The following is a 144,179-nucleotide window of genomic DNA, read 5'->3' as shown; positions in this document are numbered from 1 at the left end:
CATTCCGATCTCCGGGCGGTTATTACTCAGGAGGATGTCGTCATCAGGTGAAATAAAACTAGCTTTATACGTTTCGCAGCTTGGAATGTTAGATCCCTTAAGACCACAACAATAACATGCTATTCTACAATGGGATGACGATCGTTTTATGGAAATACGATGGTAAATCACGCCTTTCGTTGATTTTTGACAAAAAGCTCAAATGATGATGATGTTTGGTCTGTGGGGCCCTCAACTGCACGGTCATCAGCGCCCGTACACAGTCCCAATTTTGACACAGTCAAATTTTTACACAGTCCAATCCAGCCACTGTCACGAATGATGATGATGATGATGAAATAAAAAGGACAACACAAACACCCAGTGCCCGGTCAAAGAAAATCCCCAACCCGGCCGGGCATCGAACCCAAGACCCCGTGCTCCAGAGGCAGTAACGCTATCCACTTCTTTTACGTATATAAAGGAATATGGCTTTAATTTTAGCGTGCCCACACCTTGTCGGGTGACCTTCAAAGCCCATGGAATTTCAACAGCGTCAAATCCTCGCAAACTGAGTAAGCGACATTTCTGATCATTTAACCCACGCTCCCGTAAGACGACAAAAAGCATCCAAAACTTCTTTCAGCAGTCGTATATCATCATGGCTACGGAGAAGAACCATAACGTCATCAGCATATGCACGAACGGTAAACCTTTCTCCCAACAGCGACCAGCCACCCAAACGAGCAGCTACAGATCGCAAGAAGGGTTCCAGAAACAGAACTTAGAGCGACATAGATAATGGACTCCCTTGAAGGACGCCCTGACACATCTCTATGGGGGAAGCAAGACGGCCATTTACGTCAATGGACGTCCGAATACCAATAATTAGAGAGCTAAACAGCCGTCGTGCAGTTTCGTTGAAACCAATAGTCATCAATTTTTCGCATAAAAAATCCGTGATTAACGCGGTCGAACGCTTGGTGAAAATCAATGAAAGGCAAAGCGCTTGGCACGGGAATGGTGGAAGCAATCGAAATGAGATCACGACATTCAACAACGGGAATCAGGAGAGTACGACCCGGAAGACAATTTTGATGGCTCGCAATGATGGTAGCCAACAACACCGATAGTCTGCTATTTACCGCTCGCGCCACTACTTTATAATCATAGTCGAAGAGGGTTATAGGGCGGACCTGATCCACACTCAAACGTCCAGGCTTTTTGGGGATCAGGACAATTTTAACAACCTTAAAGCTGGGCGGGATAAGGCCTCCGTGGAATACTTCATTCACCATTGAAGTTATCGTATCTCCTATCAGGGGCCAAAATCGAATTTAAAATTCTTTGGGAGGGCCACCGAAGTCAGGCGATTTGTGGGACGGAAAACACGTGATATGAAGTATATCATCGTGATGGAATACAGAGAAAAACTCTTCCTGGAGATCTGGCGTAACAGCACTATGAAGGAGGGTGGTATAATCAACAGACGGTAGACCGTCTGAATTCACCTCAGTATAAATTTCGGAAATGTACTAGTAAAGATCACGCATGATATCAGATTGGGAGGACCACTCACGCCCAACTAGAGAACCAATGCTAGTAAGGCACGTCCTTTGACATCGCTTGTGAAGCCGAAGTAGATGATACAGAGAGGCCAACTCATCCTTTACGATTGAACGAGCCTGGGAACGCAATCAGACACCATCCATTTGCCTACGTTTGAGTTATAGAAGTTTCGCCTTCACACGGTGGACATCTACAACTCTCAAGGGGACATCACGAGCATTATCGTAAAGATCGCGAAAGACATCATAATAAAATTCCCTAGTTCGTCTTTTTCAGCCGCTTTTTCAGCGCTAAAATGCTTGAGTGTGTTTCGAATCCGGGGTTTAGCAAAGGTAAGCCACCATTCTAGAACTGAGGGATAACGTGCCTGGGACTGGATTGTCCTCCACCATACGTCTGCGATGATGCCTTCCAGAGAGGGGTCCGTGAGATGTAAACTGTTTAGCTTCCATAAAGGGCGCGAAAGACGGACCCGCTGTGGGATGTGGTTAAAAGTCATAGCACAGTGATCAGTGAAACTGGCAGGAATTACATCAATCGATAGAAGCTGACTACAGATGGGGGCAGATAAATAAAAGCAGTCCAGTCGGCTACTTGAAGTAGCTGTAAAAAACCTAAACCGCACCAATGTAGGATATCTGCCAACCCTCGCATCTTGGAGGTGCAAGGACGTCACCATATCATTAAGTTTACGACAGTATGTATAATTGGGGGTCTGATCTACATGACGTAAGACGCAGCTAAAATCGCCCCCCCCCCCCAACAAAACCTTGGGCGGGTTCCGTCGGAGTAAATAAACAACTTCTTCTTTCTAAAACCGCGCGCGGTCGGATGAACGACCGGATCCAGACGGAGCGTAAAGAAAAAGCCTATGCCGCGACCATCATCTAGCGATTCGAAGTACGTCAGTGGTATTCCATCTCGATAAAGCAAAGCCATACAGGTAGAATTTTCGGGCGTGACATTGAAAAAGAGAGTATCCATGAAGACAAAAACACATCAAATAATACCTCTTGCAAACACACGATATTAACTTGGGAATCGTAAATAAACTGGCGTAACGCAGCAAACAGTAATTAGGAACATATCCTATTAACATTGAGGGTGAGAAATGTATATGCCTGCATCCGTCAGCACATGTAAGATCAATGAAACAACACTAAGGAAAATTGACTCATCACGCCCTTCTCTCCTCAACGTCCGGAGGCGGTGGAAAGAAGGTATTATTCTAATCCTCCCTACCAGAAACCGAGGAATCCTCGTTTTTCTTTTTACGATGCGCCTCTGCACGTCCAGGTTGAAAACGCTGTTTCACACCATTCCTTGATAACATACACTCTTGATATGGGAGGGTTAGGGGCACGTCATGCTCCGATTTGATAGAGGAGCCACCTTCACTGCACTCCTCGGAAATCCGGGAGCACAGCTCAGAACGACCAACAGCAACATCAGGTACAGAAGAGATAGGTAATGCAGTGCCGGTGTCGGGTGGCATTTCCTGAACGTTAGGAAGAGAACCCGTAGAATCCTGTTGCCCCACCGTCTCAGCGTGGAGGAGGGGTGGTATTTCACTGGAACACTGTAGAAACTGGCCAGCAGGCAACGTAGCTGCGGGAACATCTGAACTCACAGGAACCGTCGCGTCTACAGGTGAAGTGGGGGACGCAGATACAACATACATTTCAACAACAGAAGCAGCTACATCATCTCTGGTAATACTGGAATCACAAGTAACGCCAGCAGACAACTCATTACCGCCAGAAGGTGCACCCTCTGTCAACGCCGTATCAGAAGAACGAGACTGAAGAGGCATGGTCTCGAAATTTGTACCGTCCTCAGCCCGCCGGCGTTTGACTTGTGCTGCAGGAGCAGTCGTCCCCTCTTGGACAGAGGCCGCACTGGGACGCGCCGGTAACGGTGTAAATTCGCGAGGATTAGGGGGTAATGTTACCCCAACATCGCTTAAAGTTGGAGACTGACTGTCAGTAGACTGTGAAGACACTATGTCTGCTAATGTTAAAGGAAGACGTATTCGGTAAGACGACGTCAGAACAGCAGTACGGCGCGAACCGTCGGATCTGAGATGACCGCTTTCGTTACAGAGGAAACAGGTTCTTTCTTGCCCTGCATCCGTAATATGGATTCGGTAACCACAAGCAGTTAAGTGGGAAGAAATATTATTTTTATCGCACATGTCCACAGTCCGGATACCATTATAACACTGGAAGCGATGTTGTGCTGACCAACGTCCCCATGTCGTATTACTCCAAACGAAGCAAAGCTGTTTTAAGAAATGAATCGTCCACTTCAGGAGCAAATTTATAAATTCTAACCGGACTATAGTCGAGTTCCACATTTTCAAGGAGGACTTGACTAATGGAACCATCTCGATCTGTAAACAACACTTTAGAACCAACCCGAGAGAGAAGCCGTTCTGTTTAAACGGAGTCATAAAACATCACAAAGAAAGCATACATATCAGAATCAAAGTAAGCAGTATCTACCTGATCAGGTGTAACACGGATGACATCAGCCAACCAATCGTGAATTTCTAAAGAGCCGGGCTGAACGCGACGCGTACTCTTGTCAAAACTGAAACGAACAGTAGCTCGACGAGGAACAGACTTAGGAGACTCGCCAGACACCATGGCGGGGGCAGAAAACAGCGCCGCCAGGATGAAAACGACAACAAACTCCGCTGCGCAACTACGATGTGACTGCTGCCGCTACACCAACAAGACTGACAAGGGGAGGCCGCCAATTGTGAAATTCGGATTCGATTCATACTGCGCATAATAAAAGCTCATGGCCAGAGGTGTAATGTGGCAAAGCACCAAGATGCACTTCTCAGCCGTTGTCGAGAAAATCGACAGTTAAAAGAAACCGTTGCGGTGAAATACTCTCTACCATTAATAACTTTCTACAGTGTCGTGGCGCAGCGGTAAGCGCTCGGATTCGTAATCTGAAGGTCGCCGGATCGAATCTCGCGCCATGCAACTTTTTTTATTATTAGTTTTTTGTAATTCATATATATATATATATATATATATATATATATATATATATATATATATGACAAAGACATTAGAAGAAATGGATTCTGATTTCAAAAGGAACAACACTAGAGACTTCTATAAGACTTTCAGAGAAGTTTTAACAGGATTCCAGTCACCAAGTTTACATTTTAAAGATAAAAATGGAAAAAATGGTTTTAAGCAATAAAGAGAACTGCCAAATCTTAGCTGAATACTTTGAAAATCTATTAAATTGTGAGGAGCCTAATGACAGGTTACAATTTCAAAAACCACAACATGAAAATCCACCGTCGGAACCACCTACAGTAGAAGAAATAGAAAAGATTATCAAAGCATTGAAGAATAACAAAGCACCAGGTGAGGATGGGATAGTGGCAGAAATGTGGAAACTAGGGGGCTTATCCGCATGTCAGAAAATTCACAAAGTAATTAAAGACATTTGGACAAAACGAATCATACCCAGTGACTGGAAACAAGCATTGATCCGCCCTCTCCATAAAAAAGGAGATAAAACAGACACCAACAACTACAGGGGCATATCCTTGTTACCAGTGACGTACAAAATACTTTCTAAAGCACTTTTAAATAGAATAGAGGAACAAGCAGGACCTAATATATGAGATTATCAAGCAGGATTTAGAAAAGGTAGATCATGTGCAGAACAGATTCTTAATTTAAAAACAATTTTGAGAGTGAGAGCTATACAAAATAAAAATACAGTAGTTACTTTCGTAGACTTCAAGAAGGCTTACGACCCAGTTGACAGACAAACACTATTCCAGATACTTTATGAATCAGGGATAGATGAAAACACCAGAAGACTTGTTGAACAAACGCTCACAGATACAACATCAAGAATTAAGTTTCAAGGCGAAATTTCTGAACCATTCAAAATCAAAACAGGAGTTCGACAAGGTGACGGACTGTCCCCAATTCTCTTTAACTTGGTTTTAGATAAAGTAGTAAAAACATGGGAAAACACATTAAAAAACAGAGGCACAAAGGTTATAAGCATGGGCCAAGGAAAGAACAAATTTGAAGTAAAATGTTTAGTCTTTGCGGATGATATGGCATTGATAACTGAAAACCGAACAGACGCAACAGTTATGCTTGATATGTTACACGAGATTGCTGAAAAGACTGGGCTAAAAATATCCTACGAAAAAACCGAGTATATAGAACACAAACATAATACAGAAAAGTTTATGAAAACAAAGTATGGAAAAATTAAAAGAGTTGATAGATTCAAATACCTGGGGGAGTGGATCCAAGCCAATGGACTGGATAACACAACAAATAAAGAAAGAATAAAAAAGTTGGAATTTGCATATAAATTAACACAAAACTACTACAATAAGAAATCAATATCCATACAAGCAAAGATTAAACATTATAATTCAGTTATTAGGACACAAGCAACATATGGATCAGAGTGCCTAACATTGAATAAGAAAGGCGAATTAAGAGAACTAGAAAAAAGAGAGAGAAAAATATTAAGAAAAATTCTAGGTCCTGAGAAAAACAAGGAAAAGAGGTGGATTAAAAGGAGAAATGAAGACCTATACAAAAATACAGAAATGATCACAGATACAATGAGGAAGAGACGGCTAAAATTTTATGGACATTTAAAAAGAATGGAAGAAACACGAATTACAAAGAAAATTTTTAATTACGTTAGTAAGCTGAAAAACACCGTAGGATGGATAGAAGCAGTAAAGAAAGACGCCAACAAAATAGGTGCTACAGAAGAAATAATACGTGACAGGAATAACTTTAGGCTACTTATAGAAAACGCAAACTATGAAGAAGATGCGCCAAAACCTCGACCCAAGAGAGTGTGGACAGATGAGCAGAGACAAGCAGTTGGCGAGAAAATGAAGAAGTACTGGGAAGAACGGAAGAAAAAGAAACACCATAAGTCTTAAGTTGTATGCGGCCCATAGCTGGCCAAATTCATAATTAAAAAAAAAAAAAATATATATATATATATATATATATATATATATATATATATATATATATATAATTAATGAATTGCTTATGCATGTTGGTGAAGGCGGATCGCTCTCCAATTGCACCGCCTCCATTTTTCCGTTTTTTTAACAGGGTCTACCAAAGCTCCCGTCCGCACTGATTTTCGACGATGTTATAAGTTGCGCTAGGGACCGCATCTACCTTCTTTCGAAGTTAGCAGGCAACTACGCTGTTACGCGGTGGCTCGTTTCGGCCCATTCAGCATCTATCCTTCAAGTGTAACGAGCGAGTAACGGAATTTGTATTCCATACCTGCCACAGCAAATTTGTGTTCGTGGGGTCTCTATTCTAATTCGAACGTTTGACTTACGCTATACGTATTCGTTTCGGAATATCGCTTCTACGTCTTCCGTTAACTATACGTGGCTAAACATTATGAAGACAATTAATAACATTTGTGAAAAACAACTTTGTTTGCGGAAAACATAATGATGTTCGAAGTCGCCAGTTTTTCCACGACAAACGACTTTCAACAGCTTATTATATGCATAATTGTTGCAACTGATTGCCGGGAATTATATATATATATATATATATATATATATATATATATATATATATATATATATATATGTGTGTGTGTGTGTGTACATTTGAATTACAAAAAACAAATACAAAAAAATAAAAGGTCGCATGGCGTGAGATTCGATCCGGCGACCTTCGGATTACGAACCCCGAGCACTTACCGCTGCGCCACGACGCTGTAGAAAAATTATTAATGGTAGAGAGTATTTCACCGCAACGGTTTCTTTCAACTGTCGATTTTCTCGACAACGGCTGAGAAGTGCATCTTGGTGCTTTGCCACATTACACCTCTGGCCATGAGCTTTCATTATGCGCAGTATGAATCGAATCTGAATTTCACAATTGGCGGCCTCCCCTTGTGAGTAGCTTCGACACAAGTGGCGCTGCGGCACAGGCGGAAGTTCACTACGACCTGCTCGCTCGATGCTCAAACGATCTTTGTGGTTCCACATTTTCCACAGCTTTGAGTACCTTCGATTCTCTATCATGGACTGCTGTTGACTTGTGTGATATCAGATAGTAAAGCTCTCCGTCAAAATCTGACCGCTTTTATTGGCTTATTTATTTATTCCTTGTTAGCTTCCTCCCCGTCTTCTGTCACACTTCGGAACAGTCCTCTATCGTACAGGCTTCGTTGTAATCTTTCCATGTGTCTGCACTTCCTATCGCGCTTGAAAGAAGTTTTCTATCTCCTTTATGTTAACTTTAATCTTCCTGTTCGTATTTTCACTTTTCGCAAAAGATTCGTTTCACAATACATTTACATTTTTCTCTCTCTTTTACGGTGAGTTAGCTTGTTTATACTCCACGTTAATTTGATTTCTCCGGCAAACTACATTGCTACCTATCTGCCTCGTTCTTAAGATTATCATGTTTTTCGTTCTGTCCATAAGCTCGAATATATAAACGATGTCATGCAGAGGTTGTTCGTATCTGTTTCCGGTGTACCTACGGTGTCCTGTATTGCCTCAAATATTCGTTTCTTTGTTATAAACTGCTTCTGCTCTACTGCACTACTCTCGACACTTTTACTTAGGCGACTGATCACTGCCTCAGAGAGTTTCTACTTTAGCCCGTTAATTCTCGCGTGACTGTGATGTTTATGTTATTTATGAAAGGTGAAGATGATGAGAGTTGGTGATGTTGGATTTTATGTACAGTCTCTATAAGACGATGGAGATTTGAGGAGAAATGGCTGGGAAGAAGAAGTTAACTATGTCTTTTAATCACCTTACACAACTTCTTTGTCACTGGACATCACGTGAAAAAACGTTATGGGCTACAGACTGCAGACGGCAGATCAAAGAAATGTTCATGATAGTTAGTTACTTATTCCATAGTTCCATAGACCACATTTACAATAAATGATGTGGAACATATCAACCAACACAAAGCCATAAAACACACACACACACACACACACACACACACACACACACACACATATATATATATATATATATATATATATATATATATATATATATATAGGGTGGTCCATTGATAGTGACCGGGCCAAATATCTCACGAAATAAGCGTCAAACGAAAAACAACTAAAGAGAACGAAACTTGTCTAGCTTGAAGTGGGAAACCAGATGGCGCTATGGTTGGCCCTCTAGATGGCGCTGCCATAGGTCAAACGGATATCAACTGCGTTTTTTAAATAGGAACCCACATTTTTAATTACATATTCGTGTAGTACGTAAAGAAATATGAATATTTTAGTTGGACCACTTTTTTCGCTATGTGATAGATGGCACTGTAATAGTCACAAACGTATAAGTACGTGGTATCACGCAACACTCTGCCAGTGCAGACGGTATTTGGTTCGTGATACATTACCTGTGTTAAAATGGACCGTTTACCAATTGCGGGAAAGGTCGATATCGTGTTGATGTATAACTGTTGTGACCAAAATGCCCAACGGGCCTGTGCTATGTATGCTGCTCGGTATCATGAACGATATCATCCAAGTGTCCGGGTCGTTTGCCGGTTAGTTATGTTATTTAAGGAAACAGGAAGCGTTCAGCCACATGTGAAACGTCAACCACGCCCTGCAACAAATGGTGATGCCAAAGTAGGTGTTTTAGCTGCTGTCGCGGCTAATCCGCACATCAGTAGCAGACAAATTGCGCGAGAATCGGGAATCTCAAAAACGTCGGTTTTGAGAATGCTACATCAACATCTATTGCACCCGTACCATATATCTATGCACCAGGGATTGCATGGCGACGACTTTGAACGTCGTGTACAGTTCTGCCACTGGGCACAAGAGAAATTACGGGACGATGACAGATTTTTTGCACGCGTTCTGTTTTGCGACGAAGCGCCATTCATCAACAGCGGTAACGTAAACCGGCATAATATGCACTATTGGGCAACGGAAAATCCACGATGGCTGCGACAAGTGGAACATGAGCGAACTTGGCGGGTTAATGTGTGGTGCGGTATTATGGGAGGAAGGATAATTAACCCCCATTTTATCGATGGCAATCCAAATGGTGCAATGATTGCTGATTTCCTACGTAATGTTCTACCGATGTTACTACAAGATGTCTCATTGCATGAGAGAATGGCGATGTACTTCCAACATGATGGATGTCCGGCACATAGCTCGTGTGCGGTTGAAGCGGTATTGAATAGCGTGACAGGCTGATTGGTCGTCGAAACACCATACCGTGGCCCGCACGTTCACCTGATCTGACGTCCCCGTATTTCTTTCTGTGGGGAAAGCCGAAGGATATTTGCTACCGTGATCCACCGACAACGCCTGACAACATGCGTCAGCGCATTGTCAATGGATGTGGGAACATTACGGAAGGCGAACTACTCGCTGTTGAGAGGAATGTCGTTACACGTACTGCCAAATGCATTGAGGTTGACGGACATCATTTTGAACATTTATTGCACTAATGTGGTATCTATAGGTAATCACGCTGTAACAGCACGCGTTCTCAGAAATGATAAGTTCACAAAGGTACATGTATCACATTGGAACAACCGAAATAAAATGTTCAAACGTACCTACGTTCTGTATTTTCATTTAAAAAACCTACCTGTTACCAACTGTTCGTCTAAAATTGTGAGCCACATGTTTGTGACGCAACAGAGTGCCGATGTTAAAGGCGCCGGCACCTGTATATGTGTGTATATAGAGGGTCATTCTGTTATGATGTTACGAACTTTCAGGAGTGATGGAGAAGGACAAACGTATCAGTTTGAGGTTAGGCACCCTGGTCCAGAAACTAAAAAAAGCTATAAGTGAAATGGAGAGGATGGTTGAAGTGACCGCTGTATCGAGCAGAAATCTATAGTTACACTATGTGATCAAAGTATCTGGACACCTGGCTTAAAATGACTTACAAGTTCGTGGCGCCCACCATCGGTAATGCTGGAATTCAATATGGTGTTGGCCCACCTTTAGCCTTGGTGACAGCTTCCACTCTCGCAGGCATATGTTTAATCAGGTGCTGGAAGGTTTCTTGGGGAATGGCAGCCCATTGTTCACGGAGTGTTGCACTGAGGAGAGGTATCGATGTCGGTCTGTGAGGTCTGGCACGAAGTCGGTGTTCCGAAACGTCCCAAAGGTGTTCTATAGGATTCCAGTCAGGACTCTGTGCAGGCCAGCCCATCACAGGGATGTTACTGTCTTGTAACTACTCCACCACAGGCAGTGCATTATGAGCAGTTGCTCGATCGTGTTGAAAGGTGCAATCGCCATCTCCGAATTGCTCTTCAGGAGTGGGAAGCAATAAGGTGCTTAAAAAATCAATGTAGGCCTTTGCCGTGATAGTGCCACGCAAAACAACAAGCCCCCTCCATGAAGAACACTCCCACACCATAACACCAGCGCCTCCGAATGTTACTGTTGGCACTACACACGCTGGCAGATGACGTTCACCGGGCATTCGCCATACCCACACCCTGCCATCGGATCACCACATTGTGTACCGTGATACGTCACTCCACACAACATTTTTCCACTGTTCAATCGTGCAATGTTTACGCTCCTTATATCAACCGAGGCGTCGATGGCATTTACAGGCGTGATGTGGCTTATGAACAGACGCTCGACCATGAAATCCAAGTTTTCTCACCTCCCGCCTAACTGTCATAGTACTTGCAGTGCATCCTGATGCAGTTTGGAATTCCTGTGTGATGGTCTGGATAGATGTCTGCCTGTTACATATTACGACCCTCTTCAACTGTCGGCGGTCTCTGTTAGTCAACAGACGAGGTCGGCCTGTACGCTTTTGTGCTGTACATGTCCTTTCACGTTTCCACTTCACTATCACACCGGAAACAGTGGACCTAGGGATGTTTGGGAGTGTGGAAATCTCACTTAGAGACATATGACACACGTGACATCCAATCACCTGACCACGTTCGAAGTCTGTGAGTTCCGCGGAGCGCCTCATTGTGCTCCCTCACGATGTCTAATGCCTACTGAAGTCGCTGAATGGAGTAGCTGGCAGTAGGTGGCAGCACAATGCACCTAACATGAAAAACGTATGTTTTTGGCGGTGTCCGGATACTTTTCATCACATAGTGCGCCAGTATCGGAATGCTGGCCCCTATTTTGATCGGTACCTAGGCTGGAATCTTCTTACATGTTGAACAGGTGGCCTGAAGATGGCATAGCAAATCGTCGAAACTGGTAGCCAAATAAAATAACAGTTTGGAAATTGGACGGCAGAAAGGTGTTTGATTTGACATTCTGTTCTGAACAGCTGAGTCCTACAAACATCTCATAAATACCCTTCCCTGTTCGCACGCTGGCTGTACCAGATGCTCAGATGCTGTCACACAATGACGACGAAGCAGTCAACCGGTCAGTTTACATGAGGGGGGGGGGGGGGGGGGGGAGGAAGTGTTTCAGATAAGAAACACAGTTTTTATACCTTCTCTCTGCTGATGACTATTTCCTACACTAAGAAACAGTATTTGTGTCATGTGATGTAGGCACTGAACAGTCTTACGATATGTCCACATGTGTATGACCCTCGCTAAGCAGTGGAACGGCTGGTTTAGCAATGATACAGAAATTGAGAACCATGTGGAAATGTCTTTGGCTGATAGTATCATGAGATTGAAGTGATGAGACTTTTTATTGATCTTCCAGTTCGTCGAAAGTGGCGGTTTGACCTTGGATAATTGGGTAAAATGCACTGAAAACACAGAAACCCGGTAAAATACGTACAATTTATGGAAATATGGCAAAAATTAGGAAGGATGAGGGTACTTATGTGCTCACCAGGTTGTATTAAAATCATTCCATTTTTACACATGTGGGATTGACAAATGTTGGTGCGTACTATCCATGCTCTAAGGGTTTGAGTCCTACAGAATACCCCCTTCTTCCACATGTTGTTATGTATTGTAAGTCTTAAAAATGAAAGACGCAGTGTCCAAAGATTTGGAGCTCGGGACGACTACCGTCTAGGATACGGAAACAACGATCATACATCTGTCTGCAATATGCTCCACCAACCTGAGGAATCAATGGGAATCATAGCTCCGGATCTCTTAGAAAATAGAACACTGAGACCTCTCACCCTGCCACTGTGGAAGATGAGATTAAATGTAGATGTCATCACCTTTGCACAACTCTTTGGAAATGCTCCACAATGCTGCAAATGTTTCCAGTTTCCATATGTTGCGATGTCTACCACATTTTTGTCAATAAGAAACGTCGTCTCTGTCTTTTATCTTGTGTGTTGTGGGGATAGCTTAGTTTAAACCAGGCGACGTCCAGTTTTCTGTGAGAGCCACTAGACCGAAACATGTTAATGTCGGTTTAGCACATGACACAGACCTCAAGGCAATGGTAGAAAAACAAAGTGTATGGACACGTACGTAATTGTAGTCATACACTGCTCCGATGTGTTACAACAAATAAACATTGTATCAGACTGCTTAGGTAACAACAACGCAAGAACTCAGTGCTGTGACTGATAGTCTGTGGGATATGGTCTTCCTACAGTACAGGCGACAAATCTTTACACAGGTCTTTGGAAGTGACTTCGATCACTGGCCACCTGCTCCAGTGGGCCAGTAAATGTATATTTAATGAGATCACCACATATGTTTTATGTCTAGTACATGTGACAAATCTTTATACAGGTGCAGGGAAGCAACTTCGATCACTGGCTGTCTGCTCCAGAGGGCCAGTGCATGTATATGTAATGGGATCACCACATATGTTCGATGTCAATACGCAGACAATATATTTTTTCCTGATATATTCTAAGAGAGAGACGCAGTAAAATCTTACTGAATTCTCTTCCAGGTGATGTTAGCGAAGTTTTTGTATTCGTTGTTTTACTCCATTGCCGTTACAAAAATAACGAGGATATATAGTCGTATGTAGCGAGAGACACTGTGCTGCTAACGAAGACTGAGAAGATAACACTGTCGTATTTATAACATGGTAACCATAGGAATACGATAAAGGAGATTAGAACATGTATGGCGGATGTTTATTGAGTGTCATTCGCTGTCGCCAATGTGTGTGGGACGTGATCAGACTACTACTGTAAAAAATTACATATGTCCAACCGTTACATACATCTGGCATGGGGAATTGTGATTTAAATGCATCGATAGCTGTAAGGGGTATGAGAGACTTTACATGGAAAATTATGTCCAGTTGTAAAGAGGATATAGATTTATGTGAGAAATTGATATTTCCTGAGCTACAGACGTCAGGAGGGGGTATTTGCGACACTTCGCTCATCGTCAAATATTACCAGATTGGTGCTGCAATTGTAATATTTAACTGTAATTACACTAATAAAAATGAGACTGGTTTCCTAGGAAAGCTCTGCTTGGTGTCTGGGCGTGTGACAGAGGTAGCCAGCCGCTAGAACAGGTGGACATTTCCAGCTTAAGGCATGAGCCATCCCTGAGCCTCAAAGACCAGCCAAGTGGAGTACGAAGGTGTGGTTGACCTTTCGTTGTCAAACTCTGGGCTAGAGAATAACGAATTATTTCTCTGTGTGTGTTGGGGAGCCTTCACAATCGAGTGTGCTCCGAGTATTCTACGATTTTTGCATGGATATTTAAGAAGATTCAATATGGCGCGTGTTTGCGCCGGGGCCAGGGAAGGTGGCGTAATGGTTGCGAGACTACACTGGACTTGCGGTATCTTTTGGAAGCCAACAGGCGACTCTGAGTTATCGTTGTGACAGCAGTCACTGTAACTGGTAAATCATCCACGTGACTACCTGTTCCACGTGTCTTTAGTAATTGATTTCGCCCCTTGAATGTGTTTGTTGTTGATAACCTGCCTTGGAGGTCATCAAAGTTATCAGAATCTAAATGAACTTCAATGCTGAAACAATATTAATGAAATTGTGGCCCTGTCATTATTCTTGTGATTTGTAGATGGGTGGTCAGTATAAATATACATGTCAAGCGTGATGTCACAAATAAAACACAATCTTATGGCGGCACAAATATACAACGAACAGTTAACAGTCTGGATCAGGAAGGTAAGTTTCTCCACCCTTCACGTCCAATTAAACCTTGGTAAACTTCCCAAAAGCACTCACTGAGCTGCCTCAACAATGGTATCACACCAATCACAAGACTCCATGAGCTCCATGTCTCCCCTCTAACTCTTTTGCTCTACTCATCGGAAAGTCTGCATCAAAGTTAACAATATTCTTCTCTTTTCAGGAGAAGCAGCCAATCCCTCACAGATTCCTGCGCGGGGTAGAGAAGACATTGTGCTCCTGACGATTTTTTTTCCCACAGCCACTTTAGGCTGAGTGTTATTTTGTTTCCATATAGCTCTAAAGCGAACAACACATTTATCATGAAAATCATTATCTGGACGGCCTGAACGTTACCGCATGTCCAAACAAAGGCTCTGGTTAAACTTAGAGATATGCTTTTTCGTTCCATCGTAGATCATTTATAGATCATTTCAGAGCTGATATAAATGCTCCTCTCCTTCTAAAATTGTTTTGAATGCCTGAAGCTTTCCAAAGTAGTTTGCAGACCAAGGGATGACACCACTTCATCGCTCGCTTGATAGTATCTGTTTCACAGTGAATGTGCAAACTCGCGAATTTCTGTGGCCACCGTCTCTGCTCAGAAAGGGCGTTTATGACACAGTCTTAACGTGTTGGCTGTGTAACGTAGATTTCTCTCACTCCCCTGGTACCTGTTGTCGTAAGAGGCGCCTAACAGGTAGGTCCAGTTAGGCGGTCTTTCCGCCTCTTCGACCATTGTCTGCACGCCGCGGGAGAAATTATTTCACCCAGAATTCTGTTCTCAGTAAGTGTTTCGAGACGTTCCTTTCCCTTATAGCTGCACGTGGCTTTCAAGCTCCAAACTTCCACTGCAAGATGCGCTGTTAAATGACCAAACTGCCTTCTTGTTCTCAACTCCACAAAAATACTATTTGAAGGAGAGCCACCAGGCATTAACCATGTACGTGTTTCCATCAGTGTGAGCTCTGCCGTCCGTGGTGGCCAAGCGGTTCTAGGCGCTTCAGTCTGGAACCGCGCGACCGCTACGGTCGTAGGTTCGAATCCTGCCTCTGGCATGGATGTGTGTGATGTCCTTAGGTTAGTTCGGTTTAAGTAATTCTAAGTTCTAGGGGAGTGATGACCTCAGATGTTAAGTCCCATAGTGTTCAGAGCCATTTGAACCATCTAAAGTGTCAGCTCATGCTGATAACTTCCTCTTGTCTCACAAACACGATGTCTTGGGTGAAAATTGAACATTACGTTTTACCCTTGAGAACGGAAAATAGTGAGAGAGTGACTCGTTCTCTGACATGGTTATCACATTCGACGCACATTCATAAGGATGTGCGTGTCTGGCCATCCAGATTTACGTGTCCTGTGATTTCCCTAAATCGCTCCAGGCAAATCCTGTGATACTTCCTTTGAAAGGACGTGGCCGATTTTCTTCCCCATCCTTCCCTAATCCAAGCTTGTGCTCCGTCGCTAATGACCTCGTTCTCAGCAGGACATTAAACATTTACCTCCGCCTCCTCCTCCGTCTCGTGCTTGGGCTGGACGATTGTTCGCCCCCAGGTTAATTGACTGGTTGACTGCCTGGTGATCACTGTCTCTCCAGCCTCTGAGCGTTCGGTATGGCCAGTGTGTGAAGAGGAAAGAGTACTTCTGGGAACCAGTGATACGCATATTTCGAATGAAAGTTCCAGAAACCTTTGTCCCATTGTGAGATGGTGTGATCCGTGAGGTCACACTTGTTTGTCAGGACTGGAGACTGTAGCGAGGCAAGTCATTACAAGTATCTATCTCTCTCTCTCTTTGTATGTCGTTGGTCCAGCAGATCCTAGAGTTCCAGAAGCCTCTTGTTCGACTGAGAGGTGGTGTGATCAATGACGTCACACTTCTTTGTCAGGTATGTAGTGGGACAAGTCGTTACAAGTCTCTCTCTTTCTCTCTCCCTTTGTGTCGGCTCTTAAGTTGACTTCGTAAAGTACAAGGATGATGTGGAACCTGTCATACTCATTAAAAAATACGATTTGAGCTACCAGTTTCCTCATTTTCGAGCTGTCAAGTAAAAATCTTCGTAGACGAGCTATGTTGCTGTGTATTCATAGTTACTTAAAGGTTTTCTGCATGTCCCACGTGCGGGGGAATTGTCTCATGACCGTGGGCTGCAGTGGATGACTGACTGAGCTCGCGCGTGAAGCGCTTTCGTTGGCAGATGATATGTAGTGCTGCGACCATATACGGTGCATGTGCTTCTGTTTTTGGGATCTTTGTGTTTGTGGCATATGTAGGAGTGTCCTGTGGTTGACAGCTATATGCAGGATGCAGAAGTGATGATTTTGTGTGGTGCAGGATATGAACTGTGTTTGCTATAGTGACACAGGAATATGGTATGGTGGTACAATCTTTTATGGTTATATAACTGGTTGTAGATCTGTTTCAAGCAGAAAAATTCAAGCTTTCCTCGACGGTAGCAGAGTAGTATAATTAAGTGTCTTTGGCAATTGTTTCCATATTTCATGATCTTCAGTGCACTTTTGCAGGATTTAACTTTCAGTACAATATGACTGCTGTTCGTTTCTCTGTCTGTAAAAAATAGTTTTCCGCTGAAATTCTCTTAATTTGCCCATCTGAAGGAAGTGCTGGACAATCCACCCACAGCAGCAGCAGCATGTTTGTGGGTAAACTCAGTAAGAACCTATCAGTATGTTCCATGCACAGGAAGTTACAAGACGTCAGCGAGTCGCAGGATATCCTTTGTGTCGGTGGATGGGGGCATAAGAGCATCTACAGCCGGCTTTGAACAAGACAAGGACAGAACAAGGCATCTAAGGAATTTTCCATGATGTCAGAGAGTCACGTGATGACCTATTAGTTCGAGTGCTCGAAGAGAAGTCCAGACAGCCCAGCCTCTTTTGGTTCAGATAGGTGGGATGCTGTCACACACCCGTCATTGTGGCTCTAGTGCATCTCCAGGACAGTAGTTATAGGATATCGAAAATTCCAGCCTTTTTTCCCTTCTGTTTGATAGTGCTTCGAATTCTAGGAGAATCTTTTAGATATTAGGTCTGCTGTCTGTCTGTTGTGGTCTTTCGAAATATATCATGAACTTAAGGATATGTAATCGTTCTGATTTTCCTGTCTCTGCTTAGTTAGCAGAATGGGTTCCCCCATCGTAGAACTCTGCTTCTAAAAGTGAAGAAAATAAGAAAAATAAGTGTCTTAACATCCCTGACTCCAGCAGCGAAAATAATGTAAACCCACTAACTGTTTGAGAAAAGTTACATACACCACACTAGCTGTAGGACTCTGAAACTTTTTGTCTCTGACAGATCTCCAAACCAGCAGCTGAAACTCGAAAAGTGGGCGGGGGGGATACTTTTGAGCACCCTCTGGTGGCGGTATTGTGTGAGTAGGACAATCAGTTTTCAAACTTCGTGGTGAAAATACGCATGCATGATCGGAAGAAGGGGATGCGGGAAGTGGCGGAAAATACTTTCGAGCATCTTCTGGTGGCAGGATTATGGAGTAGAGCAGTCGGTCTTCAAACATGGAGGTGAAGATACATACTCAGGATCCGAAAAGGGGGAATGGGGGCGACAGAAAGTCGGGGCAGGGGGCGGCGGAGTGTGGAGGACAATTCACCAGCAGCATAACACCACCGTGACCATATTTCCAGCCAAATAAATCAATAAATACCTTATGTTCTTCCTCTTCTGCAGCCAAGAATTCAAAAGTGGTAGAGGGGCTGGAGAGGGGCGATGATTGACTTCTTAGGGGTGGGGGAAGAGTGGGGGAGTTAGGTTAGTGAAGGTAACCTAACTGACCCGCCAAAACTCTCCCACTTTTCTAGGAGTGGAGGGGGGGGGGGGGGGTGTCGCTTCGTAAGAGGTTGGCAAAACGCAGCTGCCATTTTGAATAAATTATTTGCGCCAGAGCCCACTTTGTCTGATTGCTCCCTATCTCAGATTAATACACTTATGTTTCACCATCATCCTTGAAAGTTTTTGATGTCATCACAGAATCATCCTGTACATACCAGGGCCTACAATTTAGACGCCATGGAGCATCGTTGGATAACGTTTCCGAGCGCGTGTTACTACCCTCACTTTGTTTCTCAAGACACCTTTTACATCACCTTGAAGTTCGTCGGTGTAATTTTGATTGTATATATACTAGCGAGCCAAAACAGTACGACAGCCTGCTTAGTTGGTTGTTTATCCTCTTAATAACGAAACACATCGCTGATTCTGCATATCAGGGATCGGACAGTTCGTTGGTAGGTTTGTAGAGATATATGGCATTAGATGTCTGCGCACAGGTCATATATTTCGCGTAAATAATGGGCCGCTGATTTATGTACGCGGTGATGGCGCCCGCTGGCGATTCAGATGGGTTCCATAGGATATACGTCACGCAAATTTGGTTACCGAGACATCAAACTCAGTTCACTGTAATGCTCCTCAAGTCACTGCAGCACGGTTCTGGCTCCGAGACACGGACAATTACACTGCTGAAAGTTGACAACGCCCTCAGGGAAGACATCAGTCATGAAGGGATGCAGGTGGATCGCAGCTGTCAGCGTGTCTTCGATTACTACCACAGGCCCATGCAAGCGCAAGAGAGTGTGTCCCACAGCATAATGTTGCTTCCACCAGCCTGCGTCCGTGGCATGCTGCACGTTTCGTACCGCCGTTCACCACGATGACGGCATTTGTGTGCGACCGTCGACCTAGAGTCCTAGAGTAACAAAGATGTGATTCAACCGAAGAAACATGTTTCCATTGATCGAAGGTCGAATCCCGATGGTCCCGTGCCCACTAAAATCGTAACTGACGATGTCGTTGGGTCAATATGTGAACACGTTGGGATGGTCTGCTGCGGAGATCCACGTTTAACAATGTACAGTAAAGGGTGTGCTCCGAAACACTTGTGCGTGCACCAGTATTGTGCTCTTTCGGGAGAGATGCCACAGATCACCAGCTACCCTAATTTAAGGAGCAGACAAACCGCCGAACCCCACTTTCTGTGAAGAGTCGTGGACGTCCAACCATTTAGAGCCTAGTGGCAGTTTCACCGTCCTTCCACAACTTTGCGTAGGTGCTCACGACAGAGGCACGTGACCATTAGTCCAGCTTGGCCGTTTTCGAGACATTCGTTCACAGTCTCTGCGTAATAATAATCTGCCCTTCACGAAAGTGGCATATCTCAATGAGTTTCCGCGTTTGCAGCCGATATATTCGCTAGGGTGATCCCGCGTCCGTGTCCTCTCCGCTTACATTCTTTTGTTACCACGTCACGTGCCCACAAGTCACCAGACGGCATTCGACGTCGCGTTGGGCAGTCGTAATAATGTTTTGGCTCATTAATGGATGTATATAAAATGTCCCAGAAAAACACCAACAAACTTTAGGTACGGGTTCGTTACACAGAAATAAGTAAAAAACTGTCGAGTAAATATAAGCTGTAAAATGCGAACCTTAAGATGTATGAGCATTTGTTCATCTAGATACTGTGAAGCGTATCTCTTATACTGCTAGATCTTTGATCTCCGTACTTTGGTAGGAGGAAGCAGTCATCAATATAAGAAATAAAGTCGAGTAAACATGTCGTCTAAAGTGCATACTGTGAGAGTTATGAGCACTTGTTAATCTTCGCTAGTGTGAAACAAGTGTCTTCTACGGAATAAGTGCTCGGAGTTCTTAAGGTATTTTTTTTACAGCCCATGTTTACTAAACTTTTTTTCTTGTTTTGGTCCACACTATACCCTCCCAATACATGACAAACAAAGAACTTGCATTAGAGGAGATGTGTTTCATAGTAGTTCTCTTAAGGTATGCGCTTTGGGGCCCACGTTTACCAGACTTTTTTTCTCGTTTTGGTGCGAGGAACCTGTCACTAAATTTTGTCTGTGCCTTTTCGGGACACAAGGTGTCATTCATCAGAGTCGTCAGGCGCATTTCCTCTGCTGTTTGGGCAGATATATACAATTCCGTTTTTGTAGTTTGTAGCTGGAGTCAGTCCTAACAACTGGTGCTGATCATGTCTTTCATCCGACGCTAAGTATCGACGAAATGCGTCGGTTTGTTTGCCATTACAAACAAAATGATTTTGAAAGAGTATTTTAAGTGTCCATTCGATAGAGCTATTCCAGGTTAGACTAGTGCGGTATTTGTTTCATCGATATGTATTAATAGGGTCGGTAAAGATGTAAGAGTAATCAGTACTCCTGCAGTGGCTGCACTGCCCTGGCCCGCGCCGACTGCTGCTGCCAAGCATGCAGCACTACTGAGTCTCTGCTGGACTGCTGTTTATTCTTCGTGTTGATACATATCGGTAAATGAAATACTGCACTACGCTAATCTTGGACCGTTCTATGGAATGGGGACGAAAAATTACACTTTCAATTTTTTTTGTAATGGGGAGCAAACCGACGCTTTCTGTAGACTCTGGGAGTCGTATGGAAGACGTGGGCCGGCTGCTGTGGCCGAGCGGTTCTAGGCGCTTCAGTCTGGAACAGCGCTGCTACTACGGTCGTAGGTTCGAATCCTGCCTCGGGCATGGATGTGTCTGATGTCCTTAGGTTAGTTAGGCTCTGAGCACTATGGGACTTAACTTCTGAGGTCATCAGTCCCCTATAACTTAGAACTACTTAAACCTGACTAACCTAAGGGCATCACACACATTCATGCCAGAGACAGGATTCGAATCTGCGACCGTAGTGGTCGCGCGGTTCCAGACTGTAGAGCCTAGAACTGCTCGGCCACTCTGGCCGGCGGGTTAGTTAGGTTTAAGTAGCTCTAAGTCTACGGGGACTGATGACCTCAGATGTTAAGTCCCATAGTGCTTAGAGCCATTTGAACCATTTGAAGATGTGGCTAGCAGTAATTGTTTCTATTGACTCCAGCTACACAACGCAAAACCGAAATTGCAAATATCTGCCGAAACACCAGAGATAATTCGCCTGACAACTCTTAGGAGAGACACCCGTTATCCACTGGGCATTTACAGTTTTATCCCGAAAGAATCACTGATTATTTCTATTCAAAAATTGCTCTGTGCTACAGACTTGTTCACAAGAAACATCTTTAATATACTTTTGAAAACACTACTCATATCTGTCGGACATTTTATTTCCACGCCTAGAGTGCCAAAGAGTTTTAGAGCTGCGTATTTCATCCCATGAACCGAGAACATGCATACAAGATTTCCGCATGGTACAGCAATACAGTTTCAGACCACACTTGATACTATCACAGCTGCGGAGCCCTATCGTTAGTCATGAAAATGGAAATGAGCGTTTGCCGTCATTGGCCGGGAGGCCCCTTACGGGGCAGGTCCGGCCGCCATGGTGCTCGTCTTATTGCATTCGACGCCACATTTGGCGACCTGCGCGCCGGATGGGGATGAAATGATGATAAAGACGACACTCAGTCCCTGAGCGTAAAAAATCCCCGACCTAGCCGGGAATCGAACCCGGGCTCCTTAGGACGGCAGTCCGTCTTGCTGACTATGCAGCTATCGGGTCGGACATCGTTAGTCATCATCGTGCATAACTGACTGGATATCAGAGGAACATGAAGATAAAGTCGAAACGAATTTCATGGCGGCATTAAACGCAAAGTATTTTGGATAACGACAGATTTTTAGATTTTTGGAAGCACGTGTCTACCAGTTCTGTAACGACCGAGGTATACAGGTATCCTCAATGTTCTTTTCAGTCTGATTTCATGCAACCCACTTTCTCTCGTGGCTCGTGTTTTACACGAAAGAAGAATGTGGCGAATCTGTTTTTACGCTGCACCATCTGCGCCTGCTATGTGTCTTATGTAAGGTTGTTCTCTTCCCCTGCGAATGGCATGCAGTTAACTGAATCACTCGGCTGGACGTCCGTTTTCTCTTATTGCGTTATCGGACAAACCGCCGCGCTTACCTACTGCTTGTACGTTACACGTACTTCCTGTTGTCCGAGGAGCATTCCAGAACAGAAAATCACACAGGCGAAGATACTGAACAGTTCTCCTTCATGGTAAATCTTTGGATATTCTTTAAATATGCTAGGATGTGAGTGAATAGTGAGAGTACGCAATATTCGCGCACCTCAGATCTGCATTGTGATCGGCAATACAACAGCACATGACTTTAAGAGCAGTTTACTTGGGAACATGAAGCGTTTACAGTCACACGATTAATCATCTAGAGAAGTATTTTGCATACACATCACTGCACACCAGCAAATGCGAAAGGCGTACATTATGTACGGAATACGCAATTCAGAATAACTTGCTGAAACCCACAAGTTTGCCTGCTTATACTTTCTTACGCACACACGACGCCAGTAAGGAGTATAGTAAACAACATTGTTGGACATTCAGAGCTTCCATTGCATAACGAGACTGACGCACAACACCAGAAATGATACTAAAACATAAGTACCCAAAGGCTGAAGTCAAGAATTTTATAACTTAGCAAAGAATGAATGTCTCTTGGGGGGGGGGGGGGGGGGCGGTAAAGCAGAAGAAAGATGTTGGAAACAGGCAGCTATTACACTGGTCAACAACCATCCTGGAAATGGAAAAAAGAACACATTGACACCGGTGTGTCAGACCCACCATACTTGCTCCGGACACTGCGAGAGGGCTGTACAAGCAATGATCACACGCACGGCACAGAGGACACACCAGGAACCGCGGTGTTGGCCGTCGAATGGCGCTAGCTGCGCAGCATTTGTGCACCGCCGCCGTCAGTGTCAGCCAGTTTGCCGTGGCATACGGAGCTCCATCGCAGTCTTTAACACTGGTAGCATGCCGCGACAGCGTGGACGTGAACCGTATGTGCAGTTGACGGACTTTGAGCGAGGGCGTATAGTGGGCATGCGGGAGGCCGGGTGGACGTACCGCCGAATTGCTCAACACGTGGGGCGTGAGGTCTCCACAGTACATCGATGTTGTCGCCAGTGGTCGGCGGAAGGTGCACGTGCCCGTCGACATGGGACCGGACCGCAGCGACGCACGGATGCACGCCAAGACCGTAGGATCCTACGCAGTGCCGTAGGGGACCGCACCGCCACTTCCCAGCAAATTAGGGACACCGTTGCTCCTGGGGTATCGGCGAGGACCATTCGCAACCGTCTCCATGAAGCTGGGCTACGGTCCCGCACACTGTTAGGCCGTCTTCCGCTCACGCCCCAACATCGTGCAGCCCGCCTCCAGTGGTGTCGCGACAGGCGTGAATGGAGGGACGAATGGAGACGTGTCGTCTTCAGCGATGAGAGTCGCTTCTGCCTTGGTGCCAATGATGGTCGTATGCGTGTTTGGCGCCGTGCAGGTGAGCGCCACAATCAGGACTGCATACGACCGAGGCACACAGGGCCAACACCCGGCATCATGGTGTGGGGAGCGATCTCCTACACTGGCCGTACACCACTGGTGATCGTCGAGGGGACACTGAATAGTGCACGGTACATCCAAACCGTCATCGAACCCATCGTTCTACCATTCCTAGACCGGCAAGGGAACTTGCTGTTCCAACAGGACAATGCACGTCCGCATGTATCCCGTGCCACCCAACGTGCTCTAGAAGGTGTAAGTCAACTACCCTGGCCAGCAAGATCTCCGGATCTGTCCCCCACTGAGCATGTTTGGGACTGGATGAAGCGTCGTCTCACGCGGTCTGCACGTCCAGCACGAACACTGGTCCAACTGAGGCGCCAGGTGGAAATGGCATGGCAAGCCGTTCCACAGGACTACATCCAGCATCTCTACGATCGTCTCCATGGGAGAATAGCAGCCTGCATTGCTGCGAAAGGTGGATATACACTGTACTAGTGCCGACATTGTGCATGCTCTGTTGCCTGTGTCTATGTGCCTGTGGTTCTGTCAGTGTGATCATGTGATGTATCTGACCCCAGGAATGTGTCAATAAAGTTTCCCCATCCTGGGACAATGAATTCACGGTGTTCTTATTTCAATTTCCAGGAGTGTATTAATCACCACCTATTGTTGGTTGTAAAACAAAATATGGTCTTAGAAATGTGGAATCATGTAAGGTTTTCGAGTTATTTGAAATTACACACTATTTATTTATTTTTCTGTCAGTTTAATATTTTTATATCTTTAAATATTTAAAATGTAAGAAGTTTCACTAGGGAATTACGTTCTTATTTTTTAAAATAGTTGCTAGGTGGCAGGTGAGTTTCATTTGCCAAATAGTTTCATATGTCAAATTATGATGATACTACTTTTCTTTCTATTGAAATGTAAAATTTTAAACATCATATGATGGACATACGTTTATTGCTTGACTTGATTGTAACTTTTAATTTTTCACCTATTTTTGTGCAGCAGACTTATGCTGTGGCATTAGATTTTTATTTAACCTGTTGTATTTACTTTTGATTCGCTGTTTTCAGTGCCATGCCAGTCACAAGATAACAAACTTTTTATTTTTTACATTGAAATTTCTACAGTGGCTATGCTAGTAAGAAACGTGCATATATAAATCGACCTGATAACTTTTGCTATGTGTGTGGTAAGTCCACCCCACGAAAAAAAGAAAAAAATAACAGTCAGAGAGTTACAAACTGTACTTCGATTAAGTTCCCGTTGACTAGGACGTTTGAGTCGCATATTGATGCATAATTGTGTAACTTGCACAACCAGTCTTCTAGAGTGGATGCAAGGAAACCGCAGAACCAGGCCGTTTTGTTGTTCGAAAGGTCTGGGGAGAGTCAGAAGGTTATTCCGATTATTATTTTTTCATGGCAGATGCTATAGTTCACTCAAGTAAAACTACAATATTGGGCAGCCTCGCCTGACTTCAGTGCGTAAACCTCTCCCTTGTGATGAAGCCTTGAAATTCCCTGACTCCAACTTGGAAAATAAACGAGGTGGATAATGATATATGAGGGAAATAAATCAGTTGCCCCATCAGCGAACGAGAGCACCCCTGAACCACAAGACACTTTACCTAACCTCATATCCTAGGAGAAACCTAACGATTTGGTTCTCGATTTAGAACATCCTCAACAAAAACAAGCAGCTTGCTGGTGCGTCTAAAAGTAGATTCAAAAGCGATATTACTGCATCCACTAACACCTATGGCTCATCACTGGATAAGACGGACATATAAGAAAGCATAGTCATGTTACTGAAGGCCATCAAATATATAATGATCTCGTCTGGAGCACACAGGTAACTGTGGATTCTGGATAGGGCATGCAACTAGTAATCAAATCATCATGGTTCTCGTATTCGATCCCAGCCACTGTTTAAATTATGAATAAAAAAATAAACAATGGCGGCCCAAAATTTCTACATCTACATTTATACCCCGCAAGCCACCCAACGGTGTGTGGCGGAGGGCACTTAACGTGCCACTGGCATTACCTCCCTTTCCTGTTCCAGTCGCGTATGGTTCACGGGAAGAACGACTGCCGGAAAGCCTCCGTGTGCGCTCGAATCTCTCTAATTTTACATTCATGATCTCCTCGGTAGGTAGTATAAGTAGGGGGAAGCAATATATTCGATACCTCATCCAGAAACGCACCCTCTCGAAACCTGGACAGCAAGCTACGCCGCGATGCAGAGCGCCTCTCTGGCAGAGTCTGCCACTTGAGTTTGCTAAACATCTCCGTAACGGTACCAAGCTTACCAAATAACCCTGTGACGAAATGCGTCACTCTTCTTTGGATTTTCTCTATCTCCTCTGTCAACCCGATCTGGTACGGATCCCACACTGATGAGCAATACTCAATTATAGCTCGAACGAGTGTTTTGTAAGCCACCTCCTTTGTTGGTGGACTACATTTTCTAAGGACTCTCCTAATGAATCTCAAACTGGCACCCGCCATACCAACAATTAATTTTATATGATCATTGCACTTCCAAATCGTTCGGTACGCATACTCCCAGATATTTTACAGAAGTAACTGCTACCAATGTTTGTTCCGCTATCATATAATCATACAATAAAGGATCCTTCTTTCTATGTATTCGCAATACATTACATTTGTCTATGTTAAGGGTCAGTTGTCACTCCCTGCACCAAGTGCCTATCAGCTGCAGATCTTCCTGCATTTCGCTGCAATTTTCTAATGCTGCAACTTCTCTGTTTACTACAGCATCATCCGCGAAAAGCCGCATGGAACTTCCGGCACTATCTACTAGGTCATTTATATATATTGTGAAAAGCATTGGTCCCATAACACTCCCATGTGGCACGCCAGGGGTTACGTCTGTAGACGTCTCTCCATTGAGAACAACATGCTGTGTTCTGTTTGCTAAAAACTCTTCAATCCAGCCACACAGCTGGTCTGATATTCCGTAGGCTCTTACTTTGTTTATCAGGCGACAGTGCGGAACGGTATCGAACGCCTTCCGGAAGTCAAGGAAAATGGCATCTACCTGGGAGCCTGTATCTAATACTTTCTGGGTCTCATGAACAAATAAAGCGAGTTGGGTCTCACACGATCGCTGTTTCCGGAATCCATGTTGATTCTGGGTTTCCAGAAATGACATAATACGCGAACAAAAAACGTGTTCTAAAATTCTACAACAGATCGATGTCAGAGATATAGGCCTATAGTTTTGCGCATCTGCTCGACGACCGTTCTTGAAAACTGGAACTACCTGTGCTCTTTTCCAATCATTTGGAACCGTCCGTTCGTCTAGAGACTTGCGGTACACGGCTGTTAGAAGGGGGGCAAGTTCTTTCGCTTCTGCTACGGTCGCAGGTTCGACTCCTGCAAGGGGCATGGATGTGTGTGATGTCTTTAGGTTAATTAGGTTTAAGTAGTTCTAAGTCGAGGGGACTGATGATAGTGCTCAGAGCTATTTGCGGTATAAAGACTTATCCTCGTTTTAACAGGGGTCTTGACAGGGAAGATGGAGGAGCAGGTAGATGTTCGTGACACTGTCGTGCCCTTGGAGTGGGGAATTCCTCCTAAAAGGTGGAAGAAACAGTTGCATGAAGGTAATGGAAGTCACTCATTAAAGACATGTACACTGACCGGGGAAACATTATGAGCGCTGCCCACCGCGACATTGGATGCGCTTGGTGGCGCGTTGCAGGCACGTGACGTGATAACAAAAGTATCACATGGACGGGAGATCACCCTAGCGAAGATATGAGCTGAAAATGGGGATACCCACTGAGGTAAGCAACTTTTATTGTTACTACGCAGAGCCTGTGAACGATTATCTCGGAAACGTGGAAGCTGGTCGAATGTTCACGTTCTATTGCTCTGTTAAGTAGGATAGATGCTCATCTGTGGCGTCTCTGCCATAAGAGCACAAGGCTGGTGCACGCACAAGTGTTTCAGAGCATACTGTTCTTTGCTCACTGTTTAACAAAGAACTCCGTAGCAGACCACCGCCGGCCATGGTGGCCGAGCGGTTCTAGGCGCTCCAGTCCGGAACCGCGCTGCTGCTACGGTAGCAGGTTCGACTCCTGCCTGGGGCATGGATGTGAGTGATGTCTTTAGGTTTGTTAGGTTTATGTAGTTCTATGCCTAGGGGACTGATGACCTCAGATGTCCCATAGTGCTCAGAGCCATTTGAACCATTTGAGCAGACCACCCCTACGTGTTCGCTTATTGACCCAACGACATCATCAATTACGATTTCAGTGGGCACAGGACCATTAGCATTCGAAAGTGTATCAGTGGAAACTTGTCAGCTGTTCGTGTGAATAGCGTTTTTCCTACGCTAGGTCGATGATCGTATCCACAAACGCCGTCATCGAGGCGAACAGCGACTCGAAACGTGCAGCGCGCCACCGACGCATGTTTGTGGGAGCAGTATTATGCTATAGGAGACATTCTCTTGCACTTGCATGGGACCTGTGGTAGTAATCGAAAACACGCTGACAGGTGTGAACCACCTGCATCCAAGCATATATGTCTTCTCTGACGACGATATCCTCTTTCAGCAAAATAATTATCCGTGTATCGGAGCCAGAACCGTACTACAGTGTTTTTAGCAGCATTATAGTGAACTAATTCTGATATTTCGGCGACCAAATTTGCCTGATGTAAATCCTATGGAACCTACCTAGGTCTCCATCGGGCGCCATTACCGCGTCCGTAAATCAGCGGCCCCTTATTTGCATAAATTACATGACCTGTGTGTAGGCATCTAATCCCACATACCTCCACAGACCTACCAACAAACTGTGGGATCCCTGATACGTGGAGTGATGTATTTCGCTCCAAAGACGGACAAACAAGCTATTAAGCTAGTGGTCATAATATTTTGGCTCGTCAGTGTAATGTGTACCCACGGGATATGCGGCCTGTAACTGAAAAAGGGTCATGATGATACCTGTACTCGCAGAAGTATCACATTTGGATCTCTGTGAACGGATTGCCAACCATGAGAAAAATACTGAATAACCAATGTGAGGATAACATTTTACGTGTCGAAGCGTGTTAATGGCAGAATTATCAATGTGTGAGGGAAGCTAGAAAATTTGAGTGTGGTAACGCAAAGGCTCAATACAGATACGTTGGGGGGCAGTGAAGTGAAATGGGAAGAAGATAAGGATTTCTGAACCAGACGAATATAAAGTAAAGTCAACTGCAACAGAAAATGTTGTAAAGGGAGTAGGACTCGTTATGACTGTTACATAAGGACAGAGAGTTAGTTCCTGTGAACAGTTTAGTGAAACGATTAATACCATCAGAATCTACAGCAAATCAACGCCAAGAACATTAGTTCATGTATACATACCGACGTCACAAGCAGAAGACAATGAACGTGTAATTCAGTTTGTAAAGAAGGATAGAAACGTAATAATCATGGGTGATTCTAACGGTGTAGCAGGGGAACGAATAGACAGACGTATGGGAGAATATGGACTCTGTCTCGGCCGACTAATTGAGATCTGCAATAAATTTAACTGAGAGTAGCGAACATAATATTCAAAAATCACAAGAGGAGGAAATATATTTGTAAAAAGGAGACACGGAAAGATACCAGCTGAATTATGTCATGGACAGGCAGAAAATCCGAAATCAGATGATGGATTGTAAGGGCACCTTACAGCAGATAAAGACTCGGAACAAAATTTAGTAGTGTTGAAGAGCAGACTGAAGTTTAAGAGAATCGCCGGGAAGAATCATTGTGGAACGAAGTGGGATATTGAAGTACTGAGGAATGGTGATGAGATGCCTTTTGAAATTCTCTAAGGCTGTAGATACTGCGATAATGAACCCTACAGCTGATATTTCGTTCGAAGTGAAAGGGCATCTTTCAGTTGAAGAGCGATGGACATCTCTGAAAAGAACAATCACAGAAGTCGGACAGACAAAAGTAACATATATAGGTAATAGAAAATTAACTGCGAAAAGAACTTCGATAAAAAGATATAAGTTAATCTATCTACGAAAGAAGAAAGTACAAAAACATGCAGACAAAAGTCAGAAATACAGCAAACTGAGTTGCTTAGGAATAAAATAAATAGGAAGTACAAGTGAAATGACCGAAAAAAAATGTGACAAATTCGGAAAGGAAACGATCGTCGCAAGGACGGAGTCAAAATTCAGAAAATGAAAACAAGTTTGTGTGAAATACAAGGAAAAGGAGTTAAGCGTGCAAGAGTAACACCAATGTTAAAAGTAAATGGAAGAGCGGAAGAGTGCGCTGAAGGAGGAAGAATATAATGACGTGATAGAAGAGATGGGAGTCGGTCTGGAAGACTTAGAAAATCCAATATTAGAGGCAAAGTTGAACAGAGGAGTGGAAGACCAATCCGATTGCTTTTACACTTTAACACAAAAAGGAAGAGAAAAAAAAACCAGCAAGACGAACCACGACGGCAAAATCTGAATGGGACGGAAATCGGTAGATGTGATGTATATGTAAAGGCAAACAAATGATTACAATTTCAGAAAAATTCGATGATTTATTCGAGAGAAACAGCTTTACAAATTGAGCACATCAATAAAGCGTTGGTCCACCGCTGGCCCTAAAGCAAAAAATTATTTGTCCTCGTATTGATTGAGAGAGTTGTTGGATATCCTAAGGAATATCGTGCCATATCCTGTAGAATAGGCGCGTTAGATCGTCAGAATCCCGAGCTGGTTGGGGAACGCTGCTCATAATGCTCGAAACGTTCTGAGTTGGGGAGAGATTAGGTAACCTTACCGACCGAGGTACGGGTTGGCAAGCACGAAGACAAGCTGTAGAAACTCCCTCCGATTGTGGGCGGGCATTGTCGTACTGAAATGTAAGCCCGGGATAGCTTTCCATGAGGATAAAGAAGTGCAGCGAAGAATATCGTTGAGGTACCGCTGTCTTACAAGGATGCCGCGGATGACAACAAAAGGGGTCCTGATATGAAAAAAATGGTACACTAGAACATCATTCGTAGTTATCGGGCAGTAAGGCGGGCGTCATGCAGGCTGGTATCTCAACGCTGTTTGGGGGATCCCCAGACATGTCTTCGCTAATTACTGAGGTTCAGTTCGATGTGGACTCGTCACTTAAGACAATTCTACTCCGGCGAATGAACTTCCAGGCAGAAGTCGTGTCTAAAGAGGTGGACTTGAAGCTGAGAGGACGGGGTGTGAGTCGTGCTTTCATCAAACACAAAATTCATTGTATGTATTTGTTAGTTTCAGAAATATAGACTTGCCAAATTGGATGATCCTACATGATATTGTAGCATGTAGGGGCCATTTTGAGCAGCATACAGCAATTCCTAGCGAGAGTGAGAGAAAAAGATCAGGAAGTGGGCTGGATGGTTGGATGTCTGATTCGGGGGCAGGGACTAAACAGTGAGGTCATCGGTCCCATCAGCTTAGGACGGGATTTAGAAGGAAGTCGGCCGTGCTCTCTCAAAAGAATCATACTGGCATTTTCCTGAAGCGATTAAGGGAAAATACGTAAATCTAAATCTGGGTGGCTGGACGCGGGTTTGAACCGCCATCCTCCCGAATGCGAGTCCAGTGTGTTAACATCTGCTCCACCTCGCTCGGTACAGGCTGCAAGATGTATGTTAAAGCACCATTTAGTACTTTGAAGAAACGTAATTGTTCATTGACATGGGAATGCCAGATACCTCATCTTCACAATAGCAGAGAAAACTGAGGATCGTGGTGACATGACAGTAAACAGAAATGTTTATTTTCCTTGTAGCAGTTCCCAGAACTGGCATATGACGCCAGGTGATATGCCCAGCGATCAGATATGTTTATTTTTCTTGCAACAGCTGTTACCACAGCAAAAAAAAAAAAAAAAGGTTCAAATGGCTCTGAGCACTATGGGACTTAACATCTATGGTCATCAGTCCCCTAGAACTTAGAACTACTTAAACCTAACTAACCTAAGGACAGCACACAACACCCAGTCATTACGAGGCAAAGAAAATCCCTGACCCCGCTGGGAATCGAACTCAGGAACCCGTTTACCACAGCACATACGCAAGATCTGATATAAGCTTTCCATCAGTAATCGGTATATAATTGTTTTATTTCGTTATTACAGTAGTAGAATACATAAGCAGCACATATATCTTCGGTAAATTGATAAATTACACAATTCACGTATTTAATTTGTAAATATGTTGTTAAGGTTTACGGATCTGTTCTGCAGCGAGTGAGCCCCTGGTCCGCTGAAATTTTTAGTGGAAGCTTTTCAGTCTTGTTTCGCCGGTTCTCCATGATTTCTGATTTTGTTTTTCAAGTCAAGCAGCTCAATCGCAATGCCTGAGAGTTCCTCAACGTCGAGTGGCGACATGTTCGCTATGAAAGCAGAGTTCCAAGTGACGCTTACCCGACGTGTACTACACTAAAGTGACAAAGAAACAAATATAGAAATGCATATTCAAATACAGTGATATATAAATCGACAGAATAAAGCGCTGCGGTCGGCAAAGCCTATACAAGACAGTGAGGGTCTGACGTAGTTGTTAGATCTGTTACTGCTGTTACTATGGCAGGTTATCAAGATTTAATTGAGTTTGAACATAGTGTTATAGTCGGCGCACGAGCGATGGGACACAGAATTTCCGAGGTAGCGATGAAGTGAGGATTTTCTCGTACGACTATTTCATGAGTGTACCGTGAATGTCATGAATCCCGTAAAACATCGAATCTCCGACATCGCTGCCGCCGGAAAAAGATCCTGCAAGAACGAGACCAACGACGAATGAAGAGAATCGTTCAACGTGACAGAAGTGCAACCCTTCCGCAAACTGCTACAGATTTCAGTGCTGGACCATCAACAAGTGTCAGTGTGCGTACTGTTCAACGAAACGTCATCGATCTGAGCTTTCGGAGCCGAAGGCCAACTCGTGTACCCTTGATGACCGCACGACACAAAGCTTTACTCCTCGCCTGGGCCCGTCAACGCCGACATTGGACTGTTGATGACTGGAAACATATTGCCTGGTCGGACGAGTCTCGTTTCAAACTGTATCAAGCGGATGGGCGTGTACGGTTAAGGAGACAACCTCATGAATGCACTGAACCTGCATCGCAACAGGGGACTGTTCAAGATGGTGGAGGCTCTGTAATGGTGTGAAGAGTGTGCATTTTGAGTATTATGGGGCCCCCTGATACGTCTAGAGACGACTCTGACAGGTGACACGTACGTAAGCATCCTCTCTGATCATCTGCATCCATTCATGTACATTGTGCATTCCGACGGACTTGGGCAATTCCAGCAGGACAATGCGACACCCCACACGTCCAGAACTGCTACGGAGTGGCTGCAGAAACACTCTTCTGAATTTAGGCACTTCCGCTTGCCACCGAACTCCCAAGACATGAACATTATTGAGCATATCTGGGATGCCTTGCAACGTGCTATTCAAAAGAGATCTCGACCCCTTTGTATGCATAAGGATTTGTGGACAGCCGTGCAGGATTCATGGTGTCTATTCCCTCCAGCACTACTTCAGACATAAGTCTGCCACGTCGTGTTGCGGGACCTCTGCGTCCTCTCTGGGGGTCCTACACAATACAAGGCAGGTTACCAGTTTTTTTGGCTCTTCAGTGTATACTGAGCGTTATTATTGTGCCGTTCTTGACCTCTCAATGCCACGCTATGTAAGAGTATGAACATAATATTACTGTGACAAAAATGAGCTTGTGAGGGCCGTTTTAGAACTTCAGGAGTGGTGGACGTCAGATTGAAGACGGCAAATGATACGAGAGGGCTGTTGAAATAGTGAGATACTTGAGTTTTAGGCAGAATACTGAAGGCATAAGCTAGGAGTGACTACCGAGTAGGGGAATTAGTAACAAGCTTTTTAATACGTGAAAAGCAGAGTGGAATTATTTGCTGCAATAAGTGGTAAGGGTAGGTAATAACTTCGCGTGCTTGACTCGCGAATCCTTTCATTTGGCGTGGCATAGAAGCGACTTCATCTGTAAAATCTCTAACGCAGTCTACTCACGCTAATTCATTATGGACCAAATATTCATTAGTCCCACGAAATAATTCTTCACGGTTTGCTCGTTCGGGTAGTTCTTTGAAAAAAGAAAAAAAAAAGAAAAGTAAATTATATGAAGTTACATCCCCATCAACATACTTTCTGTAGGAAAAAAGTTGCGTGACGACCAATATCAATGGATGCGTCGATCTGAAATGCTCTTTATTTTTTTCCTTCAAAATGCCTTCCATGTCACTGGGCATGTCAGAAACACGGCAGCTGACGGTGTAAGCAAAGAGAGAAATTTCTGAAATTTCAGTTGCAGCTTCTGAAACATAGACTATTTTTACCATTTCTTTGCACGTGGGTATTAACAATGTTTCTGTTATTATGTATGGTTTTTAGGCTGTACCATAAGTTCCGCTACTTTATTGCTAGCTTCCCGTACTTTTTGCGAAACACTTACTGACGTAGTCATGAGCTACACTCGTTTCTTTTTTGTTCCAACCTTAGCAGTATTACTGAGTTTTTCAACACACACAACACACTTGGCGACTTGGCATGATTTGTCATCACACACACACACACACACACACACACACACACACACACACACACAAAGCCGAGATATATAATTATTACTATAAAGCCGTTATGCTTTCTTTTTTTTCGGGATCGATGCTTTCACGACCTTCAGTCGAGGACTGACCATTTCGTACACAGAACTTATCACTATCATTGTTGAACTGAAATACTGTACTGCTGTCTGACAATGTCTAAGTCCTTTGCCGGCTAACGAAAAGAGTAGTAAAATTTAAGAAGCTGCTAAAAGCTGGAAGAAATATCAAAACAAGCCAATAAAATAATAGGGAAGGGACAGTTCTGCTAATCTCGGAATTTTCAGGAAAAGCAGGCACAGGCATCCCTACACGAGAGATACTGGGTTACAAAGTACTCGCATCCTGGCGGCATAGTATAGTTGCATAGACGAGAATGCAATTAACTTAAGATAAGAAAGATATAAGAACAATAATGAGTCAATGAATTAAGTTATCGGTATTAGACAGTTAAAGAATAAACAAGCATTTCCCTACTTGAAATTAAAGGAAATAAATTACATTTAATTTCTTTAAAAACAGAAAAATTCACAATGTTTAAATTCGACTTTCCTATATTTCTTACAATAGTATGTATATGTTCACTTCAGACCTTTTGCCTTCTGGCGGCATACTGGTTGCGGAGCGCTGACCGAGAGTATGTTACAAGCATATTTGGCAGAGTAATTCTTCCAAGATAAATACTCCGAAAATTTCTCTGATTAAAAATCTGCATGCAACAGATAATTTCAGTAACATTTTATAGCAATAGACAACCTCATAAGAAGAGAGTTGCAAATCAGTTACACAAATAAGCAATTAAAATTTGAAGTTTGAAAATGTGTGTACAGTTTAATAAAGTAACGTCACGTTATATCTGGCTTCGCATCCATGATAAGAAACGTTGTAGTTGGATTTACATGCTACGATTTTAACAAACGGAAACGTCAGGAACAATTTATAAGTGTTACACACATCACAACTTTCATAGTTAATATGACATGTTCTACGTGTAAACAAATAAAGTAAACACTACAGTGTTTCACAGCCATACACTAACACTAATAAAGACAGACAGGAGACGCAGTTCAGGAAAATGTTAGCCATTCTGAAAAAATTATTATTGTATCTTCGTCCTGATCAACTATTCCAGAATCGTTCAGCAGATGTGGTATATTGACGTCAATCTTAGGAAAGAGAGTGAAGATAGTGGTTTGGATATTTATCTGAGTATATACAGACAAAGGTATTTGTCCGTACAGGAGCTAAGAGTGGCTGCCTTTTGCTGAGTTGCCCTGTGACTGGAAGGTGACGTGCAGCTACAGAGACGTGACGTGACGTGACGTGACGTCACACGGAAGTGCTTCAAGTGTGCTCCTTGTTTCCCTCGTTCTCTTGCGCCTTCTGCTTGAGTATGCTGGCCAGCATATTGGCGCCGGCCTGGTTCAGCTCTTCGAAGCCGAGCATCTCCTGCTTTGATCTCGTGTACCACTTCCTGATCTGCGGGTACTTGTTGATGTTCACGCCAAACGCCTGCACAAGGAAAGTGAAAGCATTACAGGAGTAGAATGCCAATTCGTCGTTAACACCACCTTCAATTCATAATGTCAGAGCTCTTGCCACATGTAGCCCTGTTTACGACATATTATCTCTCACAATCCTTAGATAACTAATAACTCTATTTTCACTACCAAACGGCAACACAAATTTTTAGAAAAAACCTAAATAGCACTACAATTTTCATGTCGAACGTGATTCACTTTGACAAAATACTTAGCACTCTTTCTTTTATAAACCAAATTTGTCGGCTAAAGCACTTATTAAGGCTGAGGAATCAACTTGGCAGACAAGCACCATCGCCCATCGAATTAGAGTTCCAATTGTGGTACTAAGCAATGTGGTGTATCAGCGAAGATTAATTATAGGCGAAATACTGCAATGAAAATAAGAAAATCAAAAGCAAATCAAACAACAAGACGGAGTTTTAACAATGACCGTAGCCTAGTTACGTGGAGTAAATTTGTGTTTATCAAGTTCGGAATTACGTGTTACTTTGTGACATACAACTAGAACAGCTTTCAACAATAATTACAGTATCCTACCTACGAAAGACAAACAACCAGAACCAGTATTCGAGTGATGTTAAAATTTAGTTGCAAAAAACGACATGATCGAGAAGAGTACAGAATGTTTTAGGAAACTATACTTTTCGAACAAACCATTTAAATCTACTGTCACAGAATATTATATTTGCCTGGAATGGACACGGTTAACAACGCAGTAGAATAAGGACTAGTCTCACAGTGGTTTCGGCTTTATAGCTGTCTTTAGGTACTGACTTTGTTTTTCACTGTATCGAGCGAAACTGTACAAATATAAAACATCAACACATAGAAATTGCAATATCGAGAGCTCTAACAGCGGCTTAAAATTACGTCACTGGATCTTCATAGCTATAATGCTTGACAAAATAGCATGAAACCAGTTATAGGGAAAATGAGAGACATAAAAAAATTCAACATATTTTTGTGAGCATACTTCTACAGATTAAAATATTTATGTAATCACTGATTGTACGCCAAAGTTCATAAACACGAGTTACTGTCTCGTATGAAGTTAAAGCATGTTTTTTATATTGCAGGCGCCTCTTGGTACAATAAAACCGGAATACCTCTTGGAAGCGACTCCTGCAAGTAACTGCGATGGATGTGAAACTGAAATCTTTATCTGTTCAAGTCAACTAAAATTTTAACCAGACTGCTTATGCTACAGTTTATTTAGTTATCAACGTTACAGCATCCTCATCTTATGAAAAATGAAGGGTGAAGGTTTAGTGTTCCTTCGACAACGGAGAAAATACTGTAACTAAAATAGATCCTCAAAAAAAAAAAACACTAAAAAAAGTAATCTCAAAATATGAGATTATTAAAGGCGAAACACAAACATGGACTGGGGAACAATGGGAAAAGGATTCGGTGACGTCGCTTGCAAAGGATCTTAAACTTTTCAGGAACTCCACGGGGAAACTGCATCTGGATAGTTAAGATTATGAGCTGCTGTGCTCCGAATGCTACTGTAGAATCTTAGCCATTGTGCCATTTCGCTTGCTATGTGAAATGGATCAGTCTTCTCCATCTTGTGTGTTTTCCTGAAATTTTTTCTCGTAATGTGTGCTTCAGACTGCCCACAATTTAGCTGACGCAATGTGATACTCTACTGGAAAATTGCATCTAGGATCGGTGCTATGTCTATTATTGTGCCGATATCCCAGGCCAAATCGCTCCGGCTGTTATTCTAGAAATTATGCATCCTGGCAAACGTGTAGGGACGAGTGGAATGGTGCACTGATATTGCCTGAAATTAACATTAGGTTTTTTTTTTTTTTAAAAAAAACACGACATCCATATTTTCAATAATCTCTTTTTTTAGTTTGAACAGTAATATATTACGACTTGTAAATTATAAACTATCTATTTGCTTAGAAATTTTCGTAGAAGAATACATTTGGCTATTTTCGCCACGGCTGCGTGACATATTTCCATGGTAAAAGTGAAGCTGTAATCAATCCAAAGATTGATTTGAACGCCACAGTTCCACAGTTCTTGAGGTGTGGTCCTATTATAGGTTGTATGCCGTTATCTTCATCCGACATTTGAAATGACGTAAAAGACCCAGTTATAGGTGGATCTATAGTTTAATGTTCATTCCTACCCACGATGTAACTCGGCATTTTTCACATCAATAAACATTGCCAAAGGTAAAAGAAGAGAAAAGTGTCGGATATAAAGTATAGGACTGACTATTAATTGAAACCTAGATGTTGGATTCACAGTCTGCTACTTTACCACTTAGACACCAAGGCATGATTTATATGGTATCTAGATAAAATAAAAAAAAATTCTTTATTAGTCACATCATTCGCCTTATATATATGAGTCGTTTGTTTGAAATATCAAACCACAGTGCATCGTAACAAGAGATAAAATGAATGAACGAATTTGGAAATCATGCAAGTTGATCCCAGCTGCAATGACATTTAGGTTTACAAGACGAACACCAAGAAGCCGCGCTGCTGTTGTTAGAACAACGAGGAAGGTGTTTTAATACATGCTGCTTTGAATCCGAAGCAGACTCATTCGAGTATCTAAAAACAAATTACGAATGTCAGCTATCCTACGAATGTTTTGTTTCTTTTCTTAAGTGTTTTTCATCTCGGTACTTCGGAGGCTGCTTTTTGAGATGTTATTGAACCTATGTAATGTATAAAAAGCCTTTCCAGAGAAAAAAATATATATTTGTTTCCAATAGCTACATTCAATTCAACTTAGTACCATCATGGTATATGAATTCCCGAACTTCTCTTTATTTTTTCTAGTTCCACCGGATTCCAGACACTGAGGCATTCATAATTCCATTTGTTTTATTTGGCTTGCTTAAAACTCATTTTGTTCGAGAATGATTGACAGAATCACTATTAAAAAAAGCGGGAATGGGGTGGTAGATTAGGGATGGGACATCCCGTAGATCATATTCCAGGGCTTAATGTCTTAAGCTATGCGATGAAGGCCAGAAGTGAATTCTAATAAGTTTGCATAGACCTAATAAGATGTGAATCTTCGTATTGGAAATTTTTTACCTGGACTGAAATTTTCTTCTGATCAACTTCACTTTATATCAGTTAAGTATTCTTAAGTCTTCTTACGAATGTTAAATTGTATGCTAGTATGTACTGCTCTCTTCTTTTTCCAAGGAACGAAGGTTGAATTTCGTAAATGTATGTCGAGACCTTTGGAGATAAGAGAACCACTTGCATGAACATCAAGAGCTCAGATGGAAACCCAGTTCTAAGCAAAGAAGGGAAAGCAGAAAGGTGGAAGGAGTATATAGAGGGTCTATACAAGGGCGATGTACTTGAGGACAATATTATGGAAATGGAAGAGGATGTAGATGAAGATGAAATGGGAGATACGTTACTGCGTGAAGAGTTTGACAGAGCACTGAAAGACCTGAGTCGAAACAAGGCCCCCGGAGTAGACAACATTCCATTGGAACTACTGACGGCCTTAGGAGAGCCAGTCCTGACAAAACTCTACCATCTGGTGAGCAAGATGTATGAAACAGGCGAAATACCCTCAGACTTCAAGAAGAATATAATAATTCCAATCCCAAAGAAAGCAGGTGTTGACAGATGTGAAAATTACCGAACAATCAGTTTAATAAGCCAGAGCTGCAAAATACTAACACGAATTCTTTACAGACGAATGGAAAAACTGGTAGAAGTCGACCTCGGGGAAGATCGGTTTGGATTCCGTAGAAATACTGGAACACGTGAGGCAATACTGACCTTACGACTTATCTTAGAAGAAAGATTAAGGAAAGGGAAACCTACGTTTCTAGCATTTGTATACTTAGAGAAAGCTTTTGACAATGTTGACTGGAATACTCTCTTTCAAATTCTAAAAGTGTCAGGGGTAAAATACAGGGAGCGAAAGGCTATTTACAATTTGTACAAAAACCAGATGGCAGTTATAAGAGTCGAGGGACATGAAAGGGAAGCAGTGGTTGGGAAGGGAGTGAGACAGCGTTGTAGCCTCTCCCCGATGTTATTCAATCTGTATATTGAGCAAGCAGTAAAGGAAACAAAAGAAAAATTCGGAGTAGGTATTAAAATCCATGGAGAAGAAATAAAAACTTTGAGGTTCGCCGATGACATAGTAATTCTGTCAGAGACAGCAAAGGACCTGGAAGAGCAGTTGAACGGAATGGACGATGTCTTGAAAGGAGGATATAAGATGAACATCAACAAAAGCAAAACGAGGATAATGGAATGTAGTCGAATTAAATCGGGTGATGCTGAGGGAATTAGATTAGGAAGTGAGACACTTAAAGTAGTAAAGGAGTTTTGCTATTTGGGGAGCAAAATAAATGATGATGATCGAAGTAGAGAGGATATAAATTGTAGACTGACAATGGCAAGGAAAGCGTTTCTGAAGAAGAGAAATTTGTTTACATCGAGTATAGATTTAAGTGTCAGGAAGTCATTTCTGAAAGTATTTGTATGGAGTGTAGCCATGTATGGAAGTGAAACATGGACGATAAATAGTTTGGACAAGAAGAGAATAGAAGCTTTTGAAATGTGGTGCTACACAAGAATGCTGAAGATTAGATGGGTAGGTCACATAACTAATGAGGAAGTATTGAATAGGATTGGGGAGAAGAGAAGTTTGTGGCAGAACTTGACCAGAAGAAGGGATCGGTTGGTAGGACATGTTCTGAGGCATCAAGGGATCACCAATTTAGTATTGGAGGGCAGCGTAGAGGGTAAAAATCGTAGAGGGAGACCAAGAGATGAATACACTAAGCAGATTCAGAAGGATGTAGGTTGCAGTAAGTACTGGGAGATGAAGAAGCTTGCACAGGACAGAGTAGCATGGAGAGCTGCATCAAACCAGTCTCAAGACTGAAGACCACAACAACAACAACAACATGTCGATGTAACTGTAGTCGTAGAGTTTCATAAATTTTTGTACTTGTTTTATTTTCATCAAATTTCTGCAAATCGTACGCTTGCAAGTGGTATTGTTTGACTTCATTCTGTAGGTTCTAAGTTTAAGAGTATGTTATGCCTATAATGATCTTAGTGTGAAGCTTGTCCTAATATTTTACAATATACATTTTGCTACAGAAAATTTTTTGACATCGATTACTGCTGGTCTACTTTTAACCTGAAATATTAGTCACATTCATCTGATTACACGAGAAATCCTGACACAGTACCATTAATTAGAGGCCATGTGCAGTTTCATATGCTGAAACTAGGTTACTCGCTAACAAAACAATATCGTTAAATCAACTGCCACTAATATACACTATATATTAATATATATAAATATATATAGTCAAATTTCTGATACAAAAAATTAAGAGCTATATTGTACATCCTTACGTAAAAGCCCCATTGCTTTTCGCGAAATCTTTGTTTTCTTGTTTTGATTAAATCTCAAATTAATTACTTTAATTTATACTAGGAGGGTTATTAAGTGTACCACATTGTTCCAAGATCGCTCTATTCCAGATGTACGGGTAGAAGAAACGCCTTATCAAAGATAGAGTTACGGAACGCACTCTTCCTTCGCCTGGAGATCATGCATTGGCAACAGTTAATATTTGTAAGTAAATATTGTGATTTCAGCAAATTGATTCCACCAGCACTGGAACAAGCTGTTCCGCTCTCTTCGCGAAATGTAGTTATCATTGTGCATCCAAATACACTGAAGCGCAAGGAAACTGCTATAGCCATGAGTATTCAAATACAGATATATATAAACAGGAAGAATCGTCGCTGCGGTCGGCAACGCTTCAATAAGACAACAAGTATCTGACGCAATTGTTAGATCGGCTATTGCCGCTACAGTGGCAGGGTAGCAAGATTTAAGTGAGTTTGAACGTGGTGTCACAGTCGGCGCACGAGCAATGGGACACAGCATCTCCGAGATAGCGCTGAAGGGATTTTCCCGTACGACTATTTCACGAGTGTACCGTGAATATCAGGAATACGGTAAAACATCAATTCTCCGACATTGCTGCGGCCGGAAAAAGATCCTGCAAGAAAGGGACCAACGAAGATTGAAGAGAATCGTTTAACGTGACAGAAGTACAACCCTTTCGCAAATTGCTGCAGATTTCAATGGTGAGCCATCAACAAGTGTCAGCGTCAGAACCATTCAACGAAACATTTTTTATATGAGCTTTCTGAGCCGAAGGCCTACTCGTGTGCCCAAGATGACTGTACGACACAAAGCTTTACACTTCGCCCGGGCCCGTCAACGACGATATTGGACTACTGATGACTAGAAACGCGTTGCTGGTCAGACGAGTCTCGCTTCAAATTGTATCAAGCGGATGGACGTGTACGGGTGTGGAGACAGCCTCATGAATGCATAAACCCTGCATGTCAGCAGGGGACTGTTCAAGCTGGTGGAAGCTCTGTAATGGTGTGGGGGGTGCGCTGTTGAAATGATATGCGACCCCTGATACGTCTAGATAGACTCTGACAGGTGACACGTACGTAAGCATCCTGTCTAATCACCTGCATCCATTCATGTTCATTGTCCATTCCGACGGACTTCGGCAATTCCAGCAAGACAATACGACACTCCGCATGTCCTGAATTGCTGCAGAGTGGCTGTAGGAACACTCTTCTGTGTTTAAACACTTCCGCTGACCATCGGACTCCCCAGACAGGAACATTATTGAGCATATCTGGGATGCCTTGCAAAGTGCTGTTCAAAGGAGATCTCCACCCCTTCGTACTTTTAGGAATTTATGGACAGCCCTGCAGGATTCATGGTGTCAATTCCCTCCAGCGGTACTTCAGACATTAGTCGAGTCCATGCCACGTGTTGTAGAGGCACTTCCGCGTGACCGCGGAAGCTCTACACGATATTAGGCAGGTGTACCAGTTTATTTGTCTCTTCAGTGTATGTTTTCAACATTTCTGTTTTCAGTATTCATTAAGAATTAAAGTTGTCTGTCTTAAAGTGTGCAACAGTTCTGGTGTGATATTGTCCGTAAAAGTGCATGTTTTGTTCTCAGTATATGTGAGAAAATCATCTGGATTACTCATTTCAATAGGTTGGTCATCACGAATAAGTTTTCTTCCTTTTCTTCGTCTTCTGCGACGTCTACCTTCAATGAAGACATCCACATGAGTACTAAAATGTCCACTAAATTTCGGTTGCGCGATAAGTCACACAAATCTAAAGGCTGTTAGTTTAACTAAATGCTTAGGGATTACAATGATAAATAACGTAAATTGGAACGATGACATGGATAATGTAGTGGGGAAAGCAAACCAAAGAGATTGGCAGTAAGGAAATGCAGCAAGCCTACTAAACAGGCTGCCAGCACTACGCTTGTCCTCCCTCTTCTGGAGTACTGCTGTGCAGTGTGGGATCCACCTCCGTTAGGACTGACGGAGGGTGTCATAAGAAGTCGAAAGAAGAGCAGTTCGTTTTGTATTGGCGCAAAGTAGGGGAGAGGGTGTCACGGATGTAATATGTGCGGGAATTATCACAACAAAAGAGGTTTTCGTTGCAGCAGGATCTTGTCATGATACGTCATTCATCAACTTTCTCCTCAGGATGTGAAAATATTTTGTTGGCACCCACCAACATAAGAAGGAATGATAATCATAATAAGAGAAATCAGAGCTTGCACGGAAAGATTTAAATATTCAATTTTCCTGCACGCTGTTAAAGAGTGGAATGGTAGGGAAACAGCTTGAAGGTGGAATCTTCTGCTAGACACTTAATTGCGAATTGCAGAGTAATCATGTAGAAGTAGCTGTAGATCTGTGTTACAAATAGAATTTTCACGAAAGCCCATCATCATGATTAATATGTATTATTTGGAGCTATAAATTGTGTTTCTTTCCTATTGAAAAGCTTGGTCATCTTGTACGAAAACAGCCCTCTTCCACGGAGTCTGGATTGAAGGCTCACGACTGTCTTTCAGCAGCTATGGTGGGCCTTTTGTACCATTACTCTGAGAAAGGGTGTTTATTTCTACTGTATATACTTCATAAAGTACAAATGTTTTATTTCGGCGGTACAAGTTACAGGAACTTTACATTTAGAGCTATCTCTGTATTAATTCTGACCATGCCGGCTAAGTTTAGGGACCGTTACAGCGTGGAAAAATTATTTGTATTTTCAGCTACCAGTCACTTTTATCTGGTTTACGTTTAATTTAACATGCTGCAACGCGTTTCAAAGAAGTTTTGCTGATGATTAGGTGGTTATGCAGACAGAAAATTGTTACTTAGAGATAAAATGTCTAACTCTAAATCAACGTAGGACTGTTCTGTTCTCTGTTCGCTGCTGGAATGGCTATTGGGGCATCTGGGGAAAAGGGGAGAGAGTGGGGGAGTTGCCAGAAACCGGTATCCTTTGGTGTCTTCTGCTGGCATGGAGCTGTTGTCTGTTGTGACTGACGCCACAGCTTATGTGGGATGCAGATAGTTTTGTATCAGTTGCTAAGGTGCGATTATCATGTTCAAATGGTTCAAATGGCTCTGAGCACAATGCGACTTAACTTCTGAGGTCATCAGTCGCCTAGAACTTAGAATTAATTAAACCCAACTAACCTAAGGACATCAAACACATCCATGCCCGACGCAGGATTCGAACCTGCGACCGTAGCGGTCGCTCGGCTCCAGACTGCAGCGCCTAGAAGCGCACGGCCACTCCGGCCGGCGATTATCGTGTGATACGCTCTTTACACGTCAGTTGTTCACTTTGGGACGCTAAAATTGTAAGTGAACATCTGACATATAAAGAGTGCATCACACAGTTACCTTATCATAGCAACGGATGCAAAACTATCTGCATCCCACAGAGGCTGAAGTGTCAGCCATAGCATACGAAGATAAACGGCTCCACACCAGCAGAACGGAACGCTACACTGGACATCGATTTCTTGTTACCTGTTGTACGTCCTCTCTCCCCCCCCCCCCCCCACCCCCTTCTTTTCACCAAACAGTCCAATAGCAATTCCAGCAGCGAACACTGAACAAAACAGTTCCATGTTAATTTAGGTTAAGATATTTTATCTTCAAGTAACTATTTTCTGTATGCGTAAACGCCTAATGACGAGGAAAACATACTTGAAAGCATTGCAACATATTCAGTTAAACATAAAACAAAAGAAAAGTGACTGGTAGCAGAAAATAGACATAATTCTCTCTGTGTAGCTTTACTAGAGATTCGGTCTTAATTCTTGTTGCGTAGCGCTATTCACGAAGATTATCCAGGTGCGATTACTAAAAACTTGGTAATACTGCGCTCTTACTTTACATGATACAGAGTTCTTTACTAAGGTGCTTTCTCCTCAAAATTAAATTCTTCTTCTTAAGCAATGTGTTATTGTCCGGCTTCCTAATATTGTTAGTTTTGAGAGTAACTAATAGCGATAACGCTGTATTTATGTAGGAGACTGTGTAGGGATTGTTGAGATTGGAGTCAGTAGAGAATTCAGTTACGGTACGTACTAATACAGTTTTATTTTATTCCTTCTAATAGTGTGAATTTCAGCTTGATGATCAAAAGTACAGTAAGCAACGCTAGTCACATCTGATACATCGTGTATCAGGTTCTTCTGACCTCACTGGAATGCGCAACTGTGTCGGCTGGCGCGGGTATGGCCTTGTATCGCAGCAGCCTTTATGAGCGGAAACGGACCACGACAGCGACTGCTCGCTGGAGCGACTCGTACCGCCAGCTGCTCTGTGGTCACTGCGGAAAGCTGTTCCCTTCTGCTTACTGTAGAACTGTGTGACCAGTTGTGCAGTTCGTTTTGCACAGCGTCACAAATGCACTAACGTTTGCGAAAATTTCGGCATTTACGGGCTCGAATGGGCAAAACTGAATAAAAACGATTTTGAAATACAGGGATATGTCGAGATATGTCTCTTCTGCCATTCATCTAGTACATTTAGCTGTAAAACTCTGCTGCTGTATAAATCGATAGTTGTAGGTTAACGGGTGTAAATGCTACTGACTGAAGCGCAGTTCACTCGATAAACAATACCGTGTAACATACGATGCCATGAGTAGCAGATTCGCAAGGGTTATATGAGATGCATTATTTGGGAAACAATAATCACTCGTTTGACATTATTTGAAGTTTTCAAATCAGCCTTGGTAATTATTCGCATGCCTATACACGGTGGTCCATTGATCGTGACCGGGCCAAATATCTCACAAAATAAGCGTCAAACGAAAAAACTACAAAGAACGAAACTTCTCTAACTTGAAGGGGGAAACCAGATGGTGCTATGGTTGGCCTGGTAGATGGCGCTGCCATAGGTCAAACGGATATCAACTGCGTTTTTTTTTTAAAGTAGGAACCCAAATTTTTTATTACATATTTGTGTAGTACGTAAAGAAATATGAATGTGTTGTGTACATAGTTCCACGTAGTCAGCACATTCACAACTTTCCCACTAGAGCGTGCCCCGCTAAGCACAACAGCGCAGGCGCAGCGCTCGTCCGGCTCTGCACTACGAGATGGCACTGCCTTAGAGACGGACCAAATCCTGCTTCCGCCGATCCGTGTATTAATATGTAACGCAGCCAGTGACATTGCTGCTAACGTAGAATCTTTTCTCCTCGCGGATCACACTCGGGCAGTGATACATGAACATGTGAGGTGTACAGACCTCCAATTAGGCAGTCTGCACGAGTCTGCATTAGTCTGTACCAGTCTGCATTTGTCTGTACCAGTCTATAGTCAAGTTTCAGTCTGCGCCTAATAAGATTATCATGAAGATCAAATTTATGTAATGTAGTAAAGTTTACGGTCCCTTGGCGGAGTAAAACATTTAAGCTTCTACATCAATGCAGTCAAAAGATATGGCCATTTATGTCACACATTTTGATAACTCTCCAGTATAGATATTGATAACAGGCAAAAATCGTCGAAATTCTAGATTCCCTGGATGGATATACTGTCCACATACATAATTAAATGCCGGCTGCGGTGGTCTAGCGGTTCTAGGCGCTCAGTACGGAACCGCACGACTGCTACGGTCGCAGCCTCGAATCCTGCCTCAGGCATGGATGTGTGTGATGTCCTTAGGTTAGTTAGGTTTAAGTAGTTCTAAGTTCTAGGGGACTGATGACCACAGATGTTAAGTCCCATAGTGCTCAGAGCCATTTGAACCATTTGAACATAATTAAGTATTAACGGAACCCTCGGCACGTGAGTCCCACTCACACATGGGTTCTTTTATGTTCATGCGTATTTGTTTAATTATATAGGAGTGGAGTGAAGGGGATTGTGGGTGTGAATCGCATAGATAGAGAATGGGCGGATAGTGTAGTGTTTGATTTACAGTATTTATCTGACAGTTAAGCAGCTGTTTATATGTGTTAGGGATTTACGTATGCGACAGAGTTCTTCAGACATGTGTAGATGTCAGTTGTGATTAATTTGTATGATGTTCGTATTCTCTTCTCCTGCATTTCGTCCGTGATATTATTGTTTAAGGTAGTCTGGAAATATAATAATGTAGAGCTCGCGCTACGCTCTTGTTTATATAACCGTCTTCTTTATATCGTTTAGTCAGTAGGCAGTAATACCCGGCTGTACACAGAAGCTAGGTTGTCATATGTTTCATAGGGGTAATGCGTCTGTTGTTTAATATTTCCACTTAACATTTTTGAATGTCAATCCCGAGCTGCATTACTGTGTAATCACAGATTACTGAATACCTCTGAATTCCCTGTTAGAGCTCATTTTGTGGACAGAAGAGGGTAATTTCCTAATGCACATTGTTTTTATGCAGTCGGGTATCTCTTATTTCGTCATTACTCCTCCAGGTTTCGTTGTACAGCAATAATGATGTACGATATATTTTGTAAGTAGATACCTAGCCAAGCTTTGCCGTCTTCTCTACAGATAAAAGACGATTTTGTTCTATTGCATATGGGTGCTAGGTGTCTAGTGTGTTTTGAACGCAGACCTCAGGCTGCATAGTGGCGCACGTGCCGTATAAGTGTTAATATATTTCAAATGTAGATATCAAGCGAAGCTTTGGACATCCACTTTTCAGATGGAGGGTGGTATTCGGTTGCTATGAACTGGAAATGTTTCAGATCCTCACCTCTAATTCTTCAGGAATTACTGGAAAATGATTTAACGTAGACTTCGAGCTATGGTGTATGATGGTCTACTTGATACTATTTAGATACAGGACTAATGCATACAGGTACTAGGTTGTCATTGTGTCTCAGATTCAATTTATCTGTTCTGCAATAATCCCGTGTGGGGTTGCTAGTCCCCCATCGGGCGCCTCCCCGGGTGGCGGATTGGGGAATGCTCTCCAGATATGGGGGGTACCGGGGAAATAAAATACCCGGGGTGGACCAAAACTAGCACGGGTAGGGAAGACTCGTTAAGCCATGATGAAGGCAAATCCCTAGGGGTAGAGTACCCCAAAATCAAGAATCCTGGTCCTCCAGGTTGGGGGTTGTGCAGAGGGCTACCAACCCACTCATGTAAAACAATGGCCGGTCAGGACACTCAAGGTATGCCTCGGAAACAGGACAGAATTTACTGGAACAGAAATTGGCAAAGTTACAAGGATTTCTCTTTTGGTTCGTGGAATGTCAGAAGTCTATACCGCCCAGGAAGCGCACAAATACTAATAAACGAACTAGGAAAATACAAGGTACAACTGGTAGCGCTCCAAGAAATAAGATGGCAGGGAACGGGATCAATGAATATAGGAGACGGGACAATAATGTATGGAGACTGCGGTCAGCGCCATGAATTTGGAACGGGCTTTTACATTCATAAAACAGCAATTGACACAATAAAGGAATTCAAATCAATTAATAACCGAATATCACACATTACAATTCAGGCTCAGTGGTTTGATATTACATTTATAAATGTTCATGCACCCACAGAAGATAAGGAAGATGACGTGAAAGAAGAATTTTATAGTCAACTGGAACAGACATATAATTCAATAAGTAGACATAATGTAACAATAGTGTTAGGAGACTTTAATGCCAAAGTAGGAAAAGAAGAAATCTACAAACCAACCATTGAGAATTACAGCTTACATGATGAAAGTTCAGAGAATGGTGTGCGACTCATAAACTTTGCAATGGCAAATGGTCTCACATTAAGCAGCACAAAATTCCAACACAAACGCATTCATTTAGGGACATGGATATCACCAGATGGAAAAGTAGTGAACCAGATTGACCATGTCGCCATCCAAAGACGATTTCAAAACAGTATTAAAGACGTTAGAACTTTTAGGGGAGCAGATTGTGAGACAGATCATATGTTAATCATAGCTCAAATGAAAATAAAGCTAAAAAAGAAACAAAGTACAAATAGGGTTGAAATTAAAAGGTACGATGTAGAAAATCTGGCAGAAGAAAAAATAAAAGAAAACTTTAGGAAAGAAATGGAAATTAACCTATCGGAATCTAGACTGACACATAGTGACCAGCAAGACGTGGAAAGTAGATGGAGACACCTCAGAAACAGTATTCAAGATGTAGCTTCCAAAACTATAGGTAAAAGAAAACGAACTAACAAAATCTGGTTTAATATAAAGTGCCAAGAAAGAGTACTGGAGAGGCAAAATGCGAGGAAGGCATGGTTACAAGACATGGACAATATTACACTAAAGGAGAGATACTATAAAATCCGCAAGGAAACACAACGAACTCTAAGACAAGAGAAGAGAAAACACTACAACAACATGGTAAGAGAAGCGGAGGATGATTTCAAGCATCACAGAGCAAGGCAGATGTACCAGAATATAAAAAAGTCCTTGGGAAAATTCACTAAAAGGGAACAGTTTATAAAGGACCATAATGGGAAAATACTTACAAACAAGAATGACATACAAGAAACATGGAAGACATACTTTACACAGCTGCTCAACTGCAATGATCCACAATATTACTTTACATTTGAAGAACCAGATACAATTGATATACAAGTCAACACACCATCAGTAAATGAAATAAGACAAACAATAAAGAAATTAAAGAACAACAAGGCCTGTGGGGAAGACCAAGTATATGCTGAGCTTTTAAAAAATGGAGGACTACAATTGGAAACAGAACTACATTCCTTAATTGAAACAATTTGGGAGACAGAAAACATACCGGCCGATTGGAAAACTGCAATTATATGCCCCATCTTTAAGAAGAATGATCCCCTTGTCTGTGATAACTACAGAGGAATTGCCCTACTCGATGTCACGTATAAAATTTTGTCGATGTGTATACTACACAGACTGATTCCCATAACCGAAGAACTGATTGGGGACTACCAATGTGGTTTCCGCACTAACAGATCCACTTTGGATCACTTATTCACATTGAGACAAATAAATGAGAAGGCATGGGAATTTAATGTAGATATCCATATTCTATTTATAGACTTCAAGAAGGCCTATGATAGCATACACCGACAGACACTCTTAAACACCATGAAAGAATTAGAAATACCATTAAAATTAATCAAATTAGTTAAAATGTGTTTGGAAGAAACCATATGCAAAGTTAAGACACCTGCAGGAGAAACTGAAAATTTTGAGGTGTACACTGGACTGAGACAAGGGGATGCCATCTCACCTATTCTATTTAATATTATCTTAGAGAAGATTGATAGAGAATTCACCAAAACTAATCCACAAGGGATCCAACTGCAGGGACAGAACATTACTAGACTTGCTTATGCAAATGATGTAGCCTTAATAAGCACTTCAAAAGCTGAATTAATCAGGATGATGCAAAATTATTACAAAATAGCTGAGAAAGCTGGACTTCATGTGAATGAAGAAAAGACAGAATATCTAGTCATAAGTAAAAAACTCCAAAAGAATACACCACTGACCGTAAATGGTCTCACTTTCAAGGCAGTTGACCACTTCAAGAACTTAGGGAGTCTTTTTAGCAGAGACAATAGAGCAGAAATAGAAATAGACGCCCGTCTAGCAGCAGCTAATAGAACTTTTTACAGCTGTATCAAAATTTTAAAGATGAGATCACTTAGTACTGAATTCAAAATCCGTTTTTATCAGTCAACTATTGTACCAGTAGCATTATATGGATGTGAAGCTATTACATTCAGGAAAAAAGATGAAGAAAAACTGTTGATATTTGAAAGAAAAATACTAAGAAAAATATTTGGACCAATCTTCGATGAAAATGTCATGGAGTGGAGGATAAGGAAAAATGAAGAACTACGGGAGCTGTACAAACATAGTACCATTGTGGAAATGTTAAAGAAGAGAAGACTGAACTGGGCTGGTCATGTAGCAAGGATGCCGGAGAACAGACTACCCAAAATAGCATCCACTAAGAAATTAGAAGGAAAGAGAAGAAGAGGAAGACCTCGAATTAGGTGGATGGAGAATATCCGGGAAGATGCAGCTAGGATGGGCATCAACTCTGATTGGACAACAATTTCCCTGGATAGAAATAATTGGAAGAGGCTCGTAGAGCAGGTGTATGGTCGATAAGGCCTTAGCCACGTGTAAAGTAAAAAAGTAAAAGCAATAATACCAGCTTTACGTTGGGGAACGTAGACCTTGAGCTGCACTGCTATATGAACGAAAGATCATTCAGTATCTCTTAATATCCTACTTAATATCATTGTGTGGGTATAAGATAAACATACGCTATTATTTGGTCAGTTGGATGTCTCAAATTTTGCTAGTACTGCTTCAATATTTTTTTTTGTACAGTTGTTTGAACGTGGACAGCGATCTACGTGGCAGTATACATGTCACTAAGTGATGATGTATTTCAAATGTAGATATCTAGCAAAATTATAGCCTTCAGTATTATCCTGTTGCACACAGGCACTACGTGTCTAGTGTAGTTATTCTTCAGTGCTTCCACCTGTATGCTGCTGCACGTAGAGCTCGAGTTACGATGGTGTAAAGATCGATTTATTAAGGAAAGTTACTTAGCATTTTTTTGAAATTATTTTCGGCTTTCGCCTGGTCTGTGGCGTATTCAAGCTTCTGTCCATATTGGATAGCCTTTTTGTAGGTTTATGTATGAAAACAGATAGTTTGCTACATTACTGTATTTGTCCATAGCTTATATCGATATAAATTAATGTATGTGTTTTCGTAGGTTTCTGCGTCAGGATCGCGTTTTGGTTTCTCATGTTTAGTATTCTTTGGCTACAGACGTTTTCCGTTGGTATCATACGTAGCATTCATGGCCGTTATATAGGCTATAACATCGCGTGATAAGTTTCTTGGTGCACTAAATATGATACGATACGCTATAATGGTACAATTTTCGGACTGGTTGACCCACATATTGGGTTGAACACTACTGTATTCTTATTTTAACAATTTACAAAAAATTTTTTTAGCATGTAGTCTAACTTCTGGTTCTTATAATAAGTCTTAGAAAAGATTATTTCTCTTTCGTAATTATGTTTGTCGCTTACTTAGCGATACTGTCAAAGAAACTATTTGCAGTTTTGTAATGGTATAACGTAAGTATCGTAAATATCGGGTATAGGGTTTATTAGCAGTATTGTGTCATGAATAAATCATCAAAAATATTTTATAAACATTTCAGAATTTTTTATGTATGTGTTTGTTTTACATTTTTATTTGACTTTTACTTATAGTTTAGATGTACTGCAGCAACACCTCTTGTGCTGTGGTCAGTTCGTTTAATGCATATTCTATTGACAGTTAGCCTTGCGGCGCGCTGGTAGGTATGACGTGTTACGTTATCGGAATGGTGTTTTGACAAATTCTGATGAACATAGTTTTTTAATCTTGACGTGCCAGCGAATTGCTCATTTCATGTTTTGTGTACATGGAAATTCAATGGAAAGAGTTTGTGTGTACCTGGCTCAAAATACTTGTAATAACCTTTATGAAGGTATGTTGTCAGTTGGTTCCTCTGTGGGTTAATGTTGCACTTTTGTAAAACAGTCTGTAGGACTTCTTACAATTTTATTACAGATATGAAGATGGTAATTTAGTTTTATTGAAACCGGTTATCTACAATAAAGTTTTTTATAGCGATCTCGGCTAAGAAGTTCTGCTTCCTATAAGTAATCACTACAGACCGCCCCTTCGAGCTCCACATGAATAAACCTATCAACGTTTTTATATTTAAGTAAGTTCTTTCTTATAATTTCAGTGGTTTCCACTAACGGATAAGCCATTGAAAATGGGAAGTAGTGGTACATTAATAACAGGTGTAGCCGCCAGAATGTTGAATGCAAACGTGCATGGATTGTGTTTTACAGGTGCTGGATGTCAGTTTGGGATGGAGCCGCATGCCTGCGCACCTGGTCGGTCAGTACAGGGACGTTAAATACTGGTTGTGGATGACGCTGACGTTGTCGTCCGATGATGTTCCACATGTGCTCGATTGGAGATAGTGATCGAGCTGGCAGAGGCAACATGTCGACATTCTGTAGAGCATGTTGGGTTACAACAGCGTTATGTGAGCAAGTATTATACAGTTGGAATTCTGTTCATGGATGGTAGATTGACGGACAAATTTGCAGTCAGCGTATGGAATAACAACGCGAGTGCCCCAAACCTTAACTCCAGGTGTAGGTCCAACATGTCTAGGACAGTGACAGACTGGTTGCAGGCGTTCACCTGGCCTTCTCCTAACCAACACATGGCCATCAGTGACATCGAGGCAGAACCAGGTTACATCACCAAGTACAACAGACCTCCAACCTGCCCTCCAACGAACTCTCGCTTGACGCCACTGAAGTCGCTAATGGTAGTCGTTTTGGGTCTGTGGAATGCGGGCTACAGGAAGTATGTCTCGGAACTGCCCTTGAAGTGAAGATCTGTAACAGATGGTTGTGACACTATAGTGTCAACTGATCCCCAAATTGCTGCTGTAGATGCTGTAAGATGCCCCAGAGACAAGTGCCGAATACGATGGTCCCTCCTCTCAGTAATGTAACATGGCAATCCGGAGCTCAGTCTTCTTGCGACCATACGTTCTCGTGACCATCGCTGCCGGCAATAATGTATAGTGACTACATTCCTGCCAAGTTTTTCTGTAGTATCAAGCTTCTTACAGCCCTATTACGCGACCTCGTTCAAACTCAGTGACGTGTTGATATTTGCGTCTTTGTCTCCTTAAAGTCATTCCTGACGAAGACCAACTCACCACATCCGATTTGAAAGGTAACTAACGCTCCCGACTATCACCATGTGTATTTAAAGCAAACCTAATTTACACCCTCACAGTTGCGCTACTAGCACCACTCTCACGCGACTGGTACGAAATTTAAATAGACATCATCTTTCAGCTATAGAAAGACACATACCAACTCTCGTTTATGTCGCAGAACTCCTTATTGGTGCTGAGATTTTTTTCGGCAGTGTAGTCATGTTACCCATCAAAATGTAACACATTACATTTCGGAGCCCTCAGGCGGCCGACAATTACAACTTGTGTCAGCAAAGCGGGAAAGTCGATCGAGTAACATGCATTACATGTAATACCTCAACCAATATTGGGAATAGAATAAAAAATTTCGATTCATTAATCTTCAGCACGACCTCGTAGATCAGCTAACGATGAAACTCACTTCTGTATTTTTTGCACTTCGAAGTATGTGTTTGGCGTCACACTAAAGACAAAAGTCCTGGCTCATTTCGCATAGCCGCGCTGTTTGAGGCACCATGTGACAGATTACGCGGCCCCTCCCACGGAAGGTTCGAGTCCTCCCTCGTGCATGGGTGTGTTTGTTGTTCTTAGTCAGTTTAAGTGATGTGTAAGTCTAGGGACCGATGAATTCAGCAGTTTAGACCCTTAGGAATTCACACACATTTCATTTCGCATATTGTTTCAAGCACATCTGGCACAAGCACATTTAAGTATCTCATCGATCCCTACATGGCAAATACCGCCGTTCGTTATAAAACTGCATGACAAGTATTAAGGCATCGTAAACAGGACTAGACTCCCTATCTACAGATATAGGCAACCATTTTCTTTAAATAAACCAATGCAATCAAGTATACACTGAGTCCTGGGATAGTAATATGCATTTATAACGATGGCGGCAGTATCGTTGACACAAGGTAAAAAAAGGACAGTGCATTGGTGGAACTATCATTTGTACTCAGGTGATGCGTGTGAAAAGGTGTACGGCGTGATTATGGTCAAATGCCGGAAATTAACAGACTTTCAAAGCAGAATGGTAGTTGGAGCTAGACGCACGGGACTTTTCATTTCGGATATTGTTGGGGAACTTAGTATTCCGAGATCCAGAATGTCAAGAGTCTGCCGAGAATACCAGATTTCAGGCATTATCTCTCACCACGGACAACGAAGTGGTCGACGGCCTTCACTTAACGATCGACAGCAGCGCTATTTGCATAGAGTTGTCAGCGCTAACTACGTGAAACAATCGCAGAAATCAATGTGGGATGTACGACGAACGCATCCTTTAGGACAGTGCGGGAAAATTTGGCCTTAATGGGCTATGATAGCAGACGACCGACGCGAGTGCCTTTGCTGACAGCACGACATTGCCTGCGGCGCTTTCCTGAGTCCGTATCGGTTGGACCGTAGACGACTGGAAAAATTTGGCCTGGTCAGATGGGTCCCGTTGTCAGTTGGTGAGAGCCGATGGTAGGATTAGAGTGTGGCGCAGACCCTACGTTGTCAACAAGGCACTGTGCAAGCTGATGGTGGCTTCATAAGGATATCTGCCGCGTTTACACTGTTCATTGACTGGGAATGGTTGTGTTCGGCTACTTGGAGACCATCTGCAGCCATTCATAGATTTCATGTTCTCAGTCAAAGATGGAAATTTTATGGATGACATTGCACCATGTTGCTGGGCCACAATTGTTCGCGATTGGTGTGAAGAACATTCTGCATAGTTCGAGCGAATGATATGGTCACCCGGATCATCCGACATGAATTTCATCGCACATCACGGGACACAATCGAGAGATTAGTTCGTGTACAAAATCCTGCACCGGCAATAGTTCTGTAATTATGGACTGTTATAGAGGCAGCGTGGCTCAATATTTCTGTAGAGCATTTCGAACGACTTGTTGAGCCCATTGTAATTCCCCACAGCAAATAACCTCCACCACTCACCAATTAATCATTTTCAATCAAACCATCCACATTCATTCACTTTGGAAAAGTTATCTGATCTGATTTTCTCGTAATATATGCGGCGACAGCTCGTCGACACCAAAGTATTTTCTAGTGTATTTATTGTTTGAAATAACAGAGATGCATATATGCATTCTCCATGGCTGTTAGAGTGGTAACTAGGACAGCTTCTGGAGTATCTGTTGAGGGATTGACGTGTTTATGAGAGATACATATTCTGCTTTTCTCCTCGCTTAAGCGAGCCAATTAACATTTGTGCCGCTAGCGGTTTGTTTTGAAGAGAAAGAGATTGTAAAAGGAAAATAAGTAAGGCGTGGAATCACCGGAGATCTGGACATGTAATGGACATGGATTTAATACACGATTTCCGCCATTAATAAGGTTTGTGACTTTTTTGTTCTGGCGTAAATGAACGAATGAATTTTTTTCTGAATCATTTGTTGATCACGTTGGCCCTGTAATTAGTGGGGAAGTTTCAGCTGTGTCGAAGGGAGCCTGCAATCACTGAGTCTGTGTTAAATCGTCCAAAAAGGCTTCGTACACATCTGGAATTCGCAATCTTTCGTAAAAGGAACAAATTGTCCAAACGATCGAGTCCCCCGACTGACTGCAGTGTTTAACAGTAATAATAAATATAAAGATCTCTTACAGCAAGCCAGCCGCTGATTACCAAGACGAATGACTCCACCAAAGATTCTATTTGTCTGATTCTTTTTATCACTATATCACGTAATGAAATCTTATATTAAAAACTGTACATAGATAAAGGAGAGAAAGAGAGAGAGTGAATTAAAATAGAGATAATACTAATAATCCTCCATTAGTCTAATTTTTCGCCTGTCTTATCACGGATCAGCCAAGAACTGGGAGGGCCTTACTTTACTGTATAGATTTATGTGTGAAGGTGAAGTGATCTTAAAGGCAACAGATACACGTCTATACAGACAAGACATTACACAGAGATAGCGACTATCTGCATTGATCATCTATTCTTAGATTAAAGAGACGGCAACTTATTATCCGAACATTAAAATGTTAAAATGGCCAGGCCGTGACAGGACACGGTTTTGGACGTTGCTAAAGTAATTTTGTTCTCTGTTCCATGTCAACTACGACGAAGTAACGTAACTGACGCTTGGAAAAGAGAGGAAAGACTCGAAGGTGATGTAATTGGATCCACAAATAAAGCCGAAAGACAGCACGCTGGGCGCAGAGAAAAGGCAATATCTATATTTTTATTATTAAAGCTTGCTAGTACAGTTGAAGTATACGCTTTTTTATTTAGTGTTATTTAATATTTGAATCTTGATTATTTGTGTTCGTGTTAGATATAAGAAGTTTTTTGATTGACCTGTCCCAGTTGCATTTATCTGTATGTGTACATTAAGAAATTAGACACAGAAGTACTCTCGTGTGAAGGAAGTTACATTTAGTGACAGTAGAACATTTATATGGTTTTAACTAGGGCAATGTTTAGGATGAGTCAAGCAGAGCAAAGCACCTCGCATCAGCCTTCAGCTGTTAGCACTGATAATAACGAAGCAGTAAGAAGTGTTGCAGGACCGATGGCTACAGATAGCGCAACAGAACGCCCTGTAGACACGGCTGCGGGTCTAACAGCGAGTACGCAGCAGGGATTAGATCCATTGGTAATTATCGTGAGACAGATGGAGATGATAACCGAGAGCATGAATACTTTGAAAATCGACATTAATGCGAAATTTGCCTCAGTTAATGAAGGGCAAAATAATTTGAATACGAAATTAACCTCAGTTACTGAATGGCAGGAAAATCTGAAAACCGATATTAAAGCACAATTAGTGACAGTCACTCAAACTCAAGAAGAGATGAAATTAGTCCAGACTGAGATTAAGCAGCAGTTACAAGACAGTTTTTTCGAATTAGAGCAGCGGATAGAGGCGAAGACCAAGGAACTCAAAGATCAGACCGAAGAGACGGAACGAAAATTAACTGCACAAATAGAATTGGTGAAAGTACAATGTGAGGAATCTACTCTGCGCGTATGTGTCGAAATGAAGGAGTATGTGTCTATTAAGACAGATACCATACGGGAACAAGTGGAAATGGTTCCGCAATTACTACAAAAGCAAGACGCCATGGCATGTGCAATTGCGCAACTTCCTGAATTGGCACGTACACAGACTAACATAAAGGAAAGCTTTGAACATCTGACAGATCGTCAAGACGTTATACACCACCAAATTAACGTATTAATGGGTAACTTATCCGAAATCACATTAGAAAACAAAAGGCTAATGTGTGAAAACGTTGAGCAAAATGTTAAGGCAGCATTCCAGAATTTATCTGGCAAACAGGAAGAGAATTTGTTTGCGAAAGGACTTGAGGACGTGCGACAGCAGTTAGGTGCTGATTTTGAGCATTGGAAACAAACGATAGAAGAGTCGATACGCGCTTCACAACAAAGCTCAGAACAAATGAATACAGGGCAGCAGCAGAAGTTGGCAACGACTATAGAGCCAGTTACTGCTCATTCGCACACAATACCGACTTGTGCAAGTAATTCAAACATTAAATTGCCACAAGCTGGTTGTTCGCGTGATTTCTTATCTACCGGAGATTACGAAAGCCTTGGCCATGCCGAAGAAAAAATGATAAAGCATCGGCAATTCCAGATTTTTAACCCCGACAAAAGGGGGGTCCATCCAATTGTCTTTATTCGAAGTTTCAGAGGAGTACTACCCAAAAATTGGTCGGAGTGGCAGAAGATCAGTTTTGTTACAGGATATATACAAGGTTCGGGGCGATCTGGGCCTCTGACATGACTTCTATTTGCCCGACATATGATGATTTTGAGAAGGCGTTTTTAGCAAAGTTCTGGTCAGAAGGGGTACAGGAACGCCTAAGGTAGGAGGTGCTCTACCCAGAGCCTTTCTCCTTTTCTAAAGGAAGCCTTAGAAGGTATTTCGAAATATATATATATATATATATAAAACGAGATACTGGGACAGACCTATGCCACTGCCAGACATAATAAACATACTTAAGGCAAGATAATCAACTAGCATCCGGAGTCAATTGATTTACGGCAACGGCAAAGACTTGGAGTCGTTCCTCACGACGTTAGACCATATAGATATTATCGAAGAGAACAACCAGAAAGCCCGTAATAACAGATTTCAATATAGGGCGATAGAACCTCCGCCAAACGGTAGGCAAGGTGGAAGTATGGGTTATACCAATGGCGATCAATCGACACTTAGAAGGAATGAACAGAGATCGTTAAATAATGGAGGAACCCCTCAAAATCTCAATAGTAATCCCGGCAATGGTCTTGCGAGGGGCTATTCAAGGAACAACAGGAACAGGAAATGATACAACCCCGTGTGGGGGAACGAAAGAAATTTCAGACCCCAAGCCTGGCATAATAACAATAATAGAAATTGGAATCAACCGGGAGGAATGAATTCAAATAGCCAACATCAGTGGTGACGGACACCTCCGAATCAACTGGTAATTACCGAAGTGACGGATGATGTCAACCAGCAGACAAATCAAAATCCAACAAACTCGTAAGGACCCACTCGTGTCCCGAAGGAGCGGTCAACAATTGGTTGAGGGGCAACAGGATATGTGTACCCATGCTAACGTATAATGATGGACGATTACTGGCAGATGAACTGACCGAGGACTTAGAACCACAAGATGAGGATAAGGAACAGGTGGCAGTAGCCGAAGTGCAAGTCATTATGGAGACCGTACCTGTAGTGGCGGTTTTAGACACAGCTGCAACCACAAATGTTATTTCGGAGGCACTATTCAACAGGATCAGAATTATAAGACGAGTACCAGTTTTTCCAGTTCAAAATTGCAGAATAATAGGCGCCGTTGGGGCTCGATCGGCTAATGTAAAGGTGCAGTCACTACTTGGTGTGGAATTCGGAAATGTAGAAATATTAGGCACATTCCTTGTTGTGAAAAATTTGGTGGTAGATTGCATTATCGGAGTCGACGCCTACGTCAACACGGATGCAGAATAGATTTCAAAACAGGAAAAATTTGGTTGAATGTTAATAAACAAGAAATTGAGTCAGGGTTGTTGAAAAAAAAGCCGTACGAGAAAATATAATTGTGGGATCAGTGTGCAAGTAATCAGGATGGCCCAAAATTCTAAACAGCACGTAATCAATGGGTTCCAAGTCAAAGAAGATTTTGGTCGATTAGTGTTTGAAAAGTTAAATGAATCCGACTGCATTATGGAAGATCAGAAGAAGCAGCTCAATGAATTATTATTAACGTATGAAAACGTTTTTGATGAAAGGCCAGGAGTTATTAAGGAATACATATGCCATCTCTACTTTAAGCTGCACGAAACGTATTGTAGAACTTTCTATCCTGTTCCCTGGAGGTTAAAGGCTCAAGTTCAAAAGGAAATAGATCGCATGTTGAAATGGGGTTTGATCGAATACTCTACAAGCCCATACTGCTCCCCATCGTTAGTTGTGCCAAAAGCAAATGGGACTGTTAGACTGGTACTCGACGCCAGAGAAACAAAGTGAGAACACATCCGGAAAACATAGACGAACTTATACAACGGTTCCAGGATGTCAAATATTTGACGAGCATTGATTTGCGGAGCTCTTATTGGCAAGTCAAGCTGGATGAGTCATCAAAGAAGTATACGGCTTTCATTTAGTCCAGAAGAAGTTACCAATTCACCGTAGTTCCTTTCGTACTCAACATTAGTGCTGGATTCTTTATAGCAGCTCTAGATTATGCACTGGGCCCAGAACTCAGAAGCAGGATAACAGTGTTTGTTGATGATTTGCTTATTGCATCGAAAACTTGGGAGGAGCATATTACCTTACTGAACTGATGAGTGTTGGACGTGTTCAAAACCACGGGAATAACTGCTAACCTACAGAAATCCCATTTTGCAGTAAACAGAATCAAGTTCCTGGGGCATATAATTGACGCAAAGGGAATTTTACCAACCAAGGAGAAGCTAATTGCAATTAGTAAGTTTCCAACACCCAGGAATAGGAGGCAATTAAAAGCATTAATGGGCCTTGCCTCATTTTTTAGAAGATTCATAACAAATCAGGCGATGAACGCAGCAGCTCTAAATAGTCTGTTGAAGAAGGATGTGCCCTGGCTCTGAACATTAGTGTGTGAAGAAGCATTCGAAGAGATAAAGAAGCAATTAGTAAATGCACCACTTTTGTACCATCCGGACATGCAAGAAGAATTTTACTTGTCAACAGATTCTTCGAATGTGGGTATTGGAGCATGCCTTTTCCAAGTACGCAAGATAAATGGAAAACTCACCTTCTGTCCTATTGCGTTTGCTAGTCGTGTTTTGTCGAACTGTGAACGAACTTACACGACGACAGAATTAGAGGCTGTTGCGGTCATCTGGGGATTTAAAAAAATTTCTTTATTATCTATATGGGTCAAAGACTGTCGTATATTGCGAGCATCAATAATTAACGTTTTTACAAATGTGTAAACTGTTACACCCCAGACTGGCTAGATGGACTCTCGCTCTGCAACAATACCAATTTCAGATCGTGCATGTCTCAGGACAGCAAAACATTATTGCTGACGGTCTATCAAGGTCACCACAGGGTTTGACTAAAGGGATTGAAGTAAATAATAACTCAGAATTCCCTGTATTGCTGCTGCAGGAAAATCCATATAAGACGTACTACGTCAATGTGTGTGCGCATATGGCACAGTTACAGAAAAGAGATGCTCAATGGGGAAGTGTCATTCAAAGGTTACAACAGCAACCTTCGGATCAGATGGCAAATTATTACAAGCTGTTAAAAGGCGTATTATTTTTCCGCTGTGGAAGGCTAAACAAAGACCGTTGGCGTGTATGTATACCTGAGGCGCAAATAGAGAAACTCGTATGGTTCACCCATTTAACCTGGGGACATTTCGGTGCGACAAAATGTGCAGACAAGATAAGTGTGTACTGTTATTTTCCCAGCATAAAGCGCAGAGTGCATGAGGTCTTGAAGAAATGCATAATCTGTCAAAAAGCAAAGCCGGATTCAAAAGGGAGTAAGGACCCATTATTCTCTATATTAGTCCGAGAACCAAAAGAATTAATTTCGTGCGATCTGTGTGGACCGTTACCTACTTCAAGAGGAGGTGTTAGATATGTGTTGGCATTTCTTGATGTGTGTACGAAATACGTAAAGCTATACCCGATAAAGGCGGCTACAGCCAAAGTAATTGTAATAAGATTGACAAGGGATTATCTTCCACATGTTGGTATACCTAAGGCGATAATAACAGACAATGCTAAGATATTCACGGGACACCCATTGAAACAGGCTTTGTCTCAAGTCGGTGTGAAACACATACTAACGTCATTTTACCACCCACAAGGCAATTTGGTTGAGAGAATTTTTAGAGAGTTCAATCGCTTTATGAGGACCTATTGCCACAATAAGCAGACTGCGTGGGCAAATTATGTGGAAGAATTTGAGCAGATATACAACAACATGCCCCACTCTTCCACTGGTTATACACCTCATGAATTGATGTTCGAGGTAAAAGAAGAAAACTTCTGGACTGAACATGCCCCAAAACTCAGGAAACTGAGATGCCTTGGGAAGAAAAAATAAGACAAGCCATCATAAATATGACGCAAAAGGCTGATCAGAGAAAACAACAATATGACAAATTAATCAAGAGGGTACAGGAGTACCACGTCGGAGAGAAGGTACTAGTCAAAAGACATACCAAATCATCCTTAATGAAGAAGAGTATAACGAAATGGGAGTTATTATATACTGGCCCATACATCATTCTACAAATTCCGAACCCTGGGGCTTATCTGTTGGCATACCCTGGATCTAACAAAATTAAAGGGTTATTTTACCATAACGACTTGAAAAAATTTAATGAAGATTAGAAGATAGGGATGAATGGTGTTGCGAGTGACAGAGATGAACGCTCGTAAAAACATACCAATAAATTGTGTGTGTTTAGTGTTAGAAAACTTTAAACTGAAATAATTAATCAGTGACACAGATTGTAGAAATAGTGAATAACTATAACTGTCGAGTGCTGCAAAGAAGATAGTGGAGATAGGCTTCACCTGTGTTTGGGTAAACATAGAACTTTAGCATTGCTAATGCCATCAAGAATTATAAAGGATCTGAACGACCTTCAAGAAGAAAGAAATATTTCCCGAAAATGACGCTGCAAAATCAAAAGAGGTTCCCAGTGAATGTTCATATATAATTTCAAGTGCACGCTTAGACGTGTAAACGTGTGAAGTGATGCGTTTAGGCAGTGAATCATGAGTGGCGGTTAACTCCGCAAAGATAATTTCCCACGCAAAACAGTTGACGTCGGCGAGAGAGTTAGAATCGATATAGACGACACAGATATGCTTTGTAAGAGACTCGCATCAAACGCGAGGGGAAATTGATTGATGTTCAACTTCAAAAAAGTGTCATAATTAGAGGTTAAGAGTTCTTTATTTTTTGTTGAATGTCAAAAGAAGTTAATATTCATAGAATTAGTAGTTATTTAATGGGTCTTGTTCACTTTGGAATTTTATTTGAAATACATTTCCATATATGTGCATGTATGAATGCCGGATGAATCAGAGAATAAATGAAAGAAGTGAATCCACATTCCTCACCATTAATAACTTTTACATTACGGCAATCAAGCGGAGAAATATATCTATTTAGGATAAAATTTTTATGAGTATAGATAAATGATATGACTTTTCAAGGAAATGATGGATTATGTCTTTGTATAAAATGAACCACACTTCCCATTATTCGATGATTTGAATCCAAAATCTACTGCATGTTGCATGAATCCTTTAAATTACGAAGAGTAAATCATTGACAGAAAGTAAGTCAGTATTTTTGGACTTATAGGCACAAGTGGTGATTAAGTGATATGCGAAGGCCAAAAGAAAATTCAAACTAGAGTAAATATTATGATGTTTTCGGCAACAGCAAATTCCTTGCAGTACATCGTAAGAAAAAGGATGCATGAAGCCATAGGGATTTTGTTTTCAAAAAGGAGAATCTTGGACGGTGCAACCTAACCAGTTGTTTTACAGGAAGAGTTTCCCTTTCGGTCATTGCTAATTCTTTTGGAATGAATGTTGCATGTAAAATCTGGTAGCCCTGTCTCTTCTACTCTTCCCATTGTGGGCCGCGTAGAAGACCGACTACAAATTTGGACGTCGGGGACATGCAAGATCCGGGGGAGTTTCAGCACCGTAAGATATTGTCCTGGGAACAAGATTGTTAAAAAAAAAAAAAAAAAAAAAAAAAAAAAAATAATAATAATAATAATTAACTTGAGTTATTGATTGTAAATTTTTTTTTAGCTAGAGGCACAAATCACTCTTCTCCAAATCGTTATATAAATCTATCCCTATCTTTCCTTTAGAGATCAATTTCAAAATTATTATTTCTCTTCTGTAGGCTTTCCTATCTTCTATGTACGGTAGGCTGGGGGTCTAGGCTTAAGAGATTTTCCAAGGTTTCCCTGCTTAAGAAAGTTCCCGAATGGGTAGACCCTGATAATAGTTTCATGAAAGATCATCTTCCTTGGTTGTGCACAGCAGACATAACACCTTGATGCACGTAAAAGCAATACAGCCGCGGTACCTGTCTCTTCATTTCTTCTGTTTTCAATGTTTCTTTTCTTCGTCTGTCTTATACATTTTTTTTCAGTCGGAGGACTGACACTCATCACTTACGGGTTACCCACACTAATAGATAGCTCACGAAGTATGTTCGGTAAATCAAAATTAGGCTCACAAACTTCGCTCGCTGCGAGGGGCATTGTAATGTCCCCACAGCAAATACCTTCTACCACGCACCAATTAATCATTTTCAATCAAACCATCCACATTCATTCACTTTGGAAAAGTTATCCGATCTGATTTTCTCGTAATATATGCGGCGACAACTCGTCGACACGAAAGTATTTTCTAGTGTATTTATTGTTTGAAATAACAGAGATGCATATATGCATTCTCCATGGTTGTTAGAGTGGTAACTAGGACAGCTTCTGGAGTATCTGTTGAGGGATTGACGTGTTTATGAGAGCTACATATTCTGCTTTTCTTCTCGCTAAAGCGAGCCAATTAACATTTGTGCCGCTAGCGGTTTGTTTTGAAGAGAAAGAGATTGTAAAAGGAAAATAAGTAAGGCGTGGAATCACCGGAGATCTGGACATGTAATGGACATGGATTTAATACACGATTTCCGCCGTTAATAAGGTTTGTGACTTTTTTGTTCTGGCGTGAATGAACGAATGAATTTTTTTCTGAATCATTTGTTGATCACGTTGGCCCTGTAATTAGTGGGGAAGTTTCAGCTGTGTCGAAGGGAGCCTGCAATCACTGAGTCTGTGTTAAATCGTCCAAAAAGGCTTCGTGCACATCTGGAATTCGCAATCTTTCGTAAAAGGAATAAATTGTCCAAACGATCGATTCCCCCGACTGACTGCAGTATTGAACAGTAATAATAAATATAAAGATCTCTTACAGCAAGCTAGCCGCTGATTACCAAGACGAATGACTCCACCAAAGATTCTATTTGGCTGATTCTTTTTATCACTATATCACGTAATGAAATCTTGTATTAAAAACTGTACATAGATAAAGGAGAGAAAGAGAGAGAGCGAATGAAAATAGAGATAATACTAATAATCCTCCATTAGTCTAATTTTTTGCCTGTCTTATCACGGATCAGCCAAGAACTGGGAGGGCCTTACTTTACTGTATAGACTTATGTGTGTAGGCGAAGGGATCTTAAAGGCAACAGATACACGTCTATACAGACAAGACATTACACAGAGATAGCGACTAGCTGCATTGATCATCTATTCTTAGATTAAAGAGACTGGCAACTTATTATCCGAACATTAAAATGTTAAACCATGCCACGTCAAGTTGCTGCACTATGCCGGGGAAAAGGAGGTCCGACATGATATCTGTGGCATCCCATGATTTTTGTCACCTCAGTGTATATTATTCCTTTTGTAAATAATATCTTTATTAAGTTTACTATAGCAGATAAACACCAGCCATTCTCAAAGTAGAAGCGCTCTTTCTAATTTACTTGGTTCTGGTAAACGTATGGTTAGCATTACGCAGTACAGATGATGTAAATATTGCGGGCGGACTAAGTTTCTATGAGTTATTTGTCTTTGGTTAATGCTTGCTTTCACTTGTTGCACAGCTCTGAAGTTTCCTGTTTTTGACGGCATATACTAAACGTGATGAATAAATCAATGAATGAATATTAACATACAGCAACTGAAGCCAAATTTGTGGTTAATAGTGTGTATAATGAACTCAAAAGTGGTCATTAGTCCCTTTATCCCCATGACCATAACTAACGAGCCAACAGCAGAGTTATTGCGAATAATATGGGACAGAGTAGGTCAATTAAATTAAATCAAACCTTTACCAGTTTCGCATTGTGCTTCCTGTTTCTGATTACTTTTTTCAATGTAAAATACGTCCCAAAACTGAAACAGAAAAGCGACACATGTGGTCCTACGTCATATGATATTTCATTCCTTTGAACTGAGCTACGTAGAAGAAGGGCTGTCTCTGTCAGCGACCAGGCATAGTGTTTCTCTGAAACTATGAGATGTGGCAGGACATTCCACCAGTCGGCAGATTCGTAACTGGCATTAGTCACTACGATGTGTCACTGGAATTATTTCTATTCTCTGTGGATTAGATGCTATAAAAGTCATCATAACTCTCACAGGTTTGGAAGTTTCATTCCGTGTAACTAAGCTACAGTAAATAATTTAACGTATTGTGTATCACAAAAGTGTGTGTGTGTGTGTGTATGTGTGTGTGTGTGTAAAGTAAGTGGGGATGTGGAGCGTCTACAGACAAACATCGTCTCACAAATAGTGACAACAGGTAAATGACTGTATTTCGTTCATGATGCTGTATCTGATTAACAGACCACATAGGCCAATGGGCACACAGTGGCTCTTCTTTCCCTGTTTCATCAGGTTTTTGTCATAGAAACCAGTTCTGGAACGTAGCGCGAATAGCATTTAACTTGATCACATATGGCAGCCTTAGTTTCGCAATTTCTCATCTGTGTGACGAATCGAGATAACGGACTGTAATAGTGTTCCAGGAACAATTTTGTAGAACAAAGTGAAGTTTGAATTATTTACCCCTGTAAAAGTCCTTTATACCTGCAGCACGTTTTCTACTACTGTAATACACAAGTTGAAAAGTAGTTTATTTTTAAAACTGAGAAATTTATATTTTTTTGTTAATCATGATGCCATTTTATAATTTTTGGGTACTACAGTGGCAAGTACATGTCTGCAGCAAAAAATACAGAAGTTTCATAATTTAATACCTTTGAGTCACCGCTTACCCGTTAAGGGTTACTCACGTTCGGTGGAGCTTGGAAGATTTGGCTGCAGATGCGGAAACTTTTATTACAATCGTGACTCGGCTTCGTGACGGCTACCCGCATCAGATAAAACTCTGCGCTGAGGCTGGTATGCGGCCAGATCTGACGAGTCCGCACCGTATCCGTAACTCTCATCGCTAGGGTAGTGGCGTTCGCCGCAGGAGTACCTGGTTCTAACACCGACGGTGGAAGGAATTTACCCACAAGATGTGGAGAGACATTGGAATACATTCCCCGACAGCAAGATTGCACATTAATATCCCACGGTCAGTACCAAACTCTCTATTGATGGAAGGGTGAAGCCATATGACACTGTCTAGGTTTATCGTTTCTGGGTGGCTCTTTTGATGTTATTTCGGAGGAGTATATCACGTGTCAGTACCAGAGTCTACATTCTGTTTCTCTAATCAACAGTAATGGTACGTTCTCTACACCATCGTGGAATATCTTGACCCCTTTTTAGATCGTCTTCCAGGCTCATTCTGTACATGTTTAATGGGCTTAAAATCCAAGATACACGCCTGCCTTGACATTCCAACATACATTCACCTAGTCCTGTGTCACCTGAACTGCATTTGCTTTACCGTTGTTGCTCGCGAAAAGGGAATGAAAAAGGATGTCACACACTTACTGAATAGCAAATTATCTTAGCGTTTTGCCCCTAAATCTCTGATCCATAAAGAACCGCCATGGTTATCGTGGAGGTTCGAAGGATAGGAGCCACGTATCCCTGTCCTAAGGCACTGCCAGGACAATGCTAACTTTTGCTCCGAAACAATCGAAATTTCGTCCAGTGCTCTCTTGCCGCAAGCCATCGCGTTGGTTTTAGGCTCAACAGTACATCAGAGAACAAAACACAGCTCTTTTCCGTATTCCTAATCATATTTCTGCTGTTGTATCTATACTGAGATATTGGCCACAAGCCTATGAGCAGAAAGTTTGCCTTCAGCAAGACTAGCAATTCGAATGACGTTCTTGCTTCTTTCAACCCTTGTAGCAGTTGAGTTGCTCTATCTGACCTATCTACATTAGTTGTGAATAAGAGGTAATGATCGTCTCTGGCCTTAACCATTTGTGTACGACCAGGTACGGAACCACTTTCGATCTGCCATTAACTCAGTACGCTTTGGAAGTATGAAATGTTATTTACTACCATACTCAATGACTGCGTCACATATGCCTTTCTAATGACGCATTACTCAGCAGATCAGGGAAAGCGTGTTGCTGAGGCAGAGGGGGCATTAGGTTAGTGTGGTATGTAAGCGGATGTCTGATATAAAGATTGTGATTTTATTCTGTCATTGTGCTATATGTAGGATGACAGCAGCTAAAAACTAAGCATGTCACAGTGAAGAAAGACTTATTTTGGTCTGTACATGATTTGCAGACGCTGAGAAAAGTTATTTTGATCCAAGCAGCACTGATACGCGGAGATGCTAGCGGCATCTCAGCCAGTAGTGCTGAATCATGCAGCAGACGGCACGACTGGGGAGCGGAGGTCAACGTCAGATAGTCGATACTTGTCCGACTTGTAAAATATGAGAGGCACCAAAGACTTGCATAAGAGATGTTCTTATTATGGATAAGAGCTCTCTGTATCAAGCTCTCACCAATAGTAGTAGCAATAGACAGGACTCATCGCTGTGAAGCAATCATTCTACTAGTTTAAATTTTTTGAGTTGTGTATATCTTGTAAAAGGGATGAACTACGATAAGTGCGTGAACACCTTTACCTTTTGCCGAACTTCGACAGCAATTGTGTGGTGGCGCGCAAGCGTTCTACAATCAGAATTCAGTAAGATACGTCATGTCAGCATGATGAGTATATTATAAAGGGCAAAGAAAAAGTTTCGATTTGAATGCCTTGTTGCAGCGTGTATACAACGTAGCGCGACTCGGCTGCGGGCATATAAGCAACGACACGTAGACAAGTGCGTAAACACGCACTGTGGCGACATTATTACCAAATGCGTCCAAACAGGTCCAAGGGCTGTTATTCTTTTCTTGACTGAAGAAAGACAATCACTGGTAGACATCTGTCAGAGAATGAAAAATGTGTATGGGCCAGCATGTCTGCCGAAAAACACTGTTGTGGAATGGCGCACCAAGTTCCTTGCTGCTTCACGATAATACACTTCTCCATGTCACAAATGTCGTAATTCAGAAGTTACGCCAACTCCCCTGGCAGACCTTCGAGCACCCGCCCTATTGCATTGACCCCTCCCTTTTCATGCGACTTTCATGGCTTCGGTTCCTTAGAAAAGGCCTTGAAAGGTTGAAGGATCGACGACTGGTGTCGGACGATGATATGCAGCAGACAGTTACAGACTTAGTCACTCAGCAGCACACTGTGTTTAACCAAACGAGTGCCGGCCGCTGGGGCAGAGCGGTTCTACGCGCTTCAGTCTGGAACCGCGCGACCGCTGCGGTCGCAGGTTCGAATCCTGCCTCGGGCATGGATGTGTGTGATGTCCTTAGGTTAGTTAGGTTTAAATAGTTCTAAGTTCTAGGGGACTGATGACCTCAGATGTTAAGTCCCATAGTGCTCAGAGCCATTTGAACCATTTTGAACCAAACGAGTGTCTTCAGTCTGGTGCGTTGGTGGGATGACTGCCTCAATGCTCGCGGCGATTTGCCTGACTGGTGTACTGATTATGGACTATACAGCCTTCGAACCGAAACATTTTGATCGCCCTTATATTTCGAATCATCATTATCCAATTCCTATGGTTCGTGTAATTAAAAGGACCAGACATTTGGATCAGACGGTTATCAGCTCTACAGGACGGCATACTGGTGAGCACTCAGATCAGCAGACTGCTGTAGTCGTCCTCAGGAGGTGCATACGACCCACTAAAACATCCCCTGTGGTTCGGAAAGTAGGTTATCGACGGACGCGCATTATTACAGTGCGAATATTAACATTAGGTTGCTTGGTGAATGCTGTACCCGGGCTGCACACATTTCTCCCTGATAATCCACCAGAATTAGCGTTCTGAAAGAAAGGCAGTTACAGCTAAAAGGTGTCTACACAATAATGATTGTTGCTCGTAACAAATTATTCGTTGGACTGAACATTGTTAGTGGCTGAACTCTGTACTAGCACTCTGCCCTTTTTAGCAGCACGCGTTTAATAACGTGCGATGCCGTATTTTTGTTTTGATGACCACATGAATCTTCTGTTACAGTGAGAGAGTGTGAAGATAGGCCTCAACAGTTTTCAGCCGAATTATGACAAAATGGATAGAGAAAATTTCCCAGAGTAAGCAAGTGTTCTCCGCCACATCAGGATTGCTACATTAAATTCTGGAGAAGACAGGGAAAAAAGAGGCTTCCGAACTCGTCCAATTAAATCTGTGATAGCTCTTTACAAAGAGATAAAAATTATGATTGAAGATGGAGATAACTTGTCTAAGATATTAACGACAAGGAGAGTACGACAAGGATGTGGCCAACCTCCAGTTCTATTCAACATACACATAGATCACTTAGTATGGGCTTGGAAGCAATATTATCTTCAGCCTAAAGGACAACAGTGAGAAGCGTTTTAATACTCTACTATACCCAGATGAGCATACAATAATTCGAGAAAATGAAGATAACTTTCAAAGGGCCGTTTATCACCTAAATATAACATGAACATCTCCACTAATAAAACAAAGGTTATGACATTCTAGGGAAAATCGAGTGTCAGAACTAAAATTATAATAAACCGTGTGCTACTGGAGTAAGCATCCAATTTTCAGTATGAGGTCTGTGACACAAGACGAAATTTCGACAGTGAAATTGATAACCAGATCCTAAAACTTAACGCACTTTGTGGAAGAATTAGAAGAAGGCCACAAAAGGGATACAGGTGACGTTTTACTAAGTAATGGGAGTACCTATGGATCTCAAATAAGGGTACCCACGCAAAAGCATATGAGCAGGATCCAGGCTGCGGAAATGAGATTTCTTCTCGGTGATAAAGGGTTCACCAGAGAAGATCGCTTCAGAAATGGAGATATTAGAAATCAACTACAAGTTGATTCATTACGAGAAATCAGATTTGAACAGAAACCGACTGTGGGAACACGTAGATAGAATGCATTAAAATAGACTTTCATAGCAAATTTTTCAGTAGAAGCCTAGATGGACAAGACAAAGGGGAAGACCTTAGAAGAGGTGGCTCGGCCTTGTTGACCAGAACAGTTGAGATCACCCAATCCATGAAGGGAGGAGAAGAGAAGAATAGGAAAGAGTGTGCCAAATGAGATGAACGCCTGTTGACACACGGCAATATTTGTTAGTAAAAAATTGTCTAAAGCCAAGGTCGCACAAATATTTCTTTATTAACAAACAACCTGTTTCGACAGGTTGTTAGTTTTGACGTGGACCTCACGTCTGCAAGAAAGTTTGACGTGAGGTCCACCTCAAAATAAGCACATTTTGTAAAATAAATTTTTGAAGACCTGAAGATGACAGAGAAGTCTGTCGAAGCAGGTTGATTGTAGATAAAGAAATACTTACGCGATGTTGGCTTTAGAAAGATTTTACCAAGTAGAACAGGTCGTTTCTTCTAATTTCTCAGAATGTGAAAATTCAATCAATGTTTGTTTACTTTTCCTATTGTTATTTCCAATCAGAATTGTTCTGGCGAAACTATTACTAGGTAATGCTCTTGTGTCAATAGGGGAGAATCCACATGCGTTCCGAACCACATGTCAGACTGATTCTCGTACACAATTAATAATACCATCGGATTACGCTTATGCTTCATGATTCTCCAATATGATGCGTTTTGTGAACCCCCTTCGCAGTGTTCACTTGCCTGGTACATTGAGACTGCGTGCGAAACCGGTAGTCGAGCAGAAGAATGTGAAACGGTGCTTAAATTTGTCTTTTTGAGTAGAGGAGCTAAAACACCCTCCATCCATCCAGATTTAACTTCCATGTAGTTTCTCTGAATCATATGCAGAAAGTTCAGGATAATTCTTTCATTAAGGGCACTGCCGATACGGCGATACCTTTTCCGTACTTTTTTTTTCTACTCAGACTCTGTCAATGGCCTCGACTTTGACGAGACGTCAAGTTATAACGATCCTTTCTTCGACTATCGTAACACCTGTGTGACGGCATCGTGAAGACAGGCCAGTTCTGCAAGTTACCTGTACGGAATAACTGCTAAAACACTATTTTTTGTTTATTTTTGTACCACTGAATGTAAACGTCATAGAACGGATTATTTGCACCAGACAGCTTTGATGTTACTTCATCGATTGGACGTTTAGATTACAAATCAGAAAATATTTTGTTTACATTGAGAACCCATACAATGTTTTAGTTGACACTAGCCGTCACATGGAACACTTCATTGGACTGATTACACCTGCAAACCTCTGAAATAAAAGAAGATATCACTAGGAACGTCAGAGAAAAGACATTAACTAATCCCATGAGGATATACGTATGTGTTTAGCTTACAATGGGTATTTTCTGTATTCTGTACTGCGGGATGCAAAGCGTAGTGCCACATTTATAGCCCACACCAATATTCGAGGCAGGACTCAAATGCGCGACCGCCTCTTTACGCGGCAGCATCGTTCATACACGACTGTGGAGCACGGCTAAATACACTGTTGGTCATTAAAATTGCAGAACCATAATGGCGACAGGCAATAAAAAGTGTGAGTACCAGCTCCGATTTGCCAATAATTAGCATTTTAACGCAACGACATCTACATTCTGTTCATTCTCACCCATAAATCGCATTATAATGTTGTTTCTTTCTCAGGAGATAGGATTATGTCTCATGTAAGAAGGAGAAATGGCTACCAGCAAGTGCTGGAATTCGATAGCTGCAAGATCGTGGTCTATCAAGACTCTCGGTAATTGTTCTTTGGTACTGCTGCTCGCTTTAGTCATACGGATATGGAATCGATGGGTTCAGGAGCACCATAGCCACGACATACAAGATCTCAGCTGCCACATGCTACAAGCGCCCGAGAAGACAGGCATTTTGTTTGCTCTCCCGTGCTAGATCGTACAGCCACATCGCACACCTTGAATAAGTGAACGGATTAACCACAGAAAGACACGTCCTTGTGAATACAAGGATGTCTGGAAACCACGAACAGTCAGAACGGTAACCACAGAGGCCTCCACTGATGCGCATCCGACAGAGGTGCGCCGATATTAGTGCGCACAACAGCACCGGATACAGTCATCATCCTCATACTTGCCCAGCACCTGCTGTGATGGTATGAGGTGGCACTGGGAATACAACACGATGGGGTGCCATTCAGTACGCAAAGCGATCATCTTTGCTTCCTCGTTATTGTTGTTGTTGTTGCGGTCTTCAGTCCGAAGACTGGTTTGATGCAGCTCTCCATGCTACGCTATCCTGTGCAGGTTTCTTCGTCTCCGAATAGCTACTGCAGCTTTCATCTTCTGAGTCTGCTTACTGTATTCATCTTTTGGTCTCCCTCTACAATTTTACCTCCCATCCCGCCATACATACACTTCCTTCCAATAGTAAATCGGTGATCCTTTGATGTATTAGAATGTGTCCTATCAACCGAGCCCTTCTTCTAGTGAGGTTGTGCCACGAATTTCTTTTCTGCGCAATTCCTTTTAGTGCCTCCTCATTAGCTAAGTGATGGTTCACGTTTCATTACAATATATGACCACACTCTATACGAATACTTTCAGAAAGGGCTTTCCAACACTTGAGACTATATTCGCTGTTAACAAATTACTTTACTTCAGAATCGCTTTTCTTGACATTGCCAGTCTACATTTCATATCTTCTCTACTTCGGTCATCTTAAGTTAACAAAACTCATCTACTACTATAAGTGAATTGTTTTTTAATTTAATTCTCTCAGCAACGCCTGGTTTTGTTCTACTACATTCCACTATCCTTGTTTTGCTTTTGTTAGTATCCTACTTTCAAGATACTGGCTATTCCGTTCAACTGCTCGTCCAAGTCGTTTGCTGTCTCTAACAGAATTAGAATGTCATCAGCAGACCTAAAAGTTTCTGTCTCTTCTTCCTGGACTCTAATTCCTCCCCCAAAAATTTCTTTGGTTTTCTTTACTGCATGCTCAATGTACAGATTGAATAACATCTGACTGCTTGCTCAGTGCACAGATTGAATAACATCAGGGATAGGCTAAAATCCTGTCTCACTCCCTTCTCAACCAGTGCTTCCTTTTAATACTCATCGACTCATATAACTGACTTCTGGTTTCTGCACAAGTTGTAAACAGCCTTCCGCTCCCTGTATTCTGCCTCTGCGGCCGTCAGAAATTGAGAGAGAGTAATCCAGTCAATATTGTCAGAAGCTTTCTCTAAGTCTACAGATGCTATAAACATAGCTTTGCCTTACTTAACTGCTTCTAAGATAAATCACGCGTTCCTACTTTTCTCCAGAATCTAGACTGATCTTCGCTGAGATCGGTTTCTACCAGTTTTCGGTTCATATCGCCTGTAATTTCGACAGCAACCGCAACATGTTTGACTCACTTAAGGTGTATGACTCAGCTCTATCTTCAAGGTCTCCATGACGTTATCTTTCAACAAGATAACGCAAGGCTGTTTGCTGTCCGTTTTGTTCAGACCTACGTCGATAGAGAGGGTGTTAGAGTGTTGTCCTTGCCAACACGTCCCCCAGATCTCTCACCTGATGATCTGGTCATGAATGGTCAAGAGATTGGATTCCAACACCCACCACATGTTGCGACTGATGAACTTTGCCATGAATTTGCAGCAGCACGGATGACGTGCTCGCATACGTCATCCAGGCTCAGTGGGACTTGATACCCAGCGGGGTCGGAATCCATTGTTGCTTGCACTGAATCATCTTCAGATTGACCATATATTCTTCGTACTCTTGTGTATGCACAATAAGTAAATTATAGTTATCTCGTACCTTTTCTGGCATTTTCTCCTATTGCGGATTAAATGGTCAGCGTTGTACCCGCTTCTTGTCCAACAGGATCGAGAAAGACCATTCGTTCGAATGCCGACCCGCTTCTCCTTGTGTAAAACTGTGCTGGACGAATAGGAGTACCTACCTCTACATTACTAACGCTGACTGCGAGCGAGAAGTCAGCCAGCGTGCAGTAGTCGCCAGCCGCCCATGCGCGGCCCTCGATGAACTTGTCCAGGTAGCCCAGCGCCTCTTCCACCTTCTGCAGGTTTGACGGGTCAGGATTGGCCCCACCGAAAGCTACTGGTCGCTGTGGGGGAAAAAAGTGCTCATGAAGCGAAACAGGACAACTCTCCCCAGAAATTTTATATTCTACGTGACTATATGACCTTCAAACAAAATCTTCGTTTGTACCAATAATGTATTACACCTTTCCTTTAACAAATACTACACTACTGGCCATTAAAATTGGTACACCACGAACATGACGTACTACAGACGCGAAATTTAACTGACAGGAAGAAGATGCAGTGATATGCAAATGTTTAGCTTTTCAGAGCATTCACACAAGGTTGGCGCCGGTGGCGACACCTACAACGTGTCCAACCGATTTCTCATACACAAACAGCACTTGACCGGAGTTGTCTGGTCAAACTTTGTTGTGATGTCTCGTGTAAGGCGGAGAAATGCTTACCATTTTGCTTCCGACTTTGAGAAAGGTCGGATTGTAGCCTATCGCGATTGCGGTTTATCGTATCGCGACATTGCTGCTCGCGTTGGTCGAGATCTAACGACTGTTAGCAGAATATGAAATCTGTGGGTTCAGGAGGGTAATACGGAACACCGTGCTGGATCCCAAGGGCCTCATATCACTCGCAATCGAGATGACGGGCATCTTATCCGCATGGCTGTAACGGATCGTGCAGCCACGTCTCGATCAACAGATCGGGACGTTTGCAAGACAACAACCATCCGCACGAACAGTTCGACGACGTTTGTAGCAGCATGGACTATCAGCTCGGAGACCATGGCTGCGGTTACCCTTGACGCTGTGTCACAGACAGGAGCGCCTGCGATGGTGTACTCAACGACGAACCTGGGGGCACGAATGGGAAAACGTAATTATTTCGGTTGAATCCAGGTTCTGTTTACAGCATCATGATGGTCGCATCCGTGTTTGGCGACATCTCGTTGAACGCACATTGGAAGCGAGTATTCGTCATCGCCATACTGGCGTATCACCCGGCGTGATGGTATGGGGAGCCATTGGTTACACGTCTCGGTCACCTCTTGTTCGCATTGACGGCACATTGAACAGTGGACGTTACATTTCAGATGTGTTTACGACCCGTGGCTCTACCCTTCATTCGATCTCTGCGAAACCGTACATTTCAGCAGGATAATGTACGACCGCATGTAGCAGGTCCTGTACGGGCCTTTCTGGATACAGAAAATGTTCGAGTGCTGTCCTGGCCAGCACATTCTCCAGATCTGTCATCAATTGAAAACCTCTGGTCAATGGTGGCCGAGCAACTGGCTCGTCACAATACGCCAGTCACTACTCTTGATGAACTGTGGTATCGTGTTGAAGCTGCATGGACAGCTTTACCTGTAGACGCCATCGAAGCTCTGTTTGACTCAATGCCCAGGCGTATCAAAGCCGTTATTACGGCCAGAGGTGGTTGTCCTGGGTACTGATTTCTCAGGATCTATGCACCCAAATTGCGTGAAAATGTAATCACATGTCAGTTCTAGCATAATATATCTGTCCAATGGATATCCGTTGATCATCTACATTTAATCTTAGTGTAGCAATTTTGATGGCCAGTAGTGTATTAAGAACACTTACAATGAACTCATATCTTGTCCCCTGATAGTTTATATGGCACTGTTAGAAATCAAACCAAATAATTCATTCGAATCATTCTTCTAGTATCATCTGTACGTGGCTGGTAGCTCTCAACTTTGAATAATATAAAAAGACTTACAAGTTGCTCACCTCATCTTTTACGACTCATTAGCTTCTATGAAATCCATCCTGTCGCTGTTTCGATCCACAATTGTGTATAACGGTATTTCTTTGCTGTAGTCTCTAATACCTTTCGAATGCTGTTCTAGGACAAAGCACCGATGTTTACTCTAAGCCTTTGTTAACTTTTATTGAATTTGTAGTTATACAGTCGTTTGAAAATGACCATACTGAATAAAACTTACTTGTTTCTATTTCACAGCCGAGCCCGTGTCGTAAAATAAAGTTAGGGGATAACAATATTTAAATAAAACTCTTTTTAATATGGCACATTTTTAAAACGGTCTAAAAAGTATAAAATAATTTCTCCTAGTCCCATACAGATTTTTAACTACGTACAGATAGTTCCGAAAATTTATGCTATTAAAATACTTGTAGAAAAACGTGGGGTGCACGCAATAGATAATAGTAAGGAGATGAACCATTCATTAATCAATTATGTATTGCACGCGCCCCACGTTTTTCGTTTTAAATTCTACAATATTTTCATAGCCATCAAAAATTCACAAGGTCGAATTTTGAGGACTATCTGTATGGCGTTAGGAATCTATATGGTGCTAGGAGAAATTATTTTAGACTTTTTAGTCCGTTCTGAAAACATGTTACATTACAAAAACTATTCAAGTAATTCTTTTCTGCTGTTTCGTATTGTGTGTGTAAAATTTTTCAATCGATTTCATACATTTTGATGAGATTACAACAGAAGGATGGGGCAAATTTCAGAATTATTTCTGTTTCTCTTCACCTGAGTCAACCAATACGTTACTTCCTCCCATGTTTATTGCACTAAAAGACCTCGAAGGTAAAAATTATGGACAATCGAGCTCACACGGGGACTTACCAGCAACCGTTCTTACCACAAAACATTTGCAAGTGTAACAGCAAAAAGGGCAAAAAGTAGTGGTACACAAAGTACCCTCCGTCACACACTAGACAAGAAAGCGAGTAAATACTTCATTTTCATCCAGTTCTGAGCTGTGCTGAAGGTCTAGAGTTCAAAGCTCATCAGAAAGTGACAGTGGTAAAGAAAGTACCCTCCGCCACATACCAGACAACAAAGCAAGTTAATATTACATCTACCATAGAACAACAAAATGCAAAAATTCGCTTGAAGGATCAACACTTTGTCGACACACCGACATTTAAATCAATGTGACGTAGGGAGTGAACAACATCTCAAAAACGGACTTTTCTGTTTCTTATGGTTACCTGAACATAGTGTGCGTTGTACTCAAGACAGTCTGATAATGAACTCTACCCGAAATAAGTCAAATCAAGCCATTGGTTTATCAGCTAGTACAGCAACTGTGCAGCACTCCTACTGATTTGCAGTAAGGTCGCATTCATTCTGCGTGACGTTATGTAACAATTACAAGTGCACTTCAAGTGTTCAGGACGTTCTTCAGAATGTTCTGAAGAAGAGAAAAGTGTGTACGAAGATTTTATGCAAACATCTTGACTGTCGAACAAAAACAGCGACGGATGGATGCTTGCTGCAACCTGTTGTTGTTGTTGTGGTCTTCAGTCCTGAGACTGGTTTGATGCAGCTCTCCATGCTACCCTATCCTGTGCAAGTTTCTTCATCTCCCAGTACCTACTGCAACCTACGTCCTTCTGAATCTGCTTAGTGTATTCATCTCTAGGTCTCCCTCTATGATTTTTACCCTCCACGCTGCTCTCCAATACTAAACTGGTGATACCTTGATGCCTCAGAACATGTCTTACCAACCGATCCCTTCTTTTAGTCAAGTTGTTCCACAAACTCCTCTTCTCCCCAATTCTATTCAATACCTCCTCATTAGTTATGTGATCTACCCATCTAATCTTCAGCATTCTTCTGTAGCACCACATTTCGAAAGCTTTTATTCTCTTCCTGTACGAGCTATTTATCGTCCATGGTCCACTTCCATACATGGCTACACTCCATACAAATACTTTCAGAAACGACTGCTTGACACTTAAATCTATACTCGATGTTAACGAATTTCTCTTCTTCAGAAACGCTTTCCTTGCCATTGCCAGTCTACATTTTATATCTTCTCTACTTCGACCATCACCAAACTGACAGATGTAAAAGGCAAGCAATTTCTATTCTGGAAGAAATCATCACAAGACTTGGTGTTATCGAAGTGAACCTACCCTAAAACAACAAAATGGAAAAATTCACTTGAAGGATCAACACTTTGACGACATACCGACATTTAAACCGATGTGACCTAGGGATTGAACATCTCAAAAAAGGACTTTTCTGTTTCTTATGGTTACCCGAAACATAGTGTGCGTTGTACTCAAGTTGGGTAGGTTAAGAAGAAACATTAAGCATTAAAACATTTCTCTGAGTTTTGTTAAAAGCTTTTCGGACCTACGGGGTATGGCTGGTATTTGTATTTGTAGTACTTACGAAATACTGGTTAATACGCTGCTGCAGAGTTGCGCTGTCAAAGTAGAGCAGCTGGTCGACAACGGCTCTGCGCTTCGGGTCCCTTGGGTAGAGAGAGTCATCTTTCGCATACTGGTCAGCCAGGTAGCACAGTATGGCGCCGCTGAAAGCAGGGAACAGATACGGAATGCAGTGCTGCTGGAACTTCTTTCCATACACTAGCGGCTCAGTTATACAACAAAGAATAAGTTCTTCAATAAGTTACACAAAATTCATAACACAAAGCTGTATTTGGTTCTTTCATTGGCCACAAATCATCATCTGGTAGCTGTGCCATCGGAACTGGAACGTGAGTCGCAAACGTGACTACAATCACAAAAATAAAACATAAATGACAAGACGTAATTACGAGACTCGAACAAAAACACTTTACATATTACGAATATGGCAACGTAGGAATACAGCTACTGGCACATTTATTGATAAAGCTCCAATAAACACGGGTCCACAAATCAATCGTTACCGAGGTATTACATTAATTAGAGTTGGGAACCACCGCCGGCCGGTGTGGCCGTGCGGTTCTAGGCGCTACAGTCTGGAACCGTGCCACTGCTGCGGTCGCAGGTTCGAATCCTGCCTCGGGCATGGATGTGTGTGATGTCCTTAGGTTAGTTGGGTTTAAGTAGTTCTAAGTTCTAGGGGACTGATGACCACAGATGTTAAGTCCCGTAGTACTCAGAGCCATTTTGGGAACCACCTGTAAACGCCCCTGGATACCGCCGTGTTTACGTTGGTTTCTCAAGGTTTTGGATCGACTATCTGTTACTTTACGAGTGAGCAACTACTACCCTTTCCCCCTCCGCGCACTGTGCCGTAGCGGCCTCACAAGCAGTTACTACTTGCACTTCATGTATGGCAAAGCGAATAACACTGCCCTTGAAGCTGCACGATTGTATGAAGCTTTTCTTCTCCGCAGACAGCCCGACAGGCGTGCAGGTCATGTCAGTGCGTTAGACAAACCGAGAGTTTTCGCACACCAGTACGAGAAGGTCGACCCATATACTTAACACCCGATGTTGAGGAGCCATGTCACGGACTGCGCGGCCCTTCCCGCCGGAGGTTTATCTGTTTAGCAAGAGTAATAGAAGGCAGATTTCAGACTACCTAACAGATCAAAACGAAAATTTCTGTTCCGACACTGACAATGTTGAGTGTTTATGGAAAAAGTTCAAGGCAATCGTAAAATGCGTTTTAGACAGGTACGTGCCGAGTAAAATTGTGAGGGACGGGAAAAATCCACCGTGGTACAAGAACAAAGTTAGGAAACTACTGCGAAAGCAAAGAGAGCTTCACTCCAAGTTTAAACGCATCAAAAACCTCTCAGACAAACAGAAGCTAAACGATGTCAAAGTTAGCGTAAGGAGGGCTATGCGTGAAGCGTTCAGTGAATTCGAAAGTAAAATTCTATGTACCGACTTGACAGAAAATCCTAGGAAGTTCTGGTCTTACGTTAAATCAGTAAGTGGCTCGAAACAGCATATCCAGACACTCCGGGATGATGATGGCATTGAAACAGAGGATGACACGCGTAAAGCTGAAATACTAAACACCTTTTTCCAAAGCTGTTTCACAGAGGAAGACCGCACTGCAGTTCCTTCTCTAATTCCTCGCACAAACGAAAAAATGGCTGACATCGAAATAAGTGTCCAAGGAATAGAAAAACAACTGGAATCACTCAATAGAGGAAAGTCCACTGGACCTGACGGGATACCAATTCGATTCTACACAGAGTACGCGAAAGAACTTGCCCCCCTTCTAACAGCCGTGTACCGCAAGTCTCTAGAGGAACGGAGGGTTCCAAATGATTGGAAAAGAGCACAGGTAGTCCCAGTCTTCAAGAAGGGTCGTCGAGCAGATGCGCAAAACTATAGACCTATATCTCTGACGTCGATCTGTTGTAGAATTTTAGAACATGTTTTTTGCTCGAGTATCATGTCGTTTTTGGAAACCCAGAATCTACTATGTAGGAATCAACATGGATTCCGGAAACAGCGATCGTGTGAGACCCAACTCGCGTTATTTGTTCATGAGACCCAGAAAATATTAGATACATGCTCCCAGGTAGATGCTATTTTTGTCTTGACTTCCGGAAGGCGTTCGATACAGTTCCGCACTGTCGCCTGATAAACAAAGTAAGAGCCTACGGAATATCAGACCAGCTGTGTGGCTGGATTGAAAAGTTTTTAGCAAACAGAACACAACATGTTGTTATCAATGGAGAGACGTCTACAAACGTTAAAGTAACCTCTGGCGTGCCACAGGGGAGTGTTATGGGACCATTGCTTTTCACAATATATATAAATGACCTAGTAGATAGTGTCGGAAGTTCCATGCGGCTTTTCGCGGATGATGCTGTAGTATACAAAGAAGTTGCAGCATTAGAAAATTGTAGCGAAATGCAGGAAGATCTGCAGCGGATAGGCACTTGGTGCAGGGAGTGCCAACTGTCCCTTAACATAGACAAATGTAATGTATTGCGAATACATAGAAAGAAGGATCCTTTATTGTATGATTATATGATAACGGAACAAACACTGGTAGCAGTTACTTCTGTAAAATATCTGGGAGTATGCGTGCGGAACGATTGGAAGTGGAATGATCATATAAAATTAATTGTTGGTCAGGCGGGTACCAGGTTGAGATTCATTGGGAGAGTGCTTAGAAAATGTAGTCCATCAACAAAGGAGCTGGCTTACAAAACACTCGTTCGACCTATACTTGAGTATTGCTCATCAGTGTGGGATCCGTACCAGATCGGTTTGACGGAGGAGATAGAGAAGATCCAAAGAAGAGCGGCGCGTTTCGTCACAGGGTTGTTTGGTAACCGTGATAGCGTTACGGAGATGTTTAATAAACTCAAGTGGCAGACTCTGCAAGAGAGGCGCTCTGCATCGCGGTGTAGCTTGCTGTCCAGGTTTCGAGAGGGTGCGTTTCTGGATGAGGTATCGAATATATTGCTTCCCCCTACTTATACCTCCCGAGGAGATCACGAATGTAAAATTAGAGAGATTAGAGCGCGCACGGAGGCTTGCAGACAGTCGTTCTTCCCGCGAACCATACGCGACTGGAACAGGAAAGGGAGGTAATGACAGTGGCATGTAAAGTGCCCTCCGCCACACACCGTTGGGTGGCTTGCGGAGTATAAATGTAGATGTAGATGTAGATGTAGGTTCGAGTCCTCCCTCGGGCATGGGTGTGTGAGTTGTTCTCAGCATAAGTTAGATTAAGTAGTGTAGGGACCGATGACCTAAGCAGTTTGCTCCCTTAGGAATTCAAACACATATTTGAACATTTGAACCCGATGTTGAGAAAAAGGTGTGCATTGTACACGAACGTTCGAGTACTTCGAAAAGAAGGACCGCTATCCAAGGGCGTCACAAGAGTGTGTGGCGGGTTTTACATCGGCAAATACTCTATCTATATCATCTCCAGCGAGTGCAATCCCTCAACAATACAGATTTCCCTCATAGAGAGAATTCTGCCAAAGACTGCAACAACGGTGTAACCTGAATTCCCTGTTTGTAAGCAGCATTCTATTCTCGGGTGGGGCTGAATTTACACGCGGGCCGATGTCAGTCCTAATGCAGCACACGTATCACGACATCAGCAGCGTTGATCGTTGAACGTCTGAGCCGCCGGTGTGACTGAGCGGTTCTAGGTGCTTCATTCTGGAACCGCGCTACCGCTACGGTCGCAGGTTCGAATCCTGCCTCGGGCATGGATGTGTGTGATGTCTTTAGGTTGGTTAGATTAAAAAAAATGGTTAATATGGCTCTGAGAACTATGGGACTTAACTTCTGAGGTCATCAGTCCCCTAGAACTTAGAACTACTTAAACCTAACTAACTTAAGGACATCACACACATCCATAACCGAGGCAGGATTCGAACCTGCGACCGTAGCGGTCGCGCGGTTCCAGACTGTAGCGCCTAGAACCACTCGGCCACTCCGGCCGGCAGTTAGATTTAAGTAGTTCTAAGTTCTAGGGGACTGATGAGCTCAGATGTTAAGTACCTTAGTGCTCAAAGCCATTTGAACCATTTTTTTTGAACGTTCTGATCGGACTACTCGGGAACAGCATAACTGGACCACACTTCCTACCACAGAGACTAACCGGACAGCAGTACATGCGGTTTCTGCGGACTGTACGTTCAGATGTTGATGATGATGTCCCATTGAACCAAAGCCTGAACATGTCGTTCATGCATGACGGTGCTCCAACACATTTTCATTTACAAGTTCTCTGGCTTCTAACTCGGTCGTATGGTCAACACTGGAGGAGGGCGAATGCCATGGCGTCCAAGGTCTTCCAATGTAGAACAAAATCAAATCTGTAAGTACATAAATCTTCGTGGCCATACCAGTTGAGTGAAAATAAGTAGCAGTAGACACGATAAGTTTACGGAAATTCACGAGGTGAAATGAAATTGACATGAAAAGTTTATATAGAAAATTCACAAGGTGAATTGATATGGAGAACAACATTCTAAGCTATAATTTACGTCAATCTGTTAAAAGTAACAAACAGCCAGTTACTATAAGGATGAGAAGTACTTCATTGTATTAATAGAAATTAACGGACAGAAAACGCTGATAACTGTTTACTGAAGACACACTTGATAAAATAGAAATATATGAAGGGAACACAGTACTTGGCATTGCAGCCATGAGGAATCAGTTCACACATGTTAGGATAGTCACATACCGAATGTCCAGGTATCCGTCTTATGTTTTGTTTACCTACGTGAACATCATATATTCTTATGATTGTAGTTGCATTTGTGACTCATGCTCCAACTACTATGACACATATACCAGATGATGGTTTGCAATCGAAGCCGGCAGGAAATTAAGAGAACGAAAAACAGCTTCATCTTATGCATTTTATGAAAGACATTTGCTCTATTAACGACTGCCTGAAGAGCATGCTTTAAATAAGTGTTATGTCTGCTTGTGCTTATGAGTAAATTTTTTTGCTTCCTTCCTGTTCAGTTTCATAGCATATGTTGGTGCTTCAATACGATCACAACCTGATACAAAGTCTCTTCCTAAACCCGTTAGTCCGATGCCCTACCCAGTAATCCACTCCTCAAAAATCTGTTTCGCCATAGAATTGGGTCTGACATCTCCCTGACGACGAAATCATTAGAGACGAAGTAGTGGCTCAGTTGGCAAAGACCGGAGGAAGGATGCATCTGCATTCTTTTTAAGGAACCATAGCGGCCTATGCCGGAACTGACGCAGCGAAATTCGTTAAAATCCTTAATAACGAAGGCTGATCAAGTATTTAAGGCCACTACTCGCGAATATGCATACAATTGCTTAACCACTGCACCACACTCCTTGCTTTTGTAGGCTCGTTCCCTAGTGGTCTAACAAAAACTAAAGCATTACATTCTTCCTAATTTTCAATCATACATAATGTCATTTTTTTTTTGCGGAAAGAATAGAGATCATAGAAATACAGTAATATGAGACAAAATATAAGCCGCTGGCCGAAGTGGCCGTGCGGTTAAAGGCGTTGCAGTCTGGAACCGCAAGACCGCTACGGTCGCAGGTTCGAATCCTGCCTCGAGCGTGGATGTTTGTGATGTCCTTAGGTTAGTTAGGTTTAACTAGTTCTAAGTTCTAGGGGACTAATGACCTCAGCAGTTGAGTTCCATAGTGCTCAGAGCCATTTGAACCATTTTTTTATAAGCTATTTGATCAAAAGTAGCCGGCCAAGTATCAGTGGAGATTAATATGGGGCGTGTCCGTCCTTTACCTTTATGACAGCCTGAACTCTGCTGGGGGAACTTCCACTGAGATCTCTGAAGGTCTGGGTAGAATGGCAGCCCATTCTTCCTCAAGAGCTGAAACAACAGAAGGTCGCTGGAGCTTGAAGTCAGCGTGTATGAAAGGTCTCATCAATCCGCTCCTCATATAATTTTCGTTGGTTTGCTTTACCGGTTTCCGCAGAGTATCTTTTCTCTGCCTACGTTTGATCATATTTTTCATGCTCGTGTATTCCATGTCAGGGAGGCAGATCATACTGGAAATCTTAATTGTGAGTCTCTCTTCTCATCTTGATTAGGTTTACCAGCAAGTGCAACATGTACGTATAACCACCTGTCGCTCATTTTGATTGAATTTGAGTGTAGTTGCAAATGCCTGCAATTAGTAATACTCAGGTGGAAGTTCTTGGTTTAGCTTTGCAGTAACAGCCTGGGAAGGCAGTTGTGTGTTATTCTGAAGCCAGCTCCGATGGCGAAAGTTTCTCGCAACATGTCACCACAAGCTGCCGCGCGTTGCAAAGACGTGCAGCCGTGCGATTGGCCTTTTCGAATATGAGCAACAGGTTGAACGAAGTGAACAGTTTTAGGCCGAAAGGACCAGGTATTTCATCTCCTGAATTCCAATTGGAAGAACGCCTGCTCTTTTGAAAAGAAAAAAAAAAATAGCTTGGTGATTGGTCAGTCCATTCCCAACTAGGTTAGTTGCGCTCCGTATTGCAGTAAAACTGGTTATAGTGAGATAAATCTACTACACGATCTTGGATGATACGCCGTGAACGATACCTTGGTAAAGATGTAAAACCCATAAATTCACTACTACAACAAAGCTATAGGAAAATGTTTGAATGTCAACGTTTATAAATACTTCATATAATTACAATGATGATTACGGGCTTCTCACAAAAGATAGACAGTTAATTTTTATTGTTTATTAAATGTATGTCCCAAAGATTACTTTGCATAAATGGCTCTATATATGACAGTAATTTCCTTGCTACATGTTTTTAGAGACAATTTTTGTTCTTTTGGGCAGTTGGTTGTACGGCTATAAAGTTCGAGGATGGTAACGAGTTATGTGTGTTTTATTGATTTGTATTGTGAAGTTCAAAATGGTTCAAATGGCTCTGAGCACTATGGGACTCAACATCTTCGGTCATAAGTCCCCTAGAACTTAGAACTACTTAAACCTAACTAACCTAAGGACATCACACACACCCATGCCCGAGGCAGGATTCGAACCTGCGACCGTAGCAGTCCCGCGGTTCCAGACTGCAGCGCCAGAACCGCACGGCCACCGCGGCCGGCTATTGTGAAGTGAAATGGTTGAAAATATATGTCTAATTCTCCAGAAAGTCCACCAGATTTTACATTGTTATTGAAGTAGTAACCCGATCATCCTCTAGACAGTTATAGAAAGGTGAACCATAGGAGGTAAGAGAACAACCAGCCATCAGCATACGAAACAGAAGAGCAACAAAAAAGATGAATATTTTTATTATTAACAGAACTGGTTATTTAAATTCGGCTGTCCCTGTGACTCGCTGTAGTGTGTCACTATCTCAGTGTGGCAAGTGCATTGTGACCAGCCGGCCAAATTACTAACTTCGTCCAAACATCACTAAGTTCAACATTGGGCAACAAGAGGGTGGGGACGGTCGGAGTAAGCAGAGACGAGGCAGTTTAGATTTGAGAAGAACTTAAATCGACATGGATGAGGCCAGTTGTAGTTCTGCTACATTGTCAAGTGAATAGTGATTTTTGTATGGCAATTAGTTCAATTTCAAGTTAGGTTTCTCTATAACGGCGGAACACCGTCGTTAGGAGCAGCGCTGTATTTTCGCAAGCGGTGATTTCAGTATTGTTTATTGAAAATTCAGGTAGAATTGAATCCGATGTTCAGCCGGTCATGATGCACTCCACGTATCATGTGCCCAGTCAGTCTGTTCGCTGTGAGACACGAAGTGTCTTTGATGAATCACTTATTACTGGAAAGTGGTGATCTTTGATTTCAAATCTTTGTGTATGAGTACACGTCCCTGTTGCGTTTCCTTTATGCAAACACTCATTTTATGACAAATCACGTAAGTAAAGCAATAGTTTAAAAGTTTTGAAGAGTAGAATAAATTTGACACATTTGTTTTTGTTACTCTGCCAGCGACTTAAGAGCAATATTGGTATTGTTCGTTGGTATGGAACCATAGGAGTAGTGTTTTAATGCGTCTTCCATGTAAATGCAGTTAGCAGGCATACGCTCCTTTGAAATAAACTGTTCATTTCGCATATACTCAACTTGTTATACTTGGCCCTAATGTGCATGCAAGCACGTTTTCCTTTCGTCCTGAAATATTTAACCTCCTGTACACTGTGACAAAAAATTACTTAATGTGTTTAGCAAAGTCTAAACTCTGTTCGGTCGATCTGGAGTTCAATAATTAAAATACAGTTGCGCAGTTTTCTCTTAGAGATGAAGGCTAGTAACCACTTTAAACTCAAGGCACTATTGACGATTTTGCACTCAGGCCCAGCAGATAATTTTGAGCATGGTACCCAAAGTCTTTGCTATAAGGCAAACTTTTAACTCTGAGCAGGTTAGCTATCGTTCACAAACCACTCTTTCATCGATGCTACTTTATGACAGATTGCATTGTCATGCTCAAAAAATCATCGCCTCCTTTACTATATGCAGCACACAATGCTTTAAAATGTGTTCATATCGTTTCCACTTATTATTTCGTAAACGCAGTATGGCGATCACACCCTAACAAGGAAAAAAAAAACGTTAACCTAACACCACCTCCACCGTAATTTACTGATTTCACAGCACGTGACAGCAGATGACATTATCCAGGCATCCGCCAACCCAAACCCTTCCTTCGGACTATCGCAGGGCACAGCACGATTCGTCACTCCAGCCCCCCACGCACAGTCATTGTGTCAGCTGGACTCCTGGCTCACTCACGAGTGATTCCCTCCTCTATTTCATGCGATTTCTACAGTCAGCCACCGCAATGAAAGGCGGTTCCTGTCCATCATTACGAGAGGTCTGCGTCGTTTTTCTTAAGTTGTTGTTGTTGTTCCTTTGCGCTTCCACTTCCAATCGCATCACCAGCGGCCAACTTGGGCAGTCTTAGAAGGTCAGAAATATCTCTGGTGTATTTGTTAATATGGTGACATCGAATGACTAGAACACGTTCGAACTCACTGAGTTTTACTGGTCGACCTATTCTGCTATTACTGCTTCTCTGCAGACAACACTATGCTCCTTTTATGTTGGCCGGTCCACCTTTCGTGACGTCTTGTGATCAATTCCGCATTACACAAGCGTCTACGGATAGTTTTGTTCAGATTGTATTTTGTGGCCTTGGTAAGGTGCTTTCATAAGCTGCCATTTTGCAGTGTGAAAAACGGACGAGATTTGAATATTGACTTACCTTTCCCACAAAATGAAACCATTGTCATCTAATGTTGGAACGGTGTGCTGCGGATTTAACTGAAATAAAAGATTAGAAATTGTGCATTGTTAGAATGAAAAACTTCATAATTGTTTTATACGGTTCATTCATTATGGTAAAATATTTCATTAAAGACGGCATCACCTAAGTAAAGCAATAGTTGAAAAGTTTTGAAGAGTAAAATAAATTTTAAAAAGTTGTTTTTGGCACTGTGCCAGCGGCTTAAGAGCAGTATTGTTGACGACTGCATACTGTGTGAATACAAGGAATGGATATTCCTCCTATCCGATTCTACACACATCAAAAAAAGTTTGCATCACCTGGGTTCCGAGAGTTCCGGAACCCGTAAAGAAAATTGGAATGGAGATCAACATAAACATCATTTCCGCCCTTTTTATTGCTCATGAAAACCACACATTGCATATTGTACCACCACACAGCGAGACCTTCAGAGGTGGTGGTCCAGATTGCTGTACACACGGGGTACGTCCGATACCCAGTGGCACGTACTCTTGCATTGATGCATGCCTGTATTCGTCGTGGCATACTATCCACAAGTTCATCAAGGCACTGTTGGTTCAGATTGTCCCACTGATCAACGGCCATTCAGCGTAGATACCCAGAGTGGTTGGTGAGTCACGTCGTCCATAAACAGCCCTTTTCAATCCATCCCAGGCATGTTCGATGGAGAGCATTCTGGCCACTCTAGTCGAGCGATGTCGTTATCCTGAAGGAAGTCATTTGCAAGATGTGCACGATGGGGTCGCGAATGTCTTCCACGAATACGAATGCCTCGCCAATATCCTACCGATATGGTTGCACTATCGGTCGGAGGATGGCATTCACGTATCGTACAGCCGCTACGGCGCCTTCCATGACCACCGCGGGCGTACTTCGACCCCACATAATGCCACCCCAAAACAGCAGGGAACCTCCACCTTGCTGCACTCGCTGGATAGTGTGTCTAACGCGTTCAACCTGACCGGGTTGCCTCCAAACACCTCTCCGACGATTGTCTGGTTGAAGGCATATGCGAAACTCATCGGTGAAGAGAACGTGATGCTATTCCTGAGCGGTCCATTACGCATGTTGTTGGACCCATCTGTATCGTGATGCGTGGTGTCATGGTTGCAAAGATGGACCTCGTCATGGACGTCGGGAATGAAGTTGCGCATCATACGGCTTATTGGTCACCGTTTGAGTTATAACACGATGTCCTGTGGCTGCGCAATAGGCATTATTCAACACGGTGGCGTTGCTGTCAGGGTTTCTCCCAGCCATAATCCGTAGGTAGGGGTCATCCACTGCAGTAGTAGCCCTTGGGGGGCCTGAGCGAGGCATGTCATCGACAGTTCCTGTCCCTCTGTATATCCTCCATGTCCGAACAACAACGCTTTGGTTAACTCAGAGACGCCTGGAGATTCCCTTGTTGAGAGCCCTTCCTTGCACAAAATGACAATACAGACACGATAGAACCACGGTACTGACCGTCTAGGCATGGTTGAACTACAGACAACACGAGCCGTGTACCTCCTTCCTCATGGAACGACTGGAACTGATCAGCTGTCGGACCCTCTCCGTCTAATAGGCGCTGCTCATGAATGGTTGTTTACAGCTTTTGGCGGGTTCAGTGAAGTGTCTGAACAGTCAAAGGGACTGTGTCTGTGATACAATATCCAAGTCAACGTGTATTTTCAGGAGTTCTGGAAACTGGGGTGATGCAAACCTTTTTATTGTGTGGTATATACTTATTTAGTTAATGTCACTGTAAAACAAGATTTGCATTGTTTAAAATGACCTAAGAAGCCGTCTTAGGGCGATGACTTTTGATCCTGTGGATAGAACGTCTATCAAACTTAAATGCAACATTTTCAGCAGAAATATAGAACCTTCAGCCTGATTTGTACGCCTGATGGTATTTCTAATGTTTTCTGCGGTAAGTACTATATTTGTTTCTCCATATCCATCAATGGACCAACTAAAAACTAAACATAGAAATTTTTGTACACTAAATGTAATATACTAATGAACAGTCTTTCTTTCTCCTGACAGAGTGTTATATTCAGACCAGTTTTATTGTCAATGTTTTCTGTGTAAGTATAGCCTCAGCCATGCATTTTAAATAACGGAGGAACGATACAGTTTTGAGAGAAACAGTTATGTTTGTTAATTGTAGCTTGCGGCCACTGTCGTTGCTGTATGTTGGTGATTAAATACCCCCTTCGGAGTCGTGCTACGTTGAATATACGCTGCAGCAACGCCCTCAATCGAATGCTTTTCTTTCGCGTCTTGTAAATGCAGTGCAGGATTTTTGTTGACAAATATTACTTGAAATTAGTGTATTATAAATACTCCTTGGAAGATTCTTTGGACTTTATTTTACATACACTTACTTAGACATAGTTTTCTCAATACCATGTAGCATATCAGGCAACATTTTTCCTCCAGTAAACTCGATCAGCTGCCAAATTTTCAGTTTGTTCACATTTCATGTCCATGTTGAAGATCCTTTAAGAAAGTCCGTTTCTAGGTGTTCTGAGGTGTTCCTCTGCTTCCGTGTCCAGATGTTGGTTTCCAAAACAGTACTGATTTTGAGATTCTTTTATCTGTCATGTGTAGAACATGACACGCTGCCATTTTGTGCCATTTTGTGCAGTCTGCCTAGACCACTTCTTGTCATTACTTCATCGTTTGAAAGTGGTCGCGATAATTGACCATTAAAATTCGCCTCAAGCATCGTTGGTGAAAAAGCTGAGATCGCGTGCCGATTTTGCTGACATGTTCCAGGTCTCACATGCTTTGCCAATGACTATTGGTAGCGTGATAGAGGAGTACAGCCGAAGCTTTGGACATACTTACAGAATCTGATTACCACATGGACTGCATTTACTGGAAGACTGAGGAAGCTCTCCTAATTCTGCAGTTGATATGTGCATCTACGTCTCCATTATTACAGATAAGGCTCTGAGATATGGAACTTGGTCAATGCCTTGTGGTACCTTCTCACGCTCCATAATTTGAGTATATACATTTACACATTTTATGCACATTGTTTCCGTTTTATAACTGTTCATTTTTAGCTCCGAAAAACTGACTATCCTGTTCAGCTTGATAGTCATTTGTTGTAAGCTTTGTGGGCTTTCTGCAAGAAGAACTACGTCATCACGGAAATGTAGGTCCGTAAACCTAGTTAGATCATTCAAACGCGTTCTCATGTTGGAATTTTCAATAGTTTTTCTCTTTATGAAATCTACGACAAATATTAAAAGCAATGGCGACAAAATATATCCCTATCTGACGCATGTCAAAATGCGGAAAAAGTGGGGTAGGGATGAGTTATATATATATATAACACGGAGTCAGATGGGTATATAGGGCCATAAAGAGGCAGTTTCGTTGATTAATCATTTCACATATCCGGGTGTTTTGAGTATAAGGAATCTATTTCATAGACCTTCCACCTTAGGCAGAACTTTAGATTTATTCAAACGCTCCGGAATGAGGGACTGGAACAGATAGTTCTGAGCTAATTATACCAAGTAAGAGAAACGTCACATGCTGCTGATTCTATCTGCATCTACAGGGTGGTTATAATTAAAGAGCAGCTACTCACAGAGGTCCAGCCTCGGCTGTTACTGTCGTAGAGCGGCGAAAATTGGTAATTAGATATTCTAATGCGTTAGTGAGGAACCGATTTAAGCGGGAATAAAATTAGTGCCAGTTTTTGCCACCAGTTGAAAATCTGGTTGTGTGAGTACAAGAATGGCTGAAATAAATGTTTCCATATGAAATGGATCTTTCCCCCCATGAACCATGGACCTTGCCGTTGGTGAGGAGGCTTAAGTGCCTCAGCGACACAGATAGCCGTACCGTAGGTGCAACCACAACGGAGGGGTATGTATTTGGAGGTTAGAAAAAGTGTGGTTCCTGAAGAGGGGCAGCAGCCTTTTCAGTAGTTGCAGGGGCAACAGTCTAGATGATTGACTGATCTGACCTTGTAACACTAACCAAAACCGTCTTGCTGTGCTGATACTGCGAACGGCTGAAAGCAAGGGCAAAATACAGCCGTAATTTATCCCGAGGGTATTCAGCTTTACTGTATTCTTAAATGATGATGGCGTCATCTTGGGTAAAATATTCCGGAGGTAAAATTGTTTCCCATTCCGATCTCCGGGCGGGGACTACTTAGGAGGACGTCGTTATCAGGAGAAAGAAAAATGGCGTTCTAAGGATCAGAGCGTGGAATGTCAGATCCCTTAATCGGGCAGGTAGGTTAGAAAATTTAAAAAGGGAGATGGATAGGTTATATATAATGGGAATTAGTGAAGTTCGGTGGGAGGAGGAACAAGACTTCTGGTCAGGTGAACACATGGCTATAAATAAAAAATCAAATACGGGTGATGCAGGAGTAGGTTTAATAATGAATAAAAAATACTGCAAGGTTTCATATGGATTATATAACGGTAATACAGAGATTTAAGAACCAGGACTTAAATTGTAAGACATTTCCAGAGGCAGATGTGGACTCTGACCACAATCTATTGATTATGAACTGTAGATTAAAACTGAAGAAACTGCAAAAAGGTGGAAATTTAGGGAGATGGAACCTGGATAAACTTAAAGAGTCAGAGGTTCTAGAGAGTTTCAGGGAGAGCATTAGGGAACGATTGACAGGAATGGGGGAAAGAAATACAGTAGAAGTAGAGCGGGTAGCTTTGAGGGATGAAATAGTGAATGCAGCAGAGGATCAAGTAGATAAAAAGACGAGGGCTAGTAGAAATCCTTGGGCAACAGAAGATATACTGAATTTAATTGATGAAAGGAGAAAATATGAAAATGAAGTAAAGGAAGCAGGCAAAAAGGAATACAAACATCTCAAAAATGAGATCGACAGAAAGTGCAAAATGGCTTAGCAGGGATGGCTAGAGGAGAAATGTAAGGATGTAGAGGCGTATCTCACTAGGGGTAAGATAGATACTGCCTACAGGAAAATTACCGATACCTTTGGAGAAGAGAGAACCAATTGTATGAATATCAAGAGCTCAGTTGGAAAACCAATTCTAAGCAAGGAAGGGAAAGCAGAAAGGTGGAAGGAGTATATAGAGGGTGTGTACAAGGACGATGTACTTGAGAACAATATTCTGGAAATGGAAGATGATGTAGATGAAGATGAAATGGGAGATACGATACTACGTGAAGAGTCTGACAGAGTACTGAAAGACCTGAGTCGAAACAAGGCCGCGGGAGTAGACAACATTCCATTAGAACTACTGACAGCCTTGGGAGAGCCAGCCCCGACAAAACTTTACCATCTGTTGAACAGGATGTATGAGACAGGCGAAATACCCTCAGACGTCAAGAAGAATATAATAATTCCAATCCCAAAGAAAGTAGGTGTTGATAGACGTGAAAATTACCGAACCATCAGTTTAATAAGTCACGGCTGCAAAATACTAACGCGATGTCTTTACAGACGAACGGATAAACCGGTAGAAGGCGACCTCGGGGAAGATCAGTTCGGATTCCGGAGAAATGTTGGAACACTTGAGGCAATACAGACCCTACGACTTACCTTAGAAGATAGATTAAGGAAAGGCAAACCTACATTTCTAGCATGTGTAGACTTAGAAAAAGATTTGACAATGTTGACTGGAATACTCTCCTTCAAATTCTGAAGGTGTCAGGGGTAAAATACAGGGAGCGAAAGACTATTTACAGTTTGTACAGAAACTAGATGGCAGTTATAAGAGTCGAGGGGCATGAAAGGGAAGCAGTGGTTGGGAAGGGAGTGAGACAGGGTTGTAGCCTATCCCCGATGTTATTCAATCTGTATATTGAGCAAGGAGTAAAGGAAACAAAAGAAAAATTCGAAGTAGGAATTAAGATCAATGGAGAAAAAATAAAAATTCTGAGGTTCGCTGATGACATTCTAATTCTGTCAGAGACAGCAAAGGACCTGGAAGAGCAGTTGAATGGAATGGACAATGTCTTGAAAGGAGGATATAAGATGAACACCAACAAAAGCAAAACGAGGATAATGGAATGTAGTCGAATTAAGTCGGGTGATGCTGAGGGAATTAGATTAGGTAATGAGACACTTAAAGTAGTAAATGATTTTTGCTATTTGCGGATCAAAATAACTGATGATGATCGAAGTCGAGAGGATATAAAATGTAGACTGGCAATGGGAAGGAAAACGTTTCCGAACAAGAGAAATTTGTTAACGTTGAATATAGATTTAAGTGTCAGGAAGTCGTTTCTAAGTATTTGTGTGGAGTGCAGCTGTACGAAAGTGAAACATGGACGATAAATAGTTTGGACAAGAAGAGAGTAGAAGCTTTCGAAACGTGGTGCTACAGAAGAATGCTTATGATTAGATGGGTAAATACATAACTAATGAGGAGGTATTGAATAGAATTGGGGAGAAGAGAAATTTGTGGCACAACTTGACTAGAAGAAGGGATCGGTTGGTAGGACATGTTCTGAGGCATCAAGGGATCACCAATTTAGTATTGGAGGGCAGTGTGGAGGGTAAAAATAGTAGAGGGAGACTTAGAGATGAATACACTAAGCAGATTTAGAAGGATGTACGTTGCAGTAGGTACTGGGAGATGAAGCTTGCACAGGACAAAGTAGCATGGAGAGCTGCATCAAACCAGACTCTGAACCGAAGACCACAACAATAAAACATGCAATCGATTAGGAACAGACGTGAGAAAAACTGTCAAACGACCGCCCCTTACACAGTTTTTTCGCTATGAGCGCTGGAGACGTCGATGAGATGTTGCACCCGTAAAACAACGTGATCGACAGTTTCTCACAGCAGTTCTGGTAGAATCCGAGCAAAATGCTACTATATACTGGCCTTCAGATCAGGTAGAGATCGAATGTGTCCCTGGTAAACGCATTCTCTTAGATATTCCCGGAGACAAAAGTCTCGTCGATTCAGATCAGGTGATCTCTCAGGGCATGAATCTGGTAAACCTCTGGAGATAACATGTTCATGGAAGACTGCATTAACCAGACCTTTCACAAGGCGAGCGTCATGAGGTGTTACGCCATCTTGCGCGAAAAACAGAGGTTTCCACAGAGTTGCGCTCTTCCCAAAAAGGAATCACATACTGTGCAGGGAGGTCTCGAAAACGTGCAGACGCCACGGTAGACCTGATAGGCCCTCTGGGTGCATTCTTCTCAAAGAAGAATGGACCGAGAATAATGACGGTTGTGAATCCACACCATACAGTAACAAATTCGGCAGTTTTGTGTATTCACTGCACCCTGTAGTGCAAAATGTAACTTCTACTTCATGTAATATTGCCTGGGCACGTGTCATCAGCTTGGGTCCGTGCCAGAAGTCGGAAACATATCTTTGACATTGCATCAGTTTGGGGTGATCTGAAAGTTGTACTTTTCTTGAAGAATCAAATTTGCCGTAATCGCCAGCAATTATTTTTATTACTGTCACCGTTTACGAGAGATCTACGCTGTCATAATCGGATATTGTAACATTATTAATTGTACGTGCTTGTTACAATGGTGGAAGTCACATAGTGAAATTGCGTCTAATAAACCGTGGCAGGGAACATCAGCATGTCACAAAGAAACCCACAGCTAAAACATGCGTCATGTTGTGCTGATGTCTCAGCATAGGAGCGTATCCACAACATGCTGTATGTTTCAGCTCCGTGTTACCTTGTTTGTGAGACGCTGATGTTCCCCGCTTTGTTTTATTTGACACAATATCACTATGTGACTTTCAATATTGTAACAAGCATGTTCAATTAATAATGTTAGAAGATCCGATGGTGATGGCGTAAATCTCTCGAAATTTCTCTTAGTAATAAAAATAATTGCTAGCGGTCTTGGCTAACTTGACTCTTCAGGAATAATAGAAAGCGACAACAAACTTCAGAGCATTGCCGTGTGCCCTGAGGTTTCAGTTGCTGCACCGTTTGGATCTTGTACGGGGACCAGTGTAAAATAAACCACGGAACGTTTCCTACTGTTGACCGTGGAATGGACAATTCTCGTGACAATACATGAACAGTAGCACTACCAGAACATGTGTTACATGTTCAGTTACACCAACAACAACCTCGTGAGTAACTTCCTCCGGAACAGCACACCTTGCTCTTCTAGGTGCCACACTGAGCTCACCCGTATTTTCGAATTTCATTATCATCTTCTTTGAACTATTTAATGACATCAGGTCTCTCCTCGGACTTTTCAGTCTTTCAGTGCAGCACTGTAATTGCTGCCATTCAATTAAAACAATTTCACTAACACTCTCTTCTCGATAGCCATATTGGTCAGTCACGTTATGCCTTGTGAAATGACAGTAAGGACAGTACACAGTGTACAGCGTCAGATTTGCACCTGGTGGCCAAAACTAGAACTAATTTTTTTGCACCATAAATCGGTTCTGCATTAATGCATTAGCATATCTATCAAGTTTCGCTGTTATACGATAATTACAGTCCACACTGAGCCTCCAGGAGTAGCTGCACTTTATTTATTAACACTCAGTGCATCATAAATGGTTTATGTACATTGAAAAATTGGTGTCATATTCCTTAGAATGCACCCGGTGTTACTTTTTGTTTCTATGGAACATTTGTTGTAGGGCGTGATGTTTTCTTTTAGTCAACAGTCCTCGAACCGAACGGACATTAACGATGGTTGCGTGATATTTGTGTATTCTGGTGAGAAGTCGACGGTGTGGTACACCGTGAACGCGTTTCAAAAATCTAGGAGGACGGAATGGACCTGTTCATGCGCACTGAATAATTCGCATTGAATAATAACCTAAAATACTAGTCGAGCTCATTGTAAAGATCTGTTCAGAACACTAGGAGTTTTAACTGCTCCATGTGAATACAGTTACCAGTCAGTTGTACACATCAAAAATAACATTGGTAATTACTGCACAAACAGCTCTGTCCATGACCATGCAACAAGAGATAGACTCAACTTACATTTACCAAGAAAAAATAAACATTAAACTCAAAACAGAATTTTCTACCAAGGAATAAAACTGTACAATAAATTACCAAAAGAGATTAAAGAAATTGCCAAAATACACTTATTTAAAAAGGCAACTAAAAAGCACCTGTCATGCAATACATTTTATACATGAAGGATTACTTAGCTAAAACAGAGTAGGGGTTTGAGTAGGGGTTAAAAACGTTATACAAATAAATAATAATAGTAATTAACATAAAATATCCAACATTACACATAACACCTTCACTTTATATACTTTTCCTTTCTGGAAATACTTATCCCCAAGCTATGCATAGCACAGTACTAACACCTCTTCCTCTTTCTGAGCTCAACATCTCACTCATTATGGAGGGATGCTGACTCGGTTTTTCAGAATAGCAGATGGGAAGCTGCGGTACAGAAAATGGCCCAGAGATCACTAGTGTGTGTGTGTGTGTGTGTGTGTGTGTGTGTGTGTGTGTGTGTGTGGTGTTATGAAGCAATGTGTGTATAGTGTGTGCAGTGACTGATAGTGAGATATGAGCGAACAATGTGGCATTACATTATTTAACAGGTTATTTGTAAAAAAAGTATTGTATGCCAGGAGTAAGTCTAATGATTGTCTCTAACTAGATGTCTGTAAATATGTGTGTATACAGAATTAGCTTATTTTAAATTGATCTAAATTTGTAAATACTTTGACATGTCCTATATCCTTGTAAAAAGAGATCTACGGATGAATTAAGCTACTACTACTACTATTATGTCGAGTCCACGCTCAGTATTTGCCGAGGTAGTGGATGAGAACGTAGAACGGGAAGTGGACGGCGTCACCTTGATGAAGGCGGCGTCGAGTTGCTCGCCAGCCAGTACGTTGAGCTCGCGCAGTACGATACGCAGCCCAAGGGCGCGCGCCAGAAGCAACACCGAGCGGCACGGCGGGCTGGCCGCCATGTAGTACAGCAGTGGGGGTGCCTGTGGCGCCATCGTCTTCGCCGTCGCCGGGGGCTGCTTCGTCGCCTCCCTGCGGGCAACGGTGCACGTGGGGGTATTACAGGGAAGGGGGGGGGAGGGGTTGGTTCTGTCTCTATTTTCCGAGCACACATTTTTCGATACTTAATTTCAGCCCAAATATTTATTAATATTATGCAAGCAGTCAACTCTCAGACTAGCTTCTAGTGCTATTTGAGCGGCTCAGGTAACACAATGGTAAGCGCCACTAGCGTGAATTTTGAGTTATGGGTCAATCGGCGTTACCTATGAGCAAGAGAATGTAATACGCCGGGTCAAAAGCTCTAATTTCACTCCATCTAAATCAGGGTTGCCTTGTGCGGAAACATAGTGGAAAGCGATACGTAAAATGGCTGACTAAGAGGTATCAGAGGTATCTTTGTACGTTTTGAAAGATTATAGCCACTTTTGACGAGTTGCATGAAAACGAAGATGTACTGAGTCATCCTGATATCTCTGACCAGGATCCTGAGTATATCCCCACTGACTCAGACGATTCGGAGATATGGCCGGCCGCGGTGGTCTAGCGGTTCTAGGCGCGCAGTCCGGAACCGCGCGACTGCTACGGTCGCAGGTTCGAATCCTGCCTCGGGCATGGATGTGTGTGATGTCCTTAGGTTAGTTAGGTTTAAGTAGTTCTAAGTTCTAGGGGACAGATGACCAAAGTAGTTAAGTCCCATAGTGCTCAGAGCCATTGATTCGGAGATATGTAAATCTGCAAATCTGTCGCAGTTAGAACGTTTCAAGAACAAAATTGTGTGCTTGTACATACAATTACGTTCCTGAAATGTACGGAATGTGAGGCTATTATTGAATAGCTGATGTAGAAATTTGATGATGTGTGTATGCACACTTCTTCGTTCATATTCCTCCAAGTAATAATAATAATAATAATAATAATAATAATAATAATAAAGTGGCGGTGCGTAAGTTACACTACTGGCCATTAAAATTGCTACACCAAGAAGAAGTGCAGATGATAAACGGGTATTCATTGGACAAATATATTATACTAGAACTGACATGTGATTACATTTTCACACAATTTGGGTGCATAGATCCTCAGAAAACAGTACCCAGAACAACCACCTCTGGCCGTAATAACTACCTTGATACGCCTGGGCATTGAGTCAAACAGAGCTCGGATGGCGTGTACAGGTACAGCTGCCCATGCAGCTTCAACACGATACCACAGTTCATCAAGAGCAGTGACTGGCGTATTATGACGGGCTAGTTGCTCGGCCACCATTGACCAGACGTTTTCAATTGGTGAGAGATCTGGAGAATGTGCTGGCCAGGGCAGCAGTCGAGCATTTTCTGTATCCAGAAAGGCCCGTACAGGACCTGCAACATGTGGTCGCGCACTATCCTGCAGAAATGTAGGGTTTCGCAGGTATCGAATGAAGGGTAGAGCTACCGGTCGTAACTCATCTGAAATGTAACGTCCACTGTTCACAGTGCCGTTAATGCGAACAAGAGGTGACCGAGAGGTGTAACCAATGGCACCCCATACCATCACGCCGGGTGATACGCCAGTATGGCAATGACGAATACACGCTTCCAATGTGCGTTCACCGCGAGGTCTCCCAACACGGATGCGACCATCACGATGCTGTAAACAGAACATGGGTTCATCCGAAAAAATGACGTTTTGCCATTCGTGCACCAAGGTTCGTCGTTGAGTATACCATCGCAGGCGCTCCAGTCTGTGATGCAGCGTCAAGGGTAACCGCAGCCATGGTCTCCGAGCTCATAGCCCATGCTGCTGCAAACGTCGTCGAGCTGTTCGTGAAGATGGTTGCTGTCTTACAAACGTCCCCATGTGTTGACTCAGGGATCGAGACGTGGCTGCACGATCCGTTACAGCCATGCGGATAAGATGCCTGTCATCTCGACTGCTAGTGATACGAGGTCATTGAGATCCAGCCCAACGTTCCATATTACCCTCCTGAAGTCACCGATTCCATATTCTGCTAACAGTCATTGGATGTCGACCAACGCGAGCAGCAATGTCGTGATACGATAAACCACAATCGCGATAGGCTACAATCCGACCTTTATCAAAGTCAGAAACGTTATGGTACGCATTTCTCCTCCTTACACGAGGCATTACAACAACGTTTCACCAGGCAACGTCGGTCAACTGCTGTTTGTGTATGAGAAATCGGTCGGAAACTTTCCTCATATCAGCACGTTGTAGCTGTCGCCACCGGCACCAACCTCGTGTGAATGCTCTGAAAAGCTAATCATTAGCATATCATAGCATCTTCTTCCTCTCGGTTAAATTTCACGTATGTAGCACGTCATCTTCGTGGCGTAGCAATATTAGTGGCTAGTAGTGTAATATTGTTTTCCCATAAGTATAATAAAGGCAACAGATATACATAACTGAGACGTTAGCCATCAATTATGTATTCTCCTACACTATTTACAACAGTCTGACAATGCTGGAGTAACTTGTAGATTCACGTGGTTTTGAGGCGAAGAACTCGTCGAACCATGAGGAAATTTCTTGGCGATTGTTCGATAGAGAGCGGCAAATGTAAAAATCTGGGGGCCCAAAATCAGTTGAATAAGGTGGGTGCAGAAAGACTTCCCAACTCTACTTAACTATTGCGTTTTTTGATAGGCGGGCGGGCGTTATCGTTTAGTAGCAGCACTTTACGCAATGTTCTTAGTCTACTACATCTACCATCGACAATACTGTATGCCGAGGAACATGAGATACTAGACGTGCAGGCTATTAGGGGGCGCGCACGTCGTCACTGGTCAATTACTTATCGTCAGATAGACAACGCGGCCGCGCTTTGTGTTAGGAATGCATTGGGAGCTGTGAGAAATGCGAAGGCACCATATTAAGTGCGAAAATACAAAGCTGCCAGGAAGGCAAAGCAGACACCTGCGTTAATGAGGAGTCCAGGTATTTCTTAGAATATTTCCTGTGTGTGTGTGTGTGTGTGTGTGTGTGTGTGTGTGTGTGTGTGGAAGGGGCTGACGGAGGGGGGGGGGGGGGGAATTTGAACTTTCAACACGCCCTCTCAACTTCCCGTTCCGTTACACCCACGCCATGATTCACATGCACTATATCCTTCCCATGCTCCCCCGTGGACATTGATACCGCCCTAGAAAAAGTTTAACGTGAAGTCTTTCGTGTTATAACCCTTAGATAAAAATTTCTCTATTAAGTGGCCGCATCAAATTCAAACAAAACTCGAAGCTTTCGTTGACTGCTTTCATCATCGTCTTCGGGGGCTATGTCTAACTATGGTAAACTGTCGAGACTCTCACATTTATGCCCTGAAGACGGCATTCGATTGGCTAGATTTCATCATGATAACGTCATGGAGATGCGAGAGTGTTCAGGAGGCAATCTCTCCAACCACAGAAAACATTTGTACTCGCTGTCTAGCATCATTTGCAGCACCGTCATTCATATCAGCTGGAAAACTGAGTGAAGCCTTCCTCTGTGATCTTTCGTTATCTAGTGCCCTCTTCCATACATTACTAACTGCGCAGTGGGCGTCTTTATGGAAGTTGCTATCAGGTATTCCAGTTTCCACCGCTTACTTAATCGCAGTCCGCGTAATTCGTAGCATGAGACAGAATCCTTGTTTTATCAAACATAATCTTGTGTTGTTTATTAGACTGTTATTGGCCATCACTGATTTTTCAAAATTTTTGTGACGATAGTCAGCACGGCGTTCGGCGTTCGGCGTAGACTGCCCCCCGTCACTGCTGCCACATCTGCAACCGAACATTATAAATAACTGATTCTCTTAGGCCGGTCTTATCTTTACCACGTCTCAACATTTCTTCAATTTTCTGGCTCCTCGCTGTTTAAAACTCTACCTGTCTTACTCGTTGTTGCATCTCAGAATGGATGCCGCGCTATGTGGTGGCCTTACTGGTTTGGTTGAACAGCGTCGTGTCCTCGACAAATGTTCAAATGTGTGTGAAATCTTATGGGACTTAACTGCTAAGGTCGTCAGTCCCTAAGCTTATACACTACTTAACCTAAATTATTCTAAGGACAAACACACACACCCATGCCCGAGGGAGGACTCGAACCTCCTCCCGGACCAGCCGCACAGTCCATGACTGCAGCGCCTTAGAGCGCTCGGCTAATCCCGCGCGGCTGTCCTCGACAGCGTTGACCTAATGACACGGACTGAATACCTGTCCACTCTGAACACCGTCGTCAGATGATTAACTGTAGACTTTCAGAATGACAAGACATAGAAATTATCGCTTCCGGGGGGTGCCAATGTGTCAGGAACAAATGACACACGGAGAGGAATACCGGAGTGTCGTGTCATCATTCGTGGGTGTAACAGGACTATAGGTAAGTGATACACGCTTTCTTCTGACCTGGGAGCTCAAACTTCGTCACAACCCAACAGGCGTGTTCAGCGTATTAGGGGAGACTTTATAAGTTATTCGGTAAAACACACACCATGCAATAAGTTGATGAAAAAAATACAGAATGTGCAAGACAATGTTTAAGGTTACTACTTGTGATGTCACACACTCAAGTCAAAAATTTAAATTTATTAGATATTGTCGTGGCCTCTGAAATACGTGGTCCCATGTCAGAAATGATACCTCACAGCGGAACCACAAGTAAGGACAATCGCTACCTGATGCAGAACCGAATAATAGACATCGGCTTAGACAAGCCTCAAGATGTTCCACACGCCGCCTCTATCGGAAGATTACTTGGGTCAGAGCGCAGCGCAGCTCACTCACTCTGTAATCATCGCCTACTACGACAGCACAGTCTTAGGACAGATCCGGCTGCGACCTGACAGATCTATTAGTCAGAACTGTGTAGCAAAGAATATAGTCACTTGTACATTGAGATGAGACTGTCATTCTGCATTGTATCAAGTGATAACGGTTATAGACTTCGGCGACAGTAACAAATACGAAGCGGTATTCCTGAGGACACGAATTGTTTCCAAGCGTTTTAGATTGTTCAGTTCAAAATAAAGTGGTCTGGTATTTTGTGTATAGTTGCAGTATCCGCGCGACCTCCTCCAGAAGAAAATCTCGGCTTGCTACGATACCTTGCAGTGTCGACGAGGATTCTGAAGTGGGTTTTCTTTTTTTTTTTGTCCGCAAACACAGATACTAAGAACGAAAATTTGAATATTACTTTTTTTGTGTTCCCGAGGCGACCGAGAAATAACGATAATGTGATGATGTTCGCCAGGGATGAGAATATTTTTCCCATCATCTGCGGTTCAGTAAGTTACAAATTACCGGCACTTTTTAAAAAGCAACTATATTAAACCCTCCTTCATTCTAAGACGTATGTAGACTTAAACGATTATCGTGAAATTGGGAGTGCAGCAAATAAGGCACTTGCAGCAGCAGAATAAGTCCACTTTATCGAATTCCGAGATAAACTTTAAACACCAAGGGAAATCGAGTCATTTACCGACTTGCAAAGGAGCGTCATAGGTCAGCGAAGCAGCGGACATACAAAAATTCTGGGAATCAGATTTGTTAACGATAGTAAGAATGTAATATAGTAATGATGGCAATACTTTGTGAGAAAATTTATACTGTTCACATGCTCCAATTCCAGTGTCAACGGCTGTAGAGGGACCCATTATTCTAATCACCAATGATGCGGTTGCACAAATCGAGAAATGGAAAGGCGGCGAGACCAGAAGTTTTACCTGCGTATCTGTGGAAATCAAAGCACTGGGATTCAGCTGAATGGCTGACAGATTTCTTCAACAAAATTACTGAAGACGGAAGGACACCAGCTGATTGGACATGCTGCACAATAGTTCGAACAGCCCTAATTTGGAAGGGCAGCCCAGCTGTATATAGCAACTATTACCAAGTAAAGCTTCTATCTTCGAATCCTTCATCGACCAGTGGAAAAATGCTTCCATGGTACCACAAAAAAGGCAAATATGCTCCAGTTTAAAACACTGACTGAAAAGTGAGGTACCTAGATACATGCCTAGAGAATATTCCAATAAAATTTGAAGAATTTCCTCCAGCTAGTTATTTAGATATCCAGTGCTGACGGCGAAAAATAGTGACAAAACGCTTTTTTTTGGCTTTTCTCAGAAACGTCCCATGAATTAAATGATGCCTTCATAGGCCTCACCGCACATCACATCTAATGCAAAACGAACCATCCGATGTTCTCCATTTGACTAAGCTGTAGCTGTGTAATATTCAAATTTTGCCTCTGTACTGTAGGACATTAACCGTAAGACGACCCTTTTGTTGGGTATACGTATGATCCCTAGCCAAGGGCTATCGAAGACACTTGACTCTACATTTCTATCACCAATAGAAACCGAGGTATGAGCTCCGGAAAAATCCTGCCTTCATGTGCGGCGTTTTAGAAAATACTCGTAGCTCATGCTGTAGCATGAATACCAGTAAAATGTTCCGACAAATTATGTCTCACCACCAGCCAATGTTGATTCGTGAAGGACTGCTGGGAGACGTATGTTATCTATGCTGCTTCCCTGCTTAATGAAAAACACAGTGAGAAGCCAAAGCATCTACACCTTGCTTTCCTTGACCTCGAAAAGGCCTTTGATAGTATGGCACACGAGTTGATTTGACTAGCCCTGCGACAGCGTGGAGTGCCTGAAGAAGTACTAGGATGGTTCAGGTTTCTCTACCATGACCCAAACAGCCGGATACAATCCGCTATTCAACTATCCTCTTTCTGTAGGAGTACATCAGGGCTCTCTCGCCTCTCTTCTTCACCACAGTTATGGATACAGTCACAATAGATCTGCAGGAAACAGTACACTTGAAGTTACTGTGGGCTCATTACGTGATGTTGGCCACTGAATGTAAGACTGATCTGCAATGCCAAATGAAAACTTGGAACGGCCGTCTTGCTCATGTATGTCTACGACTCAGCATAAAGAAAAGGCAGTATCTCACCATAGATTTAAAACACTGGGATACTATCAGAATCAATGATGTTGACCTCCCGACAACAAGGACCTTTAAGTATCTAGGCTCCATGACTGCTGTTGATGGAAATCTCTAACCGCTTGTTATACACTGTGAGCGGAAGATTTCAGAGAAGCTCATCTCGAACAAAGTATACCGATATGTAATCTATTCAGTTGCACTGTATGGTGCTGAATGCTCGCTTCAAAAAAAGAAGCGGAACAAAGACTTACTGTTATGGAAACGAAGATGTTCAGGTGGACACCTCGTTTAACACAGGACGGTCATGTCACAAATGATGAAATTCTTAAGTTATGTGGAGTAACACTTATAGTAGACAAGATAGGAGAAAGACGTCTACGATGGTCCGGGTATGTTCAAAGAGCCGACGCAACAACAGTGGGAGAGACTGGTTTAGTTTGAGAGTAAATGGTAAACGATCTGTAGGACAACCTAGATAGCAATGGCTCGACACTCTGCACGAAGATCTCAAGCTCCCGGGCCTGTAAAAAAGTCAGGTACAAGATCGGATAAAATGATGACGGAGAGCTAATGCAGCGGATCCTCGACAAACGCTAAGGAAAATGAAAGAACAGCACCTCAGTTTGCTATGGACTGCAACGCCGTTTAGATTACGATTCTTCCGGAACTGCGGTTTGAGTTGCATATCACTTCGACAACGCGAAACTAACTTTGTGACATCTGATGACGAATCCATTTTGTGTGAATCGTATTAGGATATTATAAGGCTTTGTTTTAATCAGGAACGTTTTGTCACATATTCAAGGCTGCGTATGCTGTATGTGTAGTAACTTTTCATTATCTTTCCCTAATTGTTCTGAAGATGGCCACTATGGACCGAAATCGATATTCTGACGACTGTGATTAAAATACTTCCTGGATCACTGTCTTCATTCGCGACTATGTCGTAGTTTCTAAAAACATTCCAGTTATTTCTTTTATAGGAATAACGTCTACTGCACGACGTGTCAACTGAGCGTGGCTATTGTAACGGAGAAGGTGGGTAAAACCTTTCTTTTTAAAATAACATATCCCCAGAAATGAAAAATCACATCATTTAAAACAGGAATATTGTTGACCAGTAAATTCAGTTCTCGGGTGCGCATATCAATTAATTACTTACTGCATACGGCAGAAAATCAGATCCAGCTCATGTATCACAACCGATATCTGGGGTACGCAAAAAGTACAGTGTTGCAGAGGGAAGGGCCCCGCGTGTGATACGTCTTCACATGGAGCCGAGCTGTAATCAAGAAGCGCATATGACGCAATATGACAGCACCTAGTGCATCATTCTGCGAGTATTGCGCTACGGAGCCATAACATGTACCTCGGAGCTCGGGTACTCCACAGCGTCCTAGAACTAATTGAAAGTGAAAAGACAAGGGGAACTGACGTTAACTGAGAGACCACTGAGACTAACTACTTACAATATTGTTTGTTTCAGCCAAATGCTTCGTAACTCCTTTGATGGTTACACAGGTTTCGACTCAAGATTTATCAATACCTTATAGATACTTCCAGGCTGAGTGATGGCTGTGTCAGGAAATGCAAGGAATCAAAAGATCAGTGGGGTTCCTTCTAGGGGATTCTTGTAGGACTCTCATAGAAATGTCTTGTTCAACACACCGATATTCCAGCCACTGTCAGTTCACTGATCTTGACGCTGATACATCTTACTGAAGTAGTTCCTCAGATGGCGTTAACAGGCTAGGTGGATCTCGCTCCACTCCTCATGCCAAGGAAAATCGTTGCCAGTACTAGGTACTGAACCCAGGTCTTCTACATGGTAGTCGTATGAACAGGCGAATCAGCAAAGGACAGTCAGATATGTAGGAAGATCACAATATTTTGGAAATTTGAGAGCTGACTGCAATAAAATCAGGATGAAAATGAAAAATCACTGTTAGTTTCAGACGACAGAGGACATATGTGGAAATGATAGAGCTTGTACTAAACAAAATTTCAGACACTTAGTTTGACAGAGGAAAAAGTGACATATTACAAGTGTAGCCTATTCTTGAGTACCTCTGTGTTGAAAACGACTGTTTGGAAACTACAAGAATACACCTACATCTACATTTATACTCCGCAAGCCACCCAACGGTGTGTGGCGGAGGGCACTTTACGTGCCACTGTCATTACCTCCATTTTCTGTTGCAGTCGCGTATGGTTCGCGGGAAGAACGACTGTCGGAAAGCCTCCGTGCGCGCTCGAATCTCTCTGATTTTACATTCGTGATATCCTCGGGAGGTATAAGTAGGGGGAAGCAATATATTCGATACCTCATCCAGAAATGCACCCTCTAGAAACCTGGCGAGCCAGATACACCGCGATACAGAGCGCCTCTCTTGCAGAGTCTGCCACTTGAGTTTGCTAAACATCTCCGTAACGCTATCACGGCTACCAAATAACCCTGTGACGAAACGCGCCGCTCTTCTTTGGATCTTCTCTATCTCCTCCGTCAACCCGATCAGGTACGGATCCCACACTGATGAGCAATAGTCATGTATAGGTCGAACGAGTGTTTTGTAAGCCAGCTCCTTTGTTGATGAACTACATTTTGTGAGGAGTCTCCCAATGAATCTCAACCTGGTACCCGCCTTACCAACAATTAATTTTATATGATCATTCAACTTCAAATTGTTCCGTACGCATACTCCCAGGTATTTTACAGAAGTAACTGCTACCATCAGTGGATAGAGCGTTTCTACAAGTTCTTAACCCTCGTTATAGATACTCCATGTCGACACCATTTGTCACGCGGCAAACGTCGATACGATAGACAAACTGTTGACACACATGCCCTGAGATGTCATGGTCGGTATCAGCTCCTGCTTTAACTATTCATCCAGCAACTCTTCCAAATTAAGTGTTCGTAGTTGCAGGATCATACGATCTTTGACATATCCTCATAAGGAAAAATCATCTGGAGTTAAGTCCGGTGGCCATGGGGGCGGCTGGAGAAGACAGGCATGATGTAAGGCACGTCCAACCCAACACTCAGACCGTTTGAAACTGAGCCAATCACCAGCCATCTTACAGATATTATGGTGGGAGTACCATCTTGTTGCAAACTGAAGTATTCACTGTCTTGCTGTAGTTGTGGCGTAAGCCATCGCTTCAGAATGTCCAGCTACACGAAACTAGGCACAGTTTTCTGTGCTAAGAAATGTGGTCCATAAACTTTTCACGAGAGCACGGTGCAAAAGACGTTAACTTTAGGTGGATCACGAATGTATTCCTCAATCTCAAGTGGATATTCTGTCCCCCAGAAATGAACGTTACATTGAGGTGACAAAAGTCATGGGATACTAGATAAAACCGTGTCGGACTTCCTTTTTCCCAGCGTATTGCAGCAGCTCTACGTTTCTAACACTCAGCAAGTCGTTGGAAGCCTCTGAAGAAATACTGAACCATGAAGCCTCTGTAGCTGTCCATAATTACGAAAGTGTTGCCGGCGCATGATATTGTGCAAGAAATGACCTCTCCGTAAATGTCCAATGGAACTCAGGGAGGGCTATGTGGGTGACCAAATCATTCATTCTTCAAATCAATGACGAACGATTGTGGCCTGGTGACATGGTGCATTGTCACCAATACAAAATCCATCGTTGTTTGGTAACATGAAGCCCATGGAAGGACGCAAATGGTCTCCAAGTAGTCGACCATTCCAATCAATGATTGGTTCAGTTGGATCGCAGGACCTAGTCCGTTCCACCTAAACAGACCCCACACTATTATGGAGCCCCACCAGCCTGCACAGTGCCTTGTTGAGAACTTAGCTCTGTGGCTTCTTTGAGTCTGCTCCACACTCTAACCCTACCATGCGCTCTTGCCAACTGAAATTGCGACTCATCTGATCAGGCCATGGTTTTCCAATCTACGAGTCCAGGAGAGGGTCTGCAGGCGATGTCGAGCTGTTTGCAAAGGGACTCACATCGATCGTCTGCTGCCATAGCCCATTAAGGGGAGGTTTACTATGTTTTGGTTCAAAAAATCGATTTTTTAAAAATTGGATTTTTGGATCCATGAAAGTGTTTAGAATCCACCCCTGGAACAGTTTTTCCGAATACGGAACGGAAATGTTTGTTATTCGCGGTTGAACAAAAAAATGCACCGGCCTGAAATCGGCCTTTTTCCCGCACCAGTTTTTTTCTTTCGGAGGACGAGTTATTGTACCGGTGGTTGGGAGGAAACACACAAAATTCAAATGAAAGTTTGAACGTGTGTGTTTGGAGGTTAGACCCCAAAACATTTGCATTCTGGTGCGAAGACTGTGGAGATTGCAACTTTCCTGGCAGTGAGCAGCTTCAACGAAGGGTATTCAGCAATTCTGAAGACCATGACAACAATGGACGTCACCCTGGGACTCTTTCGACGCAGTTCGCCAAGCATTCGGACGACCAACGGATTCAAGCGGACAAAAACCGCTTGTCACCGGCCGTACGAGCGGCTCTGGAGCAGCGCAGGATGGCCCAGATGGAGCAGAACGCCCTCTATGAGGAAGAGATAGGACTAGTTTATGGACCCGACATAGCAAATTGAATGTCAGTTGCGTAATATTACATTTATATGTAGTCAAAGCTTCAAACGGGTTTTTCTCGAAATGACGTTTTTTTATCGCACGGTATGGTAACTTCAAATCTACTGAACCGATTGGCATGACTCTTTGTTTCCGACGAAGCTAATTAAATTGTCTAGGAACTGTACCACTTTTATTCCGATCCATCAGCTATAAATATTTTTACTTGGCCGACAAAGTTGAAAAATCGATGGAAAAAAGCCTATATTTTTCAAATGGGAGCCATTTTGTTTCTTATGGTCCAAATAACTTAAGCGAGGTACAACTACTAAAGAATCTTATATACTTCGCTAACGTCAACTCAATTTTGATTTCAGACTAGCCGGCTGACCTGTGACATACCTTCGTGCAGGTCTACATCGAAATTTTGTTTCGTCCCGACGGCACTTCCGCCTTTGCTCTTCGACATTTCCGGTCGAAAAAATTCCAGTTTGTAGAGGAAATATCAATACACATTTTGACCAAATTAGACACATATCTATAACACATCCCGAGAAAGAAATTCTCAAAGAACATGCTTTTTACGGGCCAAAGATAGTAAACCTTCCCTTAAGCCAAGTTTCGCAGCACTGTCCTAAGGACACGTTCGTCGTACGCCCCACATTGATTTCTGCGGTTATTACACGCAGTGTTCTGATCTGTTACTAATGACAACTCTACACAAACAACGCCACTGCTCTCGGTCGTAAAGTGAAGGCGTTTGGCCACCGCGTTTTCTATGGCGAGTGGTAATGCCTGAAATTTGGCATTCTCGGAACGCTATTGGCACTGTGGGTCTCGGTATGTTGAATTCCCTAACGATTTACGAAATGGAATGTCCCACGCTTCTAGCTCCAACTACCATACGGCGTTCAAAATCTGTAATTCCCGTCGTGTGGTCTTAATCGCGTCGGAAACTCTTTCACGTGAGTCAGACGAATTCCAGTTGAAAGCTCCGCCAATGCACTGCAGTTTCGTAACTTGTATAATCGATTCTACCGCCATCTGTATGTAGGCATATCGCTATTCCATTACTTTTGTCACCTCAGTGGATGACGACCTACGCCTCCAGACACATGAAATTGGCATCAGCACTGAGAACTAAATTCTATGAGAAACCTGCCTACTCCAGTATCCACAGCAAGTTGTTGCAAAAGTCAGAACGAAGCTTATTGTCCCGCGTATTCAGCCCTTGTAACAACGGGAGCCAGTATGGCTTTACATGCGGATATTTATAGAGAATGCGCTGGATGGTTGATTATGGTACCTGCAATTCTCTTCGCGGACATGTCGTCGATTTGTTCAGTCTCCGCCGGCCGCTGTGGCCGAGCGGTTCTAGGCACTTCAGTCCAGAACCGCGCTGCTGCTACGGTCGCAGGTTCGAATCCTGCCTCAGACATGGATGTGTGTGATGTCCTTAGGTTAGTTAGCTTTAAGTAGTTCTAAGTCTAGGGGACCGATGACTTCAGATGTTAAGTCCCGTAGTGCTTGGAGCCATTTGGATTTGTTCAGGATCCATTGACGATCTGTCTTCTCCACTGACGATCCCGACCGATTTGTTTGCTTCGCACCATATAAGCAGCCAGCCTCACCGAATGCACAAATTGTCGCGGTGGGAACGTAATGTGGGTTTATCTATAATTAACTTCTGCCCCGGAATATTTTACGACGGACAACCATCGTTCAGCTACACCATAGTGAAACTCTACATAATGGATGATTTAAATGCAGATGACTGATTAGGTCCCTGGTAGTGAAACTGAAGTTGACACTATGTACAACTCTCCAAAATAACGTCCATTATCTCTCACATGAAGATTTATTACAGAAAAAAAAAACACAGAAGTGAAATGAGAGATAGAACAGAAATAGACAATCATGAATTACATTCAAGCGCCTTTTTAACGCAAAGAAGTATATATTGATGTAGGGTTCAGAAAGTTGGGAAATGGGTGGAATAATTTACACTACGCCTCCAACTTTAAATGTGGATAACGAAATCTGACTGAATCTGCTTTGGCTGACAATGATTGTGAATCATTAAGTTGCAAGCTAGCACGATATGCATAAATTGGAGAGCGACTGCTGCTCTTTGAAAGAGCACGCCGTGCACGCTGAGAATTCACCTCAAAGGCTCCTAATGCGCCGGAGCTGCAAAATGCTCACCATGCACCTGCGGGACGCAGCAATGCTGCAACCAGCGAGCCTCTGCGTTGACTCGAAAGATGGACCTCAGTTTCCTCCTTTCGTCCCAGGACCCGCGACGGCGTCACCAGAACAAACCCCATCTACGATCTAACGCGAATCAAGGCTCTCGCAGAATATCCGATCAGATTCGCTTCACGGCCAAAGCCCCAGTATCTTCCTCCATCTCTTCTCTACTATTTCCTAAAACAGTCCAGGTGGAGTACTTTCGAAAAACAAACTAGCACTCGAAATGCTCTTCCTTACGTCAGTTGCATATTCCTCCTCTCTCAGTACAGCCTCCCTCCCGAAGAAGGGCAACTTTCATTCATCCAATCGAATCGCTTCCCTCGACGGAGCGCAGATGCCCTCTGGTAGGTGTTCTGATGTTATCGTTAGATTCCCAATCCAAACATTGTTTATTTGCTCGCTCGGGAAACCACATGGGGTGGTTGCCTATGTGACTTCCAAAAAACACAGCGGCTATCCTGGCGACAGTGTCTCGAAGGTTCTGCTACGTCCGTCCATTTCAGCTACCAAAGGGAAATGTTTTCACGATCCTTTCAGATATGGATCCCGCAGGACGATCCACGTAAAACATGGTTGTGGATTCTTGCAGAATCTGGAGAATGCACTCTCCTCGAGAGGGACCAATTATGAGGGCACTGGCTCATCGCGATTCGGCTGAGGAAGTTGTAAAATGCTCTGCCCACAAGCCTCTGGGACACTACTGTAGCCCTCCAAGAGCACCTCTCTGCGCGTGGCTGGGTACCCCCTACTGCTCAGACCACGTCCGCCAACTTGCCATCTTTTAACCGGGTTTCAAAGGCCCAGCCGATATACTGTACGAGGTGCGACAATAAAGTAATGAGACTGATGTGAAAAAAAAATGATGCTTGCCGTTTTAGTCAAGTTTAGTGTTGTCTCCTTCAAAGTAGTTCCCTTCTGATTGCACACACTTTTTCCAACGCTTCTGCCATTGATGGTAACGTTTGTGGAACTCATCTTCTGTAATATCCTCCAAGACCCTCGTCACAGCTTTTTGTATATCTTGTGTTGTTTAAAAATGGTGTCCCTTGACCTCCGTTTTGACTCTTGGAAATAGAAAAAAGTCGCACTGAGCGATATCTGGAGAACAGGGTGGCTGTGGTAGTACTGAAATTTGTTTTGAGGTTAAAAATTGCTGTACTGACAGACTGTGGTGTGACATTTTTGGCGAGAATTTTTGCACAAATCTTTCTCATACCAAGATCTTCAGTTATTATTAGACGAACCGTTTCTCTACTGATGTTCAGTTCTTCTGCAATCATTTTCACGGATAATCTTCGATCAGATTTTACGAGTTCACGCACCCTGGACAAGTTGACATCCGTCCGTGAGGTTGATGATCGTCCACTGCGGTCTTCATCTTCATCATTCTTTCTGCCTTCACTAAACATTTTATGACAAAGAAAAACTTGAGCTTTTGACATAACCTCCTCTCCAAAAGCCTTCTGAAGCTTACCGTAAGTTGTCGTTGCGGTTTCACCCAATTTAATGCAAAAAGAAATGGCATAGCGTTGCGCAATATTATGCGGTTCCACTTCCGTGACGAGAGACACAAACATAGCTTATTACAGCACAACTCACGACTGAGCAGTTGCATCGATGTGCCACTTGGACTAGAAGCAGCTTATAGACCAAGGTCAAAGATATTGTGCCTACACAAGCCTACAAGGTTGCCACATCTTGCAAAGAAAATCAGTCTCATTACTTTATTGTCGCACCTCGTACCTGCGTCCGCACCCATTCCGTGTTCCCTGAGCTGAAACCATTAAAGCCACCTCTTCACTTTCTACGGCTAGTAAGATTCCCTTCTCCCAGTTGTAGCTGAAACTGTCCTACAGAACATTCTACTACACACAAATTGCATCACCTCAAAATTACTCCATCCAGTGAACTCGGTGAACTACCACTGTCAACCGTCTTTAGTAAGCACCAAATCGGTCACAGAGCCTTCCAAATTAGATGAAAGTGCCCTAATTGCATATATTCACATTATCTGAATAATCAAAGTAAGAGAAAGACGAGTCCAAAGGACGTGCCGTCTTTCAAATGTTCGGTAGCGGGGCTGTCATATCTTTTACCTTATATCTGATGCGAAATTGTGCTGAACCGTTACAACTGACTCGTATTTAGCGAATAACAACACAAAACGCACGCATCGCTCCATTGCATGCCATGTTCTGACACGTATGCAATGATGCTGTGGTACTTATTACGAATCGAAATTTGGAGATATGCTCTGCACACTGATTGTGTCATTTAACTACATCTTGTAGTTTTGCCGCAGTTTTCTTGAAACACCAGGAGTACTTACGAATTAACCTTGTACAGTAGTTCTGCTGAGTTTAATGACGAATTCGATCTCAAAGAACGCTACGGGAGTTCAGGTAATACAGTGTGGAACCAAAATCTATGAACATAGAACCCATCAAGACTCTGGAAACGCAAGAAAGTCTTGCTATTAAAAACAGCTTTAACATTTAAAATTGAGAACTGTCGTATGATAAAACTCGCACAACACACTTGTGCAATGGAACAGACCAACAATTTGAAGAGGTTTCAACAGCGAAACTAAACTCTAATTTGACGCAATTTAGAGTCGCAGTCAAGTTAAGAAACAGCAGAAAAAACGAAAGAGTGTGGTTGTTCATGAATTAAGATCAAGCATTCTTACTGAAGCCGCGTGATGAGATAGCCAGATTTCTTCAGAAAAAGCTGCTTATGGTTTGTTTAACTCAGTGCTTTACTAGGCATGGCCCTGTTGAAGATGATCTGCCCTTACCTTTCTCCGATCTCAGAACTGACATACCCAACCAGTTACAGATGGCAAGACTCCAAACCACTGTACAGCTAGGGATTTTCTACATGTATAGATTCATTGCAGACGTGAAAGCGACTTTAGGTGACAAAAAGTTCCGATACAGTCAATTTTTAACCTCAAACCTTTGCGTTTACAATCTGACACTTTCCTTCATTACCACCGAGTCACACATCAGTAGTTAATTGCAATAAAATGCTGGAAGCCTGCTGCATTCCGAAAGCGTAATTTCTCAAGAGAGGTGACTTCGGTAGCGTAGACGAGGCTTTTGACATGACCCCACACAAAGAAATCTATGGGAGACCATGGCACAGGTCCTCCTCTACCTGTCCAATGTTAGCCATACGTCCGCGTTAGAAGCCGGCCCACTCGTAAATGAAGATGTGCTGGAGCCCCATCATGCATGAACCACATGTTCAGGCGTTCGTTCAGTGGGATATCATCATGGTAATCTGGAAGTACAGTTCGCAGAAACCGCATGTGCTGATGTCCGGTGCTGAGGTAGGAAGTGTGGCCTAATTATGCGGTCTCCGAGCATTCCTGAACAGACGCTCAATGAACAACGCTGCTGATGCAGTGATATGCGTGTTGCATTGGGATTGACATTGGTCCAAATGTGACAGCTACGGTAGTTAAAAATACCGTCAGGTGTAAACCCAGCCTCGTCCGTGAACAGAATGCTGTTTACAAACAGGGGATTCAGGGTACACTGTTGTAGCACTCACTGGCATGAATTCTCTCTAGAAGGGAAGTCTGCATTGTTTAGGGCTTCCAGTCACTGGAGAAGATATGAACAGAGTACTTGCCGATGTAAAATCCGCTACATACTGATATGACTCACACACGTTCTTGGGAAGCAATCGTCCTCGTTGAAGTACTCGGACGATCGATTACAATGCGTAACACTCTTTGCTCAACATCGGCTTTTATGGATCTGGATCGACATTCTCGTGTGCGATACTTCTGGTTTTTCTAAAGCGCTGATATAATCGGCAAATGTACGCCTGTCGGGCTGTCTGCGGAGACGATAAGATTCTTCATACAATCGTGCGGCCTCGAGGGCACTACCACCCACTTTGCCACACGTGAAGTGGAAGTCAGCGTGCTCTTGACTGGTGTAGCCTCTGTCCATGGTGCCTTCACATTCGTAACTGAATGTGAGGCCGGTACCGCACAGTCCACGGAGGGGAAAAGGGAAGTAGTAGCGCATGCGTAAACAAGCAGTCGATCCCAAACCTTGGGATACCAACGTAGATACCGTGGTATCCAGGCGCGTTTACAGTTGGTTCCCAACTCAATATCTCGCCAACGGATGATTTGTGGACCCATGTTTATTGGAGCTTTCTAGCTGCTTTTGGCCCGTACCATTTAGGCGTAATTTATTGACCGTCGCTTCTGAAACACCCTGTATACAGGGCGGCTAGGAACAGCCTGAAAAGCTTATAAGGGCGTTACAAGGTAGATTGTGCTGAGAAATGCTTGTTAAGAACAAAATTCGACACATTGCGCCTTTTTCGAGTTAATTAGCATTGAAATTAGCCAATCAGGCCATTATGCGCACAAATTCCAGAGATCCGCCAGAGACTGTGCCGCCAAATATGCCTTTGTTTCGTTTCCTAAAAACCGATCAAGAGAGCGATACAAAAATTGTACATGGGACGGTAGTAAGAATCGAACCCGAGTTAAAGGTTGAGCACCCTCGTGTGCTGTAATCTACGCTATGAAAACAAGTAGCACTAACTGTGTTTGGCGGGCCCACTGTATTTGATTGCGCAATGACCTAATTGGCCAACTTCAACACTAATTAACGCTAAACCGGCGCAAAGTATCGAATTTTTTTCTTAACAATTATTTCTCAGTAAAATTTACCCTGCAACAATCTTGCATTCTTTTCAGAACGTTTCTGACCAACCTATATGTTTTACCTCTAGATCGCGCCAGATTAAGGCGTGGTATCTGAAAACAGACTTCCTGATTTCGTTGAGTTTCTGTGTAGTGAAATACGGAACAGAAGCTAGATTAACCTGCAGCAAATACCGGTGGGTGAAACTAGCATAACATTGAAATCTGCTGAAGGAACATAGTTCAAAATGCATGAGGGGCAGTCAAATGAAAACAAGACAGATAGAACAAAGATTAGTAAAGTTCATTACTTCAAAAGTAATCGCAGTAACAGTTAATACATCTATCCTTGTGAGACAAGACGGACAATACCTAAACGGAAAGATATCTGAGGTTGCCTAGGGAACCATGATTGTATCCAGGCGTGCACCTCTTCGTCCGACGCAAATCGACGGCCACCAGCCTTTCTTAAGTGCTCCAGAAATATGGAAATGACATGGAGGGAGATCGGGACTGTACTCGTATGTAGGATGGGTCAGAACTTCCCAGAGAAACTTCTGCTGCGTACTCGAAACAACCTGCCAACCAAATGGGCGCGCACACGCTGCCAAGGCTGTTTCCAGTACGCTGCAGAAGTTTCGCTGGGAAACCCTTACCCATCCTGCATACGAGTACAGTCCCGATCTCCATTCACGCTGTTCATATATCTATACTGAGGAAAGACATTGGTGGGCGTCGCTTTGTTCCAGACGAAGAGGTGCTCGCCTGGGTAACTCATAGTTTCGTAGGCAATCTCAGCTATTTTTGCATGAAAGCATTGTTGATCTTCTCTCATAGTGGGGTAAATGTATTAACAGTTATAGTGACTACTTTTGAAATAATTAACAGTTTACCTATTTTTTTCCATCTCTGTCATTTTCATTTGACTGTCCCTTAGACACTGGACTCGCATTCGGGAGGACGACGGTTCAATCCCGCGTCCGGCCATCCTGATTTAGGTTTTCCGTGATTTCCCTAAATCGCTCCAGGCAAATGCCGGGATGGTTCCTTTCGAAGGGCACGGCCGACTTCCTTCCCCGTCCTTCCCTAATCCGATGAAACCGATGACCTCGCTGTCTGGTCTCCTTCCCCGAAAGAACCAACCAACCAACCAACCAACTGTCCCTTAAATTAAGCTGCAAATGTAAAATGGTCAGAAAAATCAGTACCAGACGAAAGTGATCGTGAAATATGAGTGAATTCAACTGATCCTAATACATGCAGAGAGTCAGATGAATAAACAAAGCAGCTGAGCATCAAGCCGCTGTAGTAGAAATATGGATAATGCCCGAATATGTATGGTTCCTAGCATTGGTATGAATGGCATTAACCATTTTTACAGTTCTGCTCTTTGTTTTCCCTGTAACACACTGTGCTGTGTCACGTTAATCGACATTTGCATCAATGTGTAGTGGTTTAACAGGAATTACATAGAAGAACGTTGTTTTATAAGTAATAATTAGATTCTATGTTTTTGCTGTAATGGTAGTCTCTTCTGGAGTAAAGCGCTGAATGGGATGAGAGGCTTGAGCAAAGGAAAAACTGATGAAGGAGGTTGATAAATTTGAAATATAATACTAACCAAGCGTGTAGGAAGTACAGTGGATAAACGAAGCACCGAAGCTGGAGCTACTAGAAAGAATAGGCGTGTACGAAGGCAAAGTGAACCCCCCGAAATGGGGGCTGCTTAATGAGACATATGTTGAAATTCTGCAGAAACCTTGGAATAGAAGAAGTAGAATCAGAAACTTGTAGCAACACACAATTTTTAGCACCTGAACAAGTTATCGAAACTGTTGAGTGTTGTATATGTATGGACTCAAAAGGAAATGGTGGATTACTTCAAACGAAATTAAAAAGTAATAATTGAAAAGGGAAGAAGGAGAGACAGGATAAGTGACCTCCATAAACACCTTAACCCCTCTAGCGTCGCTCTGGTGATCCGCACTGTGATTACAGTACGGGGCCAACCTGCTTAGAACAGCACATCCGCGATTTTGAGAATGCTTGGTGATGAGTTTTCGAGTAAGACTCCCTTAGGGCTATCCCTGTCTCTCCTGATCTTTGAATTTAATTTAATTTTTCTAATCTCACAGACTGAGAATTTGGGAGGCCTAAAGCCGAGTCCATACCAAAGCAAACATCCCCACTAGGGCGATTACGAGCGCAGAGCACGGAAGACTGCGACCACCATTTTGCAATAATGGGTCAGAAAACATATTTGAATAATTTTTGTTTCACAGCTGTCTTCATCGTAATTTGGTGTATTTGTAACAGTTAATTGGTTTCGACTCCAACGAGTCATCATCAGGACCAGTATTCTGTGGCCAGTTGTCGTTTGGCGCCCATCGTGGTCACTTAAGAAAATCAACTTGCTTGATTTCGGCTGTAATGAGTCATCATTGGTACTAATATATTGCTACGAAAGTAACAAGAGCCGTAATCTGGCGACCGTCATGGTCACTTAAAAAAAAGTCAGCTTGGTTGATAGACTCCAACGAGTCGATCAGTTATCATTAGAACCAGTATACTGACACAAAAGTAGCACAAGTTATGGTTCAAATGGCTCTGAGCACTATGGGACTTAACATCTGTGGTCATCAGTCCCCTAGAACTTAGAACTACTTAAACCTAACTAACCTAAGGACATCACACACATCCATGCCCGAGGCAGGATTCGAACCTGCGACCGTATTCTTAGTAGTCGCGCGGTTCCGGACTGAGCGCCGGAACCGCTAGACCACCGCGGCTGGCGCACAAGTTATCTGGCGCCCATCCTTGTCAGCTAAAATCAGCTTGGTCGATTTCGAGTCGTTACAATGGAAACTGTGTCATAAATCCACCACATTGCGACCAAGAAAATCCATGCAAATTATAAAAATAGGTGTAATTATCTATGTATATTACACATCTTCTAAACCGTATGATCGATTTTATCCAAACTTGATACACGTCATAACATTTACTGCCATGGAAGACTCACTGTGGGGGTAAGAACAACTGACCTATCAAAGAGTAGTGTAGCGTACGACATGAGAAGACCCACATCTTAGTCATCCAGCATTTGAGAATGAGAGCACTTAGACTTGCAATAAACTTTACAAATAATTTCAAACCTTTACGAAACTTGTCTCGCTGACGACTCCCACATAATAATGAAAGGAAAAAAGCTCATCGCTTACTACATTTTCGATGTTCAGGTAGTAAAACTGCCACATGAAGCAAGAAGTTTTATTTTATTACTTCTTTACTACTTACAGTATTCGTGACACATTTTGCAGACAGTAGTCACATATATTACTGAATGTACCAGATGAATTACATCACTGTAGGGGACTTAGTTCAGGAGATATGAAGTCATAAACACTGGATGCGCGAAAAACTCTATTGCTTCATTGCATTGCTACTAGCTCTATTCGAAACACATTTGGCAGGCACCATCCACTTATGCTGCTGAACGTACCTACAAAAATATACCACTGCACGACACATACTTCAGAGATATGACGTCAAATGCTGAGATACGTGAAAAACTGCCGCATCATACTATACGTTTTAATTTTTTATTTCTTTTCAACTAACTCCAATACATTTCGCAGACAATATTTACATATACTGTATGTACTTGCAAAATTATGTCATTTTACTGCTTATAGTTCAGGAGATACGTCGTCAAACATCGAGGTGTGTCAAAATGAAACTGCAGGGCGAAATTCGCTAGATATACAAGTGAAATGTGTACAAGCACACGTGAAATATGCAGTTGAAAATATGAACAACTTTCAACTGTGTAATGGAATGACAACGGAAATTTGTGCGTGACCGGGATTCGAACAAGTATTTCCCGATTATCACGAGTGCTCGCGTTACCGTTAGTCTATCCGAGCACGGTTCACGGTCAAACCCAAACTTCCACATACCGACAACCATGTGCCTACAGCTTGCACTAATATATCCATTATGTATGTTCCTGTACAGGGGAGACGTTTTAATTGAAAGTCACTTGCCCGGTGTCGACGGATAAATAGGCCATTGCAGTGCCTGTGTCGCTCAGAAGTACGATGAAATATTCCTTCCGACATGCATGTGTTTCCGAAGGAATATTGCATTGTACTTCTGAACACCACATCACTGCAATATGGTTGAAATATATTTGGCATGGGAGTATGCGAGCAAAACCATGGGTAAGAAGCTCATCCCAAACCCCTGGAACGGTTTCAGTCAAATTTGGTACTCATATTAGTTACAATATGGAAAGAAATACTATAGGGGTAAGGACCACCAGTCACCATTGGGGTGAGCGTGACAACGTGGAGAGAGAAAGGAGGACGAAGAGACAGCGTGGGAAAAGGGAGAGAGAGGCACAGATAGGAGGAGAATGAGGAAAAGGACAGAGACAGAGGAGAAAATGGACAGAGACAGGGGAGAGGAGGAGATAGACATAGAAAGGAAAGAGGAAGAGATAGAGACAGAGGGAGGAGATAGGGAGAAAGATAGAGGAGGAGGAGATAAACAGACGGAGTGTGAGGAGCAAATGGACTGAAAAGGGGAAGAGGAGGAGATGGACAGGGTGAGAGGAGAGGAGGAGATTAGATTAGATTTAGTTTTCGTTACATAGACCCAAAAAATGAGACGATTCTTGTGAGTGTGGAACATATAAGAAAGTATAACACATAATAGGACATTTAGATATAATACTCACATCCTTGATTATTTGTCAGGACATTGTCAAATTACGTGAATACATTACAGTTAACTGGAACTGCTGATATCTACCGATTTAATACACTGTCAGAATGAAACACAGATATGTGCTTTTAATAAATTTACCATACCCAAAATATCTATTTTTGGTTGTTGTGATCAAGTGCTGTCAAGACTGAAATCTGACAGACATTTTTACTCAAGTTGGTCTAACACCCCTTTTAAGATGTTCATCAACAGAGAAGAAGAAGTTGCTTACGAAAAAGTCTTTCAAACTCTGTTTGAACCATGCTTTATCTGAAACCAGATTTTTAACGGTTCAAAATGTTCAAATGTGTGTGAAATCCTATGGGACTTAACTGCTAAGGTTATCAGTCCCTAAGCTTACACACTACTTAACTTAAATTATCCTAAGGACAAACACACAGACCCATGCCCAACGGAGGACTTGAACCTCCGTCGGGACCAGCCGCACACTCCATGACTGCAGCGCTTTTAACCGTTTCTGGCAATTTATTGAAAACGTGTTCTCCAGAATACTGAACTCTTTTTTGGTCCAAGGTAAGTGATTTTTGGTCTTCATGTAGATTGTCCTTATTACAAGTATTGATATTATGTATTGACGTATTGGTTGGGAATAGAGACATGTTATTTGCAACAAATTTCATTAAGGAATAAATACACTGAGAAGCAGTGGATAGAATACCCAGTTACTTGAACAGGTTTCTACATGATGTTCTTGAATTTATACAACAAATGAGTCTTATTATATGCTTTTGCTCTCTAGAACGTTTGCTTCGTTTGACGAGTTACCCCAAAATATGATACCATGTGACGTAATAGAAAGAAAGTAAGCAAAGTATGCAAGTTTCTTTATGTCTACGTCTCCTACATCTGACATCATTCGCATTGTAAATATAGCCTTTTTTAGGCGCTGCAGCAATTCTGTGGTATGCTCTTCCCAGCTGAATTTATTATCAAGTTGTAATCCCAGAAATTTAACACTGTCGACCTCTTCCATCTGCGTGTTTTCACGTTATACACAAGCGCTGAAAGAAAATCTCTTACAGGTTCTGACCTGCATATAGGTGGTCTTTTCAAAGTTTAACGACAGTGAATTGTGAATTAGATTTAATGGAAATAAAAGAGGAGAACAGAATGAGATTTTCACTCTGCAGCGGAGTGTGCGCTGATATGAAACTTCCTGGCAGATTAAAACTGTGTGCCGGACCGAGACTTGAACTCGGGACCTTTGCCTTTCGTGGGCAAGTGCTCTACCCGAGTTCGAGTCTCGGTCCGGCACACAGTTTTAATCTGCCAGGAAGTTTCAAAAGAGGAGAAGATGAACAAAGACAGGGGGAGGAGGAGGTGGACACGGTGGTGGAGATGGACAGACAGTGTGAGAGGGTGGATGGGGGGGGGGGGAGGAGGTAAACTAATAGAAGATCGGAATTAATGCATACCCGGCCAACACCAAGTACTCAGCTAGTTCTGAATAAAAAAGTATTTTTCAAAATATAGCACTTGCTCCAGTTCGGGAAAGTCGAAACTGAACTGGCAGGCCGAGAGGTACCTGTAGTCGGGAAGCGCCTCCACCTTGTCCACACACAGCCCCAGCGTGACCTACGGCTGAGGCGACCGATGCTGGACTGTCGGCTACGGCTTCCCGCGCCCCGGGCGGTGGGCCGTACCTTCTGCGTTGTCAGGGCTACGCTACCCCACAACAATGGCACTGCTCCACCTTAGGTCAAAGGGTTCGGCCGTGTCCCGCTGACGGCTCTTTTGTTCTGTACGACCTCACGCGACCCCAGCTGGCGTTCCGACTTTTTCACCCGCACAACCGACTGGTGCACAGTTAAAATTTGATGACGCCGCACACGTAGCCGCCGGCGCTGCGGGCCTGCTACCGCTGCTAAACTGTACTCGGCTGTATTTCTCAGTTTCTCGGTTTCTTCTGTAATGATAGGTGTCCCTCAGGCGCCTGATTACTGACTTCAATGCCATCAGCGAGTCTATGTAAATGAACGTGACGTAGCGCTTTGTAATACGATTATGGAACCCTTTTGTGCTTCAGATGTCACTCAGGGAATACTCTCTTGTATTTAAACACTTGTACCTTTTGCTGTGTATCGAAAAATTTAAAGAACTGTTCATTTTATACAGCAAATTTTTTTAAACATCGTTCGAGAAGTCACAGAAAGAGCTGTACCGAAAAAGAAATGTCAATGTTTGCAGCGAAATTTTTATCTAAAAGTAGCTGATTGAGAGTAGTTTCGACCCATTTTGCTGTTGCGGAGCAGATACCTTGACATTAAACTGCCTTAACGGACACAGATATCAGATAAAAGAGTATTTCCTGTTTTAGTTTTTCTTTCTTTCTTTTTTTGTGGGAAAATGTTGCTAAGAGTTATGTATCACTTCATTTGACATCGAATCAAGTTATATGGGGCACCTAATGTGTCGTCCTTTTAATGTGAATATTCTAATGATCCATCCCAATGAATCTTTATTAAGGGAGATGATCAATATAAATTACGACTTTACGTTCTTCTTTTTGCTATGTCATCAGTCATCTTACAGGTTCTCTGCCGTCCAGATGCGACCCACTTCGAAATCCAACTCTTGTGTAATCTCCTCGTTTCCCAGTACCACTTGCACTGTACACCTTCAATTGCTTGGGGACATATTCTAGTCTCCGTCTTCTTATACAGTTTTCTGTCTCTACAACTTCACGTAGCACCGAGGAAGTTACTCCCTGATGCCTTAACACGTATACTATCATCCTGGCCGTTCTGCTACTCAGTGTCTCCCGGATCTGCTGAGAGCCCCCTCGTTCCTTACCGGCCCACCAAATTTTCGATGTCCTTCTACAGGACCACATCTCAAGTGTTCCGATCCCCCTCTTTTTCGGTTTTCCCACAGTTCATGATTCATTAACTATTCGTTGCTGTGCTATTGCTGCTCTCTGACGTACATTCTCTTAAAATTCTTCCTCGAACTAATGCCAATGTTTAAGATTAGCAGACTTCTTGGTGAAGAATGCCGTCTTTGCGGATACTAATCTGCTTTTTACGAGTATGTCCTCCTTGCGTGGTCCATCATATGTTACTTTCCTTCCAAGATAGCAGAATTCTTTGACTTCCGTTCCTACTATTCCTTATCGCCTTCGTCTTTCTTTGATTTACTCTCAGTCAGTATTCTGTACCAGTAGAATGTTCACTCCATTCGGCACGTATTGTAATTCTTCTTCACTTTCACTGAGGAGAGCAACGTCATTAGCGAATCTCATCATTCCTATCCTTTCACCTTGAATTTTAATCCCACTCTTGAACCTTTCTCGTATTTCAATTATTGCTTCACCGATGTATAGACTGAACAGCAGGTGGAAAGACTGCATTCATGTGCAACACCCACTGTTATTCGAACACTTCGTTCTTGGTTTTCCATTGATATTGTTCTCTCTTTCTGCTGGTATAAATTGCATGTAAACCGTCTTTCCCTGTAGCTCACTCTTATTTTCCTCCGAATCTACAACGTCTTGCACCATTTTGCATTGTCGAAAGCTTTTTGTATGTCGACAAATCTTATGACTCTGTCTTGATCTTGCTTCCATTATCAATCGCGATGTCACAACTGCCTCTCTGGCACCTATACCTTCCCTAAAGCCAAACTCATTGTCATCTAACAGCTCCTCAGTTTTCTTTTCCATAATTCTGTATATTATTATTGTCAGCAACTTGAATACATTGCTGTTAAGATGCTTGTTCTACAATTCTCGCACTCATCTACCCTTGCTATCTTCGCAATTGTTTGAATGACATTTTCGCGAGAGTCTAATGCAATGAATATTATTTAGAGATCTGTTACATTCTGTCCTGCACGTAGGATGTCCTATGTCTTCCGTGTCGACTTTTATTTCTTCGTTCATGAGATCGTCAGACAAATTCCTCTCCTCGTAGTGACCTTCAAAGTACTCTTTCCACATCTTGCAACCATTTCACATGGTTGAATGCTTTTCCTAGGTCGACGAAGCCTATAGCTGTGACTTGATTTTTCTTAAGTCTTGCTTCCATCATCAAGCGCAGTTTCGGAACAACTCCCTGGTGGCTTTACCGTTCATAATACTCAACTTATCGTTGACTAACAGAATAATTTTCAGCTCCATTCTTCCACATACTAATTTTGTCAGCGGCTTGGATGCATAAGCTGTTAAGCTGATAGTGCAGTAACTCTCGCAGTTCTCTGCCCTTGATATTCGGGATTCTGTTGATAATATTTTTCTGAAAGTACGATGGTACGTCTGCTGTCTCATAGCTTCTACACACCAACTAGAGTAGTCATTTGGTTGCCACTACACAAAATGATTTTAGAAATTCCGGCGGAATGTTATCTCTCGCTCCCTCTCCTACCCCCTCCCCACCCTCCCCTCCAACATTTGATCATAAGTTCCATTAACCTGTGACTAAAACCCTATGTACTAGAAAGTAGCTGTACCGCACTAGCTATCAAGTCACACCGTAACGTTTTGAAATGTACCGACCAGACTTATGCATCACGTTGTAGATTGGACTAGGAAATACTCTCGATGATACTACAACATAGTTGCGCTCTACGGTTCCGTAGTTTTAGTACACTACATAAATGGCGTAATGAATGGTAGGATTCTCGGTAGTGTTGGTAGCATTGGCGGGAAAAAGAAGCATAAATGAATGAGTAAGAGAGAAACTGGGAGCCGACTTTCTCTTTGTGTTTTTTGTTGTTGTTTGTTTTGAGGTTTGTTTTGTACGTAATTAGAACCGCACATCATTCAGTGTTAGCGCATTCTCTAATTTATATCCTTACAGAATATAAATTCAGTTTTATAAGTAATAAAAATTATTTGATCACATAACTTCTGCCGTTTTATGTGACAAGGCAATTACTTTTGATAAAAATAGAGTTTACATGCACAAACATAAAAATATGTATACAGTTTTTGTTATTTTATACTCAATAGAACATTTTCATTATTATGAAAGGCAAGAGTTTCGTGTCATTACATAAAAGTGCGAAAGTTCTTTATGTATAACTGAAACAATGCTTTATATAATTTTGACGAAGAATTGAAGCAATGTTTGATACATTTTTAGTTTCACTTTACAGATAAACAATTCTGGAATAAAACCTGAATTAATTATTGACAATTTCAGTTTTGCTATAAATACTGTTAGCTCTTAAGTAACAGGCAGGAGCGTAACTATGTAAAACAAAAATGTTCTGTGTTTTACCCGGCACTTTATATATATCCTCACTCAGTTTCCAATGGTTCACTGCTTCCTGTTATGGTGGAATCTCGTATGGCACTGATCGCATTCGTAAAGAAAGCGGTCGCTATGAGGTAACGCCCTGTAGGTATGCAACACACCTAACATACAGGTAGCGTACATGCGACATCACCTGACCGAAGCTACTAGGAAAAATATCGTAGCCTACCCTTACTTATGATAGTCTATATTAGCCTACGGTAGTTTTACTACACTGTTCTACAACTGTGTGGTTTTAGTGGGTGTGATAGTATGTCTCGCATTTCAGTTTGCTTCACAAGTAAAGGGACAGTTTTGTGTATAATTTGTGCACTTCTCGTGAAGGTCCTGGTATTAAGCTAAGAAACATAATTACACTCATATATATTGCATGCAATTAATACATATTTAAATACTATTTGACATCGTTATAATTGTCATCCGATCAATAGTTTAGTTTATGGTATGACAAACTCACAAAATGGCATATTTGCCGAAAGTGCACTGATGTAACTTAAGAATCGTATTGAAGAAAGGCATTTAGGCTAAATATTTTCGAACATTTATGGAGTCTAATATTCCTAAGCTGAGAAAAATAATGTCAGTACTGATCGCGACAGTTGACGTTCCTCTATAGCTATAGTATCTTTTTCGCTTCTTCTTTACAGATTTTCATTAAGATGGCTGTAAAGCAATAGGGAAAATGGTCTCCAGAAAATGTGATACACGAATTGGATGATTTTAAAGAAACGAAAATAAATCTGAACGAATGTTGCAGAACATATGAAATACGAACGAAAACATTTCTGAGGCATTTTGGAGGGGAAGTTTTTGGGGAATCGAACATGGCAACAGTGGGACGTTGAATAGGAGACAAACAGCGTTACTACCTTAAGGTGAAGAAGAACTGGTTAAGGTAATTTTAGAGTTCTTAGAGAACCTGCTCAGTCTTACTACAAGTGACTTAAGGATGTTAGCTTTCGAATAATTGAGGCTAATTATCATCTTGACAATCCATTCAGTAAAGAGAAAAAAATAGCTGGTGAGAAACGGTTGTACTCTTTTGCGAAACGGCATAAACACTAACGTTACGGCAGGCTGAAAGTGTGTATTATTAGGGTTTGAGGTTTTACTAAAGAAAATGTGAACAAAGTTTTCGATATTATGGGAAAAAACCTGTATATCAGCATAAATGAAATAAACTGAGGATTTTCTTTCGTGAAGAATCGAATTTCTCAATTGTAGGGGAGGAATCGCCTAAGATATTGCCAACTGGGTAGTGTTCCCAGTTCCAACTGAGGAAATAACACCGTTATTGTCTGTTGTACAAGTGCTGGGGGGTAATTATATGCTTCCCATGATGATATATAAGAGGCTTAGGATTCATCCTTCCCTGAAAAATTGTCCTCAACCTGGAGCTCTTGTGGAAATTTCAGACTCTGGTTATATTAATAATGAGCTCTGTCGCAAAGAAATCGCAACACCAAGGAGGTGTTGTGGGACATGCGAAAGTTGCTAGGCATCTTTAGACATCTGAAAGATGATGGCTGAAGATTTCGCAATAGTCGCATAAGAGTGGCGCTAGTAGCGTCACTAAGAGGATGCAAATCTGGTTTGCTTCAAATACACGCTGTAGCGGCCGTCAGCGTTACTTACCACTGGAAGTGGTGAGCTGGAGATAGTCAAGAATGCCTTTAAGGGGAGAAAGACGTAATTATCAACATATCATTCAGTTTGAACGAGGTTGTGTAATAAGTCTTCGAAAAGCTTGGTGCTACTTCTGCGAAATTGCAGAAAGACTTGCAGGAATGCAGCCACTTACACGACTGCTGGCAGCGGTGGTCATGATAATGTACTGTCGCAACATGACAGGCATCTGGACGGCCACGTGGCACTATCGAGAGGGAAGACCATAGCGTTCAGCGTATGGCTCTGACGCATGGTACTGCATCTGCAGCAGCAATGTGAGCAGTAGTTGGTTGCACACTGATGCAACAAACTGTTACAAATTGGCTTCTTCAAGACACGTCCGAGCCAGATGACCTGTAGCATGTATTCCAATGGCCCCAAATCACCACAACTTAGGACTGCAGTGGTGTCAAGCGGGAACTCATTGGGGGCGAGGTGTAGGTCTGTTGTGTGTGTTTCTAATGAAAGTTGGTTCTGCCTCGATGCCAGTTGATCACAAGAAGGCAATCTGAGCGCCTGCAACCAACCTGTCTGCGTGCTAGACACACTGTACCTACACCTGGAATTATGGTCTGGAGTACTATGTCATATCAGAGCAGGAGCAGTCCCATGGTTACCCACGCAGTTTTGTACGTCAGTTGGTGATTCGACCTGTTGAGCCGCCAATCATGAACTGCGTTCAAGGGGTTGTTTCCCAACAGGATATCTCTCACCCACTTACCACTGTTGTAACTTTCGCTCGCTCTCTGCTTGGTTATTGCTCGCGTAGCAACTAATATGTGAGATAAAATATGTTTGCTACGGAAAGAGCCCTGAAATACTTTCTAGGGATACGGTGCTGTGACTTTCTTTGTCTCAACAAAACAAAATATATTATGTTCTTATTATTCTGGATCTGGCTTTCTATTAAAGGAACATTGTTTCGTTACTGTAACTCGCTATAAAGTTCAACATATCTCTCTTTCTTTACAGTTATTGAAAATGTTACTGAAAATTATTTCGTTATCAATACTGATGTTACAGTACGCATTGTTTGTTCAACATCAAAATTTTGCAGTGGATTTTTGTTAGCAGTAAAACACCAATAAGTACCGCGACTAACACGAGAACATGAGACTATTACCAGAGAAAAAATGTTTTTACTATAATGTTCGCCAGACCAGAACTACGCACAGCAAGATTTCTTTTATGTCATGAAGGTAAATTATGTTTCTGCACTGTTAATAATATATCACCCGCAGCCCGCGTCCACGTGTAAATCACATCATAAAATCTGCTGTTCTGCACTGTAATCCCGAAAGTTGAAAGAAATAATTTTAGTCTGAGAGGTGGCATGAGCCCCCTCTCATATTTATATCTTACGATTTTCCTCTCTAGTTGCATGCCGTGAAGGGTCGCTGTTCCTTCACACGCGGGCTTCCCACGCAGCGTCTCTCGTCGCCTGGGTGGTCCGGTGACAGGCGGGCTCTGCGGATCTGGAGAGGGTTAGGCCGACGGGTGTGAGGAAGTCGAGTGAATGCTTTGCAGACGCCGACATTGTCAAGGGACGCGCCCGGAGGGGTCTGAAGTGGCGGCTGGGCTGGAGGTTCCGTTGCTTCGCAGAAGCTTAGCGAAAACACTTTCTGGCGGGCTACCAGCGAGGCGTGGGAATGACTTGTGTACCCAGGCAGTTGTGGCGGGAAAATTCCCGCGCTCTCTGAAAAATAGTAACTGTGATTGGCTTGCTCAGGGCATAGCTCCGTGATGTAGCAAAACCAGCGAAGAAATTGGCGCCAAGAATCTCCATTGGTAGAATGGCAGTGTTCCGGCATTGGAGTGGAATTTTCCGCCGGTTTTCGAGGTGCTGATTGGAACGTTTAACCACGGCCACTGTCGTGGGGGCGGGAATGTTGTGTGTTCGGCCTGTACGGGTGCTCGGTAGTCGGCTCTCGCCTTTCGGTCGAGGACGTCGAAGCAACCAGTCATCGCCTCCGGTTAGCCAGATCGTGTTCTGGCAGTTAGTTTGGTAATGTATGTCCGCAGCACCGGCAGATAGGGATTTTCCTAGGTGATAATCAGAGCTCAGCAGAGCGCGCCTGTTCGTCTTTTTCTAACTTTGTTCTGTCTTGAGTAGCAGAAATTAATGTTGGGTTAGCTGTGTGTCTCTCTTAAGACTTGAGTGGCAAGGAATTGGCTCCACATACCACTTCGTCATAAACCTCACAATCTAGTTTAGGGACAACTTCACCTTCACAGCGTTTGTTTGAGTATCCAATTTGAGCCACTTTGATGTATTATAAATGTTTCATGTGTTTTTGTTTATTATTTTGTGTTTAGTCTTAATAAATCATATTGTTATTTTGGACAGAACTTCCATTCTGTTAATCGGTAGAGCAACCCATCATTTCTCACTACGTTAATGAAACCTTCCTTTATTTAACTTATTTATTAAATTAAGTTATTGCAGGTGCCAAACTCTTTTCTACTCCACTTGCAGGGTTGATTACAGTCAGTTCGCGTATATTTTTTAATCCATGTGCAACAGCAAAAGTCGGAGTTAGAATAGGGGGGGGGGGGGGGCTTAGAGCATCATTTACATATGTAGATTCTAGAAGAATTTAGTGTTAAATACACTGCTTGCCCCGGCACCTCGCAAGTTCACTACTACCTGTCCGCTTCTTTGCGGTATGATTGGTTTCATTTAATGCAGTTTGAATGCGCCGCGGCAGCGGCTCGTTCGTTCCTAGCGCAGCTCTGCACCACGAATAATATTTAAATAGCTGAAAATGTCTTAAAAGGATGGGATTAAATACCAGGCAAGCTTATTACAAATCATAATGCAAGTTTTCACTAAGTAACTGTATTCAGAACATTTAGACAGATTAAATTATTACACACCTTTAAAAAACAGTACCTAATGGCGTCCTTCTCTCAATCTTGACAAAAGAATGCTACACAAGCATACAATATAGCGTCACAGGCTCTTCCTACCCACGTAACTCCAAGGAGACGACAGAGAAATTAATGCTCGGTCACTACTATTTATACTCGTTGTGACATATTCTCATCTTTGTTTGATATTTAATCAGTATCGTCTGTGGCGGTTTCAGTACTCGCCGACACAGATATTATCTTAAAAAAATATCGGTACATAATTCTATACAAGTATAAAATATGGAACATAATGGTTTCTCTTTATTGCATAAAGTTCACACAATCGTTGTCCACGCAATTACAATCAACCAGTTCAATTATTCTTTTCTCCTTTTTTACCACAATATGTGTTTTGCTAGGAGACGTTACAAACCCAACATGCTCTATGGAGTCTCGACATGGTGCCTTAGCTTGCTCGATCACCAGATCTGTCTCCATTCGAAACACATATGGGACGTTATTGAACGACAACTCCAGCGTCATTCACAAACGCGTCATTCACAAACAGCATTAACCGTCCCTGTAATGACTAACCGGGTGCAACAGTCATGAAGCTCCATCCCACAGACAGACATCCGGGAACTGGACAACACAATATATCCACGTTTGCATGCTTGCATTCAACATTCTGGAGGTTACACCGGCTATTAATGTACCAGCATTTCACGTTTGCAATGGCTTATCTCGCTCACACATTAACTTGTGGTCTTGCAATGTTAATCACTCAAATATGTTTCCTAGACGAATGTATTCCCGAAATTTCATTACTTTACATCAATAATTTTTTGCTGCTGCAGTTTTTTTCCGTCAGTGCGGCTATGTCAAAACATCATCAAAGAAAAAAGTTCTTGCGTTGAGTGGCCACCGACGCACTCCAAACATCCTGAAGCTGTTAAACTTGCGAGGTCACTTGGTGTTTTACAACTTGCGGGGCACACACTGTTGTAGTCTATCGACGTGACAATATTCAAGGCACTGCAAACTTATTGTAAGTGAGTGCTGTGTAAATGGCTGCTAGCTAATGAGCCACATGTGACTCACTTCGAGGTTTGTTCTCCGCTTTCCGAATCTACAGCCGAGCAACGACTTTTTTTTTTTCACAGAGAATGGAATCTGGTCCGTAGATAGAAAAATATTTTCCGTTGCCCACTTTGTTCCAGCCATTCACATACGCAACCCAGATCAACCTGAAGAGATGCCTATATACTTACTGCTTCCCAATGACAATATTAGTAATGGACGTCAGTAAGCTGAAGTAGGTCTCCCCGAGGGGCGTGAAGTTAGGTAGGGCATGCAGAATCTGCAATGGACGCCAGCCCTGTACCTTAGGAGCCAGCAGAAAAACAATTAAAATATTATTTTTATTGTTATCAATATTAAAATTGAACATAGAATATTAAAATATATATGAATATAAATAAAGAAATACAGTAGTCGAAACCAGTATAAAAGCACTGATATTTACAGGAAAATTAACACTGTCGGTTGGAACAGCTGCGCGCAATGTGTATACAACAGTATGAAATACAATATACTAAGAAGTGCAGTCAAATGGTATCGTAGACGATGTCAGTAGTAGAAAACATCAACGATTCAGGTGGCAGAGCGTGGAACTCTTTATGAAGGCAGTGAAGCGTTAGTGTGTCCTGCGTGCCTTTACAGCAGATAGGAAACAGGCACAATTAGTGATAGCGCTTGTTGTGTACGTAACCCACGACTGAGACAATGCCACGAGGAAAACAATTATCGTGTGAAAAAAAAGCAGATATCGGTACATACAAGGAAATGGGACTCTTTCATTATCAAGAAGTTGAACTGTTCAAGTGCAGTGCTTTGGCGCACGATATGGACAAAACGGAAAATATGGGCTAAGTAGGAAATTATCTGAGGCATAGAAATGGTTAACTTTGCACAAAGTAAGGGCCACAAACCGTTATTTCTCTCAAGTTGTTGTTGATTTTACAGTTGCCAGTAACAGCTACACGTGTACGACAAATTTTGTCACATGACAAACATTTGCATTCAAGAAGCGACTGCCGAAACCCGCTCTAACACCCAAACATAAACAGGCTAGACTGAAGTTTGCCGAAAAACATATGTCATGGACTTCAGAATTGGATAAAGTGAACTTCAGAGACGAGAAGAAGTTTATATGGTCAGGATGGATTTCAATAGTATTGGCATGATATGAGAAGAGAGCAACAGGTAAGAATGATCACAACTTTCGATGGTGCAAGTGTTGCTATTTGAGCGGCCTTCTGAGCTAGAGGTAAGTCGCGCACTGCTTAGCTCAACACTAAAATGAACTCTAACACGACCACTGAGACGCCAGCGACAGAAATGTGTAGAATGTATGAGGACCTGGCTGACGAAAGTCTACTGTTCCAACAAAATAATGCGTCTTTGTATGTTTCTGCTTCGGCCAAAAAGTGGTCTTAAGATAAAGATATAGATGTCATGACCTGCCTGCACGAAGCGCGGATTTGAACCCCGTGCAAAATCTTTGAGGAATACTTGCAATGCGTGTTTATCGCAATGGAAGGCAATTGGAGACGGTATATGAGCTGAAAAGAGGAACACGAGAAGAGTGGGCGAAAATTTCACTGAAAGAACTACTAACGCTAACATAATCAATGCCGGAGAGAATTTTTGAGGTATTTAGGAAGACTGGAGGTTGGACAAAGTACTAACAGTGCAGTAACACAACAGGGCAGTGAGTGCCTTTATACCCATTTCTGTTCTGAAAATGCTAACACCGTATTTTGTTACACGTGTTAAGAAAGAAATTATGTAATTCCGACATGTCTGTTTACGTCTTATAAGTATCTAGTACTTTCATAGTAAATTCGATACATGCATGCTTCAGATATACCAAAATACCGATTTCCACTACTGTATGTATCAGACAATAGTCAAGATAAACGCCAGTATACACAGAAATGATCAGATTAAAATGGTTTCGCAGAATCGGTCAGCGTTGAGTTTAGTATAGTTGTAAGAGTGTGTACACAATCTTGTCCTTGCCGTCTCCAGTAAGGTTTGCGAAATGTTCCTCGGTCGACAGAAAAGGGCAGCGCATGTTAGTTATTATACAGAATAATGACAACATTAAAAATGTATATCCAAATATCACATTTAGCTAGAAAATGATACTGTCTTGTAGTGTATATTAGATGGTGATATGCACATGTTATCGGAATATTTAACTTGTCACACATTTATTCGACAAAAGTGTCATTTATCGAATAAAACGTTGTGGTGTAGTAACTACCAGTCGACAGCCAACTCAGTTTCAGACGTGCCCTCTTCGCGGGAAGTTAATCGTTAAGTGGTGGGATATTTTTCAAACTCGACTTGAATAATTTAAAGTTTAACATTTATCTGTATAGTTTTGCGGAAAAATGAAACCTTTTGAAGTTAAGTACTATTATCTAAGTGGTGCACAAAAAAAGAAAGAAGTACCGAGAATTAGAAAAAGAAACAACCAAACTAGTCACAACAATATTTTTTTCTGTTCCTTGTGGTACCGCCAGCAGAATGGTTACAAAAGGATTCAGAGTGGCAAGTGAGAACGCTTCTGAAGCGAAAAGAGGTAATCAGCAATTGTGAAAGCGAAAAAGATTTTTGTAACAAAGTCGCCATAAATGTAGCTAAGCCCATAAATATCGGAGACTATTCAAATGATCGTGCTGATTACCAGTTATATGTAGACAATAAAACTAAAGAGTTCTTCGTAAGACAAAATCCTCATCAGGCAGTGAGTCCACTCCTCATAGATGCTAAGTAGGATAAAAGTTACAAAAAGTTCACGTTGACAGGACAGAGATTTTGGGGAGAACGGTTGTGTTATTCATATAAAAACGATTGTTTACTGTAAACCTGTTGGTTTTTTCGAGGACACAAGTCGTCAACTTGGAGAGAAGGAATTAGAGATTGGAGGTGCCTAAACGAACCTTTACTGCGACACGAAACCAGCTATGCCTATTTGAACTCGTGCGTTGTTTTCAGTTAGTGTGTAAGAAAATCACAGTTGACGCGAGTGTGGAGTCAGAACTAAAGATCAGTGAAAACATACGGAAACAGGTTCTTGAGCGCATTGTGAATGTGATGTTAACACTTCCATCCAGTAAAATAACCTTTAGGGACACTGGGAGTAAATTTGAAAATTAAACAATGTAACTTTTTAGCAATTTCGAGCTTTTCGTGAAACACTGTCAGGTTTCACGCGATCTAATACATAAATCAAAATATACGCAAGAGTACCTTAGCCTTTCAAATAAAAATGAGTTAATAAACGTACTAATTACATTAAAACTGCCCCATTCTTTTACATTATGACAGATATAATGCCGGACATTACAAAAAGAGATAAATTGACTCAGATGTTTAGTTTTGTTACAGTTTCACATGATATTCCTGGAAAGCCTTGTGAAGTGAAGAATAAATACCGACTTCCTGGACTTGCGCCGTTGGTCTGAGAATGGGTGGGTCGCGTGAACGGGTCAAATGTGCACTAGTCGTCAGGGGTTGCTACTCAGATAGCTGACTGTGTGTGGGGTCCACACCAGTTTTTTTTTTTACATTAGACCACTCTCCATCCAATCCAGATAACGATAGCTGTAGGTGACCCAGAATCATCAGTGTAAGATCGAAAGAAGTGCCTCCCACAGGTGAGATATTAAAGTTCTCATTGTGAACTGCCGAAGCACTCCCAACAAAGTGACAGAGTTGCTGCAGCGCTCATGAAAAGCAGTGAAGCTTACATAATACAAGGTGCAGACAGCTGGTTGAAACCTGAAGTTGATAGCAGGGCTTTTTGGGGAAATTTTTGGTTTATATGGAAAGATCCGCAAAGGGGAAATGGGGGTGGTATGTTTGTCGCAGTAGACAAGAAACTCAGATCCACCGAGACAGAAATTGAAGCTGTATGTGAGATTCTTCGTGCAGGACTCAGCAACTGGTGTGGGCATAAAGTGATAATTGGATCCTTCTATCGCGCACCAGACTCAACACCTGATGTACCCGAAAACTGTAGAGAAAACCTAAATTCACTTGAACATAAGTTTCACAATCGTACTGTAATCATTGGTGGAGACTTGAATCACTCAACAATTAATTGGGAAAATTACATTGTTAGTGGTGAGCGTGATAAGACATCCTGTGAAACAATACCAAATGCCTTCTCTGAAATCTAGACCAAATAGTCAAGAACCCCATTCATAATGGACACTTATTGGATCTAATGGCAACAAACAGACTTGACCTCTTTGAGGATGCCCACAGCGAAACTGGTAACAGCGACAATGACGCGATTGTGGCAACAATGATTATCACAGTAAAAAGGACAACTAAATCAAGCAGAGAGATATATATGTTCAATAAACCAGATAAAAAGTCAGTAGCGTCATATCTCAATGAGGAAGCGTCGTATCTCAATGAGGAACTTGAAACTTCTAGCATAAGGCAGTAACATGTAGATTTAATAGGGCTCAAATTTAAAAGAATAATTGATCACGAACTGGATAGGTATGTACCCAGAAAAACAGTCCATAATGGGAGGGCACTTCCATGGCATATAGTCACTTCTGAAGAAGCAGAGATTATCGCATAATAGGTGTAACACGAAGCGTAGGGCTGTAGATAGAGAGATGCTGAATGAAAGCTGTTTGACGTCGTATGCGGAATCTGCGGCTGAATTACCCTTCTTCTATCTATAATCTATCGTAATCCGATCAACAAAAATCGGTGCTCAGTTCTTGGAAAAAAGCACAGGTCACAATCGTCTACAAGAACGGTAGTAGAAGTGATCCACAAAACTACCGTCCAGTGTCCTTAGAACATATTATGAGCTAAATAGTAATGAAGTACCTTGAACAGAGGAGCGTCCTCAATGCCTCAGTGCCACCCAGCATGGATTCCGAAAACATCGATCATGTGAAACCCAACTTTCTCACATTACATACTGAAAGCTTTGGATAAAGGCAATCGGGTGATAGCTTGATTTTCGAAAAGCATTTGACTCAGTACCACATCTACACTTATTGTCAAAAATTCGGAGATATGTATTATCAAATGACAATTGTGACTGGACTGAAGACCTTTTGGCAGACAATATTAACCCCAGACTTTTTGCAGATCATGCAGTTACCGCTGATGTCCGTAGGAAGCTGCATAAATATTCAGTTAGATTTCAAAGTGGTACAAAAATTGGCAGCTTTCATTAATTGTTCAGAAATGTAAAATAACGTCGTCCATCACGGGTTCGGAAAAACTGACATCGCTTTAAGTCTGATTAATAATCAACACTGGCGGTCGAAGACTGTAGCGACTAGAACTGCTCGGCCATTACGCCGGTAAAGGTGGAAGAATCAGCAAAGATCAACGGCACGAGAACGCAGAAGGTAATTAAAGACACATAGCGTGTATCCACAGGACATGTGGCTTGTAATTGAGAAAGAGTCGTGATGACCTCTCCGTTGGCAAAAGATTCCGGAATAGTTCCCCATTCGGATCTATGGGGAGGGGCTGCCAAAGCGGAGGTGACCATGAGAAAAACACTGAATAACTAACGAAAGGATAATGTTCTTCGATCCGGGGTGTGGAATTTCAAAAGCTTGAACGTGGTAGGGAAGCCATAAAATCTAAAAAGCGAAGTACAAAGGGTCACTCTAGATATAGTAGGGGTCAGTCAAGTGAAATGGAAAGAAGACAAGGATTTCTGGTAAGGTAAGTGCAGGGTAACATCAACAGTAGCAGAAAATGGTATAACGGGCGTGGGGTTCGTTAAGACAAGGAAGGTAGGGCAGAGAGTGTGTTACTGTGAACGGTTCAGTGATAGGATTGGTATCAGAATCGACAGCAAACCAACATCGACAACGTCGCAAGGTGAAGAAGAAGAGAGAGAGAGAAAGTATATGAGGATATTAAACGGTAATACAGTACGTAAAGGGAGACGAAAAGTCATGGGGGACTGGAATGCAGTTGTAGGGGAAGGAGCAGGAAAAAAGGTTTCTAGAAAATATGGGCTTGGGACAAGGAATGAGAGGGGAGGTAGACTAATTGAGTTCTGTAATAAATTTCAAATTTCAGCCAGTGATAGAGAATATTCTGCTCAAGAATCACAAGAGGAAGAGGTATACTTGGAAAAGACCGGGTGATACGGGAAGATCTCAGTTAGTTTACATCTTGGTCAGGAAGAGATTCCGAAATCAGGTACTGGATTGCAAGGTATACCCTAGAGCAGATACAGACTCAGATCACAATATAGCAGTGCTGAAGAGTAGGCTGAAGTTTAAGAGATTAGTCAGGAAGAATCTATACGCAAAGGAGATGTGGAAGTACTAAAGAATGACGAGATATGCTTCAAGCTCTCTAGGGCTATACATACAGCAACAAAGAATAGCTCAGTAGGAAGTACAGTTGAAGGGGATTGGACATCTCTAGAAAGGGCGATCACAGAGGTTGGAAAGGGAAACATAGGTACAAAGAAGGTAGCTGCGATGAAGCCATGAGTAACAGAAGAAATACTTCTACTGATAGAAGACAGAAATAAAGTCTCTGATGAATGACATAAATAGGAAGTGCAGGGAAGTTAAGACGAAATGGCTACGTGTAACTTGTGAAGACATCGGAAAAGAAATGACTGTCGTAAGGAAGGACTCAGCATATAGTAACGTCAAAATAACCTTCGGTGAAATTAAAAGAAGGGTGGTAACATTAATAGTGCAACAGGAATTCCACTGTTAAATGCAAAGAAGAGAGGGGTAAGTGGAAAGGGTACGTTGAAGGCTTCTATGAGGGGAAAGATTTGTCTGATGTGACAGAAGAAGAAACTGGAGTCGATTTAGGAGAGATAGAGGATTCAGTATTAGAACCAGAATTTAAGAGGACTTTAGAGGCCTTCATATCAAATAAGGCAGAAGAGATAGATAACATTCCATCAGGATTTCTAAAATCATTGGCGGAAGTGGCAATAAAATGAACATTCACGTTGATATGTAGAATGTATGAGTCTGGCGATATACCATCTTTCGGAAAATTTTTACGAAGATTGGAAGTGCTGACAAGTGCGAGAATTATGGTACAAGCTTCTTAACAGCTCATGATCTCAAGTCGCTGACAATAATACACAGAAGACCCAAAGAAATTGGTACACGTGCCTAACATCGTGTAGGGCCTCCGCCCGCATGAAGAAATGAACTGAAGTGCCTAAACTGGTTGCAACAAAATAAATAAACCATAAGGACAGCTGCAGGCGTTTTATTGTCTCACAACAGTAAACAATCGTCATCCCAAAGACCTCCTACCAAAATGATGGGCATACAAAAGAGGTATGACATAGTGCTGGACGGAATTGTCACCATGAATCCTGCAGGGCAATCCATAAATCCGTAAGAGTACGAGGGGGAGGATACAGCGTGTTACAAGGCATCCCAGATATGTTCAATAATATTCATGTCTGGGGGCCAGCGGAAGTGTTTAAACGCAGAAAGTGTTCCTGGAGCCGCTCTGTAGCAATTCTGGACGTGTGGGGTGTCGCATCGTCCTGCTGGAATTGTCCAAGTCCGTCGGAAATCGCAATGGACATGCATGGATGCAGTGATCAGACAGGATGCTTAGGTACGTGTCACGTGTCAGAGTCACCTGTCGTATCTAAACGTATCAGGGGTCGCATATCACTCCAACTGCATACGTCCCGCACCATTACAGAGCCTCCACCAGACTGAACAATCCTCTGCTGACATGAATGGTCCATGGATTCATGAGGTTGTCTCCATACCCGTACACGTCCATCCGCTCGGTACAATTAGAAAAGAGACTCGGCCGACAGGGCAACATATTTCGAGTCATCAACAGTCCAATGTCGGTGTTGACGGGCTCAGGCGAGACGTAAAGCTTTGTGTCGTGCATTCTTTGGGTAAAACCTAATTTTCGAAGCTCAGAAACTGTGGAATTCTATGAGCCATGTCAGACTTACTGAACTCAGCCTCATCAGTACCTAAAGTGAAAGAGCATTGCAAGAAATTAAGGATAAAAAAATCTCTTCAGGTTTCAGAGAACGTGCTGAAATTAAGTAATGACCCTGGGACACTAGCAGGAAGAAGCAGAAAAGCAAAGAAAACACCGCTCATTCATCGGAATCGTCTCTTGAAAGAGTTCTGGTTGAAGCTGCTGTAGATGACGGTAGTTTCTTCACTTGTGAGGCAAATGTGTTGGAACATACGATACAATGCACTATCTGCAGACAATGGGCTCATGAAACCTGTGATCGTGTTTTTAAAACATGAAAAGACCTTCCATTGTGAGTTTTGTCCATGAGTTAAACATTGCACATGAACAATGATAAATGTGTTTTCTTGATTTTAATAACTATAATGCAGAATTATGAATATTTTAATTTTTTTTGTTGTGTACCACACTCAGTTAAATAAGTAATAGCTATGGAGTATACCTTCATTTTCTAAAACAAGTTTTCAGCTTAAACCCTCGTAATGATAGGAACACTCCACCACAGCCAGTCTCAAGCCAGGATGAGAAAGAAGCAGAAGAGGAGTAACACCTAGTTAAAAATCCTTGGTTCGCCAGGCCTTGGTGATAGTACCCCTTTGAGAGCCCGTTGCCAAGGTAACGGTGAAGATGTTAACCGGCAATGGAGACGGAGAAAAGGTATTTGGTTCGTCCTAACTGGTGGAAGAGGCAACCCTGAAAACTAAAATTTGTGTCGATGAGCAGCTGGGAAACTGGGTAGACTGGTGCTGGGCAGCAGATGGCACCAGTATCTACTTGATGCAAAGAGCACACAGTGTTTTCGATCAGGGGCGGCAAGACATTGCTGTGTTCCAACTTCCACAGTTATTAGATTATTATATCCCTTTTCATACTGAGTTAGTCGTTCAGTTTCCTCTTACACTTTCTTTACAGCTTCACCTTTAGCTTTCGACATCGGCGTGTACACGTTAACTATTGATGTTGGCATTGATTTGTTGTCGATTCTGATTAGAACAACCTTATCACTGAAGTATTCAAAGTAACTTACTCTCTGCCCTACCTCACTGTTAACGATGAATCCTGTTTCCATTATACCATTCTCTCCTACTGTTAATATTACCCTAATCAGTTTGACTATAAATCCATATCTGTCTTCCATTTCACTTCTCTGATGACTATTGTATCTGGCTACATGGGCCTTCAGACCAGTGTTCCTGTACGTTTTGTAGGTGCTACAGGTACCGTGTGATTTCAAACCAAGCTGGCTTGCACCGTTGGTTTTCCAACCGGAGCCTCCCCCATTGCTGTATACGACCTGAGGGAGGAGGGGGTGGCATGGGTGGGCTACGCTGTCAGGAGGCAGAGTCGCTGATGGGCGAGACGGAATGGCAGGCTCGTGAGGCCCAGGAAGAAGCGACTGCCAAAATTAACACTATATTCCGAATTTATGGACGCGTTATGCGGGTTACTGGGGAAGTTGGTTCAAATGTCTCTGAGCACTATGGGACTTAACATCTGAGGTCATCAGTCCCATAGAACTTAGAACTACTTAAACCTAACTAACCTAAGGACATCACACACGTCCATGCCCGAGGCAGGATTCGAACCGGCGACCGTAGCGGTCGCGCGGTTCCAGACTGTAGCGCCTAGAACCACTCGGCCACTCCAGCCGGCTACTGGAGAAGTGATCATGTCCCTGCTCTACAGGGGTGGACATTACCCTACCGCAAGGTGGCTAGCGTCTGTCCAGCTGATTGCACCACTTGCTGACGCCCTACTTTGTTGACCTCTGCACTCAGTACTGTGCTCGTGGGTGAGTTACATGAGCACCGACGTCAGCAATGTGGAATGGAATTTTGCAGAGGCAGACCCCCATCAATGAACGACGCACCCAGGTGGTCAAGGCAAACACCAAGAGACGCGCCCATTCCATTGTCGAAAGTGAGCGGCTTTTCCCGGTATGGGACCAACAGTCCGGCTACCGCTAGAGTGGACTGGCAGCCCCGCGGCGCTGTGTCACCAAGTCGAGGGTATGGAACTAGTGCAGAAAGTGGGAACTCCAACAGAGACTGGAACCTGTGGCTGGCAGCTCCATGTTGTCTCTCCGTCTGTCATAGCCTCTGCATCCCAATGGTGCTGCTGGACTGATAATGAATTTGCTGTAAAATCAGCTGTTGTTTATACCAGATACTAGCGCACTTATTGTGTCAATGCAACACTCGTGGTTACTTCTTTGTTCCGCTCAATGTGTTCATGGTTATCTTCTTCCAGCCTGCTGTCATCAGTGTTCAGTAGGTGCATGTGAACTGAATAATCAGGATCCAGAATCTAGAATTTTGATATGTCCTGGAGTTTTACAGGGAGTGAGATGCGGTTTTTAAGTAGTGATGAAGTTTGCCTAATCGTGAATAATGTGAACTCAAATCCTGATCCAGACATTTCATGCGTTTAATTGTGACTAAGCCGCACTCTGAAAAGTCAGATTTTAAATAAGAAACATCAGATGCGCTGGAACTCAGCACAGCAGTCGCGGCTGCCGTATCGCGGTCGCGAAGTGGGACCGAGGCAGTTTCAGGTAAGTTTTTACAGTCTGACGATAATTTATGGATTTGTAGTTTTAGCTTGACGATGTCCACTATGGACAAACGGTAGTTACTTTTATTCTGAAGAAAGTTGGGATATCCCGACTGAAACCGTGGTAAATCTAGGTTAACTTTCCAACTGAGGCTGTTGGTTTTGAAAATTAAATGTAATATTTTTACAGTTGCTGAAATGTTGAAAATATTTAATTCCCTTTCCCTATGAACTGTGTCTCGTAGCTCAGGTCGGGGAAATTACTTGT

At 42.4% G+C, this 144,179-nt stretch overlaps 1 protein-coding gene across 1 annotated transcript; it reads right to left on the bottom strand.

Annotated features, from left to right (window-relative positions):
- Nucleotides 1-35,337: 35,337 nt before the first annotated feature.
- LOC124595419 (glutathione S-transferase D7-like) lies at nt 35,338-124,171 on the bottom strand. The gene is made up of 6 exons (XM_047134150.1): nt 124,039-124,171; nt 99,133-99,322; nt 89,296-89,354; nt 80,053-80,194; nt 75,768-75,932; nt 35,338-36,126 (listed from the first exon to the last, which is right to left on the bottom strand). The coding sequence occupies exons 2-6, from the start codon at nt 99,283-99,285 to the stop codon at nt 35,959-35,961; spliced, it is 687 nt and encodes a 228-aa protein (XP_046990106.1). The 5' UTR covers nt 99,286-99,322; nt 124,039-124,171; the 3' UTR covers nt 35,338-35,958.
- Between the last annotated feature and the right edge of the window lie 20,008 nt (nt 124,172-144,179).

Source organism: Schistocerca americana, chromosome 2 (assembly GCF_021461395.2).
Source record: "Schistocerca americana isolate TAMUIC-IGC-003095 chromosome 2, iqSchAmer2.1, whole genome shotgun sequence".
NCBI lineage: Eukaryota > Metazoa > Arthropoda > Insecta > Orthoptera > Acrididae > Schistocerca > Schistocerca americana.
Note: the sequence above shows the minus strand (reverse complement) of the source record. Positions and strands in the feature narration are given on the sequence as shown.

Excerpts from the sequence above, each read along its gene's own strand:
- LOC124595419 (XM_047134150.1), bottom strand. The coding sequence starts at position 99,285 with ATGGCGCCACAGGCACCCCCACTGCTGTACTACATGGCGGCCAGCCCG. Across the intron at positions 89,355-99,132 it reads TCGACGCCGCCTTCATCAAG|TTAAATCCGCAGCACACCGT; the intron begins GTGACGCCGTCC and ends CTTTTATTTCAG. Across the intron at positions 36,127-75,767 it reads TCAGCGTTAGTAATGTAGAG|GCGTTTGGCGTGAACATCAA; the intron begins GTAGGTACTCCT and ends TTCCTTGTGCAG.